The sequence below is a fragment of the Pelodiscus sinensis genome, chromosome 1, assembly GCF_049634645.1.
Source record: "Pelodiscus sinensis isolate JC-2024 chromosome 1, ASM4963464v1, whole genome shotgun sequence".
NCBI lineage: Eukaryota > Metazoa > Chordata > Testudines > Trionychidae > Pelodiscus > Pelodiscus sinensis.
The window spans coordinates 78,057,090-78,201,268 of record NC_134711.1 but is presented as its reverse complement, the minus strand read 5'-3'; positions in this window follow the sequence as shown (position 1 = coordinate 78,201,268).

Sequence of the window (144,179 nt, the reverse complement as noted above, 5' to 3'; positions counted from 1 at the left end):
GGTGCTGGGTCTGACAGAATTCTTGTTATGTTATTTGGAGTAAACTGTGCATTCTTGCTCGAGTCAACAGAGATAAATAGAACATTATTACTGCCATGTTCCCACAATGCCCTCAAACCAGAGCTCAGTAATTCAGCAGGACACTGTTATTGGAAGGAATGTCCTACAAGTTTATTGACAATAGAAAATTAACCAGAGAATGAAACACTGAGCAGGCACATTATATCAACATGTATAATATCTCTCAGTCTAGAAATAAGATCCTATTAAGAATGAAAGGTGTCCGAGCACTGCCAACTGTTGGTAAATTTGCAGAGAATCTGTAAAAATAAGCTAGAATTGGACCTGTCTGTAAAATCTGTAAAAACATTTAGATATCAGTAAAAAACCCACTGAGCTTTGTAGTCCCTCTCCCATGGGCACAAGGCAGTTCCAAGGTGTCTACAATTCCCGGAGGAGGGGCAGAGAGGGGATTCCTTCTGACCTGCTGCTGACTGGCAGGGGTTGCTCTTTTCCTCCTCCAGCTATGAACTCTTCTTTGATGGCACTAGCATCAGCATAGCAGAAATTTTTGGAGGGCATGTGTGCAGCACACACCCCTGCTGGGCTCCCCGCTGCTGGTGGGGGCCTGGAGGAGGTATAGTGAGCCATGCATAGCAACCTCCCACAGGGTGCTTGATGGTAAGTCACAGCAGGGAAGTTACTTACATATAAGAAATAAACTGTCCACTCTGATGCTGGAAGGATTATTAACTTTCAAAAAGTGACCTAAAAAAATTACTAAAGCAATGACTGACTATGTGGCTGCTGCAATGGATGATCACAAACTGAAGAACTTGGAGGATGCTGATGTGGTTAGCAAATAGGTTAAACTCAGCAAAATAGCATTGTTGTTGTAATGTATAAATAAAAACACTGAATATTGTTCACTTTTGTCCCTTTGAGCCATCTTTACATTACATAAGAATGTATCTGTAAAAAGGCTTTGACTGTCCATAATTTTTTTTCTATACTGTTCATAAAATCCATTTTCAGCAGTTGGCAACCCTGCATCAGACACTTAGGCTGTGTCTAGACTACATGGCTCCATCGATGGAGCCATGTAGATTAGGGTTGTAGGCAAAGGCAAATGAAGCCGCGATTTAAATGATCGCAGCTTCATTTAAATTTACATGGCTGCCGCTCTGAGCCGACAAACAGCTGATCAGCTGTTTGTCCGCTCAGCGCACTAGTCTGGACGCTCCCGCGCCGACATCAAAGCCCTTTGTCAGCAGCCCCGTTATTCCTCGTGGGATGAGGTTTACCCGGGCTGCTGACAAAGGGCTTTGATGTCGCCAGGGGAACGTCCAGACTAGCGCGCTGAGCGGACAAACAGCTGATCAGCTGTTTGTGGGCTCAGCACGGCAGCCATGTAAATGTAAATGAAGCCGCGATCATTTAAATTGCGGCTTCATTTGCCTTTGCCAAAAAAACAAATCTACATGGCTCCGTCAATGGAGCCATGTAGTCTAGACATACCCTTACAGACAGATTTGTTAAACTTCCAGAGCTGTGAAGCCCATCTGTTTTTCTGATTTTTTGGGAAGACTGGGCTAAAGAGCTTCAGAGTACATAGAGGAAGCATAATAAGATATGATTTGTTGTGAATACTATGGGTATAAGAGTAAATAATTTGGTGGGAGAGGAATTTATTTCATGTGAGGATGTTAATATTAACACTTGGATTATGTAACATTTTCATGCAAGTTTCTAGTTTTGACATCAGTCTAACCAAATAAATATATAATAAGAGCTGATCTGTCCACAAATGAATAGCCTTTTATGGCTGTAAAGGTACCATGTGGCAAGAATACTTAGCACATTGAATGCAATGTGTAGGATTGCTGGGTGGGATTTGAAAAACAAAAATGAGACCTACCTCCAATTCCTTCTTTGAATCCCATCACTGATTGATTCCTCCTTGCCTTTGGCATCACATTCAAACTTTTCATCACTACCGTTACTATCTACGTTAAACCACATACCTATATCTCATTTATTCTCCCTTTCAGTCCAACTCTTTATCCTCTTCCCAAGACATCACCCTACCTGCTGCTGCTGCTACTATTTATTAAGATAATCAGGCTTATTTTACTATTTTTCTTGCCCTTCTTTCTTCCCTCCCACTTTTTATTTGTTGTATCCACATGTTGTTCTCTTGATATGTATATAAGCACTTGCGAGTAGGGGTTTTTATTGTATAAGTTTACAATGCTTAGATCCCCTTAAGTGCTAAAATAATAATAAAAAATTATTAAGTGATCTTTCTTATCCTCCTAGGCTAATCTTAGAACCTGTGTCCACCCATCTCTTATGCCTGGAACTTCTTCCCTAGCCCTGTGTTCCAAATGTTTATCCTAAAATAGGCTGAACCTCTCTGGTCCAGGACTCTTTGGTCTGGCAACATCCGTGGTCCTGCAGGATCACGGACATTGCTAGACCAGAGAGCCCCTGGACAATAGAGCACCAGAACAGGGCAATGGAGTCCTGGCACCCTGGGGGAGCCTCGGGGCTGCAGAGTACCAGAGGTCCTGGGGCTGGCTGCGGAGCTGCAGCGGCCCCAGAGCAGCAGAACCCCAGTGGCTCCAGGACAGCAGAGCCCCGGCATCCCTGGAGAAGCTGAGCTCCGGCAGTCCCGGGTCTACAGGCTCTGGCAGGCTTGGGGCAGTGGAGTCCCAGCTGCTCCAGAATTGACTGAGGAGCTGGGAGCCCAGTGGCCCTAGGGCAGGGGAGCCTGGCAGAGGGACCAACCTCCCCTGGTATGGCAAACTCCCTCCTTCAGGACCAGTCAGGTTCCCAGGGTGCCGGACCAGGGAGGTGCAACTTGTTCTCTCTTCTCATTGAAATCTTTCCTTACAATATACATTTTCCATGAAGACACAAACTGGTCATCCAACAGAGAAAGTAACTCGCAGCATTATATTAAAAATATTAGCTGTACTTTTTTAACATTATGGTTTTCACCTAGGCTACGTCTACATTGGCATCCCTTTCCGGAAAAGGGATGCTAATGAGACGAGTCGGAATTGCAAATCCGCGGGGGATTTAAATATCCCCCGCGGCATTTGCATTTACATGGTTGCCGCTTTTTTCCGGCTTTCTGGCCAACACCAGGGAAACTCGTCTGCCCCCCTCCCGGTCCCGGACCCCTTAAAGGGGCACGGGCTGGCTACGGTGCCCGTGCCAGGTGCAAGCCTGCCAGCACCCAGCCAGCAGACCCTGCACCTGGCACGGATTGAGCCACACACCCAATGCCCCCCAGCCCTCCTCCTCTTCCCAGGACCAGGCTGGTGGCTCCCGGGAGCTTGCCTGGGACTGCAAGAGGAGGGCACCCACCTGGGCTAGTGCAGACATCGTGGACCTCGTCCACGATCTCCGCACTAGGCACAGGAAAGTGGCCGTCTAGGGCAGGAGAGCTGCCAGCCTGGCCACCCAGGAGCAGGTGTACAAGAGAATCAAGGTGGTCCACTGAGACCCCCGACCCTGAGCCCTGAGCTTACAATGGCCGTCCTGGGTCAGACCAAAGGTCCATCTAGCCCAGTAGCCTGTCTGCCGACAGCGGCCAACACTAGGGACCCTGGAGGGGATGGACCGAAGACAGTGACCAAGCCATTTGTCTCGTGCCATCCCTCTCCAGCCTTCCACAAACCTTGGGCAGGGACACCACTCCTACCCCCTGGCTAATACCACTCCATGGACCCAACCTCCATGACTTGATCTCACATCCCTTTCAACTCTGTTCTAGTTCTAGCCTTCACAGCCTCCTGCAGCAAGGAGTTCCACAAGTTGACTCTTTGCTTTGTGAAGAACAACTTTCTGTTACTACTTTGAAGCCTGCTACCCATTCCTTTCCCTTGGTGTCCTCTAGTCCTTCTTTATGGGAACTAATGAAGAACTTTTCTGTATGCACTGTCTCCACCCAACTCCTGCTTTTAGAGACCTCTATCCTGTTCCCCCTCCGTCTCCTCTTTTCTAAGCTGAAAAGTCCCAGTCTCTTTAGCCTCTCTTCATATGGGACCTGTTCCCAACCCCTGATCATTTTAGTTGCGCTCCCCTCTCCTAGCCTCTCTCTTCCCCTCTCCCACCTCCTTTTCCCAGTCTCCCCCAGTTTTGTTCAATAAAGACAGATTCCATTTTGGAAGACACGTTATATTTATTTTGTACATCAAGAAGAGGGACTAGGGAAGGGTAAGTGGAAGGAGGTGAGGAAGGAATGGGGCACAAGCCCCCGATGGGGAGGACTGGGCTGGCTCTGTGGGCTTCTGGGGGGTGGAAGCTCTCCTGCAGCCCCCCGATTGATCCCTCTCCCCAGATGGCAGCCTGCGGCAAGTGCAGCCGGGCTGATGGCCGAGTGGTGTGATGTGCCCAGTGTGGGTAGTCTGGGCAATCCAAGCCAGGACTGCTTTGCAAGCGGGGCACCCCTGAGAACTCTCTGTCCGGGGTGGGGGTCGGGACCCTTTAAGCACAGCCCTCGGCTAGCCTGAGACAGCATCTCCACGCTCTAAGTCCTCATCTGATGCCCTGCCGGCACTGCTTCCGGCCATCCTTAAGCCCGGTTCAGGGTCCACTTAATGTGGACATGCTAGTTCGAATTAGCAAGACGCTAATTTGAACTAGTTTTTTAGTCTGGATCCGTTAGTTCGAATTAGCTTAGTTCGAATTAACTAATTCGATCTAAGTTAGTTCGAATTAACGTTGTAGTGTAGACATACCCTGACAGAGTTAGTTTCACTTGTCTTTTACATCTCTTAAGCTATGTCTACACTGCTGTTCTTTTTCAGAAAAAGGTACACAATTGCAAACCTCAATTTGCATACCTTTTCCTGATTCTTTTTTTGGAAGAGGCTTTTCTGACGTTTGGCCCGTGTACACGGGGCCAAAAGTGGAAAAAACCTTCTCTTTCAGAGAAGGTTTTCATTAAATGAGGAATACAGGGCTTCTGAAAGAATGCACCCGCTTTTTCAGAAACTGATCCGAAAAAGCAGACGCGTTCCCTGGACAAAGCAGAGTTTTTCCGGGATACCTGTGGTATCCCGGAAAAACTCTGTAGTGTAGACATAGCCTTAGTCCTGATTTTGCTCTGGCCTAGTATTTAATTTGGCTGTCAAACACACGCACTGGCTCAAATACATCTTCCTAGCCTTTCAATTGTTATTGACTGCCAAAAAGTACACCTCAGAAAAGGAAAAAGAGAGAGCCCTGCCATGTTAATGTGTCTTATTCATTAATCATTTGAGGGAAGGTTTCTCTCACTACTTTCTTAAACAGTGTGCAATGACTCACCGACTCATTCTCTGGCCTAAAATAACTGCAATTTCTTTTTTAAAAGGCTGACCTGTGAGCTTCGCGGCATGCTGCTGTACAGAATCTGTACAAGAAGTGGCAGCTCACAAAAGAAACAGAGTGCTAAAATAAAAAAGTAAAAGCTTTTTTGAAGTGATGTACTGGATGGCATATTTAAAAAAAATCCATCAGAGTAAAATCATTATATGGAAAACCAAATACTGTCACTTCACAATACAACATGTAACATGAATACAACATGTGTCCTTCAGTTAGTCTGAGTTCTCTCCTTGCTTGCATGAACCCTCACCAAACCCTTTTTGGAGTGGTCATGTGATTGCAATCCATTGCATTCCCGGAACTAGTGGTTTAAACTAGATTGAAACAGGAGGGAGAGTTCTTCATCCATCAGCCAAGGGAGAAGGGACCTAGCTGTGTTCTGACTTCAGTTTCTTTTCAGAGACTTTGCAGAATTTATCAGATGAAAAATTGCTTGTGTTGAAAAATGGCCTTTTTTGAAATTGAAAAAATGTTAAGAAGAATTTTAATGCTTTTAATTCTCACACTTTAAGTGAAATGCTAATCAAATGTTTATTGAAAATACCCAGCAAGATCATTGGTCCTTTTGCTTTCATTTATTTCTTTACCTCTCCCAATCTAACTTCTGATTTCTCGTTTGTTATTATTTGTTTGTTTGTTTTTTCAGTTTGGCAGGCAAACACACTGACCCCAATACCCCTTCCAAATTACACTGGTTGCTGGACTAGAGTATACTTCAGTAAAGAAAAAAGAAGCAACTTTATGTTAATTCATCTCATTTTTTTAACTCTTTAAGGAAAGTGTTGTCCAAGCCCTCCAACAATGGGAGGTGGGCAATTGAACCAGGGCCCAGTGATTCTATTGCAGTAAGAGTGGCACTTGGAGCCTGAGGTCCTTTAAATCACTTCCAAGTCCTGGGTGGCATGCTCTGGGTGGCTCTAGCGCTTGGGGGAATAGCATCTTGAGATCTGGGCAGTGCCAAGGGCTGGCTACTCCAGCCCTAACCCTTCTGCCTGGTGCCTCATCTCTTCCGGGAGCATGCAGCTGCTCCCCCCACTGCACCACCTTGATCAGGGGACTAGCATGGCTGTTGGCTTCCCTGAACATGACTCATTTGCATGTTCTTTTTTAAAAAACATGATTCCACTTTCAATTCTGAAACAACAGCAACATTTTGGAATTTTTCACATCTTTACAATTTTTTCCTCTGTAGTTGGAATCACAGAAATATAGAACAGGAAGGATCCTTGAGAAGTAATTTTTTCCAGCCCTCTGTGCTACAGCAAGACCTAAAATATGAAGACCATCCCTGGCAGGCATTTTTCCTCAACTGGTTTTCTAAAAACCTCCAATGCTGGGGATTCCAGAACTTGGAAGCCTATTCTGGTACTCACCCATGTAATAGTTAGAAAGTTTCTCAGTATTGAATCTAACTTTCCGTTAGTACAGGAAATCCAGCCAAAACACACCAAGTGTACCTGGGTAGGAGAAGCCACTCCTGAACCCTCCCTGGGTTGCTTCCTCCCAGTTTCACTGAGGTGTCGTCCCATGTAGCGGCTGGGTCTCCCGGTTCCCTGACACTGGCTTCTCCCTGGGGTTCTGCTAGGTCTGTGTAGCGGCATTCTCCAGGAACTTCAGTTCCCACTGTCTGGATCGCTGGCTGTTGCAGCTCCAGAGCTCTGGCTGGAGGCCTTTCCCCTTTGCTGGCCCACCGAGACTGAGCTGCTCTGCTGCCTTTTATACTGCTCCAGGATTTGGAGCATGCCCAGTCTGGGTGAAGGGGGGGGACTTCCTCCACCCACAGGGTCTTATCCCCACTTGCTTCAGTGCGAGGTATGCACACCCCGTCACACACATCTACATTACATTGTTGTCTCATATTTAATTTCTAAGGCACTATGGTCATAGATCTTTTTCAGCAGTACTTCTGCCTAGTCAGTTGTTCCCATTTTTTATTTGTGCATTTGATATTTTCCTTTCTAAGGGTATGTCTACACTACCCCGCTACTTCGAACTAGCGGGGTAATGTAGGCATACCGCACTTGCAAATGAAGCCCGGGATTTGAATTTCCCGGGCTTCATTTGCATAAGCGGGGAGCCGCCATTTTTAAAACCCCGCTGGTTCGAACCCCATGCAGCGCGGCTATACGGGGCTCAAACTAGGTAGTTTGGACTAGGCTTCCTATTCTGAACTACCGGTACACCTCGTTCCACGTTCCACGTTCGAACTAGGAAGGTAGTGTAGACATACCCTAAGTGTTGTACTTTGCACTTGTCTTTCCTGAATTTTATCTTACTTATTTCAGACCAGTTCTCCAATTTATCAAGGTCATTTTGAATTCTAACTATAATAATCCTTTCTATTAATCAAAGTTTCTCTTGAGATCCATCCCACTGAGACAACATTTGCTAGATTTTCCAAAGAACTCAGCATGTTTCGAGCATGCCAGACAGTGATTTTCTCCAGCTACCCAAGATCTAATTCAAGCCATAAGCTTATTGAATGGGAAGATTATATATATATGAGTCCTTCACTAAAAGCAATTTCACATCCCCAGTCTTTCATTTCACTTTGGAAGTCCTTATTTCATAAGGTCTTATTTGCATTTGTCTTTACATTCCAGTCAGTATATATCTCTTCCTTTCTTAATGTTTCTTAATCAACATCTGGGTAGACTTACAAATTCTGCCAGACAGTGCTGAGAAGTTAAACATCAATAATCTTTTTTTGCATAAAAAGAGTGCATAAAATCATTTAGAAAGCAGATTTGTGAGAGAAGCTTTGGTTAAATATAAATCTATAAGATTTATGTCTCTATACAGCTATCTGTCATGGCATGGGTGAAATTCTGGCCACGTGAACTCAAAGGCAAAACTCCCATTGTCTTCTGTGGAGCCACAATTTTATCCTAGATTTCAATCATGCTGCAACACATGGGAAAACAAATGTGCTTGGGGAGAAAAAGGAAGGAGCCAAAAAAAAAAAAAAAAAAAAAAAAAAAAGGAAGAGTTTAGCAGAAGGATAGAAGTCACAGTTTACAAGTTGCCTAACCAACACCAGTAAAACTTAAAAAAACAATCAATAGTCTTGCAGCATCTTAGATGGTTTAAGGTGCTGCAAGACTATTTGTTGTTTTTTAAGTTTTTCCAGTTACAGACTAACATGGCTACCCCTCTGAAACTAAGCAATGCCAGTTAAAGTTAGGAGTTCATCATACACTCTATTCCTCTTCTCTCCCCCTCACCTCTTCTTGTTTACTGTTGGAAAAATTGGGTAAAATGTTGCTAAATGTTTACTTTTGGGGGAGGGGTGACTGAACACACTTCTGCATTCACTCCCCAAATAATCTTTGTATAAGATATACGTTGTGAAGTATCATTAGGAAATTATTAACTCACTAGACAGTAATATGATGGTAAAATATTTATGGCAACATTATATGCAAATTTATGAGCATAAATTGAAATTATGACTGATAAGTGTTTACCAAACAAGTATGGGGAGTGATAAACCTCTTTCTCACAGACAAAGGACAAGATGTTACCTCTAGCCAGGCATCATTGAATTTGATTGGCAATCAATATGGATGGAGGCAGGAACAGATCAATATTCATTTTACCAAACAACAACATGGAACCTCTTTCAACACAAAACTCTATGTCTCCAGCTTCATAACTTGAAGGATTTTTATCTATGGGAAACTCTCCGAAAGATGTATTTGGTAGGTTGACTGGAGAAGTGTTTCTCAACCAGTGGTATGAGTACCCTTAGGAGTACTCAAGAGAAATCTGTGGGATACAGCAACACAACTGAAATTTGGAGAAAACTGAATGTTTGTTTTAAGTTTTACAGCACTTTATTATTTTTGTACTATTTACACCCAAAAATTTTATTGTCCACTCGGCTATGATTAAGTTGTTTAAGCCAATGTGTTGCCATGGTAGAAAAAAATGTGTGTGTCTGAAAACTGTAGGCACTGGGGGGTACTTATATTTTTTAAAGGGGGCTTTATAAAAAAAAGTTTGAGAAACACTGAACTGGACTATAAGGGAGGGGCAAAACCAACTCCGCCTTCCCCCCCACAACCCCTAAGATGAAGAAACCAGCCTTTGGACATTGGGAGGGTTTCTGAGCTGAAAAATTGGCAAGCCCTATCACTGGGAACATGTGGTAAGGGATTTTACCTTGAAGCAACTTTAACTTGTTAAGTTTTAGTTACTTGAGAACATCTTTATTTCTCTTGTAGCCATTTCTGACTTTAATACTTCGTACTTGCTTAAAATCTCTTTGTAGTTAAATAAACCTGATTTATTTTGTATCAAAACTAATCCACCATTGTATTTCAAATGAGTTATTTGGTAACGTCTTTTAAGGTAGAAAATTCTTGGATATTGATCCTTCGAGGGATAACGGATTTTTAATATCTGAACCATTCAGAAAAGGGCTGGATTCACCCTGTGAGTAGTAACCAAGGCTACTGGAAACCTAAGTATGGCTTGTGTGTTGCTGACAAACTTACGCTGTCAGAGTTGCTGGAGCAAGGGTCTAGCGATACATAGATACCTCAGGGTGTGACCTGAATGCCAGTAGGATGTTTATGCACAGTCCAGGTCGGGAGCTACAAAATCAAAGCATTGTGAGGCATCTCACTTTGCAGGACAAGTGGTGACATAATCCCTCACTGCTCTGGATTGCACCCTGAAATGTGAGAGAGGGATTCAAACCTAGTTCCAGATTCTATGGATATGGTCCATCAGTTAATGAAAAAGAGATTTTCAGTCAGAAGTATTCAATTTTAACCAACATTTATTCATAGAAGACATGTCCTATGTTATGCAGGAGGTCAGATTAGATTACCAAAATTTTCCCTTCTGATCTGATAGTCCATGAATATCTTTACACCATAACAGATGTTAAATTTTTATAATACAATCAATAATAATAATAATAATAATAATAATAATAATAATAATAATAATAATAATAATACATCTGTTTCCAAAGTGTTTCAGATGGTTTCATGGTTTCAGTTAACAACATTGGGAAGGTGGTGCATCATGGGAAATTGCTGTGGAGCCCAGCCTACAAAGAAGCATAGGAAAATGAAGAATTCTAACTGCATTTCTGACTTAATATATTTTGGTTTAGGTCAAAATACTTTGCTTTCTGACCAAATCTTTTAAGGTTTTGATGGTTTTGGTTGTTGTTTTTTTAATGGAAAATTGAGATTTTCCATGGAAAGCAAAATAACTCTTTTTAAAATAACTAACTCAGTCAAAAAGCCAATTTTCCATTGAAAAACAGTTTCAATGGAGTATTTTGAGACAGCCATAATGTTTTAACTGTCCCTAATAATAATAAAGAATAGCACTCATTTTGGATCATTATTACACTGTGTATATAAAAAAGAAGGTACAAACTGTGAATAGTTCTTTCTTTTAATTTTTCTGAGGGCTATCAATTTACCCTTCAGATGGGTTTCCAGTCCATCTATATGGAGAAGAGATGAAAAATAAGGCAAATAAGGCAGCAGTTATGTGTACTTTAATTCAGGCCTACCTTCACCCCCCTCCCAAATTGATGCTTTTTATAGAAATTAAGAATACATTTATTTTGGCTTGGACTTGTACCCATCTTGGAAGCTTTAAAAATTAGTCAGAGTCTTTCATTTCATCTATAGTGTTTATGTTATTAATTTGCTTCTGTTTAATTTTAACTCACCTTATGTAAAACAAATACATTTTTTAAACAACTGTAAGAGTTTAAAAACAGCTAAATAGCCATTTCAGTGGAGACTGGGGTTTCTCTTTCATGTTAACAGCCTAGTGGCTGAATGCTGAGACGAATATTTAAACATATGATATTGGTAGGGCACTAATTTGAGGTTGCAAACAACCAGCTCATTCTATTTCAGATAAGGTAGCTATCTCATGTGTATTTTAGCAAAGCATGTGATCAACAGGTATATTGGCTCTTGCCCATCTCCAGTCATAGAGAGCCAGAGAATTAAATGATTACTTTGTCAAACTAATCAGAACAGTACAGGTGGCACATCGCATATAGAGAAGCTATGTTTCTCCTTACAGGCATTATCAAAACATCTTCTGACATTGCTGAGGATCTTGTAGGGAGAATATCGACATTCTGATTGGACAGAATGGCAAATGGGACACAAATTTACTGAACATAAAAGTAATAATCAACATGGGACAATAAATAACTTTTCATGTGGCAAGGGGTGGCCACAACTGATCTCTTGCTCATAGGCTGCTTTTATTTCAAAGGATAATCAGGATGGAAACTCTGCTAGATCCTCTACAACAGCATTGACATGGCTATTTTACCTACCAAAGCCTGGAGACTGGCTCAGATCAGTAAGCCAGCCAAGACTCTATTCAATCTGTAATGAAGCCCCAGTCTCACAATTACCAAATATGAAGACGAAACCACATCCCCTATTTGCTGTTTGCTTTGCAGATTTCTCTGGCAGCTTGTCTTGACACTAAGTGCCACTAAAGGTCAAAGAGGATTCACTTTCCTTGGGAGCAACCCAGAGACACAGTTTGGTGTCCAGAAGGTTGACATACCTCTGGGGGAGGAGGTGGGAGCCAACCAAAACAGGCTTTATGTTGTGCCTTTACTGCTCATCTGAACACACTCAGCTGCATGGTCAAAAGATTAAAGTAAACCCTACAGTATTTGGGTTTGGCATGATTCACCAGATCCCCTTATTGGCTAAATGAGGAAAGGAGCAAAACTCAGCCATGGGTTGTTGGGGGACCACATCCAGTGGAGAAAACTGTTCTCCCGAGATGGGAAGGAATTCTGATAGCTGCGAGATGGCTTCAGCTTTCTTTTTTTTAAAGTTAGGAAGGGCCTTAGGTTATTTTTAATTCATTAAGAAAAGATGGGGCCATTTGCCAAATCTCAAAAAAAAAATTCCAGCTAGAAGAAAGTCCTAGATAATCACAGAGATTTTAAGTCACCATCAATCCATTAGGCCTTGCCCACCTTTTCTTCAGCACTGCTAGATTTTTGTCTTGAAGGAGGGGGCCTTCACTTTGTCTGCTGATTTTCTTCCTGATATCGTGCACCTATCTACTTCAAGAATATAGCATTGTTAAGCATAGTGTAGGCTAGTTCAGGAATGGATTGTGCCTATTAGACACACCCTTGTGTAAGGAGTGGTACAAAATGTATAGTCCAGGGGGAGCTGAGAGAGAGCTTGTGATTCCACAAGGTACAGCTCCTTTCTGAGGTCTCTGATGTACAGGATGCACCTTCTCCTGGAGTGTGAAGCCTGCTGCCTTTGACATGCTTGGGCTACATTGTAAGCCAGTGCCTAGATAAAGCATGAGCTAGGCATGTCCCATCCCCATTGTGACAATACATCAGTCCCTCACATTCCTCTGTGTGCATGGACTGCAATTGTCTTTGGGTATATCTACAAAAATAACCCAAGGGTTTTTTCTCAAAATAACTGCGACTGCATAGCGTGTTTTATCTTGAAATAGGGTATTTCGAAATAGCGCCTGGACGTGATTATGCAAACGAAGTGCGGGAAATTCAAATCCGCGCTTCATTTGCAATTTCACTCAGCTGCATTTGCATTCCTCTCTTGAAAGAGGAATGCAGTGTAGACATACCCTTTGCCTCTTGCAAGGGGCATGCTTGTGGGTAATGCCCATCTCTGTTACCCCAGTGTAACCACCCCCAGGCTGATTGGACCCACCAGCAGTGGGAGCTTAATAGCTCAAGCTGTAGATGCTCCTATATTAACCTCCATAGGTTCCAGGTTCAACTCCACTCTATGGCAGTTACACTAGCACATGCCTATGCTACCCTACAACTAGGAACTGGCCATCTAAATGGTGGCATTATTAACTGCCTCATTGCTGGTTTTTCAACCCCAATAAGTTTAGCAAATGCATCCAGCTGCTTTGAGATTGATTTGGAATAAAATAGCACTGGTTTCTTTTCAGTCTAATCTAACCTACAAGCTAGCAGCACAGTGTTATAATGTGATGTTCACACATACCAGTTTGTGAACAATTTGGGAGAATCTTATAGATATAGGGAGAAAGCAGGGATTAGGTTTGTACCTAGTTTCTAGAATAGCTGAATATATGGCTGTTTGAAGCCAGCCCAAAAAAGCCCATGTCCCATACACTCCTCTGAGTTAACTCAACTTGGGTTTCATTGGGCTGTATTATTTATGAAGTACAAAACTCTGACAGAGGTTTGCTAATTATACTTTGTACTAACACTGAAATGCTATGATGCAGAAGCATTCGATGTTATGAGACATCACTTTCCACAATGGCTCAGATTTCAGTGTAATTGGCTTATCATAAACATCACTGTGATTGGCAGAATCATACCAGGGGGCGTTGGTGGGCAATAAGTTAAACATGGAATCAACTAGCCAAATGATTTAGCCATGTGGAAAAAGGGATTTAGGTTATTTGTATAATGTTCCTTGATAGGCAAAGATGAAGTTATTGTAGGACATGCTTGTATCGGGATATAGAAATAGCAGTGCCAGTTCTAAGCTCCTAAAGCATTCGTATTTGATGAGCTAAGATTTTCTAACCTCATTTTGTCTGTATTTACAGGCAGACATAAGCTACAGTACTGTTGTAATCCACTACACTGATGCACACTCTCTGTCTGAGCAGATTCAAGCAGGCCGTTCTATTCTTCTGCCCTTTGGAGGATGACACGCAGCCCTGGAATGGCTAGCCAGGCAGAGGAGAACTCCACTTTGTGGCCTGAAATGACCAGCTGTTGGGGCTCTGGACATGCAGCTGGGAATAATCCTCTCACGGATACACCTGAGGCATGATTTGGCTTCATGCAAATGTCGATAGCAATGAGATAAGCATCTGCCACGTATAACCAAACAATGGCACTGTGTGAACAGACTGAAGAGGAGGAAGAGTTCAACTGATGTAGAATTGGATGGTGGGCATACAGCAGGGAACATCTGCAAGGGAACAAAACATTTTTAGTAAGAACTAAATGCATTCCTTGCCACTGATCCAAAACAAGAGCTGTCTTAAAATCCAGATGACAGACCATCAATATGAGTGTTAGGTCTCAAGTATGCAGCTGAAAAAAAACCAGTTTGATGACTGTGGAGTGAAAAACAGAACATGAAATATCAGTATTGTCAACACTTCTTTGTGTGTGTGTGTGTGTGTGTGTGGAAATCTTATGATATTAGTAGTTTTCAGAAAGCCACAACTGGAGTCATGTACTTGTATCAGACTCTCGCTCTGTTGGGTTTTTTTTAAATAAAAGCACAGCTCATAGCTCTTATGGCTGCAAAGAAATTCTCAACAATGTGAATTCTACAGGCTTAAAAACTAGAAGAGAAATAAAAAGACCTTTAAATTAATTACTCTTTAAAATCTTACAATTTTTGAAGATAACGTTAACCTGAGTCACATTTTTTTTTGTTTGGGTTGGGTTTTTTGGGTGTTTTTTTGCACACTTGGAATTGATAAACTTCAGTTCTGTCTCACTAGAAAAGACATGGAAGCCCCAGAAATAATGATTTTGTGAGAATATACTTCCCATAATCCCCTTTTCTGGGAAAATATAATTGAAAGAGATTGAAACTAGGTCTGTTTTCCCCCCAAGGTTACATAATTTAAAAAAGAAGTGATAATACCTAGACAAAAATGTGTATTCAGGTTGGGTATGGGCAAGGGGAAAACCTCTTTCCTTTTCCTCTTGCCCAGCGTGGGGAAAGATACATATTATCTCCGTGCCCAGACTAGATTTTATTACAGCCCCTTGGCACAGCACATTATATTTAACAAGGATTATTTGGAGCTTTTGCTGCATTTGACCTTGTTGCGTGTAGCATAGATATCTAGAATGCACCTGTTGTTTATGTCTGTCCCCTTAGTCTCAACTAACTGTTTGGCTGGGACAGGCAGCAGAGCAAACACAGCTAAACAAATGTCATGTACAGTATATTAGGAGGTGTCCTTTTAACAAAAAAGATTATCCCTGTTGCTCAGCGCATCCACTCCATTCTTAGGGTGTGTCTAGACTACATGCCTCCTTCGACGGAGGCATGTAGATTAGCCAGATCGGAAGAGGGAAATGAAGCCGCGATTAAAATAATCGCGGCTTCATTTAAATTTAAATGGCTGCCCCGATCTGCCGATCAGCTGTTTGTCGGCAGATCGGGGGAGTCTGGACGCGATGCCCCGACAAAGAAGCCTTTCTTCATCGACACAGGTAAGCCTCGTGAAACCAGGCTTACCTGTGTCGATGAAGAAAGGCTTCTTTGTCGGGGCATCGCGTCCAGACTCCCCCGATCTGCCGACAAACAGCTGATCGGCAGATCGGGGCAGCCATTTAAATTTAAATGAAGCCGCGATTATTTTAATCGCGGCTTCATTTCCCTCTTCCGATCTGGCTAATCTACATGCCTCCGTCGAAGGAGGCATGTAGTCTAGACACACCCTTAGAGACTATGAACACAGCATGCTAATAGTGACTGACAGCCTTACAATAAACAGAACCCTGAGACAAGTATCAGAGATCCTGGGGGAAAGATGCAGACTTTATCATAACAATTTGTATGTAAGTGTTCCTCCGTAGTCCTGATGGATTGTATTTAAACTACACACAACCTGATATACCGGCATTCCTTGCTTTGAGTTTGTTTAGGGGTATTTTTTTTCCTGTTTTCAAAGCATTCATTATCTGTCCCATTGTCATGATTCAAATGTGGACAGTCTGACCTAATAGTCAGAGCAGAAGCTGGAAATCAGGCCAGCTCAAATACCAAGAGCCCAAGTCAGGTCTGAAGGCAAACCCGAGAGTCAGGTGTCAGGAACAGTCAGGTTACCAGGAGATCAGCAGTAAGAGTAGGCGTGATAAAGGAAGTACTGTAGTCCAAAGCAGGGTGAACCTAGTTGCATGAACAACTTCCTGTGCCTGTGCTTGGTTTAAATAGAAGCTATGGACTCATCAGGACCTACAGCATTCTGTCAATCAGATGCCAGGACTGGAGGCTTCAGAGTTCAGCTTCTATTCTGACAGCTGATAGTAGGTCCGAACATACTCCTCAGATCCCCTGTGTACCTGGGGTCAAGACCTGTGCTCCCTGACACCCATTTTCTTTTTGCCCTGGGGTTGAACACAAAATGAAAAACTTAGAGATCTGGGACCAAATTCTAATCCAGTGTAAATCAGCAAAATCTTGCTGATGTACATGGAATGAAGCCCTGGTACCTGAAGTTTTGTGATGTTAAATACAATGAGGAAACACAAAGAAGGAAATTTCTCATTCGCTTTTTTCATTTTCATTTTTGTATTAATCTCCTATATAACTGAGTAATATTGGGCAAAATAAATGTTTTATCAGAATTCAGTCACCTTATCTTGCACAAAGGAGACAGAATAGAAAGGAAAGATGGACCATGTGTAGAGAGCAAATAGAATATGGAAGAATGTGATTCTGTTTTCAGTTTCACAAACCTAGAGAGGTTTTCAAGAATCTGATTTGTTAACAACTAAATAATCTTAGGTGCCAATTTTACAGCTAACTCTGCTTTGGCATCACCCTATGGCCTGCACAAAGACCCATTTTTGTGGGCACATGGCTCCACCTTTTCATGTAGTGCATTTCAGAAGTAGGGCCTAAATCGGGGGTTCTTGGGTGTTTGTTTTCCAAGTGTAGTCTCATTGATCACTTTTTCTCCCAGTCATGTTCACACTGGTCACTTGCCCTGAAATTTACCATTCCCCATTGCATGGGCCACCTTCCATTCACAATTTTTTTAACATCCAGGTGGCACCCAAAGCTTACATGAAAAAAGTGGTTTTAGGAAAGTATTACATTTATTTGTAGTTTCTTTTGGAGAAATATAGCAGCTGGAACTGAAGTGAGCCAGCACCATGTGCCAAGCCAGGTCATTACAGACCACACTTTGAGAACTTCTGGTTTCAATTTCTACTGTTGTTATTACTTAACTATTTTTCCTAGTCCAACTCCTCAAGTCCTTCTTCTGCCATTATGCAGGCAAAATAATCCCTGAACTCAATTGGAATTTTGCCTAAGGACTGATTAAAAACAAAATTGGGACTTCAGGATCTGTCATGTTGTAACATATTCATTTAGAGAACATCAGTCATAGCAGTATCCAAGTTTCATGGAGTATATTTTTAGTGACTGTCCACACAATGAATAAAAGACAATTGCATGTCTCACCAGAAGAGTACTAATTATCATCAGCTGTAAAGTAGATCCATGGGAAAGTTTGTCTAAGAAATATTTCATTGTGGCTCATGAAAGTCAATTGTTCATAGCAGAACTCTAAGGTCTGTATTTTTGGTATTACATATGAAAAGAGGGTGCAACTTTATGTTGCACTACTATTAAGATGCAAAACACTTAGAAAGCTGAAAGTTTTATTTACCCGTTTGTGTTAGGGATGTTAAATATCGGTTAATTGAATAGTCGAGTAACCTCAAGAATTCTTATTAGTTATTTGACTATTCTATAGTCCCTGGGGGCAGGGCTGGCAGCCAGTGCACTCTGACCTCACTCCCAAGGAGCCCCCTGCCACGCTGTGCTACTGCCTCTATATCAGAGCAGCACAGGGCGCCATGTGGGAGCTGATCTGCAAGGGAAGTCAGTTTAAAAACCAGCTCCTCTTGCAGACTAGCTAACTGTCGCCCTGTGTTGCTGCCTCTGATACAGAGGCAGCAGCATGCGGCAGCAGTAGCTGCTGTATAGGGGAAGTCTGAGCTCTCAGACCCAGCATGAGCCAGCACTGATCCTGGCTGCCTGCCTACCCAGCTCCTAATACACTTTAAATGCAGAGCTGCATCGGGGTAGTCCTGGACCTAGCATGAGCCAGGACTGAGCTAAAAAATTAACTGACAAGTGTAGGGGAGGGAAATGCATGTAGTCTATAGCATTAACCTATAAGCTTTTGCTTACTGGTTAATTGGTTAATCGGCTACATTATTATATCTCCAGTTTGTGTGGGTACATGTATTTCTATAGCAGCTATGTCATTTACAAACATACATAATTCTAAAGGAATTATATTGAACTGATTCCAGATGTCATCTCCATATTGATGCACATAACAAAATTCATTACACACATGCATGGAAAAAATTAGAGGGAATGCTGGCGGTGAAGTGTCAATGTCAGAGGCCCTGAATAGAATGGAAATGATTCACCAGATCTTCAGTGCCTTGTTTAGTGGGTGGGATGCTGTTGTCCTCTGGCATTTGTTGGTGCTCATGAGTCTTTGAGGTCTAATTGGTATCACTGGTTGGTCTTGTTGCCTTGGTGATGGGAGGTCTCTGAGTACTGCCTTAATGAAGTGATGGCTGTGCAGTGTATAGATGTGAGATGTCTGGATTCTAGTTTCTGTTCCCTTGAACAGTCCCTTCTAGTTTGAACAGGAGAGGACAGAGATGACTCCATGGAATGTTCCAAGTGGAGGAGCAGTTGCCGGTTTGCCAGATGCCATCAGAAAGGCAGGTTTGCTGGGTATCTTTGGGACCTATAACCTGGCTGGGTCCTGGGAAGCTGGAGTAGAGTATTTCTGGAGTTGGGGCATGACAACAATAAAAACAGTAGTCAATGACAATAGCAGGTGAGCCTAAACCCAGCAAGAGGAAGTGTCAATAGTATCAGATTTCCATTTCTTTCAAAGAAGGGGCAAGTGTTGTCATGACACCCATGTTGCTCCTAACTACATGAGGAGACAGGACTTACCATCAGTGGTGCAGGAAGAGTTTTAAAAGTGAGGGTGCTGAACCCCGTTACTCCATCCAGCTCTAGACCTGAAGCAAAGCCCCAGCATGGGGAGCCGGCAGCCAGGGCCCTGGGCATGGGACCAGCAGAAGAGACCTCTGCTGTAAAGAGGTCAGATTGGGACTCCAGCACACAGGGCTGGCAACAGAGCCCCTGGTGCATGAGGTGGCAGCTGGGAATCTGATGTGTGGGGCCCCTGGCACATGGGGCCAGCAGCAATGACCCCAAGCACTAGGCCAGGAGCCCAGGTGTGCTGCAGCAACACCCCTCCTCACACACACACACCTTGTCCCTGCACCTATGCTTACCATATAGTCTTCTCTAAATTACAGCTGTAACCTGACCATCAGGCTAGGGTTCAGAGCTCTGCCCTTGTAGAAGAGAAGAGCCTTTTGATAGCTTCATTCCTGGCAGTGGTTCCTATGCTGAGGAAGGGGCTGGAGGGAGGGAGGGGGTGGAAACAGGCACAGCCTCAATTTCATGTTTTAGAAAATGTATTTCAATTTTTGAAAGTGAAAAGTGGTGGGAAGTTTACCTCCCTCTATGACTTCATTGACTGCCGGCTGCCTCTGCTTCTCTGTAATTCTTATGAAATTCCTAAGGCCCAGAGGAGGCAAACTTAACAAAGGTTGCTTCATCTTTTTGGAGAATTTAGAAGGAGATGAAAAATGTATTCAGCTCCTTTCCTGAAAAAGTACATAACGTGCAGTGCCTATTTCCACACCTGCATAAGCATATTTTACATAGAGCCTTCCCTGTAACGTATAAAATATGCTGAACAATTGTATGTAATCATATACAATTGCTATGATCCAAATACAGTTTCTTTCTTCGCTAGGCTTCTACTATGTATGGATTCAGATTGTGTCTTAATGCTCTTAGTTTTTCTTTGGCAGCTGTGCTGCAAACATTTTTGGATGGACGCCTACCACCTGGCAATAATATTGATCTAGAATTTTTAAGTTGATACATACTTTTTCTTTGAAATTATTCTGGTTTAATATATGTGTATGTGTTGTCCAACTCAAGCAACCGCAATTTGCATATCTTTTTCTGCTTCTTTTTTCGAAAGAGGCTTTTCTGACATTTGGCCTGTCTACATTGGGCCAAATGTAGGGGAAAAAAGCTCTTTTTGCAATAATGGTAAGAAAAATATTACGCAGACACAAGCCAGCAGAGTCTGGCAACCCTGCCCATGGACTTTGGTAAACAAACTGTGTTATGTGCCACACATAGAACCCCAATGAGCCACTTGCAGCCCTCAGGCCACAGGATGCCCACCACTGAGTCGGTCGCCCCAGAACCATTAATTCCTATATATCGCTACTGAGACCATGAAGAAAATAACATTAGAATTCTGTGACGGCGTGTCAGGGAGCCCCCTACCCTGCACTCCCATTCACAGCCAGATGTGACTCTCACCCACCCTGTAGAGTAGAAGGTTTTACTGGTTCTCAGGGACACAGTGTAGCATAGGAGCAATGTTAGCACAGGCACTGAGAGCAGACAGCCTTATTCCTCTTGGGGGGAAAGGGCTCACGGGCCCTGAACCCCCCTTTTCCTGCTCTCAGTCTCCTCTCCTCATCCTACCCCACACTCCCAGCAACTGGTCCCAGGCAGCCCCGCCTATATCCCTTTGTCTTTTTCTCTGGAAACAGAGTTGTCATCTTCTCAGGCAGGTCCTTAGGGCTGTGTCTAGACTACACCTCTCTGTCGAATGTCGAAATTGCTAATGAAGCAGGGATTTAAATATCCCGTGCTTCATTAGCATAAACATCGCTGCTGCTTTTTTTCGAAACAGAGCTTTTTTGAAAATAAACGGCAGTCTAGACGCAGATCTGTCGAAAGTAACCCCTTTTTCGACATATCCTGTAAACCTCATTTTTTGAGGAATACAGGATCTGTCAAAAAAGGGTTTATTTTCAACAGATCTGTGTCTAGACTGCCGGGGTTTTTTTTAAAAAAAGCTCCGTTTCAAAAAAAGCAGCGGCCATATTTATCCTAATGAAGCACGGGATATTTAACTCCCTGCTTTATTAGCAATTTTGACATGCCTAATCTACATCTCTCTGTCAACAGAGAGGTGTAGTCTAGACACAGCCTAGGTGTCTACAACCAATACACACTTGGGCTGTGTCTAGACTGTATCCCTTTTCCATAAAAGGGATGCAAATTAGACATAACGCAATTGCAAATGAAGCGGGGATTTAAATCCCTCCCGCTTCATTAGAATAAAAATGTCTGCCACTTTTTTCCGGCTCGGAGCTTTGCCGGAAAAAAGCACCAGTCTAGACGTGGATCTTTAGGAAAATAAAGCCTTTTCCGAAAGATCCCTTATCCCTCTTAAATGATAAGGGGATCTTTCGGAAAAGGCTTTATTTTCCGAAAGATCCACATCTAGACTGGCACTTTTTTCCAGCAAAGCTCCGAGCCAGAAAAAAGCGGCAGCCATTTTTATGCTAATGAAGCAGGGGGGATTTAAATCCCCGCTTCATTTGCAATGTGATATGTCTAATTTGCATCCCTTTTACGGAAAAGAGATGCAGTCTAGACACAGCCTTGGAGTGAAACATTGGGAATCACACATAACACAATGCAGACAGGAAGAACCACAAGGTTACAAAGTAGACAGCACCCCCACTATGTCTCAAATACCAAATATAACAGTTTGTTGAAATGGATATATAGTTAGTAGAAAATGGGCAGAGATCACTGATTAGTAGCCAGGTACATAAACAAATTATGTACCATGTTCTTTGTGTTAATATATCCTTTACACCCCATAGCAGAGGCAGCAATCCTGTGCAGCATGTACCATATCTGAGCAGCAAGTGATTGCAGCTTCAGGATCAATGTGCTGCTGATTAACATAGTGAGAAGTCGATAAAGAAATACCAATAAATTATCTTTATGGAATGTGGGCAATTTACTTACAATGAAGCCCTGTAATCTAGAGACATGTAAACTCAGGGGCTATGTCTACATTGGCACCCCTTTTGGAAAAGGGATGCTAATATAGCACTTTCGAATAGGCAAATCCGTGGGGGATTTAAATATCCCCCGCGGCATTTGCATTAACATGGCTGCCGCTTTTTTCCGGCTTGGGAAAAAGCCGGAGAAAAGCGCCAGTCTAGACGTTATTCTCTGGAAAATAAAGCCTTTTCCGGAGGATTTCTTATTCCGGAGAATAACGTCTAGACTGGCGCTTTTCTCCAGCTTTTCCCCAAGCCGGAAAAAAGCGGCAGCCATGTTAATGCAAATACCGCGGGGGATATTTAAATCCCCTGCAGATTTGCCTATTCCAAAGTGCTACATTAGCATCCCTTTTCCGAAAGGGGTGCCAATGTAGACACAGCCAGGGTGCTGCATTTTAAGAATTCTTTGCTTTTGGTACTTTTAATAGAATGGAAATTGGAAAAATGAATGAGATTTCTGTAGGAGCTTGATTCTGATTGTCTGTAGAGATTTAATTAACAAACCAATAGTGATGAGTAATGAAAATAGCTAAATTGTTTGTCCAAAGCCAGAAAATAGCTAAACTGTATAATAGTTCAAAGCCAGAAAATAACTAAATTGAATAACTGTCCTGTGCAGTAACAGGAGTTTCTTAATTAATAGCAAGATAAAGATGATACACAGTATTACCGGAGACAGAATCTGAAACAGCCCACATTGATTTCCAGGTAACTTACAATTTTTAATATACTGCTAGATTGTACATTACAGCACAGTGGGTGGTGCATAGCTGCAATGCTCTGGGGCGGGGGAGGCCAAGAAAGGAATTGTAAATACCCCTTTCTGATTAGGGAAGGAATCTCCTGCTCTTTACCACTAGCAGATTGCCTCTCCTGCTCCACAATACAGATGCTTAGCTACATAGACTGGCCCTTGAGGAGTGACTACAATGCTCCACTTACATCTCACTAGGGATGTTAAGAACTAGTTGACTAGTCAACTATCAGATAAACAAATGCTTATTGGATAGTCGACAGGAGAGTCGACTAGTCACTCTCTCTCCCTCCCCCCCCCGATAGAGGCAGGAAGGGGGGAGGGAAGAGGGGTACTTCAAAGTGGCAGCTTTGTTTTGAGTCCAGGGTCAGCTGCGCTGCCGCTTTTAATGTTGCAGGGAGCGTGGCGTCGGGATCTTCATGGCATTTCAAAGCGTCAGTGCCACGTGGAGCCTGGGATCAGCTAGAGACTCCCCAGTTGATCCCAGCACGCTACTGCTTTGAAATTCCACCATGACATTTCAAAGGGGCAGCGTCACCTGGAGCCTGGAATCAGCTGGGGACTCCGTGCAGTGCTGCCCACGGGCTCTGTGCAGTGCTGCCACTTTGAAACACCGCAGTGACATTTCAAAGGGACAGCGCCGCCCTGATCAACTAGTCAATGAAAAAAATGCATTGAGTATTTGATTAGTCAATTACACAATACTTAACATTCTTAATCCATAAGGGTATGTCTACACTACCCCGCTAGTTCGAACTAGCGGGGTAATGTATGCATACCGAACTTGCTAATGAAGCCCGGGATTTGAATTTCCCGGGCTTCATTAGCATAAAGCTGGCTCCACCATTTTTAAAAGCCGGCTAGTGCGAACCCCGTGCCGCGTGTAGCCGCGCGGCACGGGGTTCGCACTAGCCGGCTTTTAAAAATGGCGGAGCCGGCTTTATGCTAATGAAGCCCGGGAAATTCAAATCCCGGGCTTCATTAGCAAGTTCGGTATGCATACATTACCCCGCTAGTTCGAACTAGCGGGATAGTGTAGATATACCCTAACAGAGAACCAACATATTGCAAAATAGTCACTTGCTCCTTGAAAAATCAATGTTGTATTACACTGTCACAGCAAAATCACTTCTTACTGATTCAGAGCAGAAGAATGTACATAAAGAGATAGACTCCTCATTTATTCCTATAATGTAATGGCCATTTATTTTAAATGAATACAGTACATTTTCTAAAATAGGATAGTTTATAAAGGGGTTTCCCCAAAATGTTTAAGAAACATGAAAGCCATGACTCTTGTATGTGAGTTTTGCTAGCTTTCTGGCTAAACTTTAGGAACATTTTATGAGTAAACAGTTTAAAACCTGCTTTTGCTAGAATGTGACTGTGAATGCAAATGTGAAGTTAGTGATAGTAGGAAGCAGAAAGACAGTATTTCTGCATGGTGGAGTGTTGCCTAATGATTAATGCAAGGAGAGGGTGTTAGGGCCTAATTTCTAATTAGAACTGTGTAAATGTAGCATAGCTCCATTCACACCCTTCAGATTTTCTCATGAGAGGTTTGCAGCAAACCTACTTCTAATGACTCTTATTTTCTTTTCCTCTCATCATGCCCTGTTTGGGATTATTATTATATGACATGACAGGTGAATCCAAAGATTAATTATATGGTGCAGTTTTTCAAAGGAATAGATGAGAGTTAGGTGCCCAGTTCCCACCATCTTTCTATTGGACTTTGTATCTTTGAAAGTCTCCTGCCTCTGAGTATATATATATTTGCTGCCTTCAGATAACTCTGAAGAAATCAATATCTTAGTCAATCAATGTGATACAATTCTAAAAATAAAAGCATATGAGTGGGCTGCTCCCCATGTTCATTATGCTTGCCAACCCCCTTTCTCTGGCTGCTTTCACTGCCAGAGAGCCTGATGATGTCATTCTGTCATGTGACAGGAAACACTTTTTTACAGAGAGAAAGAGATGATACATAAATAAGAGTAAAAGCAATAGACAAATGACTGCCATCAGGAAGAGAGGTCCTGATTTCTCCTAAAATGGTAGCCATTCCTAAGAGCAATTTAAGGCAAAGTCTGTTGAAATTAAGAAAAAAAATAGCCAAAGAGTTTGTGACTAAAATGGAATCTGACTATTTCCACAGAGCTTAAAGGGAGCACACTAGTTTGCTGATAGATCATACTCTCGATGGCCTGACGAAATTTCAGAATGCCATATTCACTGAGACAGTGGACTCTGTCTCTACCTCAGTTTCATTTTCATGGTCTATCTGGGTTTACCAGTGGATCTGCAAAAGATGAAGTGTTAAGGAAGATAGCAAAAGGACAGAGAGCAGAATTTTCCACTGATATGTTAGTGCTGGCCAGCATCTGACCATTCTGCTGCACAACAAGTTAAAGGTTTTGTGTTTTGTTTTCATTGTGTATTACAATAAAACCAAACTCTTTCTAATGTCTTCATGAAATAGAATTGTGACAATTTGTCCATTTTCTGTTTCAACAGTTCGGATATTTTATTCCAGTCTCTTAAGGGAAATGACTGGAGAGTCCACCTGGGCATCAGTATTTTCCACTGAAAATGTAGTCTGAAGTGATATAACCACATAAATGTTTCAGCTTAAAAACACGGTACAGTTCAACAAAAAAAATGTAGTCAAAAATTGTTCGAACCAGCTCTAGCACACATGATCAGTCTATTAAATCCTATGGAACAGATGTGAAGATATCCCTTGTTTTAAGAGACATCACTTATCTAAGTTTCCTGTATGAATTATTTTTGTGTACTTCATTTTGGGCCCTTTTATACATTGCATCCCACACATGGGCCTTAGTAAGCTGCAAGGTATGCCTCTATCATAGACTTATCTGAGTGGGTAATAGCCTGGTTAGTCAGACTGACCTTGTTTGGTTACAGTAAAAGGCTTCCCCTGCCCTGCCCCCGACTGAGTAATTTTCATTATTCTTCCATTAAAATAGCCCAGTTTATAATTAAATGATCTACAATGGTGGTACTCAGAACAATATTTTGTGGGGACGAGGACAATGTCTTTTCAGCTTGAATTTCAACCCAGGTCACTGACTTCTGAAGATATTGGGTATATGACAGGTGTAGGTCACATGCAATGAACTGGCCCCACATTCATTTTGGCTAATTAAGGTAATCAGAGAGATTGCCACTTCCTTCCTCTGAAAAAACAGCTTGGCTGGTGTAATCATGGGTATCACTACATAGATCCATACTCCAGAAACTGTCACTTGATGCTGTCCAGTCTTCCTATCAACTAATTTCAGATCTCCTGGGTTTTTGAGGAGAGATCATTAGTGAGGCTATACGAAAATGGCTGTCACAGGAGAGCATCTGAAGACCAGTGCCCTGATCAGATCAATTTCAATAATGGTTATAGGAGAGAAAATTAATTAAGTGGCAACTTGGCATTGGCTGAGTATCTCCTACTACCAGTGTGTCCATGATGATATTTTTAGATCTATTAGCTGACACTATTGATGACACTTCTGTGGTCTCTAGCCGGAACACATGGCTTAGCTACTGACTCGAGTTGCTCCTCTCCTTTTTAGGTAGAAGATAGAATTATTTTTTCCATTCCAAACTATTGACAGGCTGGCTGACTGAAGAACGCTGTGTTCAACAATTGAATTTTAATCACACTTCCATCTTCTTCTTCTTTCTTCCATCCTTATTTCTCTTTGGTTCCTCAGCCAATTCTCCCTGACATTTTTGTTTTGTCTTATATTTTCCTGTTTTTCTCTTCACTCGTAAAATGGTGGATTACGTATATTGATCAGTCATGGAGGCCAACATCTTCAGGGCAGGTGCATCCTGGAATGCTTTGTGCTGCTGTGAAATAGCCCGAGAGTTGTGCCTATGTATTCCAGAGCATATTTTTAAACAGGATTTTAATTGGTTGAACAGTGTCTGTCCATTAAACCCAAAATTGTTGATTCAAAAACATTTTGAAAAAAATTGAAAGTTGTCACAAGAGCATTTTTGATACTTGAAAAGAAAAAAAATTGTTTTTCAGTTCTAAACAACTTGTCAGGTGTAAATTATTGTTGATGTATACTTTTTCAAAAAGTTAAAAGATGGACAAATTTTGAAATTGCTGAAACAAAACATTTTGGATTATCAGTTGATGGAAATCTTAGAGATGTCATTGTTTTCATCCCAGATTAAGGTAGGGGATGAATGAAATCTTAAATTCCTGCATGAGGAAACAACCACTTCTCACCCAGCTCTAATGTGCACTGAAACTTCAGAGTTGAGTAACACCTAAAGCTATGTCTAAACTGCACTGCTTTTCTGGAATTCCGGAGATATCCCAGAAAAGCAATGACATGTCCAAGGAATGCATCCACTTCTTTGGAGAAGTTCTTGAAAAAGTGGATGCGCTCTTTCGTCATTCCTGTAAACCTGTGTTTCTTTTTCCAACTTACCATTGCAATGTAGACCTAGCCTAAGTCAATTACATGAAGAAAGAATACTTGTCTACTAACTGGTGAAGAGGATGGGGTGATGGGATTTGAGTTCTAGCTAGAACCGTTCAGACTCAGAAGGATTCATTTCAGTCATGTTCATGAAAAAGACCCTTTAATTTGCTCCACTAAGGGGTAAAAATGTATAACTTCCTTACTCCCTCTCTTTTAACAAAGCATTTCTTGTGCTGGAACAGAGGATCCTACTGCATTTCTTAGTCTCAAGGAAATCCTTTGAAGCATAATCCCCAAAGGTGAAAAGGGTCATTTGAATCTAAGCACGTTTCCACACAATCAACAAAACCATCACAATTATGATGTTTTTTTGCTTATGCTTTTTCTCTTCACCGATGGTTCTCCCTTGTTCACAAGCAGTTCTAGCACAAACATTTATTTCTGCATAATTATGCATTATTAATGCAATGTAAAGGTAGATGTGGTAAAGATAATCAGCCAGTGAGGATGCAACAAACATAACAGATTGAAATACCCTTTGATAATAAGTTCTGTTTTTTAATAGAAAAGCAAAGTACTTTCTATCAATTTATAGACTAAATTCTTAAAATGATTTATAGCAAGAACATTTATTATAATGTTGATCTCTGTGGGAAGCTAATTCAGAATAAAAATTATGAATGATAATTTAATTTGTGGGGAGACAAAAAGATGTATGTTAGGGAGTGAAAGAACTTGATAGCATTTCCATGCTAATATAGTGTCATCCATTTAAAAAATGTGGCAGACCATGGCAATCCTTGCAATCCAGTATCTGCAACGTCTCCTGCTACTGGCTGTCATTTTGGAATCTCTCTTTCCAAAAACAAGGGTCCCCGAGTTATTTTTTTAAGTTTGGTAGGAATAGGAAGTGTGGCTAATATCCATACTCCATGCACAACTATAGCAAACTTAGTAGAAAGTTGATTTGCTGATCATGATCATGCTCACAAAATGTTTGTGGCAACATTGTATGTGAAGTTATAAGATTCCATTGCATGGTGTTCTTAACACCTTCCAAACTACTGCCCTATTCAAGCAGAGATTCACAAACAATCAGTCAGTCAGTCTTAAACAAAGGAATGTGTGCTCTGCTTAATTTGCATGTAAGCAGTAAACAAAGTCATCCAGAAGGATGGGGAGACAAAGGAAGCTGAGACAGGTGAGGAAAAGCAGCAAGGAATGGCCATCTCCAGAGATCTTTTGCCTCATGATGCCCAGCTAGTTATATTTTTCAGAAGGACTGACACTGTAAAAAGGAGGGAGAAACACCCCAAGATGCACATTCTGACTCTCCCTAGCCATTGTTGCCATTGTATTCATGGCATCAGAAGAAACAAAGGAAGCTTTTGTTAGATGGGGAGGAGGCGGAAGCATCCTGACCTAAGAAATTTGGACACTAAGATTGCTGAAAACATGTGCTAAGACAACTTTGTTTTGAAGTTAACTTTGTTTGTTAACTTGGGCACCAGTTGTGTTTATTTCACTGTTTTTCTTCTAACCATGTTGTGACTTTTATGTCTTATTACTTGTACTCACTTAACATCTATCTCTTTGTAGTTACTAAACTTGTTTTATTGTTTTATCTAATCCAATTTGTTTATATTGAAGTGTCTGGGAAACTCCACTGCGTGTGGCAAATTGTGTGCATATTATTCCTATTAAAGAAATAACAAACTTTTATATAAACATGTACTATCCACAAGAGGATTAGGCAGTCATATAATTGTGAGGGAAAAATCTATGACTGGAAGTATGTTGGGATCACACTGCTATATAACCACTGTGTTGTTGGCTGGCTCGCTCTGCACATATAGGGTATGTCTAGACTGCATCCCTCTGTCAGCAGAGGGATGCAGATTAGGAAGGTCAACATTGCAAATGAGGCAGGGATTTAAATATCCTGTACTTAATTTGCATAAAAATGGTCACCGTGTTTTGCCGACTCGGCACTTTGTCGGCAAAAAGCAGCAGTCTAGAGGGGGATCTGTCAAGAAAGAAAGCCTTTTTCGACAGATCCTGAAAACCTCTTTGCAGGAGGCATAAGGGATCTGTCGAAAAAGGCTTTCTTTCTCGACAGATCCCCCTCTAGACTGCTGGTTTTTGCCGACAAAGTGCTGAGTCGCCTCTAGACTACAGAGGCCATTTTTATGCAAATTAGGCATGGGATATTTAAATCCCTTCCTCATTTGCAACGTCAACCTTCCTAATCTGCATCCCTCTGCCAACAGAGGGATGCAGTCTTGACATACCCATACAGACATATTTGAGAGTATCCTGCTTGCTAAAGGCTGTTCGTGAGCACTCAGAGCTGGAGGCTACAGCAGCAAAGCATTATAAATGGACTGCAGGTGAAAGGACAGGGGTAACATAGGTACTCATTCATGTGAATTATACTCTGGCATGTCTCAGGAAGTTAATTTAAAAGAGAGGCTATAATAATCTGCTGTTCAGAAAATGTTATTACAAAATGGTGACAGATTTTACAGCTCCTGTAAGACCTTCTAAGACCCTGTGCTCATTTCTGCAGGTCCATCCACATTATCCTTTTCAAGTGCTATAGTGTTCTGCTATTGAACACATTATGATAATTCTCTTACAGTGATAGTAGCAGAATGAGAGATCAATCAATAGTGAAATAAATATTGTTTAAACTTTCAAAAAGGCCATTGATCAGTGATCTTTCATTCAATCAGTTGAGCATCAGTATGTGTATCACTACTCTTACACATTTTTTAAGTGCAAGAAGTGTGCTCAGCATTGCCCAGAATAAAGAGGAGGCAGAGGCCCTACCATTAAGGAATCTACATGCTAATCCCTAATCACTACTCTGTGACACTTAACACCATTTTGTCCCTTATTATACTAATATAGGCAATAATGATTTACACCTCCCACTTCTGTATTTACAGACCATGAAATTATATAAACAGACATCCCACAGACAATGAAATGATATATACTCATGCTACTTCAGCTGGTAAGAGCTGGGTGACACTTTTATTTTGTGCAAATTTCATGTATGTATTATTTATACCTCTCAATATGGGGGGCTATGTGTGACATAGTCACATCCTTCAAAATGAGCTACATTTGAAAGAGGTGCACCACACAGAACTGGCAACAGCTGATTCTTTGATGCTAATAGTTCACACGACTGAGAAGTGTAACAGTTTTACTATGCGGCTTCCTACAGCTCCCATTGGCTGAGAACAGTAAACCACACCCACTGGGAGATGCAAGTGGTTGTGCCTGCAGATGCTCAGGTAAACAAACCATCTGCTGACCCGTCAGTAGCTAACCCTGATGAACTGTGTCCAACCGGCATGCTAGAGGTTCCCCACTCCTGCTATGTGCCATCAGATATTGGCATGTTAATACATGAATTCAAATGCTGGAGTTTACAGAAGTATTTGGGGAGAAGCAGAAAGTGGCAGGGGCCAGGCCACTGCTTCCAGCAGCTCCCATTGGCTGGGAATAACGAACCATGGCCTCTTGGGGCTGCAGGGCTTTGTGTCTGTGGACACTCAGATAAACAAAACATCTAGCAGCCCACCGGTGGCTAACATTGATGAACTGTGTGTGGCCTGTGGGCCAGAAGTACCCCATCACCCACCCTGGTATACAGGATATTGTTTTACATAGTAAAACTGTTAGGCTATGTCTAGACTACATCCCTCTTTCACAAAAAGGATGTAAATTAGACATTTTGAAATTACAAATGAGGTTTACAGGATCTTTCAAAAAAGGCTTTACTTTTCGAAAGAACCACATCTAGACCATGGTTTCACTTTAGAAAAAGCTTTTTTCGAACACCGGCTTCATTTGCAATTTTGATATGTCTAATTTACATCCCTCTTTTAAAAGAGGGATGTAGTCTAGACATAGCCTTACACTCCATGTTAAAGACAAAAGGAAGAGGAAGAAAATTAGGAAAGGGAGGCAAGTAGAAAAGGGAAAGAGGATTTATATTTGATTAATAATGTTACTTCTAAATAATAGGCAATTAATTATTCAACTTTTTCTGAACTTACAACTGTTCTAGAGTGACAGCAGAGTAAGAACACAGGAAGAGGGAAAGGGAGTGGCAACGATGCTAGAAAAAAAGGCCGACCAAATTACCTACTGATATTTCTACTATAAAAAGATGACACTTGGAGTAATGGGGCACAAGTACTTTGCAACCACTGTTTAATTACATGGTAAATAGGGTTATGTGAAAGGTTCAGCTATAACTGAATCCTTTTGAAATGGAGGTTTTAGTGCTATCCAGTAAAAATAAACACTAGGTCCATAGATATCCTAAGCCCATGAATATCCACCACCGTGGCAGTTCACTCAGAAAAAGCAGCTCTATTACTCTACTCTTCCAAATACACCTGATTAGTTAAATCTGTTTTCCTAGTCTTAGAGCCCTTCCTAACATTATATTCTGTTTTCTAAGAGGCTGGTGGCTTCTCTCCTCTCTTGCTCACTTCTGGGGCCAAGTGGCTTACTTCCTAGAATCTTCAAGTGGAGTCTGATCAACTTGTCCTCATTCTTGCAGTTCGATAGGGTCTGAATGGTGCCCACTGCCCTTAACATTCATGGCCTTCTGGCAATAATTGAAGAAACTTGACTCCACCAAAAGAAAACAGAAGATGGAAAATGCTTTTCTTTCTACAGATGGCTGAGACTCTGAGAGAAACAAGCAGATCCCATTCCATAAATGCTCGGATGAGAGCCAGAGGACCTCTCAGGGTTTTTCTCTGCTCTAGCTGGGATGATCATTACTGCATGATCACATTCCTATGGCAGTTATAGTTAGCCACACCAAAAGCAATTAAGCCCAGAAGTCTCAGGGGGTAGCTGTGTTAGTCTGTAACTTACAAAAAGAAGAAGTGAGTTGTGCCCACAAAAGCTCCTGATACTATATACTTTTTTTTGTTAGTCTCAAAGGTGCTAGAGCACCATTCGTTTTTAAGGTTTTTTTAAGCCTAAAAAGACACAGCTGACTAAACAAAGACAAAAATATTGCCAGTTATTAAAAGTCAGGCATGTATCATCTTCTTAACGAGTGGATAGAACTGTCAGGAAAACACATCCCATTGTTCTTAGTTGGTTCCCTTCCCAGTCATCATAGCCACCTTCTTTGGTATAGAGAACACTTCAATTTCAGTTTTAGATATTTCTCTTTGAATATTTCCTGTGATAATTTCTGGCATTTCTATTCTCTCTTCCAATAAATGCTTCCTCAGCTGATTATTTATGGTTTCAGATTACTACATTTTCTCAGGTTCTCCTAAGAGTGAGAAAGTACAGTAGGCCAAGATGTTCTGATACTTTTTTAAAGAACCAGTATCAAATTCTATTTATTATTTGGAATAAGGAAGAGACAAGAAAGAAAATGAATGTGTTAGTTTGGGTTGGCATAAATTAACTGGAAACTGCCATGTTCAATTGAGTTACAATCAATTTCAGAAGCCTTTATTCACCACATAATTAAGTAATGATTCACTTCAGCCTCATTCTCCATAGTGCATCCCCTGGGAATTCACCTATTGTGATTTACTTTCTTTTGCGTAGGTTAAAGATCTATTCATTATCACTGCCAATGGGCAGGGGCACTATCTAACCCACATCACTAGTGCTATGGTCATTTTAATTATCTTCCTGATTATCTTTCACATCTAGAGGAATGACTGGTTGGAAGAATGACCTCTTTGCTTAGAAAATTAAAGAGTTAGTAAATCCAAGGCTAATCACTGTAAGTATTCCCTGCCATCAGACAAGAGTTATGTAGCGCTCATTATATACTATCCTAATTGTAAGTCAGTGGTTTAAATTAATTATCTCCTGTCAATTCTTGAATAACTTGAGGAAAAGACCTCATGAGCAGACTTTATTTGCATAAACACACCTATTTTGTCATGGTGATCAATTCACTTACTTGCTTTACTTAATGTGATTGATTTTGGCTGATTAGGGATAGAATTCACTAATTCAAAGTCTTGAATGCTAGAGAGGTGAGATGCTTTATCCTTACTATAGGACCAAAAGGCATCAGAACTGCACTTACTATGTGCTAATAAAGATGTTACCCTAGATTAGGGGTGGAGAACATTTTTGGAGGGGGGGGTCATGAGCTGCTGACCCACAGAAAAACCAGTGAGTGGCTGCACACAATTGAGAAGTAAAAAAGCAAAAACAAAACAAAACCTCGCTGACATGGTTTGATGACTGAAAAGGAGAAAGACACTTCCCACATTCCCCTGGCACACCAGACCTAGGGGAGCCCAGGCTACTAGATTTTCTGCAACCCAGCCTTGTGGTGGGACGGTATGGGAGCTAGAGTGTCAGTGTGAGCTCCCCAATGCTGGGGGGAGCCCTAACACTCAGGAGCCAGATCCAGACTGAAGGTTCCCCACCTCTGCCCTAGATGGAATCTTCCTCATTAAGTGTGGATAATGAAGTAACTCTAAGGGTACATCTAGACTACATGCTTCTTTCAAAAAAAGCTTCTTTAGAAAGAGATTGTCTAGCCAGCCACAACTTTTTTTGAAAAAGTGATCTGCTTTTTTGAAAGAGAGCACCCAGGCAATCTGGATGCTCTCTTTCGAAAAAGCCCTGTTTGCATTCAAGAGCACCTTTTTTCAAAAGAGCTCTTTCGAAAAAAGCCATTCTTCCTCATAAAATGAGGTTTACCGCTGTCGAAAATTTAATTTTGAAAGAACGTGGCAGCAGTCTAGATGCAGGTGAAGTTCTTTAAAAAAAAAGGCTACTTTTTTAACAAAAAACCCTGTAGTCTAGACATAACCTAAGTGAAAACCATAGACAGAGGGGATGGAGATAGGCATTTCCACCTGGTGGTGAGGACTCTGTTAAAGGTTCCTAGATATCATTTGGCCCATCCCTTTCAGTGCTTAAAGAATGAGCTGATCAGACTGGACTGGGAGTCCTTGTTTTTACTCTCAGTGATTGCTAGGGCTGCTTCTCTCATGCTGATTGAGAAGGTTGTGTCTTAATCTTAGCCCTGGTATGGAAACAGTTTTCCAGTGAAAGGCAATGTAGAGGTGACAGTAGTTGTGGGGATGCGCACTGCCCAGTGAAATCACAAGCGAATTAGCCAATTGGTGGGACCTTAGAACACAGGTAAAGGCAGAGTGGTGAAAGACTCAGCAATAGTACGAGAAGTACCCCCTGCTCATCATAGTCTCAAGGTCTGAATACCAGTAGCAGGGCTAAAAGGTCCTTGTACTGTGGAGCAAGACTGGACCAGAGACACATCTGAGGTGGTGGCAAGCAGTATTCTAGTCAAGAGTGACAAGCAACTGCAGAAGCAGTGGCAGCAAAGTGGGAGAGGCATCATTCACCCAACCCACTGTCAGTAACTAGCTGTGAACCTACCTGAGAGCACCCTGGAATCTGGGGCTCTATGCACTTTGGACAACAAACCATACGTTGGGTGCAGTGGAGGGAAAGGGGAACTGATGTGTCTTAACTATGTTAGAAATTCTGGAGATAAATGTAAGGAATTCAAATGTGCCTTCCTTGGGTTTGTTAAGGACCTTCCTGCATAGATTACAACAGACGGTTTAATAACTCAAAAAATCCATCAGTTGCTATTCCAAGATCAGTCTTTGAGAAGAGAAATAAAACTAAGGTCTTGACTATTAAGGGTTAATAAATATCACATGGCACTTGCCTATTTATTTAAAATATTGGGATACTATCCTATTATAAAGTAAAACTCCAGTGGTCCAGCATCCAATGGTACGGCACTCCTGATGGTCCAGCACCATCTGGAACCCAGAAGTGCTCTGGACAATTGGAGCTGCTCTGCCCCTGGCTTCCCCGATTCAGCCGTTGCTGAACTGACCAGCAGATGACTGGGGAAGCCAGGAGCAGAGCAGCTGTGGTGCTGCCGGGTTGGTTCTGTAGCGCCGAGGGGCAGCACTAGGGGACCAACTCGGCAGCACCCCAGCTACACTGTCCCAGGCATCCCCGAGTCAACCACTGCTGAAACTGACCAGCGGCTGACTCCGGGAAGCCCGGGGCAGAGCAGCTCCAATTGTCCCGGGAAGCCCGGGGCGGAGTCAGCCGCTGGTCCGTTTCAGCAGTGGCTGACTTGGGGAAGTCTGGGGCAGAGCAGCTGAGGTGCTGCCGGGTTGGTCCCACAGCACCAAGGGGCACATCTCCCCCACTTCACCCCAGACCCTCATAGCCTCCCCTTCTGATGGTCTGGCATATCTGACAATCCGGCACCCCCTGGATCCTAAAGGTGCCAGATTATCGGAAGTTTACTGTAATTTGATTAATAAATCAGTGGAGTTCAATTTCTGGTAGACCCACTAATCATGTTTCTGGTTTTCTTACTTAAACTTACTTGTAGTCTAAATCTGTGATCACACTTATTCACAGCTAGATATGATTTGGAAACAGCATAGGAAAGATTTGATAGATGCTGATATTTGATATATAATATTTAGCAACGGAGTACACTTGAATCAGAAATAATTTTTCTATAAGTGGTTAACTTGGATTTATTTTATTATTTGTCCTAAAGCTTCATAACATTTGGTATGAAAGCCAAGCATTTTGGACTTTCTCTTTTTCCTTTGAGATTCAATTGATGAGAGAACCTGAGGTCATTGTGTAGGAAAATTATTTTCTTTTAAAAGCATGCATTGGTCTAATTCACAAAAGGAAGGCAAAAGATAGCAATATCATGGTGAAACATCTCCTATGAAAACTTATCATTTTAACAGTCACAATGAAATGTAATGTGATACTGATGTGATACAATGAAAAGAAAAAAAATAGCATCCCTTTTTGCAATGAACAAGCTGCTTTTCTGATGCCATAAAAACTTGTGAGTAATATCTGGAAGTCAGATTGTGCGGCCAACACTAATATCAGACTGTTCTATTCACTTCGGGGGAGCACCTCCTAAATGCTAATGTAGCAGGGACCTCTTAAATATTTGTGAATGTATCCTCACAATATCTACCTTGTAGGAGGAATAACAGATAGTTCGATTTAGGGCTTTAATTCGAAATACCAGGTCCCTGCCGCATGTAGATGCACGCAGTTAGTCCGGACTTGTAAATTTCAAAAAATGGCGATCGGCCGGGAAGATGCAAATCAAGTGCGGGATATTTAAATCCTGGGCTTGATTTGCAACTTCGAATGCCTACAGTAGCCTCCCTAGTTCAAACGAGGGGGCTAGTATAGACATACCCATATGCACTAGGGCTTAAGACTCATTGCTCTCAATGGGCTCTCCCATTGCCTACCAAGAGCGCTGGCTTTTCTGCATTGTATAACAAGCCTCGATGCCTACCTTGGACTTTGTGGATTCCCAATGCTGTTCCAGTGATTTTTCCAAGTGCCTAAAGTTAGGCTTTGCAATCAGTTCCTAAGGCACTTGGTAGCACTGCACCTGGATTCTTAAGGAAAGTTTTTTGTCTGCCTCAGGTAAACTTCTAGGCCTCCTACTCACACATGGATTCTTCATTTGTTCCTTTTAGCTCTCCCTTTTAGCTTTATTTCACTAGCTCTTAACTGAGATAGTGACCTTTTTAGTGACAATTTCACTTAGAATGCTGGAGAAATAGAATGCCCTATCTAGCATTCCCTCCTTTTTGGTCATTCATCAGCATGAAGTAGTCTTTTACCCATTCACTTGTTTCCTTCCAAATGTCCTCACCCTGGGGAAGTGGATCAGGCCCATGGGCTGGCATTTATCCACCCCTGAGTTTGAACATATTTTTTATTAGCTTCTTCCCTCAAAGCAGAAAAAAGAGTCTTTGACACTGCATGAAATAACTAAATACAGAAATGCTATGTATAAAAGCCTTTACAGAGCAAACTGTTTGAGTCCCTTTTTATCTTATTTGAAAGCAAAAGAAAGCTTTTTACCAGCCTTCCACATTGTCCTAGTTTGATGGATTAAAGCTCGTATTTCTTTAGCTTATAGAACAGCTGGTTCTCTTTTGCAGTTAAACTCAAGACTCATCCCAAACATGCAAATTCTTGGGCTGAGTAAGGTGAGGCCTCAATGAGATTTCCATAGGACAATCAATCAAGGTAGGTCTACACAACAATTAAATATCTGTGGCTGGCTGGGATCAGCTGAGTTTGTGGTGCTCTGGCAGTAAAATTGTTGAATAGACATTCAGGCTGGAGCCTTAGTTCTTGGACCCCAGAAGGGAGAAGGGTCCTAGAGTTTAGGCTTCATCTGAAGCCTAAACATCTGCATACTAATTTTACAGCCCAAGCTCTGCAGACCCAGGTAAACTGATCCGAGCTGGCCATAGCTGTTTAATTACCAGGGGCGGCCCGTCCATATAGGCGAACTAGGCGGTCACCTAGGGCGCCAAGTTAAATGGAGCACCAAATGGTGGTGCGATATCATTGAGGGGTTTGGACGTGGGGGCATCAATTGCATGGTTTGTCTAGGGCTGCCCCTGTTAATTACATTTGTGTTCTCTTTTCACTTTTCCAAACAATCTGTATCACTATAGTCATTATTTATTATTATATATTACAACAGTGGCCAAAGCAGGGCTGGTGTTAAAAATGGTTTTCCTTTTATCAGAGTTAGAAAACTTGACATTTTGAATATTTTTACAGAGACAGATGGCCAAACAAGTGGGAACATTTTTTAATAATATACCATCAGGTATTTTTCATTTTTGGAATTACCAACTTTGACCATTTCTAGTTCAAAGCTCCAATTAGGACCAGAGCTCAAATTCATGGTCCCTTCCCTATCAACATGTTACAGTCTGATTTAAGATAAGTTGAATCCAGTGAATGTTATAATCAATATAGCTGTGTCTACATTGGCATGATGCTGCCTGTCTACACTGGCGAGGAGTTCTTGCGCAAGAACACTGACGTTCTAATATGTGAAATCAGTGCTTCATGCACAAGAACTATGATGCTCCCGCTCAGGAATAAGCCCTCTTGTGCAACTGTTCTTGCGCAAAAGCACATCTCTTGCGCAAAAGCACATGCCAGTGTAGACGCTCTCTTGCACAAATACTTTAACGCAAAAACTCTTGCGTTAAAAGTATTTGCGCAAAATTTTGCCAATGTAGATGTAGTATGAGAAAATGAAGAAGGAAGATGATTGTGGTAATAAGAACACACAATGAAAAAAATTAAAGTGAATTGTTTCATTGTTTAGTCACAAAAGACAAATAAGAATTAGAAGTGCCCATAATATATTTCAGCAACATGATGCATTTTCTCTGTTACAAGCCACAAGGGGAATTACCATGGCACCATGCTTTTGTATTTTCCATGTACAATCAATGAATTAAGGTATGTGATTTATTAAGCAAATAATTCACACAGGAAGCCACACTGATATATGAAAACTGAAAGTTCTTTCTTGGGAAATGTCATGAGCTTCTCAAAGAGGATTGCTGAAGTGCGTTTAATTAAAGAGCAGGCAATTTTAGCAAGTTGTCTTCCCAAAGGGGGAGCCTCAACAATCTCAGGCCACTAAATATTAGCATTCATTTAGTGTAATCAATATGTCAACAAGAAAGAAGGCTTGTCATGTAACTGAAGAAATGAACAACTGGAGGAGCTGGCAAAGGCCTGTGTGGATTGTAAGAAACAGTGAGATGAGAAACAATTTTTCTGTAAGTATGTATGAAAAAGGACACCAAATCCCTTAGTAATTTCATTTGTGTGATTCCTTATAACAGTTCTTTAGAAAATTTTAACCTTATTTTTAAATTTTGCAGTTTCTCCTTATGTCATATGAATAGATCTTATGTCATTTGCAGTTTTACAGTAATTAACACTGCCAAATCTCATGCTTTTACCACAAGTCTTACTGTACTTGATTTTTTTTTTTTATCGTAAGGTCTCAGCTCTAGGAAACAAGTGATTACATGAGAATTTCAATGTTTACTTAAAAATAAGTTTCTAGCCCTAATGGTTGCAGAGAAAAGTATGAAAGTGGGATCCAAGTGTATCTCAAATGCTTAAAAATAGAAGACAATAAAAAGAACCCCCAACGTTTAAGAAAAAAGCCTCATTATTTTTAAGTAAATCACATAATTTTTGGAAGTTTAATGTTATTTTTGAACTGTCGGGATTGGCAATACTGTATCATTGTTCATTCCTATCAAGGGATGCTCCATTAACTGAAATGTTTATCTTGATAAGTGAGAAGATGTAGAGAATATTTGCATAAACACATCTGAGTCAATTCTGTATCAGTGGAATGTACAACGGAGATCTGGGTGAAAAAAATATCATAGAATCACAGAAGATTAGGGTTGGAAGAGACCTCAAGAGGTCATCTAGGCAATCCATTCTAGTGTTTCACCACCCCTTCTAGGTCTGCCTCTCTGAAATGTGATACCATTGCTCCTTCTGTCATTCACCACCACTGAGAATAGCTGAGCTCCATCCTCTTTGGAACCCCGCTTCAGCTAGATGATGAGTCCTATCACGGCCCCAAACTGGGCACAATACTCCAGATGCAGCCTCACCAGTGCCAAATAAAAAGGAATAATCATTTGCCTCGATCTGCTGGCAGTGCTCCTACTAATACAGTACAATATGCCAATAGCTTTCTAGACAACATCACTGTTAACTCATACTCAGAGTCTCATCTACTATAATCCCAAGGTGCTTTTCTGCAGAACTGCTGCTTAGCCAGTTAGTCACCAGCCTGTAAAAGTGCTTGCGATTCTTCCAGCCTAAGTGCAGAATTCTGCACTTCTCCTTGTTGAGCATCATCAGATTTCTTTTGGCTCAATCCAATTTTTGAAGCTCCGTTTGGACCCTATCCCTATCTTCCAGTGTATCTACCTCTTCCCTCAGTCTAGTGTCAGCCATGAACATGCTGAGGGGTCAATCCATCCCATCATCCAGATCATTAATTAAAATGGATGGGATGAACCCCTGAGTCACTCCACTTGATATTAGCTGCCAGCCAGTCATCGAGCCATTGATCACTACCTGTTGAACCCAACTATCTAGCTAGCTTTCTATCCACCACATAGGCCATTCATCCAAAACATACTTCTTTAACTTGCTGGCAAGAAAACTATGGGAGACTGTAACAAAAGCTTTCCTAAAGTCAAGGTATATCATGTCCACCACTTGCCCTATATCCACAAAGACAGTAATCTCATCAAAGGAGGCAATTAGATTGGTCTGCATGACTTGCCCTCAGTGAATCCATGTTTACAGTTCCTGATCACTTTCCTCTCCTCCAAGTGTTTCAAAATAGATTATTTGAGGACTTGCTCCATGAGTTTTCCAGGGACTGAGGTAAGGCTGATTGGTCTGTAGTTCCCTTCTTCTCCTTCTTGCCTTTTTAAAAGATGGGCACTACATTCGTCTTTTTCTAATCATCCAGGAGCTACTCTGATCACCACAAGTTTTGAAAGGTAATGGCCAATGGCTCTGCAAAAACATCAGCCAACTCCCTCTGCATCCTCAGATGCATTAGATCCAGACTCTTGACTTGTGTTTGTCCAGCCTTTCTAAATAGTCCTTAACTTATTCTTTCATTACTGGGGGCTGTTCATCTCTTTCTGATAGTATGCTGCCCAGTGCAGCAGTCTAGAAGCTGATCTTGTCTGTGAAGACTAAGGCAAAGAAAACTATTCAGTACTTCCTCTTTTTCCTTATAATTTGTCACGAGGTTGCCTTCCCCATTCAATAGGGGTCTTACGCCTTCCCTAACCTTCTTCTTCTTGCTAACAAATGTGTAGAAACCCCTCTTGTTATCCTTCACATCCCTTGCTAGACACAATTCCAGTTGTGATTTGACCTTTCTGATTACACTCCTGCTTGCTAAAGCCGTGTTTTATACTACACCTTAGTCATCTGTCCAAGTTTCCACTTCCTGTAAGCTTCCTTTTTGTGTTTAAACTCACCAAAGATGTCTCTGTTAAGCCAAGCTAGTTGCCTGCCATAGTTGCTATTCCAGGCCTGCACAACATATGGCCCCAGGGCCACATGCGGCCTGCAGGGGCTCACTGTGTGGCCCGTGCCGACTACGGGAGGGGCGGCCCTATCTGACCTGCTGGCTGGGAGGAGGAGCAGAGCGCTGCCAGGAAGGGGGAAGATGCAGCTCCAGCGCGAGGAGGTGGGGCGCAAGCCAGAGAGCAGGACGCCGGCAGACGCCAGAACAAAAAGGCTTCGGCAGCCCTGCAACCTGGAAGGCAGAAGCCAGGTAGGGGAGGGGAAGGGGCTTGTGCTGAGGGAAGGGGGTCAGGAGAAAGGGGAAGGCACCAGGGGGCAGGGGGCAGGAGAGACAAATGCCAGGGGGCCAAGTAGAGACATGCGTGGTTTTTTCTCAACAAAAATTTTCAGCCCACATGTTCGATATTTTTTGGGAGAGCATCCCTACTTGTGGCCCGTAGCTGTTTTCTTTGGAGTAATATGCCCCTCACCACTTTCCGAGTCATGCAGGCCTGTGCTATTCTTTCTGCACATTGGAATGTTTTGGTCTTGCACCCTCAATAAGGCTTTTTTAAAATACAATAAGATCTCCTGGACTCATTTTCCCGTCATATTAGCCTCCCAGGGGATCTTACCCATCAGCTCCCTGAGGAAGTCTGGCTTTCTGAAGTCTAGGGTCCATATTCTGTTGCTCTCCTTTCTTCCTTTTTACAAGATCATGAACTTAATCATCTCATGGTATCTGCTGCACAGGTTGACACCTAATTCTGCTTCCTCTACCAATTCTTCCCTGTTGTTTTGGAACAGCAGATCAAAAGGGGCATGTGACCCCTAGTAGGTTCCTTGTGTCAGGAAGTAGTCTCCAAGGGTACGTCTACACTACAGAGCTAATTCGAACTAAGCTAATTCGAACTAACGCATCTAGAACTAAAAACTAGTTCGAATTAGCGTTTTGCTAATTCGAACTAGCATGTCCACATTAAGTGGACCCTGAACCGGGCTTAAGGATGGCTGGAAGCAGTGCCGGCAGGGCATCAGAGGAGGACTTAGAGCGTGGAGATGCTGTCGCAGACTAGCCAAGGGCTGCGCTTAAAGGGTCCCGACCCCCACCCCGGACAGACAGTTCTCAGGGGTGCCACGCTTGCAAAGCAGTCCTGGCTTGGAGTGCCCGGAGTGCCCACACTGGGCACATCACACCACTCGGCCATCAGCCTGTCTGCACTTGCCGCAGGCTGCCATCTGGGGAGAGGGATCAATCGGGGGGCTGCAGGAGAGCTTCCACACCCAGAAGCCCGCAGAGCTAGCCCAGTCCTCCCCATCGGGGGCTCATACCCCATTCCTTCCTCACCTCCTTCCACTTACCCTTCCCTAGCCCCTTTTCTTGATGTACAAAATAAAGGACAATTGTGTTAAAAAATGGAATCTCTCTTTATTGAACAAAACTGGGGGAGACTGGGAAAAGGAGGTGGGAGAGGGGAAGAGAGAGGCTGGGAGAGGGGAGGGCAACTAAAATGATCAGGGGTTGGGAACAGGTCCCATATGAAGAGAGGCTAAAGAGACTGGGACTTTACAACTTAGAAAAGAGGAGACGGAGGGGGGACAGGATAGAGGTCTCTAAAAGCAGGAGTTGGGTGGAGACGGTGCATACAGAAAAGTTCTTCATTAGTTCCCATAAAGAAGGACTAGAGGACACCAAAGGAAAGGAATGGGTAGCAGGCTTCAAACTAGTAACAGAAAGTTCTTCTTCACAAAGCAAAGAGTCAACCTGTGGAACTCCTTGCTGCAGGAGGCTGTGAAGGCTACAACTAGAACAGAGTTTAAAGGGAAGTGAGATCAAGTCATGGAGGTTGGGTCCATGGAGTGCTATTAGCCAGGGGGTAGGAATGGTGTCCCTGCCCAAGGTTTGTGGAAGGCTGGAGAGGGATGGCACGAGACAAATGGCATGGTCACTGTCTTCGGTCCATCCCCTCCAGGGTCCCTAGGGTTGGCCGCTGTCGGCAGACAGGCTACTGGGCAAGATGGACCTTTGGTCTGACCCAGTATGGCCATTGTAAGCTCAGGGCTCAGGCTCGGGGGTCTCAGTGGACCCCCTTGATTTTCATGCACACCTGCTCCTGGGAGGCCAGGCTGGCAGCTCTCCTGCCCTAAATGGCCACTTTCCTGTGCCTAGTGCCGAGATCGTGGACGAGGTCCACGATGTCCGCATTAGCCTAGGTGGGTGCCCGCCTCTTGCGGTCCCGGGCAAGCTCCCGGGAGCCGCCAGCCTGGTCCCGGGAAGAGGGGGAGGGCTGGGGGGCATCGGTTGGGTGGCTCAATCCGTGCCAGGTGCAGGGTCCGTAGCCAGCCCGTGCCCCTTTAAGGGGTCCGGGGCTGGGAGGGGGACAGATGAGTTTCCCTGGTGTTGCCAGAGTGGCCACCAGGGAAACCTGGGGAGGGCTAGCCTCCCACTAGTTCGAATTAAGGGTCTACACAGCCCTTAATTCGAGCTAGTAAATTCGAACTAGGCTTAATCCTCGTGGAATGAGGATTACCTAGTTCGAACTAAGCGCTCCGTTAGTTCAAATTAAGTTTGAACTAACGGAGCGCTAGTGTAGCGCCTATGAAAGTTAGTTCGAACTAACGTCCATTAGTTCGAACTAACTTTGTAGTGTAGACATACCCCAACACTTTCCAAAACTTCCTGGATTGTCTGTGTACTGCTGTATTACTCTTCCAACGGATATCAGGATGATTGAAATCCCCCATGAGAACAAGAGCCTGTGATCTTGGAACTTCTATTAGTGAGCCAAAGAAATCCTCCTCTGCCTTATCTTCCTGATCTGATCATCAATAGCAGATGCCCACCACGTCATCACTCTTGCTGGTATCGCCTCTAATCTTAACCCAACAACGCTCAACACACTTTTCTCCAGTTTCATATTGGAGATCTGAGCAACCATATGGCTCTCTTATGTAAAGTGCAAATCCTCTACCTATTCTTTCCAGCCTGTCCTTTCTGAACAGTTTATATCCTTCCATGACAGTGCTGTAGTGATTATGCTTATGACTAACAACTGTCTCTTACTATGTGTTTGTATGGCATCTAGCACCTGATCTCTGTTGTGCTTTCATGCAAAGTATTCTTAATAAGAGGTGGAGGAAGAGGAAATTAACATTTGTAGCATTCACCATCATATCCCACTAGAAATTTGTAATACTTTTGCAGGTGCCAAAAATGTCATCTGTTAGGGTCAACAGTTCAAAGAATGGTGGAACAAAACAGAATGAGTATTTTGGGGATAGCAACACATACCTAATAAATTATTAATAATCACCCACTGGCCTTGCATCTCCTTCTTATGGTGTGATAAAAAGGTAATATTTAAGCTGGTGAGCTAACAAGCTCTATTTCTGTGTTTTCTGGGCCTTTCAGAATCCAGTTATTCCAGGCAGGCAATTAAACAGCTGTTAAAATAAAGCTGCCTGTGGTCATATATCTGTGACTTTACATAGGCCATTGGAGTCCTCCACTGTGCTTGCTCTATTCATTTATACTATAAACCTTTGGGATGAGGATTTGCAATAACAGCATGTTGTCCCTGAACCTCAATTATAAAGCAACATAATTTCCTTCCTAAAGATAGTGAAACCCAGAGGGGAGGGCATTAGTATGACCTTGAATGTAAAGCTCACATTTGGCTCATGGATCAGTGCCCATCAGTTAATACAGTGCTATGGGTATGATCTAGACCTCATTGACATAACCAGGCATTCGTATAAAAGCCAGGGCAGATAAACTCATGCAATTAAAGGCAACAGAAAGAAGGGAAATGATGAAGAACGAAAAATTAAAAGGATTTGAGTAAAGATTGTTACCAGAGGGACATAATGGCCCTATCTGGGAATAAATAGCCTTTTTCTTTTTTCTCTCAAGAGTTTGGAATTTGTTCCTATGCATAAGGGTAAGTCAAGGACAGTGTATCATATTTTTTTAGCATTTGATTTTTAAAGCTGACTTCCTTTTTTGTTTTTGAATAATGTATTTCACAAAGAACACTTCCTTCTACTGTAGATGGAATCATTCTATTGTCACTTTGCCAGCTGGTGTCAAGGCATTTCCAGCAAGTGCTCAGATTAAAAACAGGAGAGGAGCAGCTTGGGAGCAGGTAATGCAAGTGCCAAGTAAAGAAACAAAGGAGGAGAGGAACTCTAAAAACCCTCCTCCAAAATACAAGTGACCTAAAATATGCATAAAATTACCTGGCACTCAGCCACCTTAATCCACTTGCTGCATAGGAAAACTATACTTTAAATACTGAAAGGAAACACAGTGATCAAGTTTTCTTATGATAGGGAAAGCAGGGGATCAATCACTTTGTGAACTCTATCACAGTGAACTCTATCACTCCATTACAAAGAAACTGGATGCTGACTCTGTTTTGGGGCCCTCAGAACATGCTATAAAACTCCATATGCCTTCAGGGCCACAACAACTGGTTTTCCGCTTAACAAAATTAAAAGCCAGGGCTGGCATTAGCAAGAAAGGCAATTGCCCAGGGCCTCATGCCATAGGAGCCCCCACCAAGTTTAGTTGATTGGGCTTCAATTTCAGCCCCAGGAGGCTAGGGCTCAGGTTTCAGCTCTCTACCCTGGGCTCCAGTGAGGTGAACACTGGTTCATTTGGGCAGACCCTCTGAAACCTGTTGTGGGCCCCAAGGAAGCAAGCCCCAGACCTTTGGCTGAGAACTGCTGTTTTAGAACATTCAAGGAAAATGTAGTTCTCAGAAAGGCTGAAAGGTCCAGAACATTCTAGGAGGTTGGTGGAAATGAATTCTCATAGAGAACACTTTACTTCAAATTATTTTGTTGCTAACAACAAAAAACGGCAACCAATGCTCGGCGCCCCCCAAACCCAGTATCCCAGAAGGCACCTATAGACGGCCTCCCAATGATATATGCTATCATGTGCCAGCAATGCCCCTCTGCCATGTATATTAGTCAAACTAGACAGTCTCTGCACCAAAGGATAAATGAACAAAAATCAGATATCAGAAAAGGCAACATTCATAAACCATAGGACAACGCTTTAACCTCTCTGGACACTCCATAACAGATTTTAAAATAGCCATTATTTTACCAAAAACCTTTCAAAACCAGACTACAAAGAGAAGCAGCAGAGCTGAAATTCATTTGCAAATTTAACACAATTAAGTTAGGACTGAATTAGGACTTAGAATAGTTATCTCACTACAGAGGCAATTTTGTCTCTCTTAGTATTCACACTTCTACATTAATTGCTGGGAGTGAGCCACATCCACCCTGACTGAATTGGCCTCGTTAACACTGATCCTACACTCAAGAAACAACTCCCTTCTTTTGATATGCTGGTATGTACATGTATATACCATGAATATGATGAGATGATTTTTATGCACAAAAGCTGATTCCCAAATAATTTTGTTAGTCCTTAGATTGCCACAGGACTCCTCATTGTTTTATCTCTAGAGTTAGCTGCAATGAAGTACAAATTTGGAAGTACAGAAACAAAGTACACAAACATCATGACTGGGTCTGTGCCTTGCCATTTAAAAAGTATTTAAGTTTTGAGGGGAAATCGAATAGATGACTGGGAGCCTTCATTTCTGTAGAATTAAGTCTTCTATGTATGTGGTTCAAATGGCTTTTAGCAAAGAAATATACAAAAGATAACTGGCCATTAGCACTCATGCCATTCCAACTTATGTATACAGTATATGAGGGAAATTGAGAGACCAGAAATGGCTCTCTGACATATTCCAGCTTACGCTTGACCACATGTTCCTGCTAATTTAACTGTTTCTATAATGTTAGCTGAACAAAATTGCAAAATCAATAGAGTATGACCAGATAATCTTAACTGTAAAGCAACAAACACACAGCAATAAATGTAATTGATGAGACCATTGCTGAAGCCGGGTAACCCTCAGCCTGAGCAAGGCTGGCAAAATCAAACCCTAGATGAATAATAAGTAAATGACCAGTAGTCAGTCTTTCCTGGGGAAAATGAACAATTTAATCCAATTTTAGTTAACAGCTCTACCTGAAGATTCAAACTCAGACAATGTGACTATTAAGGTAGAGATTCAGCTTTCTTTGTGTCTACAAAGAGAAAGTATTTTCATATTATATACAAATAAAAGAATCCCCTGATTAAAGAAAAGACTCCAGAATCTTTTGGAAAGCATAACTGCATGAGTCAAATGGAAAGAATGTACTGGTAGTCAGCTTTTATCTTTATATAGAAAGATATTACCCAATATTCACAGGTGAGAATGTGAAGACTTTCTTTGAATAGATTATACTTTGGAATGTTCTTTGCACTGACACATGTTAAGTACATTGTGCCACAATGAATGATATGCTGTAGTATGATTGGGAAAAAAAAGACCTATAACTGTTTTTCCATTAGAAATTTAAAGAAAACCGCAATTTATCTATTTTTTCCCCAGAGACAAGTGCAAACCAGCATGTTACATAAGAACATAAGAACGGCCATACAGGGTCAGACCAAGGGTCCATCCAGCCCAGTATCCTCTCTGCCAACAGTGGCCAATACCAGATGCCACAGAGGGAGGGAAAACAACAGGTAATCCTCATGTGATCCCTCCATTGTCACCCACCTCCAGAGAAACAGAGGCTAGGGACACCATTCCTACTCAAACTGGCTAATAGCAATTGATAGGCCTAATTTGCATAAATCTATATAGCTCTTTTTTGCAGCCTATTAAAGTCCTAGCCTTCACCATATCCTCTGGCAAGGAATTCCAGAGGTTAACTGTGCGCTGAACTGTGCGCTGAGTGAAGAAAAACTTCCTTTTGTTTGTTTTAAACCTGCTGTCTATTAATTTCATTTGGCGACCCCTAGGATACATCTACATTGCCTTTGTTTGCAGAGACAATGCAAATGAAGCGCTCATTAGCATTTCTCAAGCTCTCATTTGCATAATCTCTTTTATTCCTACTCTTTGTTTCCTGTCTTTTAACCAGTTATCCACCCATAAAAGGACCTTCCCTCTTATCCCATGACAACTTTTTACTTAAAAGCATTTAGTGAGGGACCTTCTCAAAGGCTTTCTGGAAATCTAAGTATACTATATCCACTGGATCCCCCTGGTCCACATATTTGATGACCCTCTCAAAGAACTCTAGCAGATTAGTAAGGCATGATTTGCCTTTACAGAAACGATGTTGACTTTCCCCCAGCAAAGTATGTTCATCTATGTGTCTGACAATTTTATTCTTTACTATAATTTCAACTAATTTACCCGGTCTGTAATTGTCAGGATCACCTCTTGAGCCCTTTTTAAATATTGGTGTGACGTGAGCTATCTTCCAGTCATTAAGTATGGAAGCTGATTTAAAAAATAGGCTACAAGCCACTGTTAATAGGTTCCATGATTTCACATTTGAGTTCTTTCAGAACTCTTTGGTGAATGCCATCTGGTCCCTGTGACTTGTTACTGTTAAATTTTTCAGTTTGTTCCAAAACCTCCCCTAATAACACCTCTATCTGGGACAATTCCTCAGATTTGTCACCTAAAAAGAATAGCTCAGGTTTGGGAATCTCTCCAATATCCTCAGCAGTGAAGACTAAAGCGAAGAATTCATTTCGCTTCTCTGCAATGATTTTACCATCTCTGAGTGCTCCTTCAGCATCTCAATTGTCCAAGGGACCCACTGGTTGTTTAGCCGGCTTCCTGCTTCTGATGTACTTAAATGTTCACATTTATGTTCACATAAAAATCTTATTACAATACCATCCTGTTCAGGTTTCCTTCTCTCCTCATGAGGAGCTGTGACTGCAGACTGTCCCTTTTGGAAGATTCCAAGAGGAATCCTGGGGGAGTTGGTCAGAATTCCTCCTACATTATTCCACTGGACTATGGTCCCTTTATATTCCCACCCGTGTAAGGGGTGGCTTTTAACCACATTTTAATCCAAATTGTAGATTAGAAGACGGTCTGATTTTTCAATTAGAAAAAATTCCCTTCATTTTGCAAAACTAATATAAATGTCCTGCAATATTTTGCCATTTCCAAGCTGTATCTTGGGGATGAGACGGTAAAGTATGCAACATTCATGTTGGTGGCATAAAAATTAAATACTATTGCTTTCCCCTTGATTATTTCATCCATTCATCATTTCTTGAACATATCGTGTGATTTAAAATAAAAATAATTAATTGATTATTAACAGAAAGATGCCAGGCAACACACTGAAGACTCAGCTAGTGATGGTAAAGGAAACCTGGAGTGGTGATATCTATGATTAAGGCCTAGAAGGACTTTTAGGGAACTCATGATGCCATCCACATGTTTTGTTATTCTTTAAGGTGCTGCTAGACTAGTTGTTTTGGGTTTTTTTTTAAAGTTTTTCCAGTTACAGACTAACTCGGCTACCCCTCTGAAGATCTTGTGACAGTTCCCCATGTAGGTACTAATAGACTGTGTTCAAATCACCCCTAAATCCTCTCTTTGCTAAGCTAATTAGATTGAGTCTATCACTATAAGACATGGGGTTTTTAAATCCTTTTTTGTGGTTATTCTCTGAACCTTTTCCAATTTACCAACATCCTGCTTGAATTATGGACACGAAGAATGGATACAGTATTCCAGCAGTGGTCGCACCTGTGCCAAATACAGAGTTAAGGTAATCTCTTTAGTACTACTTCTGATTCCCTTTCTTGTGCATTCCAGTGTTGCATTTGCTCTTTTGATCAAAGTGTCACTCCAGAGCTGTCTCTACATTGGCACCCTTTTCCAGAAAAGGGATGCTAATGAGACACTTCGGAATTGCAAATGCCGCGGGGGATTTAAATATCCCCCACGGCATTTGCATGAACATGGCTGCCGCTTTTTTCCGGCTCGGGATTTTGCTGGAGAAAAGTGCCAGTCTAGACGGGGATCTTGCGGAAAATAAAGCCTTTTCCGGAAGATCCCTTATTCCTACTTTCAAGGCTTTATTTTCCTACAGGATCCCGTCTAGACTGGCGCTTTTCTCCGGCAAAATCCCGAGCCGGAAAAAAGCAGCAGCCATGTTCATGCAAATGCCGTGGGGGATATTTAAATCAGGAGTCCGAAGTAGCGGACATTTAAAAATGGCGGCGCCCGGCAATATGCAAATGAAGCCCGGGAAATTCAAATCCCGGGCTTCATTTGCAACTCCGGTTGCCTACATTAACCACCCTAGTTCGAACTAGGGTGGTAGTGTAGACATACCCACAGGGAGAAAGTAGTCACATCATAAGTTGTGCAAAGTGGCTTGAAATGTGGCCACATTCGTGGCTTCTCCCCTAGCCCTGGTCTACACTAGGGAGTTATTTCAAAGAAAGGGATTGGTTATTTCGAAATAATAACTCCCACTTTCCATGAGGAATAACACATTTCAAAATAGAGGTAGTGCAGTCACTCCACTGCTACTATTTCGAAATAACTACTCCCCAGAGTCATTCAAAGTAATTACTCTCCAGTTCTTCTGGGGGCTCTTAGTCAAGGTAGCACTTCCACATTAAGGAAACTTTCCTCAGACTAATTTTGAGGCTTCCCTCTAGTATGGAAATGCTATTTTGAAATAATTATTTTGGGAGTAGTTATTCAAAATAAGTTATTTCAAAATAATTTCCAAGTATAGACATGGCCTAGTGTACAGTGACTGGGTAAGACAATAAAGGAAATACACATTCCACCTGTTAATATACAGTCTTGGAAATCACCTTTGAATGTGGAGGGAGGGAGGGAAATGAGATATACTATGTGGAGGGGGAGCCCCAAGAATTTCCTAGCAGAATGTAAGAAAATTATATTTTACAGGGCTAGAAATCAGAAACTGACTGTTGCACTCAAGAGTTCAGGAAACCAAACTTTCCTGAAATTACTGCTTCCTGAAATAAAGCAAGACTCCATTAGCCTTTCACTTTTATAAAAATCTGAATTCAAATCTTGTCTTAGGTACCAGCCACTAATGAGTTTGGTGATTTCATCTGATTCCCTCAGGGGACCAGACATCACATTAGAATGCATTACACTTGGTTCATTCTAGTGAGGAAAAGTATCATCTCTCTCTGAGTAATACATTCATTCTAAAAATTTAACCACTGTCTTAGGCAAAGAAAAGCAGAGGAAACAGAAGAAGCGTAGGCTACATTATGACCTATGATGATTAGTTAACTTTTATTGGGAACATCATAAGTGTGTCTGCCTCTGCAGAGAGAGATGAAAGGTTTGATTCCTTCCTGCCCTAAGGCCCTGATATTTCAATGTGTTGCATATGGATATGGTTATACTGATCCATCTGCATGGAGCCCCGCTGATCTCTGTGGGGCTGTGTGGGTGCAACAGTCCTTTCAATTGCATCAAATTTCAGGACCAATGACAATCATCACTAGTAAAAAAAAATTTTCTAAGCTTAAGACATGTTGAAAAGGAATGAACATCTGATATTTCTTGCCTCACTTAAAGCCCATCATAGCTCCATTTTAGCCTAGAAGAGAGAGCAATGGAATAAATAGTAATGGGTAGCATATGCTCATGTCCTGTTAAATAACTGTTATAATAGCGTTCTTCTAATCTAATGAAAGGAGAATACTTACTGGGCATCATATCTTTGTCTATGAAATTATACAATAGGCCATGCCATTATTAATAAAGAAGAATATTACAAGGCCCAAATATCAATTAACTAAGTTCTGGTAAAATAATCACACTTTTAGCAGAAGAAAACGATGCTATTAGGATTTTCCACAGAATAAAGGCGTCATTTTACAAGCTTCTTAAAACATGCTGCTGTGATCTGAACAGATGTGCAATTTGGCTCTGTTTCCTTGACCTTTTCTGAAGTTCACATACTCCAGGCAGATAATTAACTAGTGTTAAAATAAATCTGCCCTTGAATGAACCGAATGGGTGAACAGGTTCTTCAAGAGGGCAAGGACTCTGATTCAGATCTGAACATCACAGGCTAGGTCAAGGATTATAGCCTCAGCAGTGCACGACATACTACAACCATCCCCTGATGATGCCGACGGGCCAGGGCTAATGTCTTTCTTTTCAGAGAAGATGAAATCCACAGGGCTTTTGGTTACTGGATCAGTGCCCAATACCACACCATTCCACTGTGCAGCAAACACAAGTACAAATAACACATTATTCTGAATGAGCTACAGAAAACACACACAGCAAGAGGTAACCCAGGCCTCTCGCTTTCTAGATAAAGTGTCTGGTATTGAGCTTAAAAAGCAGCTGTTACCTCAGGTTACCTTTTAGTAACAGTCATTATCTATCCCGTTACAAGCCCCAGGAAAACCTTGGATTATTAGGCTCCGTGATGCCTGAGATACAATAATCCCACTTTCACATGGAAACATAAAAATTAGAAATGGAATCGATTTAAGCTCTCTCCTCCACCTCTTCTAATCAAAATTCTTTGCTGCCCCTACCTATTTGTGTTCGGATATTCAGCAAATAGTTATTCAGAACATGGATTTTAATGTTGACTCCCAAGTCTCCTATTTCCTCATTTTTTCTTTTCTCCGTTCTCTTACTTCATCTGGATAGAGGATTTTGAGCCCTCCTTGCTTTTTTATATACTCCTTCAAGCACACACTATAGGGTTTGCTCTTCCATTCTCTTATATATGTGTTTTTCTATTTTTATATACATATAGTTATCTCATCTCTTATCTATTATGTCTAACCCTGAGTTATTTCTTTTTGTTCCACGTTACAAAAGCTCCACCTTTGATGCACGAGCTTTAAAAAATGGCAACATATCCATGCTTTTCACAGGTGAACCTCAACAGATAGTCACACTCTAAATCTATATACATCAAACATCCAATGATTATTTGAGAACACAAAGCTCTTCTGATTTCAACCTTCCAGGGAAAGCCTTTGTATCTGTAGCGAGGTATTACTCAGAGTGAAAACTGGTGAACATTTATTGAATGTCAATTTAAAAAGAAATTGGGCATTTCTGAGAGACTTCTTTGAAAATTTCCCCCCCCCCCCCCCCCTCATTTTTCAACCAGTTATAGAGTTGATGAGATACCTGAAAATTTTGAAATGTGAACAAAAATGAATTTTAGAAAAAAAAGGGGGGGGGGGAGATTTCAAAGTTTAAAAATATATTTTTTCTTTTCTTTTCCTTTTGAGCGCTTCTCAAAACAGCACACTCAAGACAGATCATATAGTTAGAAAAGAAGGAAACAAATCATTAAATGTATTTATACTTCTCACCTTAATCAAAGGTTTTAAAATAATATCCAGATTCATCCAAAATAATATTTAGCCCTTTTTATCTGGAGATCACAAAACACATTTTTTTCAAATAGCAGTTAAGTGCTGGCAGACTTTTGAAAATTCCAGAAGGTATCGCTCTATTTTTAGGTATATAAATACCTTTAAAAATCTGGGCCTTAGAGTCTAAATGCACAAGATAGACAAATGTTAAGGGAAACTGCATACTATTTCCCCATCTGTGAAATGGGGACACTGAAGCATAGAGGAACTTAAGCTCAGATTCACAAAAGTATTTAGAATCCTAACTTGATTTCAATGGATGTGAGGAACCTAAATTCCTTTTTCAAATCTGGGTCTGTGAATCTGTGCTCAGGGACATATAGGAAGTTTTTGTCCGTGCCTAGAACTCAGGTCATATCCCCTGAGTTCCAGTCCAGCATCTTAACCCCTTTTCCCCAATTTTTCAGAAACTCCCAAAATTAAGGCATAGTAAATTATTAGTCACTTTTGAAAATATTGGCCTGAGGTCAATAGGGGTGTGTCTACACTGCACCCTTACCTTGAAATAAGCTTTTTTCAAGATAATTTTGAAACACCTTATTTATAAATTTGGCGCTGTCTACACAGTGCCAAATTTCAAAATAAAGTGCTATTCTGACAAGTCCCTTAACCCTCATGGAACAAGGGTGACAGGGATGCTAGCATAGCATGCCCGTTATCTCAGAATATGTTTAGAAATAATGGGTGCATTTAAAGACATGCAATAGCACCGCTATCTAGACATAGCCTAGATCAGCTAGAAATTAATAGTTAGGATCTGCTTGGTTTGCATTCAGGGATAAGAAAACAAACTAGTATGTATAGATTAAGCCCCAATAAAGACAAAAATATTAAGAAAAAGACTTTAGTCCATGTTTAGAACTGAACTTTAAATGAACCTGGTATTATGAATTATTTTAGTAAGTACTTGACACTTCTGGTTTCTGCTGGGGATTGGAGCTGGAAGTGACTTTTCCTGTGGTACTTCCAGCTTAGATGCCACATGGAAGTGCTGAAATCTGATAAGAAAACTTCTCCTCGGGAATGGTTATCCAAGCTAAACCTGAATTGTAAGTGTGAGGAGGTTTGGTCATCCTTACAATCCAGTTTTCCAATCGTAGCACAATCAACATTACTTGTTTAAGTATACAAGTGCAAACTGCAGCTATCCCATAAAAGTTCTCCCTTTTCAGGGAAGCAACTGGATATAATGGGCAGGCTAACAGACTCAACCAGTAAAGCAGATTGGGACAGCACAGAGAGAGGATATCAGCTTGACGTGTGCTAAAAATTGCAGCATCATACCTGATGAGTTTCTTATAAAAATAAATAAGCAACAAGATTTGTATGTATACACTACCTTCCTAACGTCCTTACCTGACTCTTCCCTTCTCAAATCACAGTGGTCATATTTTATATTGAGGGCCTCATCCAAATCCTACTGAAATCCATGAGAGTCTTGAGATCAGGATCAGACACGGGCTTATATTCTGAGCAACTGTAGTAAACTATTAATAATATGTGTCTTAATAAGAAATTGTTAAATAAATAAGTAAAAACGGGTGTTTTAGTGGCAGTACATTGCCTGTTTAGATACTTATTTGTCCCCCATAGTATCTAAGCACCTATTTGTTTTGTGTAACCTACCGGAACTGATATTATAAGCTTTGTTACACATCCTCTGAATGCATTACCAACACATTTAATATAGCTATGTGCTTAGTTCCGGAAAACAAATACAGAGACTATAATGTACCCATAGCAATGTAACCAAAGAGGGGAGCACTATCTGAACTGCTAAAGCAGCTGTGTGTCACTGCTTGACAATACAAGGACTGAACCCAATAAATTATTGCCACTGAGTGCTTGTATTTTGCGTCAACTGGAGAAACAGCTCCTCCAATGAGGAAGGAAGTAATATTATCTCCCCTAATAGCATAGCTAATTAAAGTGAGACCTACAGATGGCCACATCTGAGAAAATGATATCATATCTTGCTTTTTTCCACCAGCTACTGTTAGGTAATCCTCATGGACTTTTTTAGTATACTTTTTATACACCACTTATTCTATTTATTTATTCTTCCAATTTATCTAACGTATCTGTAAGCACGATCTGAAGGAATGCATCCCTTATAACTAGCTGGAAACGGGAAGAAAGACCCTGGGTTGTCTATGTAAATACAGTATGCTCCTGCTTTGCTTAGATGTGTTGGATGTTCAGCCGATGGAGTGGTATTTTGCTCATTGTAATCAAATTCGTTTGTGATCCAACACCATGTTTTTTAAATGCAGGGATAGCTAAAATATGGTTGCCTGTGTTTGTTTAAATGAAGGGATAGCTAAAATATGGTTACCAATGTTTGTAATTTTGTGGGAATACAGAAAAGTAAGACTGTACTAAAGTATTTCAAATGAAAAAATCTTGCTAAGCAGGGGCTCAACTTTGGGGTCTGATTCTTTTCTCACTTATGTGGCTTTTACAGTGGTGAGATGCCAGTAAGTACAATTAAGTTATTTTTGTCTCATGCCATTCTTTATGTGAAGGACCACCTTTGGTATGCCCTTGGACCTGAGGGAAAAAAAGACTTCACCTAAGTATAAACAGTACAATGTTTATTGAACACTTGGGAACTGATCAAAATAAATCCCTTTCATACTCCAAATTACTGAGTTTGAATTATAAACATCCCCAAATTTAAGGACCTTGGATCCAGAGTGCATTTCTATTAATAAAATGAAATATGAAACAGACTGATCTCCCTCATAATACTATATGAATACAATGGATGGTAGGATCCCTTAAAGCCTTGACTGTTTTAGGCTGTTTTAGGCAGGGTTACCTCAGTAATGTGCCACATCCTTTTCTACTTTGAAGACTCCAAACACTGAGCAGACCCAGCTGCAATTATTTACTACTCTAAGGCAATTGTCAGGTTTTCAATTGCCACCAATTCATTATGCATTATTATTTAAAATTTATTTATTTTAAATAAATCAAAGGGTTTGAGCCTGCACTAAACAGATGTAAAAAATAAAACTCATGAGCAGGACAGAGCACAGGGACTGCCAGCCAGCAGCATCAAGAAGTACATAGCTACTCAACATAATTCCTGTATTTTTCACCCACATGACACCTTTTTCACATTGCACTCTTGAAAGAAAGGAAGCAGACATGAAAGGCCCTGGAATTCACTTCCTCAAAAAACAAGGAACTTCATTTAGGGTCTGAAGCCTTGCTTTGTCTTCAATAGACACTTAATGCCTATTGCTTAGCCTTCCTTGGACCTTGTGATATATTTAACTCACACAGGTAATGAGAGAGTTAACTGGAGACAGAAGGCAGAGGGTGGGTGAAGCCCAACTGAAGATGAATCCTGGGGGGAGTTGCTGAGTGATGAGCATCTTGGAGAAAGCAGGGAGCAAGGAGAAGAATGTGAAGCCCTTCTCTGGTTGTTACCAGAAGATACAGAGGTACAGTAAAGCCTACAGGGACTGGATGTGGGACAGGGTCTGAGGGAAGCCCTAGGGATGCAGTGAACAGTCTGAGGCTACGTCTAGACTCCAGGCTTCTTTCAGAAGAAGCTTTTCCACAAGAGATCTTCCCAAAAAAAGTCTTCCAAAAGAGAGCATCCACACTGCCAAAGTGCATCGAAAAAGCAATCTGTTTTTTCAACAGATAGCGTCCACACTGAATGGATACTATCTCGCATTTCAGCTCTGACTACTATGGGCGGATGGCCACCAGGGTACCTGTGCTTTTTTCCTCTTTCCTCTTCTTTCGAAAGAACTTCCTCTTCTCCATCCATCTCATAGAAAGAGGTTTACCAATGTCAGAAAAACCCCTCTGTTCTTCTGAATTTTTTTCTCGAAAGAATGTGATTGCAGTGTGGACATAAGTGAAGTTTTTTCAGAAAAAAACTCTGTAGTGTAGACCTAGCTGGAGGGAGCAGACATTAGCAGTACACCTTAGGGTTTCTGGAATAGAACCCAGGAGAAAGGGGTGGGTGAGGCCCTGAGTTTCCCTAATGGTTTTTGCATTAGCAAAACATAATGCAGAAACACTCTGATGCAATGGGAAAAAGGATGGTTGAATTTGGGCCTCCACAGAGAAAACTTGGCAAGGTATTTCTCTGCATATGAGCAGGACTGAGTGAAGACCCTGCAGAGGAATAAGCACAGGAAGAACAACGAGCTATTTATTTGAATTCAGTTTATTGGACCTTCTCCCCAGGCTGGAGGGGAAGGGACTAAATATGGCTTGGGTAGAGGGCCAAGTCACAAGCCAAAGCTGACTGTTGCCCAGCTGGAACAGCTGTCAGTGAGATGCCATATGAAGAGAGCAAGCTTGCCTGGCTGGGGAGCCTTGCTTTTCTACAGCCCTGTGTGGAGCTTCCTCTTACACTTGTTCTGAAGCACAGACAGACCAGTTACTCCTTTAATAAGTCCTTGTAGGATCAACACCAAAATATCACTCTACATTCATTGTGGACAAGCAATTATAGTGGCATATGAAAATTACAATCCATGTAACCCTTATTTCAACAGGATTGCAAAAGCCCTAAATCAGCCATATTTAGAAAAGCTAAACGTACACAGATCCATGGGTCCAGACTTAATGCACCTGAGGATACTGAGGGAGTTGGCAAATGTCATTGAGGACCCTTTGCCCATTATCTTTGAAAAGTCATGGAGATCGGAAGAAATCCCAGATGATTGGAAAAAGGCAAATGTAGTGCCCATCTTCAAAAAAGGGAAGAAGGACAATCCAGGGAACTATAGGTCAGTCAATCTTACCTCGGTTCCTGGAAAAATTATGGAAGGGATCCTTAAGGAATCCATTTTGAGGCACTTGGATGAGAGGAAAGTGATTAGGAATAGTCAGCATGGATTCACAAAGGGCAAGTCGTGCCTGACCAATCTGATTAGCTTCTATGATGAGGTAACTGGCTCGGTGGACATGGGGAAGTCAGTGGATGTGATATACCTTGACTTTAGCAAGGCTTTTGATACGGTCTCCCACAATATTCTTGCCAGCAAGTTAAGGGAATGTGGATTGGATAAATGGATGGTAAGATGGATATAAAGATGGCTAGAAGGCCGGGCCCAGCGAGGAGTGATCAACGGTTCGATGTCAGGATGACGGTCGGTTTCTAGCGGAGTGCCCTAAGGTTCGGTTCTAGGGCCGGTTTTGTTCGATATCTTTATTAATTACCTGGATGAAGGAATGGATTGCACCCTCAGTAAGTTTGCGGATGACACTAAGCTGGGGGGAGACGTAGCTACACTTAAGGGCAGAGATAGGGTCCAGAGTGACTTAGACAAATTTGAGGATTGGGCCACTAGAAATCTGATGAGGTTCAACAAGGACAAATGTAGAGTCCTGCACTTGGGACGGAAGAATCCCAAGCATAATTACAAGCTGGGGACCAATCAGTTAAGTAGTAGTTGTGCAGAAAAGGACCTGGGGGTTACATTGGATGAGAAGCTGGATATGAGTCAACAGTGTGCCCTTGTAGCCAAGAAGGCTAATGGCATATTAGGTTGCATTAAGAGGAGCATTGCCAGCAGATCCAGAGATGTCATTATTCCCCTTTATTCGGCTTTGGTGAGGCCACATCTGGAGTATTGTGTCCAGTTCTGGGCCCCCCACTACAAAAAGGATGTGGACGCAGCGGAGGGCAACCAAAATGATTAGGGGGCTGGAACATATGACTTATAAGGAGAGGCTGAGGGACTTGGGTCTGTTTAGTCTGCAGAAGCGAAGAGTGAGGGGGGATTTGATAGCAGCCTTCAACTTCCTGAAGGGAGGTTCGAAAGAGGATGGAGAGAGGCTGTTCTCAATAGTGACAGATGGCAGAACAAGGAGCAATGGTCTCAAGTTGTGGTGGGAGAGGTCCAGGTTGGATATTAGGAAAAACTATTTCACTAGGAGAGTGGTGAAGCACTGGAATGGGTTACCTAGGGAAGTAGTGGAGTCTCTATCCCTAGAGGTGTTTATGTCTCGGCTTGACAAAGCCCTGGCCGGGTTGATTTAGTTGGAATTGGTCCTGCCTAGAGCAGGGGGCTGGACTTGATGACCTTCTGAGGTCTCTTCCAGTTCTATGATTCTATGATTCTAAAGCTATATGTGCTCTCACTCCCTCAGCCCAAATGCAGAGAATTGACAGTCCAAGTAGTAATGTGTTGGTCAGAAGCAGGAGTTTTGCTGTCTGTTAGCAGAAGCACCCTGTACATAACCTCTTCTGTTTTGGCCTTCACTAAAACATGAGTTCACAATTAGGTTTATAGGGGAGGAGTCAATTTAATAGGCAATTTACAGTGGGATCCTCTCACAAGCCAGTGGAGTTTATGAGCCAAAGTGATACCAACATCCCTGACTCTCTCATGGAACTATACAACAGCAGATGGGGTCTAGAAACCATGCATACTTTTTAGACACTCGTAAGGGAGTACTTTGTTCCAAATGGACACAATGGGGTTATACACATCTGTTACTAGAGGCTATGATCTGTGCATAAGATGAATAACATCACCAGTTATACAAAGAAGCCTCAAAAACATATACAAGCACCTGCAGAATCACATATATATTGAACAAAAAATAAAAGGCTATATTTTGAGCTGATATAATTTGGTGTAATTCCATTGGCTTATAGACTCATAGACTTTAAGGTCAGAAGGGACCATTATGATCATCTAGTCTGACCCCCTGCACAATGCAGGCCACAGAATCTCACCCACCCCCCCCTCCTAGAATAATCCTCTCACCTATATCTCAGATATTGAAGCCTTTAAATACTTTGAAGACCCCAAGATGCAGAGAATCCTCCAGCTGTGATCCGTACCCCATGCCACAGAGGAAGGCGAAAAACCTCCAGGGCCTCTGCCAATCTACCCTGGAGGAAAATTCCTTCCCGATCCCAAATATGGCGATCAACTAAACCCTGAGCTTGTGGGCAAGACTCACCAGCCAGACACCCAGAAAGTTCTCTATAGTAACTCCTATCATCCCTCTATTGACCTATTTACCACTGATAATGAATGGTCAATTAGTTACCAAGATCATGTTATCTCATCAAACCATCCCCTTCATAAACCCATTGGCTACGTCTACACTGGCCCCTTTTTCAGAAGGGGCATGCTAATTTTGAAAGTGGGAATAGGGAAATCCGCGGGGGATTTAAATATCCCCCGCGGATTTAAATAAACATGTCCGCCGCTTTTTTTCCCGCTTGGATAAGTAGGAATAAAAGATCTTCCAGAATAGGGCTTTATTCCGGAGGATCGGGCCAGTCTAGATGCTTTTTTTCCGGCTTTTTCCCAAGCCGGAAAAAAAGCAGCGGACATGTTTATTTAAATCTGCGGGGGATATTTAAATCCCCCGCAGATTTCCCTATTCCCACTTTCAAAATTAGCATGCCCCTTCCAAAAAAGGGGCCAGTGTAGACGTAGCCATCTAGTTTAATCTTGAAGCCAGATAGTGATCCAGGCTGATGCTAGGCTGATTTTTATCAGCTGAGGTTCTGGCCCCAAATATCACACACTGATTATATGCTAGAAATGTATCCTTTCAATTAATTCACTGGGGTACATCTACACAGCAGTGTTATTTAGGAATAATTGACGTTATTCTGAAATAACATATTCCAGTCCACATCTACAATACAAGCAGTTAATTTGACATAATGTAAAAATAATGTTGAGCTGGAGGACTTCTTACTCCGACTCCTGTAACTCTCATTTTATGGGTAAGGGAAGTCAGAGAAAGAGTGCTGTTCCTTGGACTTCCTGCTGTGTAGACAATAAGCTATTTTGAAATAAGCTATTTTGACTGAAGTTCCGCAGTTGACCAAGCTCAAGTTGCGTAGCCAAAGAAAGCAATAACATTGTCTTATTAATATTCTTCCCTGGCAGACCCCACTGCATTCCTACAAGGACAAACTAAAAGGAATTAGGAAGCTATAGAAAATGTAAACTGGTTTTCACCGCCAGGAGAAAATTCATGCTAAGCCAAAAGAGTCTGGGGAATACACCTGAAGGGCATTTTAAACTGCATCCAGCTACAAATTAAGTCAATCTGGCAGGAAAAAAATAATTATAGGTGTTATGCTGACTCACTATTTATCTAAATCAAATCCTAATATACCTTGTTCCTGACAATGCTTTCTTTCTTGAGTAGTCTCCTATCTGTCAAGGTACCTATTTACTTTTGCATGATGGGCCATGGGCTATTTCTCCTATTCTATTCTCTCTTACTTAAGATTTCTTGCATGCAAATGGGATTTCTAAGAGTTCATCAATTTCAGCTGCTCATTTTCCACTTGACGTCAATAATACTTTATTCGTGTCATTTATTATAGTTCTTGTCACAGCAGCCAATGGTGATGTCACCAAAAGAGGGTTATAATTGCAGGTGATAAATAAATGAGAGATCAAAAATATTTTCAGTTTACAAAAATCCTTTATTTAGGCAACTGTCCTAAATAAAAGAGAATTCAGTAAAAAACATAGCAACAAGAGAGTAAGATTCAAATTAAACAAAATTATTTCTAAATTTACTAATCTTCAAAGTTTTCCACAAGTCATCAACAGTTCTTTCAGCAAATTGTCCTCAACAAATCTCAACTACATGACCATTACTCAATCATATATGAATTATTTTTGTCCTTAATTAAATAAGATTTACTGAATATTTTGCCCGGTTTAGATTATAATATATTTGCATGTAACAGATGCCAATTTAGAATGTTTCAGTTATAAATAGAAAGGAAATGTGGCATAGATTAGCACTAGTATGAAAGTCTAATATGCTTTCTTTCTGAGCAATATGCATTTTTCCCATCAAAGCAAAATTAAATTGCACTGCATCAAGCAGGACCATGAAGGCTTTCCCAGGTAAGAATGTGTTTATGGAATAGGGTTAGTTTCCTGTGTTGTAAAGCAGGCTTTTTCTGTCCATGGCCTTCACGTATAGCCCATCCTGCCACACAAGGCCCCTCACACAAAACCCAGATACTCAGAGGAGCATGAGCAGCACAATGCAGTTTTGTGAATGGAATTTGATCTTATAGGCATTCTGGGACTCACAGGCGCCAAAAAAAAACAGGGAGGTGAGCATGACTAGATAGTGCTTACAGATAAGCCTCATTTGACCGTAGCTTGACCAGTCTTAGGGGCAAGGGAAAAAGTAAACATAGGGTAATAAAACACAGTTGTCTTACACTAACTATGCCCCATCTGGTCCTGTCCACGAGGGGATCACGCATACATCACGAAAATTCCAATAGGGCAGTATTGTCATACTACCTCATTACTAGCCTATCAGGTCCTGCCAAATGCAGACCCTAGCATGGCACAGACACCGAATTTTTGTATAAAAGACCCTCAATCCCTTTGTTCGATGGAGGTTCCGTGTATTGAGGGCACGTGTCTTTTTTTTGCCCAGCTAAAGGATTGATCACCCTGAGGCTGCCTCCCCACCCTTCGAGTCAAATATAGGGGTGCACGAGTCCTGAGCATGCTCCGAGTTCTAGTGTGTCTTTATGTTGTTATCGTTGCAGGATTTGTAAGTATTGCTTAAATTTATTAATTGGTGGTTTAGTTAATAGTTAAGCTGTATTAATTATATCCTATAATCCTGTGAAGTATAAGTAAGTCATATTAATTGTATTGTATAGATAGTGTGATTTTGTGCTATGTGAAATGGTTAAGCTTTAGCCCAGGTATTAGTGTTAGAAGAAAAACCTTTGAGTTGTCAACTTGTAACAGTAAAAAATCAATGACTAACTCCACCAGCTGTCCTAAAGTGACATTGGAGGGATTGGCTGTGGGTGGTTCTTTTATTATTATTATTTTGGCTTTTTTTTTGTATTTTTCATTTGTATGCTACATTGCCTTAGGCAAATTAGGGATAGTGATTTGATATAAGTGAATTGTAATCAAAGAATTGTAATCGGTTGGGTATAATTGTGCCCAAGCTTTTCTATGCTGTAAAAGTACTGAGCAATTGCTAGTTTAAACACCTACTTGTTAATTGCTGGTTTTGACCACTTAATAAAAATCATTTGTTTCACCATCATCCAGTAGTTTTCACTGGGTAGTCGGCTTTAACCCTTGAGGCTCCCATCACATCACTGAACCAAGGTGTAACATCCTGGTGTTCATTAACTGTGAGATGTGTTATCCAAATGCATTCCCATGTTAACTTTTAATTTAGCTACCTCAACAAAAAACAGAAGTGAAGACACAGTGGTACAGACCCAGTGGCACAGACTAGCTGCATGAATATAAACCCATGGTGATGGGCAGGTTTGTACAGCACACTTTGACACTGCATCTTCATTGCTATATTTAGCCACACTAGCAAGATTAAAGCTGGGATGGATATGCCTACCTGAGCTGTAATCATGCTTCTGATTCCAGGGTAGACATACCCTTAGGCTGTGTCTAGACTGGCAAGTTTTTCCGGAAAATCATCTGCTTTTCCGGAAAAACTTGCCAGCTGTCTACACTGGCCACTTGAATTTCCGGAAAAGCACTGATGATCTCATGTAAAATCATCAGTGCTTTTCCAGAAAAACTATGCTGCTCCCATTTGGGCAAAAGTCTTTTGCCCAAAAGGGCCAGTGTAGACAGCATAGTACAGTTTTCTGCAAAAAAGCCCCAATCGCGAAAATGGCGATCAGGGATTTTTTGCGGAAAACCGCGTCTAGATTGGCCACGGACGCTTTTCCACAAAAAGTGCTTTTGTGGAAAAGCATCCTGCCAATCTAGACGCACTTTTCCGAAAATGCTTTTAACAGAAAACTTTTCCATTAAAAGCATTTTCGGAAATTCATGCCAGTGTAGACGTAGCCCTAGTGACCTGCAGTCAACAAAGGTAGTATGAAGGGTGACTTAATGCAGCATCTGTTCTGGGGATTTCTGTGGAACTAGAGCCCAAAGCAACCCATATTTAGGTGACAAGGCCTGTATTCAACATATACTGTATTTTGAGGGGTCTTCCTAGGTAGACTGTAGGGACAAAGGTACATTAAATTCCCAAGTGTTGCCTTTCACCTTTTCAAATAAGCTGCTATCATCTGATCCTTTCTCTCTACTAAAGCACACTTCCATGAGTGAGCTGCTTCCAAATAAGTAGTTCTGACATGTTCCCTGAGAGGTATGCTTGGGAACACAGGTCACTCAGGAGTTGGAAACTAAAAGAAACCATTAATTAATTACACTAAAGTGCTAGTTTAATTCTGACAGTACTGGATATTCATGTTTTGTTCACTTTTCTCTCAATTTGTAGCACTATAATCAGAGGGAAAGCATGTGGGAAGGGAAACATTGGATCCCTTATGAGAAAAGACATCTGTCTGTCCACTAAAAAAAAGCAAATAATGGAAAAACAACATTCAGCCCCACATACCTAGATTCATGGAACAAAAGAAAAACTGGACTGGATTCTGCTTTCAATTCCACTGAAGTAAATTTGAAATAATTGCACTGACTTCTAGACACTTCTAATAGACAATCTAGTGTGTCTTTTCCAGTGCTGGCTTCTCTGTTCTTAAACTCTGTACACTCTGTGTTGTTTGGTAACATCTTCTGGAAAATCCTTGGCATCCATCCTCATTAATGCATGTTGCTCTCCTACAAAGCAAAACCCTGGGCCAGATTCCAATGTTTGGTGTAACTGAGATCAGGCTCCATCCCAAAGTTTGAGAAACTATTATTTGCTGTTCTGATTTTCATCTTCAAGCATCACAGAGCAATATGGTACAACATATAACTTCATACAGAAAATAATAGATGGTTTATCTATTACATCACTAATCACTGAAGTCAGTGCAATTATTTCAAATATACTTTAGTGTAATTGACCTTTCAGAGCTAAATATATCAGACTGTCATGAGCATGGGCCCGGTGGCAGACAAACTTAAGAGGCATGAAAGAGCACTGTTTGGAGGCTTATTTCCCACTCCTGTCTATTTAGAAGGGGAACACACTTTACTTAGTTGCGTTTCTCACATTGGCTGTTTGTTGGCTATTCCAGTGAATTCATTGTAACTCATTGGTCCATACATGGTCTCAGTTGTCTGTTGTGCTGATCATGAGGTAGATGCAGCTATGAAGAGTTGGAAGCAAAATTCTTAAACTATCTTCAGATCTCCCCTGATCCTATGGAAGCTGTGAGTGTAATCAGCCCTCAGTACAAGTTAACAAGTAGGCATAAGGCCATGTTATTTTATACCCTCTAGAATAGTTCCCTAGGGATTGCACTCATAGGTGATGGTTTGCCTTCTCCTGCAGCCTTCCCCAAAAAACTTGGGCCATGGGGTTCTGGAATAGGAAAGGGGTGAGGTAAAATAAGCTCTTCTGGCTTTAAGCCAGACGAGGACTGCTCTACAGGAAGGAAATCCTCAACTGAAACTCAAGGGGTGATTTAAGGTCATTTTGTGTTACTCCAACAGCACAAAGAGAGCTTTTTTTGGCTCAGGATCTGGACCCATCTGTGTTGTGTCTGAGGGAAATCCAGCTCTTATGTCATTGGAACCAGTAATACGTCTGGAGATAAATTAACAAAGAAGAGAAATCCTGGTGTGAATAGATTTTTGTCCATGTGCTGCAGAAGAACAAGCTGGATTTTTAGACCGTGTATTAGTTTAGTAATGGGTGAGACTAAGTGGCCATCTTGTTCTCACTAGCAAGTGGGCAGCATACGCCAGCCTCAGGGCTTCTTGCCTGCAATAATGAATAATAAATAAAGATGAGCTCCATAGAGTTCAAAAGCTTTACCTTCCACTGATAGATATTGGTCCAATAATGATACTGAGTCACCTACCTTGTGTACTCCCTTCATATCCAGGGACCAGCACGGATACAACAACACTGTGTACAATAAACGTGTTTACGTAGTTCCCTGAAAGCACGATACCACCACATGATAGTTATTTCTCAGTGGCTAATTGAGAATCTTGGCCCTGTCCACACACAAACAACTCTCTCCCCCACTTGATAAAAGCTACAAAGAAAAAAAAATAAGTCAACCTCACTTCATGCTGCTATCTAAGGAAGGGGAAAAAGCAGATGAAATCTTTGCAAAGACTCCCTGCTGGCACAACACATTCTGAGACATATTTGACAGTTGCAAAACCCCCATCCATTAGATTTAAAAAAAAAATCCAATTCAGTCTTTTTTTTTTTTTTTTTTTTTTTTGCTTTTATTAACAACCCAGTTCCTCATCAACTCCAGCACCCAGCAGCTGATCACTGTTGCCTTGACTAGGGGCATGTGATAGTTTTGCTGAATAGCTGCAAACATGTTCTCTGCTGGGTACTAATAGCTGGCACATTAGGTTGCTTGGTGAATTGTGGCAGGCAAACAGAAATGTTTGCAACAGACTCTGATTTCAGTAAAGATGTGGATTTTTTTCCCTCCCCCTTCTGCTTAGTGCCAAAGTTCTTAAAATAGAGTTTTCAGAGTTTTCTCCATTACCCATTTTGAAGCCCAGATGTCGGAAGTAAGCCAGTGCAGCTGGTAGAGATAGTTTTGTGGTTAAACAGCTTCCCTATTATTATTTTGGAAATTTTTGCAGTGAATGCTTATGATTCTGAAGGTTGAAGGACTGACACCAGTGCAAACTAATGACTCCCACACACATTCTCTCATTTGCATCACCAGACCAAGCAATATATAGGTAGCTGTGGAGTCTCCTCTACAGTCTTTCCCCAGACTTGCCCTTCCTTAGAGTCATGGTTTTAAATACCTGTTCAGTTCTGGAAAACACAGTGGTACTTGTGTCAAATGATGTCTAGTGTTGCTGTGACGTAGGCTTCTTTTTGCTTGAGGCTGGATCTGAAAACATCGATCTCCTACTCAGCACTATTCACTGGGTTTAAAGCCTGCGGATGAAAGAGTCTGGGGAATAGCTTGCTTTCGACTGCCACTGGGCTAGATCATGCACTGTGAGGTGAAAAGATACACTTGTGATGTCTCCTTGGCTGTCACCCCTTGGAGAGGCAGTGCATTTGCCACCCTAAATTGAGCTATCTTGAGATTTGTGGAAGTCCACACCCTCTAAGCCACCACTCAATTACAAGATTTGCTGTCTTCTGATCACCCTTGTGATAAAGGGCCTCCAGCACGCTATAATTCCACCTTTCAAATCTTTAGCTCTAACTGCAGTCTTCACAAGGATTATAGTGGATGACATGGTGAAGAGAAGCTAGACCAGGTCCACCCTTACTTGACACACAGAACTGTAACCTCCCAGTCCATCTGTGAAATGGTCTCAATGGGATGAAAGTAAAATTAAGGCAGTACTCTCATATTTACTTTCTGTACCAGTGGGAATGGAGGGACAATGAGGCCCTCAGAACTGGAAAGATGGAGGTGGAGAAAGATGCAGATGGTAACACAGAAGTGGAATATAAAGATGTCTGAGTAAAAGAAAAATGTATTTTAAGGGGCAAGAGGGAGATTGTCAAAGGTACAAAGTCCAGGTAGGCATAGAACATCCAGGCTATGTCTACACTGCAAAGTTTTTGCACAAAAACCCATGGAGAGTCCACACTTCAAATGTGCTTTTGCGCAAGGAAATCAAGAGTAACACAGCAGAACAGAGGGATTTTTCTGCCATAGGTAAACCTCCTTTTACGAGGCATAACTCCCTTTTGCGCAAGAGTTTTTGTGCAAAAAGGCAAGTGTGGATGTTCCGGAGGGGTTTCTTGCACAAGAAACCCCTATGGGAAAAAGCACAGGTGCTCTGATGGCCATTCTATGAATGGTCATCAGAGCTTTCTTGCACAAGCACATCCATGCAGTATGAACACTCTCTTGTGCAAAAGCACATCGTTTTTGCGATGTGCTTCAAGGTATAGACATGCTCTTGCGCAAGGAGTTTTTGCGCAAAAAGCCTTGTGCAAAAGGCTTGTTGCATAAGAAGCATGTAATATAAACGTAGCCCCATTGTTAATAAGAGCTAGGCACCTGCCTCCCCTTTATGCCATTGAAAATATGTCTCCAAATTCTCCACAGGTGGTGGAGCTCCACTGATCATGGCAGAGCTCTGCCAACTTACACCAGAAAAGAATTTGGCTCTAAGAATGCAGTTGGCCTGCCTCTGGTATGGTTTTTGTAGTTGTGAGTTGCAAAGGCTTTTTAAGGGATACTGGCAAATTCTGCACTGATTTATACATCGTGCCTCACTTCTTCCTGTCTCCAATTCTCACCAGTGCCCTGCCTGGGTGAATGCTGATGTTAACACTCATCACATATAATCAACAGACAAGCACCAAATCCTTAGTCAGCTGCAAACTTCATGCTAGTTTCCTTTGCTAAATAGGCCATTCTGAGGAAGATAGAGATGCTAACATTCAAGGATGGCATTTTAAAAGGGACAGTAGAGTGCCACTTGCCATTAATTTTAAGAGCGGGGCACCTAACTGCTTTAGATCCCTTTGAAAATCCCACCATAAAGAGATGAGGAGCCTTTCGTGGTATACCTCCTGCAGCATTCATGCCAGGGGCTTATCTGTACTGAGTCTACTTCATCGTCACCACCTCACCAGTATAAAGGGGCTATATTCCCATTACAATTTTTTTATTTAAAGTTGCTCATTACTACAACCACCTTTAAATCCCCAAGTAAGAAAAACAGACCTCAAATATATAACAGATGCACTTTAGAGCTACACCTTTTGATAAATGAATAGGACTCTTCTGATTTTTATCATTAGCCCAGACCATCACTTTTTCTGTTGCTCATGGATAGTGATAAGCAAACCATTCTGGAAAAAGAAATTCTGGCCAGAACGTCAACCTCCTACTCCAAATACATTCAAACTATTTAAAATGTTTGGAGCAATTTGGATCCTCCCCTGACCTCGATTATCTCCCAATCTCTCAGTCTGCTGCTCATAACCATTCCTCTGGCACTAAGGTCTCCCAACCCAGTTACTCATCTTCACCAAATATAATCCTTAACAGTTTTATTCCTTTCATGCTATCCCTGACTAGAAATGGTTAAAGTATTTTCTGTAAATAATTTCTGACAAATTAGCTCTTTTTTTCATTCAAAAATTATCCACAAATGATTTTTATTAATTTCTTTATAATTCATTATTGTCTGAAGAATAGGTTTTGTTTATAGCCAGTTTGCTCTGTCTGTGATTTATTATGCGTACTATATTTGGTCAGATTATATTGTTTTTGTTCTGTCCTCTGGAGAAGTTAACTACCTTAGCAAGGAATTCTTGCTGTTTGCAAGTTCTGTTAATGATCATAATTGTCTGATTAATCCTTTGTGTGAATTTAATAACATTTCCTTTACAAATACTTGTATGTATTTATCCAGAACTTGGAATGTTTTTGTTGTCTGCAGATAGTCTTGCAATTAAATCTAACTAGCTCAGGTATTTGCAAATAAAGAAATTAAAGAGGTTGCAAAAAACAAAAGTTAATTGCACTTTTTGCAAAAGTCCTTTTAAATATTTGTATGCTGTATTTGTCTATTTGTCATCCAAATACAATATTACAGAAGGTTTAGAGGCATTATTCTGGACCCATTATTCTATTCCCTTCTTGCATACTCTGGGCATCACTGTAATCAGACATGCAATGAATTCTTAGATTATGAGGATAACCCAACATTTGTGGCATTTTAATACAGCACTATGCCAGTCTGACTGCAACTTTTGGGCACAATATATTGTTTTGTTTGCTTACAAAAAATAACCAGAAAGCAACAGGTAGTGTTACAAATGACTCTTAATCAGAGAGATATAGATGAGAACAGACTCCTAAAAGATTCAGCTCCTAAAAGAACTTCACCACAGCAAACAATAAGCATGTCTTTCTAAAGCTAATTGCTTATATGGTAAGATAATGAGAATTAGCAACATCCACAGTGTCATTATCTAATCACTCCTAGTAATGCTATAAAAATGAATTATCTGAAAATAAAACTAGCCTGATACAGCTTCTGTCTCTTTTCCTCTTTTCCTCTGGTTTACTTAAACTGTTGGGGGGGTTTTCAACTATGATATCTTGGTATTAAACTGGAGCTGGAATAGTAGTCAAGTCAAGGTACCTACCTATCAATTGTAGGGGATTCAGATATTTTGGTCTTGGTCCATCACAGAGGTGGTTGTGCAAAAGAAGAGAGGCAGCCTTTTAGTTAACCAGGTAACAAAGGCCTATGACAGCTTTATAAGTTAAAACCAACCCTGAAATGACACATGAAAATTAACAGTGTGCCAATCCCAAAGAATCAATGCAATGTACTAATTGTGTGACGCACCCCTTAATATGAGGGTCATTACATTCTACACTAGCTCAGTTTTCAGAGAGTCTCAGGATATATTCCCCACATAGAGGACATTATATTAGTGTAATCTCAGCATCACAAAGGTATGGATAACCACAGCAAGGTCTGCATCCAAGAAAGTAATGAAAAGTATCGTGTTAGCAAAAGAGATAAACAGTCAAAAGAAAAGGCTCCTGGCCACAATTGCTACTTAATCAGCAAGCAGTAGCCCTTGATCCAAGATGAATCTAAGATCACCAAGATGTGAATCTGCCTTTGTAATAATTGGCGGACATAATCACTCAACAGAAGTTTTGCCACCTCTTCTGATTGCTTTCCTCATTGTACTAATGCTATTGCAATTGTCTGCAGGCAGCAAGTCCCCACTCAACCCCCTGCCTCATATAAAATACTAGAACTGGAAGGGATCTCGAGAGATCATCAAGTCCAGTACCCTGCCCTCCCGGCAGGACCCAGTACCATCTAGACCATCCCTGATAGATGTCTGTCTAACTTGCTCTTAAATATCTCCAAAAGACCGCGCGGTTGCCATTATGCAAATGAAGTGCGGGAAATTCAAATCCTGGCTTCATTTGCAATTTCAATCTGTCTAATTTACATCCTTCTTTCAAAAGAGGGATGTAGTTTAGACATAGCCTAGAAACGGAATGCTCCTTCCTAAGAGGAGTACTTTGCATTTGTCCTTATTAAACTTCATTTTATTTGCCTCAGATGATTTCTCCAGTTTGTCCAGATCATTTTGAATTATGACTCTATCATTCAAAGCAGGTGTAACCACTCACATCTTGGTATCATCTGCAAACTTAATAAGCATACTCTGTATGCCAATATCTAAACAGTTGATGAAGATATTGAACAGAACCAGTCCCAAAACAGACCCCTAAGGAACCCCACTTGTTATGCCCTTCCAGCAGGATTGTGAACCATTAATAACTACTCTTTGAGAACACTTATCCAGCCAATTATGCACCCACCTTATAGTAGCCCGATCTATGTTGTATTTGCCTATTTTATTGATAAGAAGATCTGAATTAAATATATGAAGATATTGTTAAAATGAAGGATCTTCCTGCCTCCACGTCACTTAGTTTTCAACTAGTATAAAATGTCAGGGGAATAATTCATCAGTGTTCACAACAAGCAAATAACTTGAAGCACTTTAGGAAGTGCATTAGTGCTGGCATGTTTCAAAAATAACTGCTGAACCCAAACCATTGCTGAGAGGACTGCGGAGCTATATAATTATTTATGACAGGTTTTACATTTTCTTTCTCCTGAATTATCAGTGCTAGATGAAGGCCAGAGGGATATAATGAAAATGAAAGAAAGAAAATACAGGAATGATTCTTCGGAGATTTCTCGGCTTCGTGCGTCATAATCCTAGGTCCATAACAATGTTTAAGTAAGACTTTTGGCATCAGTAGAAAGAATGCTGAGAGGGTCATGACTCCAGTTGGTACAATTTGGCTCTTCAATCCACTTTCTTTTGTGATTGCAGGAGCTGAAGGAAGCTCACGAGACATTTGAGATTCACAGCTACTTCATGGTATCATTGATAACACATACAGCCAATAGAGAAATGACAGAATGAAAACTGAAGTGAGAGTGTGGGGGAGGGAGAAGACTAATGCATGACATAAACATATATTTCAGCTCATTCATGGGAATGTTCCTGAAAACTAAATGCAAGAGATGGTCATGCCTTTGAGCGATACTGCATGGAAGACCATCATTCTGAATGCATTTGTAGGAAATGTCTTTTAAACTTGATGGTATAATCTTGTAAGCCAAGTCTGTCATACATAACTTGGAAAAGAATGAGTTTACCCTGAAGTCTCCCTTCTGCTTGCATAGGCACACATTATGGAAACACTTGAACACATGCTTCACTTTAAGCACTTACAAAGTCCTGCTGACTTCAGTAGGACTATTTGTGCTCACAGTTCAGCATAAGTTCAAATGTTTGCAGGTTCAAGGCCAAAACATTGTTTTAAACATAACTGTTCATGCTAGAATTTGGTAAGTAAAATGTGTGGAAACTACAGCTCCTGGTTAATTCATTAGTGTTGAAATCTGAATGTGTATCTGTCTCTTAATTAATGTAAATGGGCCTCATCTCTACGGGGCTCAACTAGAATACACCAAGGGAGCACCAGTCAAATCAACCTCACATTAACATACCCGGATATTACTATGGAAGGTTAAACTCTTTGAACAATCCATATAATAAGCTATGAGCACAATGATTTAACAACTATTCCCTCCCCCTGCAGCCACCCACACTCAAACACACCATACTTCAAGGAGGATTTTTTAATATTCTAGTGCAGATGGGTGAGATAGCTGTGAGCATGTTTTTCTACTTGTATAAATAATGTATTACTAGGGGGGCCAACAGCTTCTGCAGACCCCTGGGCAAGGTGGGGAGGGATGACTCTGCATCCCCTGAAGGGGTGGGACCTCAGGTGGAAGGGGCGGGGCAGAGGCAGTCACCCCTCAGCCATGCCTAGACTGTGGTGCTAGTCTCCATTCTCTGCTCTCAGAGCCACGTGGCGTGGCACTCCAGTGCACTGGCATCAATTTAGAAATAGCAGCAGCAGTGGCTGGGAGCTCTGGTCCACTTTGAATCGCCGGGCCTCAGGGCAACTACCCCGCCCCTCTGGTGGCAGGTCCGTGTATTATATTCATTTATAAATTGCTCCTCAATTTATCAGGCTGCAGATCTGGGAACCCTTTACCAGGAATAAACTAGATGTTTTACAGTTCCCAATAAAAGGAACCAAAACACCGTGCTCCACTGTATTCCACATTTTAAGAGAGAAAAGGTAGATCTAGCCATTTGACTCGGGGACAGATATTTTAAGGCTTGTAGGTACCTAAGGATGCAGAAAGGTGCCTACGGAGATTTTCAAATGTACCTAGGTATCTAATGCCCATTGATTTCTGCATCCTTAGAACCTTTAAAAATAGGTCCCTAAAAGCCCAGGGTTTCATGGTTCATGACTGGAAAGGCCTTCTCAAAGAGATGCATTTTATAGCTCTTTCTGGGTATGTCTACACTACAAAGTTAGTTCGAACTAACTTAGTTCGAATTAGTTAATTCGAACTAAGCTAGTTCGAACTAACGCATCTAGAACTAAAAACTAGTTCGAACTAGCGTTTTGCTAGTTCGAACTAGTAAGTCCACATTGAGTGGACTCTGAACAGGGCTTAAGGATGGCCGGAAGCAGTGCTGGCAGGGCATAAAAGGAGGACTTAGAGCATGGAGATGCTGTCTCAGGCTAGCCGAGGGCTGCGCTTAAAGGGTCCCGACCCCCACCCCGGACACACAGTTCTCAGGGGTGCCCCGCTTGCAAAGAAGTTCTGGCTTGGAGTGCCCTGAGTGCCCACACTGGGCACATCACACCACTCGGCCATCAGCCCGGCTGCACTTGCCGCAGGCTGCCATCTGGGGAGAGGGAGTAATTGGGGGGCTGCAGGAGAGCTTCCACCCTCAGAAGCCCACAGAGCCAGCCCAGTCCTCCCCATTGGGGGCTCGTACCCCATTCCTCCCTCACCTCCTTCCACTTACCCTTCCCTAGCCCCCCTTCTTATTGATGTACAAAATAAAGATAACGTTTCTTCCAACATTGACTCTGTCTTTATTGAAAAAAACTGGGGGAGACTGGGAAAAGGAGGTGGGAGAGGGGAAGAGAAAGGCTGGGAGAGGGGAGGGCAACTAACATGATCAGGGGTTGGGAACAGGTCCCAGATGAAGAAAGGCTACAGAGACTGGGACTGTTCAGCTTAGAAAAGAGGAGACGGAGGGGGGACAGGATAGAGGTCTCTAAAATCAGGGGTTGGGTGGAGAGGGTGCATTCAGAAAAGTTCTTCCTGAGTTCCCATAAAGAAGGACTAGAGGACACCAAAGGAAAGGAATGGGTAGCAGGCTTGAAACTAGTAAGAGAAAGTTGTTGTTCTTGACAAAGCAAATAGTTAACCTGTGGAACTCCTTGCTGCAGGAGGCTGTGAAGGCTACAACTAGAACAGAGTTTAAAGGGAAGGGAGATAAAGTGATGGAGGTTGGGTCAATGGAGTCCTATTAGCCAGAGGGTAGGAGTGGTGTCCCTGCCCAAAGTTTGTGGAAGGCTGGAGAGGGATGGCACGAGACAAATGGCTTGGTCACTGTCTTCGGTCCATCCCCTCCAGGGTCCCTAGGGTTGGCCGCTGTCGGCAGACAGGCTACTGGGCTAGATGGACCTTTGGTCTGACCCAGTACGGCCATTGTAAGCTCAGGGCTCAGTGTCGGGGGTCTCAGTGGACCCCCTTGATTTTCATGCACACCTGGTCCTGGGTGGCCAGGCTGGCAGCTCTCCTGCCCTAGACGGCCACTTTCCTGTGCCTAGTGCGGAGATCGTGGACGAGGTCCACGATGTCCGCACTAGCCCAGGAAGGTGCCCGCCTCTTGCGGTCCAGGGCAAGCTCCCGGGAGCCGCCAGCCTGGTCCCGGCAAGAGGGGGTGGGCTGGGGGGCATCGGGTGGGTGGCTCTGTGCCGTGCCAGGTGCAGGGTCTGCTAGCTGGGTGCTGGCAGGCTTGCACCTGGCACGGGCACCGTAGCCAGCCCGTGCCCCTTTAAGGGGTCCGGGGCTGGGAGGGGGGCATAGAGTTTCCCTGGTGTTGGCCAGAGTGGCCACCAGGGAAACCTGGGGAGGGCTAGCCTCCCACTAGTTCGAACTAAAGGGCTACACAGCCCTTAGTTCGAACTAGCTAGTTCGAACTAGGCGTTAGTCCTCGTAAAATGAGGTTTACCTAGTTCGAACTAAGCGCTCCGCTAGTTCGATTCAAATTCGAACTAGCGGAGCGCTAGTGTAGCACCTATTAAAGTTAGTTCGAACTAACGTCCGTTAGTTCGAACTAACTTTGTAGTGTAGACATACCCTCTGAGAGACCACGTTTGCTTTTAGGCTTGTTTCTAGTGGGAGTGTGTTCCAGAGGTGAAGGTCCTGCTGTCAGATCCTGTGAGTTTTGCCATGGGGATAGTAAGAGAGAGGTCAGAAATGAAGATGGCCATTTAGCATGTTGTCAATAAATAGCACTTCGCATTTCACTCTGGAGTCTCCAGGCAGCCACTCAGAGAGCAGGGTATAAATACACCATGCTTTCACTGGCCCACGTCACTCGGAAGGCAAGAACCCTTTTAGTATTACCCTCCCACACTGTTCATCAGGCAATGAGTAAGGACCTAGCCACATTGCTAGGTCTCACAGTCAAGTTAAGAACTTCTCATATAATGCTCCTTTTCTGGGGAGTGACTATTCCAAAGAAAGCCATATCAATGTAATAAAAGAACATGCTATGGCTGCTATATTTCCATTGCCTTCTTCAATTCGTTTACATATTGACCTACAGGCACCTCTTAATGATACTTTAACTGAGCCACGTTGTCTTTGGCTACTCTGCAGCAGAAGATGCAAGCAGCTTTCTACTTCTGTCTGTTGTGCCCTTGGCCAGTAGATGACCACAGTAGTAGCACTCCTGCCCCCTAGAGGTAAGTGACTTTACATCTGTGTATTCCTGGCCATGAAGACACCGAAAGGGCAGGATAGGAAGTGAGGCCATGGCAAAGCTGACTGGCTGTGCAAATGTAGATAGATTGTTGCACTTCCTAAAAGGAGTTCTGCCCAGTACCCTCTGCCTGTCTTCTAAGACTCCAGTCCATCGGGGCTCTCCTGGGATGGGAAGGCTCCATACTGTCTGCAAACAGAGACTGTGCCTAACTTGTACATTAGCCCAATCTGATTAATCTGCACTGTCCTGCAGCCAAAGCAAATGATTTCATTTGTGTAATGAATATCTCAGTTCAATGTTTCAAAATGGTGCCACATATTGCAATGGGTGCTAAAGTCTGTCGTTTATACTGCTGTTTTTCAAAGACGAGGTTTTTCTAAACCCAGCTCAATTCAAATGGGATCTGCAGTTTGTTTGTTTGTTCTCAGAGGTACAGCAGCTGCATAAGAGAACATTTCACCATAAAGAACATGCTGATTCACTGCATTTCTCTTGGGTACAGATTGTTGTCTCCCCTATACAACCTTCATAAATTAAGAAAGAAATCTGAAAAGAAAAGCAACACAATACATGTTGACTGCTCCTGATTTTCAGCAGACACGTTGGTCCTGTGGGTTCTAGTCTGCATCTCAATGTTGACAATAAGCAGGCGAAAGCGATGCACTGCACCCTTTCACGTGTATCAATGTAAATCCCGAGTAATGCCATTGATTGCAACAGAGCAATTCTCTGTTCACTACTGGACAATCACATCCCCTGTTTTGGGCATGAAGTTGCTAAGCACCTTCAATTCCCATGCTGCTCCCATTTTCTCAGTTATTAGAAAAAGCTAGAGTACAGTAGCCTTGGGTTAAAGATTGCTGCTGAAACAGCCTAAACTGTGACTTAGTTTAACCTACTACAGAAACTTTATCTCAAACAAGACTAAAATTGGAGAGTTCCATAGTGATGATATCCACAAAGCCATCCAGCCTCATTTAATCAATCACCAGCATTTGAACTTTTTTTTTTTAAAAAAAAGCATGAAACCAAGCATTCATTTTAGCAATGGATTTTCTTCTTTCCTTTAATCTCTTGCTTTCCTATATTTTGCCTGTTCAGTAAATGAAACCAGCAAGCACAGGTTGCCTGAAACCAGATTTGGCTGCATGCTTCAAATTCTGAGTGAAATGTCACAAGAAATTCATTCAATAGGTGGCATGATTGCTGTGGGGAAGTGCAGCCTTCAGTAGTCATAATAAAAAAAAAATCCCAGGGTATTTTTTGAATACAAGCAACATGAAAAGGTTATGAGAAAGATGTGTTTGTGGACAGAAAGTAACCGCTTATCTTATTTTTATAACAATATGTGATGGATAACGTGGTAATTATGGGTGTGTCTAGACTACATGCCTCCGTCGACGGAGGCACGTAGATTAGCCAGATCGGCAGAGGGAAATGAAGCCGCGATTAAAATAATCGCGGCTTCATTTAAATTTAAATGGCTGCCCCGCTCTGCCGATCAGCTGTTTGTCGGCAGATCGGGGCAGTCTGGACGCGACGCGCCGACAAAGAAGCCTTTCTTGATCGGCACAGGTATGCCTCGTGAAACCAGGTTTACCTGTGCCGATCAAGAAAGGCTTCTTTGTCGGCGCGTCGCGTCCAGACTGCCCCGATCTGCCGACAAACAGCTGATCGGCAGAGCGGGGCAGCCATTTAAATTTAAATGAAGCCGCGATTATTTTAATCGCGGCTTCATTTCCCTCTGCCGATCTGGCTAATCTACATGCCTCCGTCGACGGAGCCATGTAGTTTAGACGTACCCTATGTGTCTAGACTCACCTGCTTTTGAACTGCCCAAGGAGATTCTTCAACATTCAAGACTTTTTGTTATTTTTCCCCCTTCCCCAGAAAAAAAATCCAGCTGAAGAAAAGTATAAGCCTTTAAGTACAACTGACTCCAATGGACATTCAGTGAAGGTGAAGGTAGAGTCTTTTGGAGTAGGCCTATCAAAGCCTACAGCAATGGAGGAATTTAAAATGATTTTTCTGCACAAACATGGAGACTACTTCCACATTTACAGAAAGTGTAAAGTACATATTACAAGTATGGAGTTGTGCTAATATTGCTTTATACATTCCTTGTATTATAGCTGAGATCTACGGCTTTGGCCATCCTTTTCTGATACAACACAATCTCGTAAGAATGTAATTCCAGGACATGTAGATCTATTTCTCACATTTGTTAACCGCATGTGTGTTATTTATTCTATATCTTTACAAAATAATCTTCTTGTCTTGCAAGATTTTAAATGGCTCAGTTTAAAGCTGGAAAACACCTGAATGCACTGGATTTTATTCTAGATCTATTTTTAAAAATAGGCTAATATTCTGAATTACGTTTAGAAGCGACATAAAGCGTATTAAGAGTTTAAGATAAACTTGAGTGTCATATACTATTATATTAATAATCTAAGTATGTGGGAGTATGAAAAGCCATTTTTGATTATTTAATTAATTTTGTTTGTTTGTTACACTTTGCTTTGGGACTCATCAATATGGTATCTGGGCATCACTCTAAAATTAATTAATTTATCCCCAAATGATTACATGTTTAAGCATTTTGATAGTGTTTTGGATCTAAGTGTAAGATCTGGCTGTTTCTCTCTGACATGGGACATAACACCAAATACATAAGTATAACTCTTTATCTTTATTTTGTCTTAATTTTATATTCAAACATAACTGATTTTAACACAGGATGTAAAGGTCAAGAGTTTAAATAATATCTGTTATATAATTCATTTGAAAAATGGCTGCTGAAAATGAAAAGATTATTTAACATAAACAATTAATCAAAACATCTTAAACTAGGTTAAACAGGTTTAATGGTTATATTGATATTTTACAGGATTTCTTATGTTTTTCAAAGCTCTTCCTATAAATCTTACATAATCTTACATAATATGACAATGTGATATAATAATCTTCTTACTCAAGGTCAACTGTTTAAACAGTCCTGCCTAACAGTAAAAAAAAATGAATATTTACAGTCTATGTTATTTAAACCCTTTTAAACCAGTAGTGACTGTACCTTGCAATTCTCTCTTGCAATGTAGCTCTCTCTAATTTTAACTGCACAGCATTCAAGTGAAGCTTCAAAGCCCTTTTTACAACACACAGTCTACTGCCAAAAGACTGTCCTGTTCAAAATGTTCATACTACTTTTTCTTTGCTATTTGGAAAATTCACATTTATGAGGTTTTGTTCACTCAAATGTTTGGGGAATGTGGCTTTTTTCCCAGAAACTAGTATAGGCATAAAACAAGAGTATTTATAAGTGAATCAAATAATAACATTCATTATTTTCTGTTGTAATTTTCCTGTATAAAGCATTTCAGTCACCTAGGCCCTGATTAAGAAAGGCATTTAAGTATGTGTCTAACTTGAAGCATGTGAGTAGCCCCCAAGAAGCAAATCAAATTGTTGCTCCTGTTTGACCCAAGCAGCTCAGCAAAGTTCAGGCCCCTGGGGATGTTCCAGATGCAAGTAGGAATTGTTGGAGTCTGGTATTTTCTTTGATGCAGTTTTGTTTATTTGCATGGGCTGTACTGAGGGCTGCTTCTCCAAATGGAGGAGAAACGAAGAACAAAACAAAACAAATTCCCACATCTCTCTGTTCTTCCTGTTCTAAGTTTTTGTTTGTTCTGCCTTCCCCTGCTCGCCACTCTGCATACACCTGGTTACCATATCCAGTTGAACCCTCTGTCCAAGTGGTGCTAAATTCTGAGTAGATTATACTAGGCCTTATTATTATGTGGTCCCATAAGTGGTTTTTACAACTCTTTTAAGAGATAATTGTGCTCACCTATATGTTTGAATAAGGTTTGAAATCAATTTATTGCAAGGTTGCATCCAATTCATAAAGCCACTCATGCTTAAAGTTCAGCACATGCTTAAGAAACTTCCTGATCTGAGACTCTAAACAACAAAGCTAAGACAATAGCGCATGACTTAGAAGTACAGACACCACAAATAGGAAACAGTCATACAATTTTGCAAACCACCCGGAGGCTGAAATTTATTAGCATGAAATGTTCACTGAACAATGAAGAACAATCAAAGGCTGCTCATAAACAGGAAAAAGGGACTGAATTCATTAAATAATTTGAAATTAACAATTACAACAATTCATCTGTAAACAAAACAATTTCTATTTATAAAAACGTGTTGGAAACACTATTGTAAAAAATTAGGTATTTAAAGACAGGATGTGATAGAAAAGGATGAACTCAGCAAAGTTTAATGTCTAAACAATAAAAACTGTTTATAAACAAGTAGATAAGAACTGCCGCTGACCTGACCTAAAGGAAACTGCAGGTTCATTGTGGGAAGTTTCAAATAAAAATCTCTGTCTGGGATAAATATTTACAGTTAAGAATAAAGGGCCAATTTGTCCCAGAGCAGATTTAATCTTCATAGTCCAAGTTTATACAATAGCATGGTCAGCAACTTTTCTATCTAGGGCTCCTAACATTAACAGTGGAATTAAACAGTAGGAAATTTCCTATTGAGGAAAATGGTTTATTACCACACCCATATATAGGGTAGGAATGGCTAGGAATGGCTTCCTAGAGAGAGAGGATCTAGAGTGTGGGCTGAGCCATCCTGAAGTTGGGAATGTTGTAGCCAGACAGTACCCCCCACCCCCAGATATCCTTGGGAGAGGGAATCCTTGAGAACGAAACACTGTCTTCAAAGGCTCCAGGGCCTCCAGAGGTGCTGGAATAACAATGGCCCTGGATGCTAGATAGGAACCAGAAAACAGCAGCAATTGGGCCAGCAGGCGGTCGGGGACCTTGGGCTACCTTTGGCCGGTACCAGTATTGCTACATCTACACACACCGTACCAGAAGAAGAATCTGCCGCCCCATCAGAAAAAGGATGTCTGGCCCTAATGATTTAGTTACCTCCACCTCACAGGTGCGAATTAAGCTTTGGACCCCCTGTGGGAATGGGCGTCACAAAGATGTTCCAACTTAATTGCCATTTTAATGACAAGAGAAGTGTCTACGTGACCACAGGGGTATAAAGTGGGGCCCTGTGCCCCACTCTAATTGGAGATCCACCCATATACCTGCTGCTCAGGCGGTCTTGGACCCCTGAGACTTTAGGAACGCCTTCGTCTCCTATCGACTGCTTCCCATCGGGATTGAGAGAAACGCTGGCTTCGCCAGAGTAAGGATCGCAAGGATGAGAATATACCTGCTAGGTATCTATTTTTGCACGCATTCAATAAGAGCTCAGAGAACCAAGAGGTTTTCATGGTACCTTTAAGTGACTTTTCATTGTATTTTCTGTCTTGACTTTTGTAGTGGCTGTGTTATCTGTAACACAGCAGTAACATTTAACAGCTAAGCTTGCCTTGTAACAATAAAATAGTAACTGTTTAAGCTTTAACCTGACTCCTCCTGTTGCTGTAACAGATCCAAACACAATCAAAAGAACTATAGCTGGTCAGGGGTAAACACAGTAAGAGCTGAGCACTGAGTCATGCTACTTCCACGGGGAAGACTCTTTGGGGCACCTGTCACCCTCCTTGGCTGCCCGCTGCGATGGGACTTTTGTGCTATCAGTCGAAGTCTTGGGTGTAACGAGCGCTCTCTGCACCACCTTAGAGCACTCGTCAGCCTCCCTGGCTGCCTGCTGCGAAGGGACTTTGTCCTAGCAGCTAAAGACTCGGGTGTATCTTTGGGGTGCCTGTCAGCCTCCCTGGCTGCCCACTGCGAAGGGACTCTGTCCTAGCAGCTAAAGACTCGGGTATGATAGGGCTCACAGACCACTCACTACCCCAGCCACCAGCTAACAAACGTATGAGAAGATAAGTGTGGGATGAAGGTTTGACTTTAATTTTAAGTTATATTATTTATGTTAATAAAACAAAAGCCCAGGAAGGGATCAAGTTGGGATTCTACACAGTGTGTGGACTGTGTTCAAGAGCAGGCTGGGAATTTCATATGCTCACATGTGTTTGTCTCCTTGTACAGGTGGTGAGGACCATTAACACCATCCTTCTGTGCCGGCTCATCCTCCTGGATGATGTGGACCTCATAGTTGCTGGCTTTGCCACTGTGGGCTTCCCCAACTGCAGGAGGGCCATTGATGGCACCCACATCCTCATCCGGGCCCCAGATCAGCAGGCATCGGACTACATTAACCACAAGGTGTACTTTTCTATAGTCCTGCAGGCTCTCGTGGACCACCAAGGCAGTTTCACAAACAGCAACTTTAGGTGGTTGGGGAAGGTGCATGAAGCCCGCATCTTCCACAACTCCAGCCTCTATGACAAGCTGCACAGTGGCACTTTTTTCCCCAAATCACAACATCAGGGTTGGGGACGTGGACGTGCCCATATGCATAGCGGGGGATTCAGCCTACCCTTTTCTCCCCTGGTTGATGAAGCCCTACACAGGACACCTGGACCAAAGCAAAGAACATTTCAATGAAAGGCTCAGCAGGGTCCACATTGCACCTTTGAGCCTTTGAAAGAGAGGTTCCACTGCCTCCTCACCTACCTTGACTTCAGTAAGCGGAATGTCCCTCAAGTGGTTGCAGCCTGTTGTGTTCTGCATAATATATGCAAGAACAAGAGGGAGATGTTCCTGCTAGGGTGGGAGGCAGAGGTCGAGCAGCCTGGCAGAGCCTTTGAACAGCCATATATGGTTGCCATCTGGCAGGCCTATCAAAGGGCTTTGCACATCCAACAGGCCCTGAGGGAGAGTTTCACACAAGGAGCCCAAAGACGCTCTCCCCTGGGCCTCCCTACAAGGGTCCTGTGAATTGCCCTTTTCTTTTTTCCCCCCTCCCTCCCGCCCCGTTGATACAATAAAGCATACCTTTTGTTTTTGAAACAAGAAACTGTATTTTTTGATTAATTGGGGTAAATGCAACTGGGGAAAGAACCTGAGGAGGAGAGGGGGAAGCAAAGTGGAGGAAGAGGAGGAGAGACTCAAGGATCAGGCTCGGAGTGTTGCCTACCTCAGGTGGTACCACTACCATGTGTGCAGGACCCTCGGTGGCCACAATAGGGGATTAAGGGGAGAAGCCGGAGGGGCAAGAGCTGGGGCAGGAGCTGGGGCAAGAACAGCCAGCAGGTGACTGACAGTTGTGGTGTAAGCTGCGCCCATGATCCGGGCCTACTGCAAGAGCTCCAGCCAGGTGGTGTGGTGCAGCTCCATGGGTTCAGGAGGCTGGCACAGGAGTTTTTCTAGGTGCCTTACTCACAGATGGTCCAGCTTTGAAGAACAAAGAGAAGGGCAGTCAACCCAAGAGACAGGGTGCCTGAAGCCTAGCCCTCATCTCTGAGCTGACACCACAAGTTCTTGGGTCCCATAAAGGTAATGTGCCTGGAGCAAGGCCAACAGTGGCCTAGACAGCAGGTCACTTCCTGCAGGGGCACAGATGTCCCTGTGAGTAGCCTCACTACCCCTACATCATGGGGACAAGCAAGAATGGGAAGGAGCCAGCCAGGCTGGGAGTCTGTGTATGGGAGGTGGGCAATGGGATGGCTCAGCCTCTGTGCCATATACATGTCAGGACTGGCAGTGACGGTGTTCCACAGGGAGAGGACTTGTATCCCTGGCCACAGGAGGAGGTGGGGGAGGATGTTGCAGAAGGTATGTGTGAGTGGAAGATGCCACTTGCTGGGGAGGGTGTTGCTAGTGTCCCATCCACTTCCTCCCCTACCCAGCAGGCTCCCCTACCAGGGGCTTCATGTCCTCTGCCTCACTGTGCTTGACTGGGAGTGAATGTTGCGCTGAGAGTGCAGGCCTGACCATATGCCATGTGCAGCATTTCTGTGTGTATGTGTGTATCCAGGACCCCAGCCTCCTTAGTGGTGGCTTTAGGTGGGAGGGTGTCCCACCACAGGTTCAGGACTAACACAGGCCTGTGCAGGAATCCTGTGAGCAGGAGCACAACGGTCCTCGTGGGCTGAGTGCTCCACGTGCACCCATGTGCTCAGGCTGATGCAGGGGAAGGAGAAGGGACTGACCCCTCTCCCAGAATGTAATGGAGCTGGTCATAGTCCTGGCAGCTCTGGAATGCCATCCCTGAGTGGGAGCTACATTCCCTGGCCTTGGTATAGGCCTGCCTGATCTCCTTCACTTTCATCCACACCTGCTCCTGGGTGCGGCTATGTCCCCTCTGCACCAGGCTGTCGGCCATCCAGCCATAAATGTCTGCATTCCTGTGTCTGGTGCGGAGATCCTGGAGGTTCGCCTCCTCACTCCAGATCTCAATGAGATCCAGGATATCCTCACCAGATGCAGGTCTGCCATAGCATCAGGGAAAGAAGGGATGGCTGCTGTTCTGTGGCACAGTGCAAGCAGGGCCTGCGTCGTGCCACACGCTGTTTCCCCTGAAGCTGCACCTTTAACGGCTGCAGGGTAAGGCGAACTTTAGAGTTCTAATGAGTATGGACAGAGTGTCCAGCAGGGATGCTGTGGGAAGCCTCGGAGGCCCTTTATGTCAATTGTGTTGTCTACACGCGCTCTATTCCGAAATAACTATTTCGAAATAGGCATTATTTTTCGTAAAATGAGGGTTACAGATTTCGGAATAAGATGCCTGTTATTTCAAAATTATTTTGAAATAACAGGCTTGCTGTGTAGACGCTCACTTTGTTATTTTGAAATAATGCTGCTGTGTAAACATGCCCTTTGAATGTACCTGTGTTAAATCTCTGAGAAGCTTCTGCTGGCATTAACATTTGTCTGCTTCTGCAAAAGAGTTGCACCCAATCCTTTCTTCAGTGCCTCCCATTGGAGTGCCTATGAGGATACAGGGGCATCTGTGATCACTTGTTTCAGCATATCAGCTCTTTGCTGTTGGGGTCCTGTCCAGTCTCACTCAACATTCTGCATTGTGAGCAGACTTATGGTTTCTGTTGCAACAGCCAGGTGTGGACAGAACATGGAGGTAAAAAAATATCATTCCTATGAAGTATCATTCCTGTCTTGATCATCTGGAGACCTGCTTTCAGTTCCTCTTCTGTGAGTAGATGTCTAATGTATGTCCCCTTCTACTCTATGGCTTTGTCTACACTACATCCCTCTTTTGAAAGAGGGATGTAAATTAGGCAGATCGAAAATGCAAATGAAGTGGGGATTTAAACATCCTCAAAAAATGAGGAGTAAAGGATCTTTCAAAAAGAGGGGGTTTTTTTAAAGAACCGCGTCTAGATGGTGGTTTCACTTTCGAAATACCCTTTTTCAAAAGAATGCTGTGATATGATTATGCAAATGAAGCGCAGGATATTTAAATCCTCGCTGCATTTGCACTTTCCATCTGCCTAATTTATATCCCTTTTTCTAAAAAGGGATGTAGTTTAGACATGCCCTAAGAGCTGTATATTTTTTGAGTTCCGTTTCATGTTCTTGTCCTTTGCATTGATGTAGAAAAACTTGTAGTTCTCTATCATGATCTTGTTCAAATTTCTGTGTCGTGGTTCTCTTCTCCTACAGTGAAAATATAATCAGTAATTATTTTCACTGCAGGCAGCTCTTCTATTGCTTGGGTGAATCTTCCATGAAATACCCCTGCTGCTGGACTTATGCCTATGGCTTGTATAGACATCTGTAGAGACCAAATGGAGTTACAAAGACTGTCAGCATTTCTCTAGGCTTCTGAGCCAAATCCTATCTCTCAGATTATAAAAATCTGATTTTGGAAGGTTTTTGTAATAGGTCATCAGATGTGGGCAGTGGAGAGTGGCACCTTTCCAATGTCCATTTCAATGGCTTTGGGTCTAGGCAAATGTGTAATTTTCATGATGGTTTCTTTACCACCTACACTATGCTGCTTGCCCAGGCTGTACTAGTCTCTACCGCTGTGTCTAGACTACACCTCTCTGTCGACAAAGAGATGTAGATAAGGCACGTCAAAATTGCTAATGAAGCAGGGATTTAAATATCCTACACTTCATTAGCATAAACATGGCCACTGCTTTTTTTGAAACAGCTTTTTCAAAAAAAAAACCCAGCAGTCTAGATGGGGATCTGTCGAAAAATAAACCCTTTTTCGAAAGATCCTGTATTCCCCAAAAACTGAGGTTTACAGGATCTTTAAATAAAGGGGGGGGGGGGGGGGGTTCAACAGCTCTCTGTCTAGACTGCCAGGTTTTTTTTCAAAAAAGCTCCATTTAAAAAAAAAAGCGGCAGCCATGTTAATGCTAATGAAGCACGGGATATTTAAATTCCTGCTTCATTAGTAATTTCAATGTGCCTAATCTACATCTCTCAGTCGACAGAGAGGTGTAGTCCACACGTACCCTACAGGTGCTACAGTACCCCTGCATTGCAGACTTGTGACTCCTTGGGTATTGGAATACATAATGCTACTGGACTTTCCCTTCATGGTAAGCACATATAGTTCATTGTATGGTCCACTTCCACCAGTTACAGCTTTCCTTTGAGGCATTTGTCACCTTTCCAAAAATCTCATACACTTCCAAAATTGTCTTCATTGTCCATGAGACTCTCTCCCTTTTGCTTCTTGAACTACAGCTGTCAAATTTAGATGCTGCACCCGGAGCAGATCCATGGCTTTTTATATTCCTGAATTCCCCAAAGGGGCCTACCATCCACCACCGCAAACTTTAATTACTTTCTGCTATTTTCCAAATTAGTTGCAATAAGATCACATTTTCCTACAGCCTGTATTATGGTCTCATTATGCGTTATTAGAGTAGGCCTATTGTTTCTAATGGGTATGCTCCTATCCAATTCACCCACACAAGGAATCACATTTCAGGAGGCCCTGCTATCCAGCTAAAATCACACAATGTATTTCCCTATTCTCACTATTGGTGCCTAGAGATTGATATTGTCCATTGTGGCTTTCCTGTCTGACCACCTGAATTTGATATGCTCTCAAATCAAGGAAAGAATCGCTCACTTGTACAAGTCTGATGGAATCTTTCTGGGACCTTCCTCTCCCCTTGTGAACACTGTTCACGTGGTTCAACATGCCACATTCCTTGTAATGCTGTCCTAGTGTGAGGCACGTCTCCTTTACCTGCTTATTCTGTGTCCCACAGTAAATGCGTTTCACGAAAGGTGTGGAACCCTGACTGGTGTGGAATGACGTTTACAGGGACACTTGAATAGTGAGCCCATTATATTTTGAAATAATGGATACATGTGGTATCCCAAAATAGTGTTGCAATGTAGACGTAACCTATCACTCCATTATTTCATTCAATAATATTCCATAATTCCTAGGACTCCTGTGAGCTTCACAGTCGTGATCTTTCTACCTTTAAGTTAAAAGAGTAGTTTAACTTTCTTGCTGTTGTCATCCTCCTAAGCAGCCAGGTCTGTGTTCAGCTCAAATACCTCCTTTCGCTGGGTTCTAACTCAACAGGTTTGTGCCTGCAAAATCCAGGTCACTGAAGGGCTTTAGACTGAGTTCCATGGCTCACATGGCCAGATACAGCACTTCAGAGGATTCACAACTCCTACACTGCCACCATATTTCTTAGCAATGAATTAAACTGAATGTAAATTGAACCAATGGAATTCCATTAAACCCAGATCACTCGCTGTCCACATGTGGCTGAGATGGTTCCAGGCTAATTCCACCCATTTACTCTTCCCTGGATAAACTGTCACTAATAAGCTCCTAGGAAACATGGGTCATCTGACTCCAGTTCCACTGATCATGATGCAAGGATGGTTTGTTTATTCTCAGGTCATGTGTTCTCAAAAATGCCTACAGAAACATATTGCTTCATCTATATGAAAAGCTGAATTTCTGTACAGGTTTGTCCTCCAAGTATATTAAGATGTCTTCCATGCAAGACTTTGTTTTTACTTCTTCATTCTTCCCCACATACCGCCTCCCCCCCCCAAAAAAAAGAGTGGACGTAATTAAATATGCTTGGTGAAAGTGAATTGTTGCTTGCTCCCAGAGAATTCTGTTCATTTCTAAAATTGTGAACATTATCTAGGTAATCTTGATTAACAGTTAGTTTTTGACTAATAATATATGTTTCAAATTTGACAATATAAAAGTACAGGTGATGTGAACTTTTCATTTCTCATTTCAGATTAAAGCAAAGAAAGAGCAGAAAGAAAGGGTAATTCCTGTTATTAAATGTTTGTAGTACCATTTGAGTTCTGCTTATGCCCTGTTAGATAAGAATGGTCATACTGGGTCAGACCAAAGGCTCATCTGTCTGCTGACATTGGCCAATGCCAGGTGTCCTCAAGGGAATGAACAGAACAGGTACATTGTGATCCATCCCCTGTCACCCATTCCCAGCTTCTGACTAACAGAGGCTAGGGACACCATCCCTTCCCCTCCTGGCTAAAAGCCATTAATGGACCTATCCTCCATGAATTTATCTAGGTGTTTTTTTAAATCTTGCTATCATATTAGCCTTCACAACATCTTCTGGCAAAGAGTTCCACAGATCAACTATGTGTTGTGTGAAGAAATACTTCCTTTTTTAAAAAAACCCTCTGCCATTTTGTGTCCCTAGTTTTTGTGCTAAAAGAAGGAGAAAATAACACTTCCTTATTTACTTTCTCCACACCAGTTGTGATTTTATAGACCTGTATCATTTCCCCCTTAGTCATCTCTTTTCAAAGCTGTAAAATCCTGATGTTATTAAACTCTCCTCATATGGCAGCTGTTCCATACTCCTAATAATTTTATTGCCCTTTTCTGAATCTCTTCCAATTCCAATATATCTTTTTTCCAATATATCTGTACACAGTACTCAAGATGTGAGCATACCTTGCATTTCTGTAGAGGCAATATGATATTTTCTGTTGTATTATCTATCTCTTTCTTAATGATTCTATGTGTAAATGTTCCATTTTATTGAAACAGTAATACAGTTCTCCATTGATTTAATTCTTTGTGTTTTTCACTCATGATGCACAGGAGCTGCTGGATATGACATAGGATGCTATCATCACCAAAGTTCATTTTGGCCCATAAGCAAATTATTTCAAAGCAACTTATTTCAATATAATAACTCCCAAAATAATTATTTAAAAATAGCATGTCCACACTACAGGGAAGCCTCGAAATTAGTCCGAGGCAGGCTCCCTTAATGTGAATGTACTATCTCAATTTAGAGCCCCAGGAAACACTAGGGAATAATTTCTTTGAATGAACCTAGGGAGTACTAATCCTATAGGGTATGTCTACACTACCCCCCTAGTTCGAACTAGGGGGGTAATGTATGCATACCGAACTTGCTAATGAAGCCCGGGATTTGAATTTCCCGGGCTTCATTAGCATAAAGCCGGCGCCGCCATTTTTAAAAGCCGGCTAGTGCGAACCCCGTGCCGCGCGGCTACACGCGGCACGGACTAGATAGTTCTGATTAGGCTTCCTAATCCGAACTATCTGTACACCTCGTTCCTCATGGAACGAGGTGTACAGATAGTTCGGATTAGGAAGCCTAATCAGAACTATCTAGTCCGTGCCGCGTGTAGCCGCGCGGCACGGGGTTCGCACTAGCCGGCTTTTAAAAATGGCGGCGCCGGCTTTATGCTAATGAAGCCCGGGAAATTCAAATCCCGGGCTTCATTAGCAAGTTCGGTATGCATACATTACCCCCCTAGTTCGAACTAGGGGGTAGTGTAGACATACCCATATATAGTAGCCCAGTATCTGAGAGTCTGTAACGCCAAAATGCTGGCTGTTCCCTCTGGGTGGCCCATGCTGCCTGGGGAGTGCGGGGTCCAAATAGCTGCTTGCACCACTTGCTCCCCCACAGTGGCCCAGCTGAGTGGCGCAGAAGTCTGCTGAGTGCCATGGCGGAAGGGGAAAGGGGGCGGGGCGGTGATGTACATGCCCAGAGGGTGGAGCCTGGCCATGTACGTCACCGCCTCGGACCCCTTCACCTCCTGCCATGGCGCTCGGCTGGCTTCTGCTCCGCTCAGCCGGGCCGCCACGGGGAAGCCCAAACGGCTGCTTGCTGCCCCGCGGCAGCCCAGCTGAGTGGTACAGAACTCAGCCGAGCACCATGGCGGGAGGCGAAGGGGGGTGGGGAGGTGACGTGCGGTGTGACAGTGGCTCCAGCCCCGCCCCCTGGCCATGAACGTCATTGCCTCCCTTCACCTCCCGCCATGGTGCTCAGCTGACTTCTGCATTGCTCAGCCAGATCGCCGCATGGGAGAAAGGGGTGCAAGTGACCGTTTGTACTCTGCAGTCCCCCTAGTGAGAGGCAGGAGGTGCAGGTGAAGGGAAAGAGAGAGACGGAGAGAGAAGCAGGAGGCAGGAGGCAGGAGGCGGAGGAGAGCTGAGGGCGGGGGAGGTAGTAGGAGTAGAGAGAGATGGAGAGAGACGGAGCGAGAGACCGGAAGCTCAGGAGAGAAAACCAATGTGGAGGAGAGACCTGAAAATCCCATCTTATGATGGGCTAATTGGCTAGTTTTAAAATAGCAGCAGTGCAATCTCCACAGTACCACTATTTCAAAATAACTATTTCAAAATAAGCATTATTCCTCGTGGAAAGCAGGAGTAATTATTTTGAAATAACCGCCCCTTATTTCGAAATAACAGGCTTGGTAGAGTGGACGCTCTACTTGTTATTTTAAAATAAGGGGAGCTATTTCAAAATAAGTGTAGACCAGGGCTATGAGGGTACATCTACACTGCGGCGCTATTTCGGAATACTTCCGGTATCCCAAAATAGCTATTCTGCATCTTTTAAACAAGCCTGTTATTTCAAAATAGCTTTTGAAAAAACAGGCTCACTATTCCAACATCCCTGTAAACCTCATTCCATGAGGATTAAAGGACATTTCAGAATAGCCCAAAATACACTTGAAATAAGCTATGCAATTTGCGTAGCTCAAATTGCGTAACTTATTTTGAGCTACGGGTACAGTGTAGACGCACCCTAAATCCAATCCAAATCCCATCAAAGTCAATTGAAAGATTTTTGTTCACTTTAGTGCCCATGGATCGGGTCCAAATATCACATAACCCCATGTTCCAGTCCTTTAAAGCTTTTTTTTAAGGATCCCGTATCAGATTTGTAAAGGGGTATTTAGGTGGCTGTAAACCTTTTAAAATTCTTTCTGTGTGTTTTCTAGTGCTGCCTGATGCATAATTAGGTAGATTCCTATTATATCTTTACAAAATGTTGATTTCATAACACAATATGTGAAATGAATTGATACTATGAAGTTGAGTAAATTAATAGTTAGGGAAAGCATTTTAAATTTCTTTCATTATAGGGGAAATAGATTCTTGATTTCATTAACTCCAGCTTATCCTATGCCAAGGAAGAATATAAATTATTTGAACAGGAAAGTTATAAATATTACTCATATGTCCAGAGTGAATACAAAGGAAACTACTATGTTGATGTAATCCACTGTAAAACAGAGGATGAGGAGCCCTACTGGACTTTTATTTAGTATTGACTTTATAACTCATCATATACATTATGTGATACATCATGCACTAGGCATTGCACCTGACATCATTTAACTCCGTTTACCACAGCACAGCTGATTGAACACAGAATTTGCATTTATTAATAACAACAAATGAGGTTTAAGACAGATCAAGCACTCTCATGATTTACTCCTTTGTGCAGGTTTCAAGTATCTCTCCTCTTTCAATGGTTCCTTATGTACCGAGAAAAAAAATCTACTTAGTTTGCTCTATAAAACGACATAAGGCCTTGACATTTTGTTATATTTTCAGGCATTCATATAACTACATAATTAGGATTCTGATGAAGTCTGCACATAAAGCAAGATTAAAAAATATTTTTCACACTTTAATAACCAAATTTGGTCTCCAAGTTTGCAATTGTTATAAAGACTGGGGGCCAACTGAATCACAATTAGTTTTTTGGCTTGGAGGGGAGGTCAGATATTATTAACTTTGTCTAACTCATTTAAAAATACTTCTTTTTGAAATTTCCGGTGAGATTAACTCTGCTTCCCCTGACATAAAATTGCCATTGACTTGAATGATAGCAGAATTCAGCCAACACTGAATAATTTTGAAAATCCCACTCATCAATTTTTTCAGGGTCCTCTAGCTTAATAATTACAGTCACTGCAAACTTGCCGCACACATTTGTTCCAATAAAATCTCAGACACACACCACTAGTCAAAGTTGACGTTAGAACACAAAAATTAATTATTACTCTCATTGATCATAAGTTAGTTTACTCCTTCAGGGAAAAGACAATGAAAATATTTTGTCATGAACAGTTAGTAAGTGATGCATAATACTTAACTATTAGGTTACAAAGTTAGATAGAAAGATACTAACTCTTTATACTGTTATCTGATAATTATTATTATGCACTGAACACATTTTTTGGCATCGGACATCAATTTCAAATAGATAACATGAAAACACTTTGAAACGACGATTATCTTAGCAAATTATCCTGTTGGAGGTGAATTGTACTGAATTGAAAATAATCGTAGGCTACATATATTGAGAGAGAGGACATTTTGTACACATTAACACCAACCTTTAACATTTTTCCTTAAACACCCCAACATTTATTATATGTCATTTTCTAAGCACATTGGAAATGCAAATTGTGTTGCATCATGGATTTCAAGATGGATAAAACAGAAGCCATTTGGAACATCTATAAGGCTTTTGCCTCTGAAAGATTATTTTGGATTACCATTCACTGGTCACAACACTAGGGCATAAAGCGCTGGAAAAAAGCTCCAAATCAAACAGATGACTGCATTCATGTGCATCAGGCATACTTCTTCCTATGGCTTAATAAACCTTACTAGACAACAAATTAAAAAACAAAGGATATTATATGGACTGGTGAGGACATATGATACCAGATGCTAGTGTTTCTTTCTTTTCTTGTCATGCATAAATAACTTTATGAATTTGGAGTTTGAGAAGCACAATTTATCTAACAAAAGTTCAGTTACTCATGAATAATTTGCCTTTCAGCGTGTATGTGAAGAAAACATCTCAACACAAGGCTTTTGTATTAAAACCATCTGTGACTCACAGTATCACCATGCATCTTATGGGTCATTGTGTGAGAGCAGTAGTGCATGAAGGTGCATGAAAATGGCATATGAAAAGCCACCTTCATGATACTGTGGCCAGTTCCTTATAATGATTTTATATAGATGTGCAGGAATTGTGATATGCTGAGATTAGCTGTCTTTTCTACACATATACCTATAGCTGGTGGATTGGTTGTATGATAAATTAGAAATATGTACAGTTTTTTAATTCTGTGTGAAATTATGAACCCTATGTGTCTGGCTGAAAACTGTTTTAAACTTGCAGCCTTTTGCCTTCACCATGGTCTGTTTGCCTCTATTTGGAATTGAAATTCCAAAGGCTGATGGCAAAAGAATAACAACAGATGATAGTTAACTTTTAAGAACCCAAAGCAATGGAAATCTATTCATTTTAGAGGAAGGGCTGGTCCTTGCCTAGAAGAAATGGTTTAGCAGCCAGGAGGTCTTCTTGCAACATAGTTATTGGATAATATTCTGGGCTCATGTGGGGAAGCTGGCAAGGATGTCACCTGATAATAGGGTTTAAGTTTTAAAAGGCAGAAGCTGGTCTTTTTGGGACCCATCTTTATCCGGTCCAGGAAGAGAGAGGTCATCCAGCATGTGTCCAGCTCCCGTGGCAGGACCCTGCCTGCTTTCCTGAGGCCAGGTGGCCCCAAGGACTCTGGACAACCCAAGAGATTTGGACCCCAGCCCAAAGAATGTCCTAGAGTGATGATGAAGCTGAGGCAAGGAAATGTGTGTAGGATTTATTGAGCTGTATGCTCCTCTACATCCCATGATTAAGTATAAAACAGTATGGAAGTGTAATACTGTGCACAATGTGGGTGCCCTGACTACTTTACATCTACGGGATGCCTCTGAGGAAGTTAAATGGTAAACCAGAAGATTCACACCTTTGAGATGGAGATCTAGGAAAGGGGTGTGTTTAAGTAACTGGGATATCTTGAAGTGAGGTCAACACTCATCCTGCAGGCCTAGGGTGAGGGAATTAAGGGGATTCATTTCTCTGAGACAGTGCCCAGAACATATACCACAGGGGTCAAAGGAAAAAACAGCATTGCAAGTTGCTGAAGTTCTAGACCCTCATAACAGCTCCAGTGGGTGGTTAGAAGAAGCCACCAGATCACCTACTCTGACTCAGGTCTGCCGATAGGAATGGAGGAGGCACAAAGGCATCAATTGCCCTATGACCTGGCAATTTAAAAGGGGCTGAGCAGATGGAATAGATTTTTTTTTTAAATTCAGATGAAAAAAATAAGAACTCCCATTTCTTCCAGCTGCTCTGTACAGAGTGCCATCCCTCACTGTGACAGATCAATCTGCCAGAGCGCTGCTGCTCTCTGCTGGCTTGGCAGTCTGGCAGAGCATCAGCAGCTAGGAACTGTGCTGTCCCTCCAGCTGTGGGACTGGGGACAGGGAGACTTTAAAAATACTTTTAGGGGCTGCAGCTCATCACCAAACACAGGCCATCAAGTAAAGCCACCAAAACAAGGTGCACTAAATTTCTTGAAAGGTTCTGGAGCCGCTAGACCGTCCTTCACCGCTACTAACATTAGCTGATGAGCCGCTATCCTGACTGCAGGAGTAGGGACCATCTCCACCACTCAGCCAGAGAATACGGTACAGGTTTTCTATCTGCCTTCACTCTGGCTGCCTCCCCAAAGATCTTTTGATAGATGTGATGTACCAGGCCTGTTGTCTCCTCATTTCTCTGGGTGTTGATGTCTCCCAGAAACACCAGTATAGTATAGTATAGTATAGTATAGTATAGTATAGTATAGTATAGTATAGTATAGTATAGTATAGTATGTGTGTGTGTGCGCGCGCGTGTGTGCATGTCTATTCTTCATGGATACAAAATTTGCATAAGCATTTGCAAAAATGAGCCACGGATACCCACATCCACATCCACAAATGTGGATACCCACAGATATTTGTGGATTTTCAGGGGTCTATATATTTTAAGTTTGTTAGTTAAATTCAGTTACATCTTGTAAATCTGTTTTCTCCTTCTCTCCGAGGGGTAGCCATGTTAGTCTGTATCTACCAACTAGAAGTCCTGTGGCACCTTAAATACCACTTCATGCAGCTGACAAAGTGGTTTTTACCCTTGAAAACTTATGTCCCAATAAGCTATTAGTCTTTAAGTTACTATAGGACTCCTGCGTTTCATTAGCCTATTTGTTACGTTAGGTGTTTTCTTGCTTTATGCTTCTTTAAGTGTTTAATATATTAATTCATGGCATTCTATAATGTATTAGTTAATTTAAATAAATAATCCAAAGTAACAAATTCTACATCTCATATTTAGGCTCACAATTTATTTAATTAGTGTTGAAAGCCTCAGCCATCTCTTTCTAGAGGGGCCATTGACTGTTCTCCTCTGGGACCCAGAATTGTAGTTGGTCTGACTTCCCATATATCGCAGGACATCGACACCTACCACCTGCACACTAAATCCAATATCCAAAATTAAACTTAAGTATTAGAGTGCTTAGAGACAAAACTAATATGTGTGACAGGTGGAGAATAGGAGGGTCTAAAGTTGAGATCCCTGCCATGGCAGTGTGTTATATAAGTAGGATATACTCAGTTAATCCTGGTAACAGACACTCACTCTGTAGACGAAGGCAACCCTCTCCCTTGTAGTCACTGCCAAAATGACAAAAAAGTAAATTCCTTTCTGACCCCACATATTGAGATCAGTTAGACCAGGGGTGGGCAATAATTTTTGGTGGCAGAGCAACTCCAAGATTTTGGAAACTAGTCAAGGGCCGCACTTTTCTGTGAAGGTGATGTTGGGTCTAGGATGGAGGTTGGGAGCAGAAGGGCATACAGGATAAGGAACTGGGGTGCAGGAGACAGTGTGAGGTCTGAGAGGGAGTTTGAGTGAAAGAGGGGGCTGTGGCCTGGGTCAGGGAATTGGGGTTCAGTGTCTGGGAGGGGTTTTGGGTGCAGGAGAGGATTCTGGCCTGGAGACAGGTATAGGGGGGTACAGGGCCAGGGAGGAAATTGTGACCTGGGGCAGGGGAGTGCAGAGGGTTTGGATGATGACCTGAGGGAGGGAGTTGGGGTGTAGGAGGGGCAGGGGTGACAGAGGCAGGCTCTTGCTGGGAGGTGCCAGAAGCACTGCAGCACCCCCAAAGTAGGCTGAGATCCCTGCCGGCTGCAGCCCCAGATCACTTAGAGCTGCAGGCTTTTCCTTCCACATGGCTCTCAGCTCTGGGAGGGGGAAGAGGCTTGCACTGCTCCCATCTGCCAGGCAAATCTCTCAGCTCCTATTGATTAGCTGTTTCCAGCCAATAGGAGATGAGAGATTGGCTGAGGTCAATTCCTATTGGCCGGTTGTTTCTGGCTAATAGAAGCTGAGGATTGGGCTGGGGGTGGGGAGATCGGATGAATCCTTCCCCCTCCCTCCAAAGCTGAGAGCCGCCAGACTGTGCTTTAAACCCATGGTAGCTGTGTGATGAGGGTCCTGGCAGGGTGGTCTGTGGGCCAGATCTGGTGGCTTCGCGGGCTGTATTTTGCACAGTCCTGAGTTAGACCCTGAGCATGTGAGCAAGAACCAGACAGCCAAGGACCTGAAAGAAAGACAGTTTTGGTGCCACCTCAGAGCTTTGGCCCAGCTGCACAATGTCCCATTTCCAGCCGTGGCAATACCAGAGTTTTCAGAGGAAAGCTATTGAAAAAAGGCTCCTTCAAAACAATGGGTATAGGGGGAGGGAACTCCTTCTCAATCCTTGCCAGTGACTGGCTGAAATCTTGAAGCATGAGATTTAGGAACATAAGCAGTCTTAACCCTCCCCATCACAAGCAATCCTATCACAGAATGACACTCACAAATTTGTTTACCTTATTACTTTAGTCCATCCTGTGCTTTTCAGCCCATTGGACTACCCACATTCTCCATGCTTGTTTATCAGCTGCCATGTGATGTAAGTCCTCCCATTTCAAATTACATTTTTCTATGTTGTTGATAAATGTACACTTCCACGTCATCCCAAGCCTACCCTTCTTTCTTGTTGGATTTTATGGCTTCCAACTGAGACCCATAATTGGCAGTAAGTTATGATCCATTTCTAACACATGCCCTTAGCTGTCTCTTAAAAGTAATTAAGTTGTTTGCCCCAACAAATCCAGTTGGAAAGCTGTTCCAGAACTTTGCCACTCTGAGGGTTAGAACCCTTCCAATTTCTATCCCAAATTTGTTCATTGCCAGTTTATACCTGTTTGTTCCTGTGCCAACATTGTCCTTTAGCTCAAATAGCTCTTCATCCTCCCTTGTATTTACTTTCCCTAATGTATTCATAAAGTACAGTCATACTCCTTGGCTCTGTCTAGACTGACAAGTTTTTCCGCAAAATCATCTGCTTTTGCGGAAAAACTTGCCAGCTGTCTACACTGGCCGCTTGAATTTCTGCAAAAGCACTGACGATCTCATGTAAGATTGTTAGTGCTTTTGTGGAAATACTATGCTGCTCTCGTTCGGGCAAAAGTCTTTTTCCGAAAAACTTTTGCGCAAAAGGGCCAGTGTAGACAGCAGAGATTTGCTTTCCACAAAAAAGCTCCAATCGCGAAAATGGCGATCGGGGCTTTTTTGCGGAAAGGCGCGTCTAGACTGGCCACAGACGCTTTTCCGCAAAAAGTGCTTTTGCAGAAAAGCGTCCTGCCAATCTAGATGCGATTTTCCGAAAATGCTTTTAACGGAAAACTTTTCCGTTAAAAGCATTTCCGGAAAATCATGCCAGTGTAGACGTAGTCCTTCAGTCTTCCTTTTGTTAGATTAAACAAGGCACACTCTTTCAATCTCTTCTTATGGCTCTCCTCTGTACCTGTTCCATTTTAAATTCATCTGTCTTGAATAAGGGTAACCAGAACAGTACACGGTATTCCAAGTGAGGTCTTACCAGTGCCTTGTGCAATGCCATTAATACTTCTCTATCTCTATTGGAAATGTCTCAGCTATACATCCTGGCTGTGTCTACACTGGGCCACTTATTCCGGAAAATCAGCCGCTTTTCTGGAATAAGCTGCGAGCTGTCTACACTGGCCCTTGAATTTCCGGAAAAGCAATGACGCTCTACTGTACAAAATCAGCCGCTATTCCGGAAAAACTATTCTGTTCCCGCTCGGGCATAAGTCCTTATTCCGGAACACTGTTCCGGAAAAGGGCCAGTGTAGACAGCCCAGTAGTCTTTTCCGGAAAAAAGCCCCGATCGCGAAATGGCGATCGGGGCTCTTTTCCGGAAAAGCGCATCTACATTGGCCACAGACGCTTTTCCGGAAAAAGGGCTTTTCCAGAAAAGCAGCCTGCCAATGTAGACGCTCCTTTTCTGGAAAAACTGAAAACGGAATAGTATTCCATTTTAGCAGTTCCGGAAATTCATGCCAGTGTAGAGACAGCCCCTAGGATTGCATTTTAGCCCATAGCACTGATCCATCAACCATATGTTGATCTTCATTCCCTTGTCATGCCATCGCCTTCCTTCTCTAGCAACCAGAAGTATTCCACTGAAAATCACCTGAACTTCCATTTCTTTAAATATCTTATCCAGAGGACCATAATCATCCTGCAAATAATTTGCCCCTTCACCCTGTGTTTTTATTTGTACCCCGTGCTCTTACTTTTACAGTTTGACAGTCTTTGTGCTGTCTTGCTTAACAGATCAGAATGTCCCTCCACTAGGATCTGATTGACACAGACTTATATGGCGCTGAGGAGAGAGGGGTCCGGGCCTGCCCTCACTCATGGACCCTAGCCCTGGGCCCTAAGGATGCAGACCTGTCTAGGTCTCATCTGGCTGTTGGGGCTTCCTGCCGAAACACACCAGCCAGCGGGCTATAATGCCCTGCCCTGCCCTGGGCTGCTTCCTCTCCCCTTACCTGGTCCACCGACCAGTCAATCCCGGGACATCCACCTATCCCCTGACCTTTCTGGGACTCTCACATGGTATCTCTGGGACTCCCCTGGGATTGTGATGCGGCAGTGCTCACACCCCTCCGCCAGTCAACCCTCCGCCCCTTGACTTGAGCACCGGCCCCCTTTTTGAATCATGACGCCCTAGTATTACATCACACCAGGGCATACACACACCCCCAGCTGTCTCGCGGCACGAGAGTATGCCGCGCATTCTCCGTCCATGTGCTGCCATCTTCAGCACCAATGGCTCCCTTCAGCTCCCTCCTTCCCTCCTGTTTTGTGGCACCTGAACACGCTGAGCATGCGTGCGCCTCTGCCCGTCTCCCTCCATATCGGGCAGGAAGAGTGTGGAGCCGTGGCACCCCGTCACACATCCTCAATCCATCTCAACAGGAATCTAGCAATATTCTTCATCCTGACATGCAGCACAATCAATCCACTTTTTCTTTGCTGCCATCAGGATTCTGTTCAACCTTCTGTCCCCTCTCATAGCCTTCAATATGACAGACAGAACACTCTTCTATTCTTGGAGCTGGTCTGGGGAAAGACTTGTCAATTCTTCTGAAAAGGGATATCCTATCATATAGACCTGGCTCTTCCTAAATCTGTTTGTGTTCTTTCTCATAGTGCCCTGTACATCGTCCTGTTTTTTCCTTTGGCTGTAGTCCAGGGGTTTCAAACTCTCAACCCATGGGCCATCCCAGGCTGGAGCAATTGCGCAATTCATTAAGGGAATTCCAGCAGGCTAGGGCTGTGTGGAGCCCTGCCTGTTCCCATTCCCTAAGCCCTGCCTCTTTCCACTACTGTATCGGCCACCCCTGTCCCCCTCATGGCATCCCATCCTCCAAAGACATGGCTTTGGGGATCACTGGAAGAGGCCTGGTGCAGCACAGCAGCAACAGTTGTGACCCCACACTTCCTTGTTGTCACGGGGCCGGAGTGCCACATGGTGGGTGGATGTGGGCCAGGCGTTTGAGACTGTAAAGAGTCCCACGTCAGTGGGTGGGGCACCACTGACTCCCTAGAGTGCCCCAAATCCATGGGGCACGCCTTGGCTGAGTGACAGTCTATGAGGTCCAGCCCAAGGTCAGGGCAGGTGGAAGGACAAAGGGTTAACACAAAGAAATAATTCACAATTTAAGGCACAGCCCTGAGTCAGGGTGGCAGGTGTTTACCACCAGTTTTCAGTGATTCAAGCTCTGGCTGGGGCCCAGCCAGGCAGGGGGTCAGGTCTCTTTACTCTGGGAGAACCGATAAGTGTAAGGGGGAACCTGCCACCCAGGGGAAGAGGTGGCGGGGGAGGGGAGATGCGGGCCCTCCCTACTATACCACGTCCCAGCCCAGGACCCTAACAGTGACAAGGTGGCAGCCACTGGACCGGCGGTGCTTCAGGCCGTAATGCACCAGCTGGGTCGATGGGTCAGTGGGTGTCCAAGCTGCAGCACACTTCCCACCCGACCTCCATTTCTTCAGCTGTACCTGGGCCACTTTCTAACCCTCCCTGTGGGCCTACACAATTCTGGTGATTGTCTGGTGGATCCTCAGGCAACAGTGGGGCTGGCAGGGTGTCCATGGACTCCGGTTCATGCAGGTCTCCATGTGGGCCAGCCCAGTTGTTGGTGCCCAGCAAGGGTTCCGGCAGGGTCAGCACAGGTTTGGGCGGTGGCCAGTGTCTCTGCAGTCCAGGCCAGGGCTCTGGGGTTGGCAGGGTCCAGGTGGCCCAACCCAGTCCTTGGGCCGGGAGCAGCGTGGCCTAGGTCTACGTTGTGGGAGTCGTGGCCAGGTGTCGGCTCAGCTGTTTGGCTCTGACTGAGGACATGTCTCTTATAGCCCCAGACCTCCCTCTGACTTCCTGTGGGCAGGGCTAGGTGTAGCTGAACCTGCCCACCAAGGTGTCATAGAGGGCTCTTTCTCTTCCGGGGCAGCGGGCGGCCATGTTGCTGTCCCAGGCTCATTACAGAGATCCTTGCTGTAATCCCTTTTTCTGTATGTATGACATGTGTGCTAAAGAAAAGTTATTTCTAACAATATTTAGAGAATCTGAAAAATGTTAGAACTATTTTTGTATTTCTCTTCTGAAAAACCAGGTGCATAATTATCATGGACAAGATTCTGACCCCACTGAGCCAGTGGCAAAACTCCATTGATCTCAATAGGGCCAGGATTTTACCACGTATGTCCAATCATACAGCACAGAAAGTGGAAATCCTTTAGTCTGGACCTGAATTTATCTTTAGAAACTGTATCTTCCCGATTCAAGGAAGATTAGTGAATGCTCATTTTTAAAGACAAGGAAAAAGACATGCATTATTTAGTGAGAATGTTTAAGAGAAAAATCCTTCTTTAAAGATGGAGAGAAATCATTTTTCTCATTAATAATGGAATTCAAAACCGCTATCATTTGGTGGATGGAAAATTTAGCAATTTTCCATTAATGAAAAGTGCATTACAGTCTCGTGGCTGGTTGATTTGAAAGTTAAACAAATTGCTGTTTAAATTCACTGTTATAACATTTGTATAAAAATGCAGAACAGGTAAGCAGAAGCCAGGAACATATGTTGTATTCTAAAAGAAAGGGAGTGCAGGCACAGAGATGCTGTCTTGAGAAGCTGAACTAAAACTGAAAAAGTCCTGTACAGTATTGCTATTATTTATTTGTATGGCAGTAGCATGTAAGAACCCTCTTCCTGGATCAAGACCCCATTGTGTTAAATACTGTACAAACACGAGACAAAAAGACAATTCCTGTCCTGAATAATTTGTAATCTGTGTATGATAAGAGACAATGGATAGATACAGACAGCCAGGGGATGTAGCAGGAATGTAGCTGAGAAGCAGGGACAGGAGTGGTGGATAATAATTTCTCCTGCTCTTCCTTAGATACCAGAAAGAAGACTCTGCTTTTTTGTACTAACTTTTTTGCATCTTCTGTAATAACGGGTCCAAATCCCCCTCAGTCACATTGAAGGACCAACCCCTCTCCTAATTACTGCATGCATGCCACTACCTATTTTTTAATTGTCAGGTCAGCTTTCCTGCCTTTACCCGTACTCCTACTTCCCAGAAAGATGATGCTTGCCTGTCAGAAGGAGCAATAATGAACAGCTCTGCTCCACAGTCTGATTTGTAATTCTGCTCCTATTTTAGATTTCCTTTGAACCAAAAGATTCAACATGATATTGCTTCTAAATGTGCTTCTAGGATAGAAAAATTACTATACTCTATAGAAACAAAATACTGTACACAGACGTTGTCTTGTTCTCTGAGAGCCCCCATATATGCATTTGAAGATCTGTGCAAGTTTTCACAAATATATTTGTCAAAGTTTGGCTGCAGATTATATAACATTTCTTCCAGTTTGACATACATCAAATTAATCTTCTTTGATTCTTCATCAAAACTATGGTATTAGGCTGTATGAATCCCTCTTCAATTCTTATTAAATGCTAACGTGACGGTGTGTAGAGTAGAAGGTTTATTGGTTCACAGAGACGCAGCGTAGCGTAGGATCGATGTTAACACAGGGGCCAGGGCAGGCAGCATTATTCCTCTCAGGGGGAAGGGGCTCCCAGGCCCCTCACCCCTTTTCCTGCTCTCAGCCTCCTCACTCTTCCTAACCCAGCAGAGATTACCCCTACTCCGAGGCCCAGTTCCCCGCCTGGTGACAGTCCCCACCTATATCCTTTGTCCCTCTCTCTGGGAACAGAGTCCTTGTTTTCTCAGTCTGGCTGTCCGGATGTCTAGGCCTCGTATGCATCTGGTGTGAGTCATCAGGACTCACACAGAACACTATACAGCCAGGGATAAAGAAAGGGTTACAAGAGTAGGCAGCACCCCCACTACATCACAGCTAGTACAGCTGATTCTTGGATTTACTCATTAGCATAGTTAGTGGCACATACTCAAAAATGGCCCTACAATTTAATGCAAAATAGTACAAAACTGTAGATTTCAACTTTTGTCTGGTACATACTGTAAGGTACAGTGAGCAATGAACTAACTTTTAAAATGTGAACAAGGTTGTTTTAAATTGCCACTAAAATAATATTTCCCATCTTCATGAAATTATAATTGAGTCATACAGATTTTCTATTTGTGACAAATTTAATTTAAAATGTGAAAAGAACAGCATTTTAAAAAATACAAATTGTAAAATATTTGCAAACACAGAACTTAATTTGTACACAATGTGCAACTACATTTGCAGTATCATCATTATATAATATGCAGTATTCTAATTGTTAATGAAGATTTGCATAGTACATCAGAAGAAATATTAAAGAACATTTCTTACACCAGATCTATATTTGTCCTATGAACTTTCAAGTGGAAGGTCAATTTTGCATAGTGAGAAATTATGGCTCAATTTCTTTTAAACATGATGATTGGCTTACTATGCTGGTATGTCTGAACAACTAAATACTGAAAGCAAAATATGTGGCTGAAACTGCTAATAAGTTTCAATAGAAGTACATTCAGGGTTTGTCTACATAGCAAAGCTAATTCAAAATACCAGAGGTATCCTGAAAAAGCTACCCTGCATCTTCATAAGCCACCTGCTATTTCGAAACATTCCACGAGGGTTATGGGATGTCTCGAAATAGCACTTTATATCAAAATAAACTCGAAATAAGTATGCCATTTGCATAGAGCAAATTGTGTATCTTGTTTTGAGTTTAGAGTGCAGTGTAGCCTCAGATACGGTTTTAAATAAAATGGAACAATAAAGAGCTGTTAAATTGCCAATTAGTCTTGTGTGTGAAAATGGTATAGAGTTATTGAATCTGTCATTGTACATATACCAGGTTAAATATAATGCATGCTTTCTTATTTTCTGACATTCATAAACTTATCACATATCAGACTCCCATTAGATAATAGCACTTGTGGTACAATTTTTAAAGTTATGTCAGGGCTTAATTTGTAAACCCCTAATTTTTCTCTACATAACATCTTAAAAGAGCCTTTTGTAGATACCACTAGAGATGATAGATATTATGGATTTGTACATTAGTAATTTACTAATCAAAATAGAGGGAAATTTCCCTTATTGTGACTTGATATATTTTTTCTCTGAATTAATCAACTCATGAGCGGCAACTCTTGTGTGGGAATTGAACCCATCTTCCTCATGGTAGTACTCCTGCAACAAAGTGCTGGTGTAAAATATTCCTCTTCTTGTTGTGACACAGATTAACCAAGAGAACTTCCTGTTGTCCTTCCCCACACAATGCTGTCCTAACATGTAGCATTAGAAAGAGATTGTGCTCAGATCTTCCTCCTTCTCTGGACACTATCTCATTTGTATCTTTTCTCCATTATCTCTGTCCACTCAGAACAATGTTTGTTCTTCAGAAATGTTTTGTATTGAAAATGTTCCATGAAATGCCCTATAATTACTTGGTAAAAGGTTTAGAATAAAAGTAGAGTACTCCATGTCCTGTTGATTTTGAAAGTTGCCATTAGAGGCAACTTTTTTTGTCTCTCTCACTTAGGGAAAGCTGAAATATAGCAGCAACACCCGAGGGAAGCCAAAGCAAAGTATTAAACCCTGTGTGAACACAAAAGGATCAATAGACCATTTGAGACAGAGCAGTATGTCCTAAAATCATTCCTTAACACCACCCCCGCTATCCCTGCCACCCCATCTACCCCACACATCAAAAAGCAGATGGTAAATATTCTTCGTCAGCCACTGAAATACAGCCTTAGAAAGTTATTCTATTAGGCTAGAGGAAGTGACAGAGATCTGTGTCAGGAGAGAGAGATTATTCATAGCCTGTGGCATTTTCTGGAAAAAATAGGGAAGGAAATAGGGAACTGGAAGAAGTGGTAGAGATGCTAGAACAATCTGGCCCACTTGAGACTGTAACCCTTCTCAGTGGCTGATGATGTGTTTAGGAGTTGTTGCCAGCCGTCTTCCCACATTGCTGTCATACAGCCATGACATTATGGTTATGGCACAAAGCAATCTGGTGAACTAAATATATTTTATTCTATCTAATGGTGGTCTAGCTTATATAGATGCGTACACAGCTCCCATCAGTGTAGTAATTGCATGGCTGCTAAATATGGGGACACAGAGTCTAAGCTCACTATCATTCATTTTTCTACTGTGTGCTTTTATATGTGCACAATAATCTCATTTGGCTTCAAAAGTAATGGGCTGTGTCTAGACTGGCCAGTTTTTCCGGAAAATCAGCCGCTTTTCCGGAAAAACTTGACAGCTGTCTACAATGGCCGCTTGAATTGCCGCAAAAGCACTGACATCCTACTGTAAGAAATCAGTGCTTCTTGCGGAAATACTATTCTGCTCCCGTTCAGGCAAAAGTCCCTTTTGAGCAAAGCTTTTGTGCAAAAGGGACAGTGTAGACAGTTCACATTTGTTTTTCGCAAAAAAGCCCTGATCGCGAAAATGGCGATCGGGGCTTTTTTGCGGAAAAGCGTATCTAGATTGGCACTGACGCTTTTCCGCAAAAAGTGCTTTTAACGGAAAACTTTCCCATTAAAAACATTTTCAGAAAATCATGCCAATCTAAATGCAGCCATGGTGTGCAGGGTAGAAACCTCTCCATATTTCTATTCATCTTCCAGTTGTAAGGCTCATTCTCACAAAGCCCATCTTTGCAAGATTCAAATTATCCTGGGATGTAAATCAAAAACTGTGGGATGATCTAAGAATCCTCGCTAGGCACTATCCAGTCCAAATGTAAGATAATGTTCTTTGATGTTGCCACCAGTAATAAAAACATCACACAACAATAACAATTTAAAAAATAAATACCCACAATAGCTGACTTGGGAAGAGGCAGGGAGATAGAAGTATAAAAAAAAACCATGGTTGATGGATGTCAGTTATCACTGAATCACCTAATGACAGAAATGCAGAGCTCAAAGGGACCTCTAGAGATCATCAAGACCACTGAAGCAGGACCAAGTAAACTAAGGCCAGCCCTGATGAGTTTTTGTTAAGCCAGTTCTAAAAAAATCTCCCATGGTGGCAATTCTGCAATATCCCTTTTAGTAAAAAAAAAAGTTTTTTCTAATATCTAAACTGAATCTCCATTGCTACAAATGAAGTGCCATTACTTCTTGCCCTACCTTCAGTGGACCTGGAGAACAACTGACCCCCTCTTTTTTATAACAACCCTTAACATAGTTGAAGACAATTAGGTCTCCCTCAGCCTTCTTTTCTCAACATTCAACATGCCCAGTGTTTGTTTGTTTTTAATCAGGTCAGAATTTCTAAACACTTGATCATTTTTGTTGCTGTGCTCTGGACTCTTTCCAGAATAATCACATCTTTCCTAAAAAATGGTACCCAGAGTTGGACACAATATTCTAGCTGAGGTATCACCAGTGCTGAGAACAGCAGGAAAATTACCTCCAATGTCTTGCATATTACATTCCTTTTAATGATATTAGCCTTTTTTTCTCAACTGGCTCACATTTTTTGACTCATATCCAATTTCTGATACACTTTAACCCCATATATTTTTCAGCAGTTATTTCCCATCTGGTAATTGTGCATCTGATTTTTTCCTTGCTAAGTGGAGTACTTAGAATCACAGACTCATAGAGCTGTAAGGAGTCTTGAGAGGTCACCAAGGCCAGTCCCCTGCACTCATGGCAGAACCAAGAACCGTCTTCTAAATCATTCATGACAGGTATTTGTCTAACCTGCTCCTTTCATGGAACGAGGTGTACCGGTAGTTCAGAATAGGAAGCCTAGTCCGAACTACCTAGTTCGAGCCCCGTGTAGCCGTGCTACACGGGGTTCGAACCAGCGGGGTTTTAAAAATGGCGGCTCTCCGCTTATGCAAATGAAGCCCGGGAAATTCAAATCCCGGGCTTCATTTGCAAGTGCGGTATGCCTACATTACCCTCCTAGTTCGAACTAGGAGGGTAGTGTAGACATACCCTCAGAATGGTTATCAAACCAGTTCTGTGTCCTAGCAGTTCGGAACCACTAACTCCCAGGCTACAGCAGCTGCTGGAGCTGAAGCCGGCTGTTCACGGTGTCTCTGTGGGCCAGGGATGGGGTACACCGTGGCCCCCTGAGCCATTGCACCACAGCTAGCTTCAGCTCCGGCAGCTGCCATCTGGTGGGTGGCTGCCGGAGCAGTGCCAGATCTTTGCAGTGCCTCTGGGGGCAAGGGCTTCTGGCGGTCCGGTAATATTCCATTTTCATATTCATTATTTTCATAACGAATATTCAAATATGTAAATAAAATTCTAGTGGTCTGCCAAAAGTTTGTGAATGGGTTCGCCAGACTGTGGTATAAAAAAGGTTGGGAACCATTGATGCACCCACCCAATAGTAGCTCCATCTAGGTTGCATTTCCCTAGTTTGTTAATGAGAAGGTCATGTGAGACTGTATCAAAAGTTTTACTAAAATCTAGATATACCACATCCACAGCTTCTCCCATTATCCAGAAGGCATGTTACTCTGTCAAAAAAAGCTATCAGATTGGTTTGACATTATTTGTTCTTGACAAATCCATGCTGACAATTACTTAGCACTTTATTTTCTTCCAGACTTTTGAAAATTGGTTCCTTAATTATTTGCTCCATTTTCTTTCTGGGTGCAGAAGTTAAGCTTACTGGTCGGTAGTTTCCTGGGTTGTCCTTATTTCCCTTTTTCATACATGGGCCCTATATTTGCCCTTTTTCAGATTTCTGAAATCGCCCATCTTCCATGACTTAAAGATAATTGGTAATGGCTCAGATAGCTCTTTAGTCAGCTCTTTGAGTATTCTAGGATGCATTGCATTGGCACTAGTGACTTGAAGATGTGACTAAATAGTCTTTAACTTGTTCTGTTTCTATTTTAACCTCCAAACCTATCCCATTTTCACTTTCATTCACTACGTTAGGCGTGCAGTCACCACCAACCTCCTTGGAGAAAACCAAAACAAAGAAGTCATTAAGCACTTTTGCCATTTCCAAATTTTCTATTATTGTTTTTCCCTCTTCTGTAAATAATGGTCCAACCCTGTCCTTGGTCTTCCTCTTGCTTCTAATATACGTGTAGAATGTTTTCTTGTTACCTTTTATGTCTAGTTTGATCTTTTTTTCTGCCTTGGCCTCTCTAATTTAGCCCATACATATTTTTTTTTATTTATCCTTTGTAACATGACCTAGTTTCTACTTTTTTCAGGACTTCTTTAAAGTTATGTGTGTTGAATTTCATCTTGTTGATATCAAACCAATTCTTCAGTTTTTGACTCTCAATTTGCATTCTAATTCTGTCCTCCAAAGTGCTTGCGGTCCCTCCCAAATTGGTGTCGTGTGCAAATTGTATATGCATATCCTCCCTATTATCTAAGTCATTGATTCAATATTGAATAGCACCAAACTCATGACTGATCTCTTTGAAACACTATTTGATGCAACTTCTCAGATGTTCAGTGAACCACTGATAACTTACTCTTTAAGTAGTCTTTTGATTTATTGTACATCCACTTTACAGTAATTTTATCTAGACCAAAAACCATTTTGCTGCCTTCCTAAATTGTGTCAGGGAGATCTCATTGGACCAATTGGCATTTTATTTTAGTCAAAGGTGGAATATGTCAGTTTTCAGAAGTGTAATAATACTAACTTGTTTCAGTCTGTAAGCTCTTTGGGTCAGTCATCATGTATTTTTGATTGTTCAATACTTAACAATTTGGGATAAAAATGGAAAAATAAAATAAAATAATTATAGTTGCTCTTGTTAACCAATTCAGGTGACAAAGCAGTGAACCCATAGGCAATGAACACCAATAAGAATTATATGTATATGGAGAAAAGCACTGAAGAAATTGGTAATTTAAACTTTTTAGTTTTTGCCAAAGGCTTACTGAATTTTTTACAAGACTGATCATAATGCATGTATTTGGCATAAATGTGGATGTAACAGAGGATAATGTTTCCATAGGAATGCCATTCAATTATCATCCAAAATAACACTGCTCTACAGCCAAAATGCTTCTGAAATAAATGTAGTCAAACTTTACTAATTCTGGGTCACTGAGAACGAAAATTATGCTTAAAATTGTTGATTGGCTCTAGTTTTCAAGATATGCTATTGGGTCAGTATATATGACCCATGACTTGCGAATGGCAGAGGATAAGAGAGTTATAAAGGGAAGGGATCTCAATTTAAACCAGAAATGACTAAAATACATCTTTGACTGGATCTATGAATAAATCTATGACTGGGTTTGGACAGCACTTGCTTTTTAGGCAAAACAATGAATGATGCAATCTGAAGCTGGTATTGCATCATACATGATATGAATTGCATCATGTTATTCCTAGAAGTCATGGATGATGCAATCATAACGAAGCTTACATCACTCTGCTGAACAAATTGCCCTATATCAGCTATAGAAATCATACAGTGTCATGCTCTCTTATTTGTCAGTGTTTGATTTTGCAAAGGGACACATTTCTGTTTAACCAAAGTGAGCAGAGATGCCTCGTACTTGTGTGAACAGTGCAGATAACTTCTGCTATGTTTGTGGTGAAGTGACTTTTGCATCACAAAAGCGCAGTATAACCACTATGGTTAAGAAAGTCTATCACCTTTATTTTGGCTGCAAAATTGGAGATCAGGACAAGGAATCAAGGAAGATTTTGTTACCACCCTTACACTTCAAGCTGGGTCTGATGAAAAACTTTGTCAAGGCCATGGACAAAACACAAGCAGCTTTCAAGTACCTCCATGGAAAATTTCCAAGGTTAAGTGAAGCTAAGATAAAGGAAGGTGTCTTTGTTGGTCCTCAGATTCGTGAACTTCTTCGAGATGATGCATTTGACCATGCACTGTGTGGCAAGGAAAAGACGGCATGGAAAGCCTTCCAGTTAGTGGCAATAAATTTTCTCGGAAACAACAAGGCAGACAACTACAGGTTATTGGTGGAAAACCTCCTCAAGGCATACAAAAGCCTTGGTTGCAACATGTCACTAAAGACACATTTTTTGCACTCTCATCTAGATTTTTTTCCAATGAACTGCGGAGCAGTGAGAGACAAGCACGATGAGCGATTTCACCAGGACATTGCAACAATGGAGAAACACTATCAGGGTAAATGGAGCCCATCAATGCTTTCAGACTATTGTTGGACAGTGACAAGAGAAGCTCCATTTAAAGAATACAGGAGACAAGTCAAGAAGCGCCAAGTAGACACTGAATAGGACTAAACTATGTACATAATAGTTTTTTGCCTTTTGTTTCATAATAAATTTTATTTATATAACCCTTTTGCTGATTTTTAAAGTGTTATATAAACAGGACAGGTGAAATATTATCATGTAAAGCAACCATAAACACATGAAAAGACCTAGGTTTACGATTTATGATTAAAACTCTACTATCTACACAATATACATAGACGTAAAATGTAAAAACTTAAATATCTTGGAAACGGTAGCCAATCAGTTGTTTTAATTGTCATATTTAAATTCAGCACATCAAAATACATAATAAATAGCACATTTTATCTCTGAAGCAGATGACTTCTAAAAAATTGTAGACCAGTGTAATATGTCATAAAAATAAATATTGAATAAGATTATGCTTGCCTACATTAGTTTGTGCAAGTATTTGCAAAAGGAATTATAACAGAACTCTTTCAAATGAAATCTTAGTTGGAGTTTAAGAGTGCACTTTTTAAAAAATATCCTAAAATAGTTGTAAATTCTTATAAAAGATCAATTTTGAAAAAATTGCATGTTTGGCATTCCAAAATCTCTGGATGGTGTAAGTAGCATAAATAAGAACAACTTACTGTATGAATGTACCTAGAAAGAAATATGAATGCAAGCTTTTCACAGCCCCTTAGGGATGACTGCTAAGGAAATCAAAATTGGATTATTTTTAATTTATTACCAATAGGTCACTGCCTGCTTGTGAAATATATTAAAATATTCTTATACTTGTACGTGTAAACAAAAATATATGTGGATGACAAGTTATATTTGCTGCTTTACATAATGTTAATGTCATTTGACTGGAAAAAAATATTTATAAACTCTAAAATCTCTTAGAAAACATGTGAATCTAATATAATGTTTGTCAAACTCTTTCATACCAAGAATTGTCTTGGGATGCATCTACACAGCACCCTAAACTTGAAATAAGATACACAATTTGCGCTATGCAAATTGTTTATCTTATTTTGATTGTATTTCAAAATAGCTTATTCTGAAATTTGGCACGTCAACACAGTGCTAAATTTTCAAATAACGCACTATTTCAAGATATCCCTTAACCCTCGTGGAACGAGGATTAAAGGGATGCTGAAATAGCACACCTCTGGTATCCCAAAATAGCCCCGCTACCTAGATGTACCCTTGCTGCCTTCCTAAACAATGTCAGGGAGATCTCAGGGACCGGTATTTGTCCACAGACAGATTGTTGAGAAACACTGGTCTAATGTGTGATGTATTTGGTCATAGAGATCTGCTTGAAATTGTCACCTGATGGACTGATCATACCACTGGTCCTGCTTACCTGCCCTCTGGGGTGCCCAACTAACCTGTCCTGCTGAGCCAGAAGCTCTGGTCTCCCCTCAACAAAGACACAGAGTTAGAGTTACAGCCCACAGCAGAGCAACACAGACACTGAGAGCAGCTCAGTTCTGGGAAGGTTCAGTCAAGGGGACTTAATACAGCACTCATGTGCACAGCCTCAATGGAAGCAAAACCCCAGATAAATCTGTCTTACTCTGGATAAAATTTTTATCGAGAGCAAGATCATAAGTTTGCCCCTTTATCAATGAAAGGGAGATATGCACAGCTGTCCCACGCCCAGTAACAATTATTGATACAAAAATTAATATAATAAATTCAAAAAGTAGGATTTAAGTAGTTGCAAGTGATACCAGACAGATCAAAGTAAGTTATTAAGACAAACAAAATGAAACATGCCAGCTAAGCTTAATATGCTAAGCACATAAGAACGACCATACTGAGTCAGACCAAAGATACATCTAGCCCAGTATCCTGTCTTCCAACCGTGGCCAATGCCAGATGCCCCAGAGGGAGTGAACAGAACAGGTAATCCTCACATCATCCCTCCCCTGTCACCTATTTCCAGCCTCTGACAAAGAGAAGCTACAAGCACCATTCCTACCCATCCTGGCTAATAGCCATCGATGACCTAACCTCCATGAATTTATCTAGTTCTTTTTTGAACCCTCTTAAAGTTCTGGTCTTCACGACATTCTCTGTCAAGGAGTTTCACTGGCTGACTGTGAGTTGCATGAAGAAAAACTTCCTTTTGTTTTAAACTTGCTGCCTATTACTGTAATTTCATTTGGTGATGCCTAGTTCTTATGTTATGGGAACAAGTAAATAACTTTTCCTTATTCACTTTTTCCACATCTGTCATGATTTTATAGACCTCTATCATGTCCCTCCTTAGTCTCCTCTTTTCTAAGCTGAAAAGTCCCAGTCTCTTTAATCTCTCCTCTTATGAGACCCGTTCCAAAACTCTTATTTTTGTTGCCCATGTAACTTGTAACATGCAATTTCTTAGCCTGGCAGTAGTTTCAATCATCTTTCTCACAAGGTAGACATCCTAATTTGGGAATGAAAAAGACAGTTTTGACATACTTAATGTCACAGCCCCACAAATGCTGAACGAGTAACAAGTAACTCCTAGATGGATTGTCTAGCAGTCTTTTTCTTCAAGCTACAAATGTTACTGAGAAGGAGCTTCTCACATGGTGCTTGCCCTTTAAGGGGGCTAGAACTCAACTCCACCTGTGCAGAGTTAGCTCATCTCCCCACATGAGTGACAAAGGGACAAGTGACTAAAACCAGGCCTGTTGGGTACAAGACAGAGAAAGACTCCGGGAAGTTGATGCTCTATAGGAAGAACAGAAATGAGAGGGGGAGTATAGTAAGAAGCCTTGGGAAGAAGACAGGGAAGTTTGGGATAGCTCAATTCTTCAGGTTACTAGGTCTCGGGACTCATAGTGAAGGGTGGGAATGGGTTTTACCTTTGCTACAACCCTGTGAGGAAGTACAGCAACGTCTTGCTATTAAGGAAATATTGATATTATCACCTGAAAAGGGGGGAGTGTAAAGTAACCCCAGCTAACAAGGGAAAAACAAAGGGCCTGAGTAGAGCTCAGTAGCATATAGCAGGGCCCAGGAGAAATGCAGAAGAGAGCATTGGTGAGCAGGTCAGATCTTTGGGAGGAATGTGCTGGACTCTTAGGCTGTGTCTAGACTACATGCCTCTGTCGTCAGAGGCATGTAGATTAGACACATAGGCAAAGGCAAATGAAGCCGCGATTTAAATGATAGCGGTTTCATTTAAATTTATATGGCTGCCGCGCTGAGCGGACAAACAGCTGATCAGCTGTTTGTCCGCTCAGCGCGCTAGTCTGGACGCTCCCCTGCCGACATCAAAGCCCTTTGTCGGCAGCCCCATTATTCCTCGTGGGATGAGGTTTACCGGGGCTGCCGACAAAGGGCTTTGATGTCGGCAGGGGAGCGTCCAGACTAGCGCGCTGAGCCGACAAACAGCTGATCAGCTGTTTGTCGGCTCAGATCAGCTGTTTGTCGGCTCAGCGCGGCAGCCATGTAAATTTAAATGAAGCCGCGGTCATTTAAATCGCAGCTTCATTTGCCTTTGCCAGAGCAACAAATCTACATGGCTACGTCGACAGAGCCATGTAGTTTAGACATACTCTTAGTTGTGCTCAGAAAGGGTAAGGGCTTTTATGTGAGGTGAACAGAGTCACCTCAGCATTCAAAGTAAGGATGTTGAATAGTTGAGTAACCTAATAAATTTTTGTCGGTTACTCAACTATTCTATAGCCTCCAGGGGCAGGGCCAGCAGCCAGTGTGCTCCGGCCTCACTCCCAAGGATCCCCCTACTGCTCCACACTGTTGCCTCCACCACACAGGGTGTCTGGCGGGAGCTGGGTTGCAAAGGGAGCCAGTTTAAAAAACAGCTCCCCTCATGAACCAGCTGCCTGTCGCCCTGTGCTGCTTCTTCTGATAAAGAGGCAGTGGCACGCGGTGGCAGCAGCCCCTGTCTCGGGAGACTCCCGGACCTGGTGCAAGCTATAACTGAGCTGGGCTGCCTGCCTGCCTGCCTGCCTGTCTCCTAATACACTTTAAATGCAGAGCCACAGCAGGGGTAAGTCCCAGATCCAGCGTGAGCCAGGACTGAGCGGGGCTTCTGGCCAGCCTGTTAAAAAAATTACTGGCGGGGGGAAGAGGGGTAATGTGTGTAGTCTATAGCATTAACCTATAAGCTTTTGCTTATCGGTTAATCAGTTAATTGACTATACTATTACATCCTTAATTCAAACTACACTGAACAATGAGATAAAGGAAATTGAAGCGGGGGGGGGGGGGGGTGATGCTAGGTGAGGGTGTGCATTGCTACAATTCTCATTCATGAGGATCTAGTGAAATCTAGTTGTTGACACTCTATTTTTATGATTATTACAGTAGCATCTAGACATTCCAACTGTGATCAGGGGCATACTGTGCTAGACACTATGAATACATAGGGTAAAATTCTGGCCTCACTGAAATGAATGGATATCTTAAAATCAGTGGCACCAAGATTTCATCCATTCTTAGACACTATTAACTGCAGGGGTAGGAACTCTCTACTACAGGGCAGACAAAAGATGGGAGTGGAAACATAGATGAAGTTATTTGCCCAGAATAACAATAGAGCAAAGAATAGAACCACAGTTTCCTGAGTCCCATGCCAATATCTTTAAAGTGCACCACACTACCTCTCTAATTTGTAGCTTTCAGATTCCAGAAATAAGCATGTATAAAACACAAGAATGTGATCTTTCCCCTTCTCCCAGCATATACATATATCTTAGGTAGCTAGTTAATTTTCAAACCTTTGCAAGAACATTGGGCAAATTAAACCAATCCTGTCACAGTGTAAGGAGGTGAATTGTAGAACCCACTACAGTTGGTGTGATCCCTATGGAGTGGCAACAGGAATTTATAGGCATGACCTCTTGGTCTTTCTCATACTGGTAAATAAAAGGGAGAACCTGGCTAGATCCCAGTTGGAGGGGAGAAACATTCCAAAATGGGAACGGATGAGAACCATCCACTATGAATTTGTACAAATTCTACAGTTCAGTTTAGGGCTGGCTTTGTGATAAGATGATCGCTATTTGCAGGCCATTTGTTGATGTTCCCATTTATATTGCTCACAGTATTTTGTTGGGAATATGGGCCTTACGATAAGAAAAAGAGACTTTCTATGAATAACGTTATAAAATCCATTCAAAATAACTGCATCAGAACTGGCTCACTGACATATACACATTCCATATCTCTGATTACTGTGTGTGCAGTCCAGAAACTGGGAGAGAAAAAAAGCTAACAAAATGTCACATCAAAACGCACCTGTTTCAATGGCGCTTTTCTTACAGCAGTCATTCTGACAAAAGGAAGCTAAATGGGGTCAGCCTGCCCACCTACCCAGCACCCACCGGCCTCAACATTTCCCATCCGCCCACGGGAGTGAACTCAGTACAGCAGAGGGGTAAGAGTCTGCCATGTCCGCAATAGGAGGCTCGGCTTTGTACAATTTTTTTTTCCTTTTTACACTATTGGCTTGTGAATGAGAGATGGAGTCTGAGGTGGCCCTGTCTCTAACGCTTTTGAAGGGATGGATTGTTGACAGGAGAAATTGTAGATGACTTTTATGTAATGCATATGATTCCTCCCTAGGGAAGCTGCAGAGGGGAAAAGGTGCCATTTTGAGAGAGGAAAGGGGAGATGCCAAAAGCTGGAAATCCAGACCTAATATATAATAAATGAGGCACCTCCACAAACCAAGTGAAACAATTTCCAGGTATCAGTACCAAGTACTGCCTGGCTCCTTGTCAGAAATATTTTCTCTTATCACTATGCTGCTGCTTCACATACTAGCTCTGTTTCATCTAACTGACAGCCCAGGCGAGGCAACCTGGCGTCAAATAGAAAATAAATGGAGATGCAGCAGCCACGGCAGCAGGGCTTTAATCAATGTCAGTGTGCAAACTATGCTTTAATGAGCTCAGACATGCCTTGGCTTTGCTACAGCTATATTGACTGAACTGCTCTTTTAATTAAGAAAATACAATAGACAGAATTACTTTCACGTAATCCACAAAACAAAACAAAAAAAACACCACTCAATTCCATAATCACACCGATAAGCACTCTGCTCTTTCCCTAATAAAATAAACTGAATGTTCTTGCATGTGACAAATGATTGGCTTTCATTCTATATTTGGTAGTGGGAGATGCCATTCTGGCTCACCACGCTAATGCTGATAATACAAGGGATCTTATTCATGGCTTTGATAATTAGCAGCACAAATTTCCTGTAATGGTACTTTGAAGACCCAAACCTTTATGTCTCTCAGTGGGTAGCAGGAAGCAGAGGGAAAGTGTTAGCCCAACATTTTACTATTTGTTATATCTAGAAAACAATACTTGCCACAGCATGCATATATACAAACACATATGCATCACACACATACGCTCAAAATCTGAACAGACCACAGTAACATTTATTCAAACCCCATTCCATAATTCAATAGCTTTCTTTCAGATGAGTAGCTTAATATTGCTTCTATCCCCTAAAAATTCTTGTGAAATGTGCTTGCTTTCCTATCAGCTGCAGCTTCCGGCACATTCGAATGTGTGTATAGTAATATCAGTGTAGGGTCCATCAGCTGAATCAGTCAATACCCTTGGAATTCTGTGCTGGTTCACTCACACACAGCTCTTCCTGAGTTGTTTAGTTCTGTGACGTCAATTCCCTGGAGGCTAACAATGTCATTCTCATTACCAGACAAAGACGGTTAGGTAATTCTGTCCTATGGGAGTGCAGATATTGACCTAAACTAATGTATTCTTACTCCCTGGAAAAATGTTGATTGAAGCTGTCACACACACTAGGGTTTGCTCATATTAATCAAAAGACCGTGTTGTTTTTTAAGCAGAGAAAAGCATTTGCACTCACGTTGCATTTAACCACTTGACTCTAGTCTTTTCTTTGTTAATTATTTGGCTACTTCTGCATTTCAAAGACAAACTCCTACACTGTGTATACCCATAAAGTTATCCTTTGGTGCATGCTGCCTTTTTCCCAACTGCAGACCTTCCATTTGTGTACCTGCCATCATTCCAGAGGAACTTGACTGGAGAATGTAAAAAAAAAAAACTCTTCAAAGAACCAGCAATGAGGCTTCTCTGGAGAACAGAGCATGTAGTTGAGATCACATTTGATATCACAAGCTATATATATTTTTATATATAGGGCTGACATTACACTAGGGCTACGTCTACACTGGCACCCTTTTCTGGAAATGCTTAAAACGGAACAGTTTTCCGTTATAAGTATTTCCGGAAAAAGCGTGTCTACATTGGCAGGATGCTTTTCCGGAAAAGCACTTTTTCCGGAAAAGCGTCCGTGGCCAATGTAGACGCGCTTTTCCAGAAAAAAAGCCTTGATTGTCATTTTCGCGAGCGGGGCTTTTTTGCGGAAAAGACTATGTGCTGTCTACACTGGCCCTTTTCCGGAATAGTTTTTCCGGAAAAGGACTTTTGCCCAAACGGGAGCAGCATAGTTTTTCCAGAAAAGCACTGACAATTTTACAGTAGATCGTCATTGCTTTTCCGGAAAAGCAAGCGGCCAGTGTAGACAGCTTTCAAGTTATTCCAGAAAAGCGGCTGCTTTTCCAGAATAAGTGGCCCAGTGTAGACACAGCTCAGGTGTTGAAAAGCCCTAAAGAGTGTACAACGTAGTTGCAATTTGCTTTAAAGGCAGGTATACCTTGTAAGTACAATGAGCACTACACAAGGTTACTATAGTAAGATGTAGGGGGTAATAGTCCTGCTGGAACTTCTATGATGCTTAAAAATAATTCATAAGGGGAGAAATACTGTAAACATGAGTATCTGATTGCCACAAACAGACTAAGTTTCCCTTTGGGGACTAATACATTATAAATGGGGTTGGTTGAATCACCTACTATTAAGATTGCCTAACACGTCCCATGATAAAACCCTGTAATGTATTAGTGGGGACCCCTCTGCTTCTGGGTCAGTGGGAGGCCATTGTGCCTCACTACGACTGTGAGGCATCGCTCGCGGTTAGGGGAAATCGGTGAGCGATAGGCAGAGCTGTCAGGATCACTAGACTACAGTTGGGCAGAGGAGCAAACAGCTCTAGCCCCTGCCCGCAGTCCAGGCGGGGCAAGGAGCCCAAGTTTTAGGCCTGTATTCAGGGAAAAAAGGCAAACTAAGAATCAGTAGCCCCAGCTCTTAATCAGGCTGGGGTAGCAAAGGGTCAGTGGCTTGGGTCTGCATGCAGGGCCAACTGACATGGAGGTTGGGCATGCTAGCTTCAGTGGATTGGCAACAAATGCCCGGCGTGGGGGAGGGGAGGGAACTGCCAACTCCAGCATTTAGGGTGGCATGGAGGATGGAGACCCATATGCTCCACTGTGTCCTGGCTCAGGGCCCTGCCAGTGACAGAGTGGTCTCCCCCCTGCATCAGCAGAATCTGGACCAGAACACGCTGACTGGACCTCTGACAACAACACAGCCAGACTAGGATCGCACATCCCTGCACCACTTCTGAGCACCCACTCTGGTGGTACTTGGATCTATAGTGGGTCCTCTGAGTCCATAGAGTAAAAGGCCTGTGGCAGTTCTGGCACCATTTCTGTGCCTTGGTTAGCAGGGGATTTCAGCAGCTTGGGCCAGTCATCAGCTCCAGAGGGGCCTGCAACAATCTCCCAGTTTGGGAACAGTCATGGGGAATCTGGCTCCTTTGGCAACTACTCTCCAAGGGTACATCTACACAGCAAAGATATTTAGGAATAACGGCCGTTATTCCGAAATAATTATGCAAGTGTCTTCACAGCAATTCCATTATTTCAACGTAATTTTAAAATAACGGATGGCTTATTCCAACTTCTGCAAACCTCATTCTACCAATATAATAATAATAATAATAATAATAATAATAATAATAATAATAATAATAATAATAATAATAATAATATAAATAGAGATGGGGCCCCTTAGTTTAGATGTGTTGAAATCCAGTTCCAAGTTTGATGATTCAAGCCTCCCTCAGTAATGGACAGAGTGCCACATCCAGATCAACTTGTACTATGGGAAGGTGTGGATTTTTACCCAACTCTAGATCCATACTTCATCATTTGGGCTCATTGTTATGTAGTATTTCTACAGTTTAACAAAACTATCTGCTGCCTATATATATGCCTTGCTATGTGAACTAATGAATAAGTCCACAATCTAGGCATTGAGAAAAATCCTAAGCAATCTAAATAATGGCATGTGTATACACACGAATCATAAGTACACATGGAAATAAATTTGAATTTCATTGAAGTAGTGTAACCCACACACCTAGTGTGGTGCACAGTCCCATGCAATGGCACCTAGACCACAGCAACAGATAAGAACAAGAGACCTCTACAGCATGGACTGAGAGCCAGTTAGCTATTAGCTCAAAGGGTAGAGGCTCCTATACTAAGTTTCAGAGGTCCGAGGTGAAAATCCACTCAGTGGTGATTACAGTAGCAATTATATCTATCCATCCAGCCTTTAGACTTGCAAGACTAGCCAGCCTTAAAAAAGGCAGAGTAGCTTCACTGACTACACTAGCGCTTGCGCTGGAATAACCTTTGTCACTCGGGAGCGTGAAAAAATACACTTCTGAGCAACAGAAGTTACACAGACAAACAGCCAGTGTGGACAGTGCTATGTCAGTTCAAACTGCTTCCCTTCTCTGTGAATCTATTGACTGAGCACCATGGCAACATTTTTCATTCAGATCCTCAATCTCTTCATCTGACAGACTGGGTTGTCAGTACTAACATTGAACCATCCTGTCCTGCAGAGGTTCAAAAAGGTTTGGCTTTTTTAAATTCTAGAACAAATCACCAAGGTAATGTTACTTTTAAAGGGACATGTTGTGACTCTTGGATCCAGAACAAGTCAGAACAGTGAGTCACTGCACTGAACTTCTAATGCTTGTGTTTTGGAATATTTGATATATTTACTGTTATAGAGGTTAAGCATTTATTTGGTAGCTTTATCTGCTTTATCTTTATCATGTTTTGATGGATAGTAATTACTTTTGTGTGGGTAAGAACTTTAAAAGGGTTATTTGATGTGTGTCCTCATCTATGAAATCCTGTTGCAGCATGCAATCTAATTTTGTTTTAGTATCAATTTATGAAATCTCCTTTCTTGCCATTGGTGGAAAGATCTTTGTTGTATATGTCTGTTAAGACTACATTAATTATTGCTATCATGTCAATTATGGTTTTTATGGGTGAGTAAACTACATGCATTGATGGCAGCACTGCTTCTTACTATTTTTCATAAAGATTAAGTAGTCTTTCTACCTGATCCCAGATTGTTGCCAGAAATAATGTCTGGGTTTTTATCAATCAGACCATAAATTTACCAATGTTCTTACCTAGGGCATATGCAAATACAAGGGAATCTACTCCATATAATTAATTAGAGCTGCTGTGAGGATTCTAGCATATTATCGAAATAAAATTCAGGATTTTGGCAAGTTCATCATTGTTTGTTTCCTATGTTAAGAGCCACAAGTCACTATGTATCCTCTCAAATTATTTCTAGTTGGATGAAATAGCGTATCCTTGAGTGTTTCAAATTAGCTGCAATTTCTGTAGCTAAGGGAATAAAATCACAATTGATTAGAGCATTGCTCCTAAAACTGTGGTGTGCATTGTCAGCAGGCCCAGGCCCTATCCTAAGGTCCACTGATAACAAAGGGACTGGTTGCCCTTTGTTCTGGGGCCCTGGGATTCAAGAGGCCAAGGCTCCCAGCTGCTGCTGTTGCTACCCCATGAGCAGCAGTGATTAGAGCACTAGTCCCTTTTATATCTCCACTGGAGCACCATGTGGCTTCCTCCAGGCAGCTGTTGAGGGTGAAGGGACCAATGCAGCATGTTTCAGAATGCACTGAAGGCTGGCTTCCCCAAGGCCCCGGCCCTACTGAGAATATGGAGGCACCCCCTCCCCACATTGTCCAGGAGCCCAGCAAGTATGTTAGCCCCCCGTGTCAGCCTCTCTTTGCCCCCAGACCAGCTCCGATCCCAGCCACAATTGTGCTCCACCCCAATCTTGTTCTGGCCCCAGTCACAGCTCCATTGCACTTCCTGCACCACCCCCAGCCCAGCTCTGCCTTCATTCCCTCTCGGCCCCAGAGTAAGCTCTGCCTCTAGCCCTAGCTCCTCCCCCTCCCTCAGTTCAGCCCCCGACCTCCGCTTTCAGCACAACTTCCTCTGCTAAGCCAACTGTTTAATAATGGAGGGGTGCATGGAGAGAGTCTATTACTGGTAAGGAGGGACCTGAGAGGAGAAGTTTGGACATCATTGTATTAGATCAAAAGCAACAGCCTTTGCTTAACTTAGCATTTTTCCACTTTGGGAATGCTGTAAAGCTGCTATATGGAAGTCACTGCATACATTTGTTAAGCATTATGTATTAGATTTGACATCTAGCCTGGATGCAGCATTCAACAGAGCTGTGCTTCACTCCTCATTTAATTGGGACTCTTTTTCTCAACTCCTGCCTATTGGGGACTGTTTATCAAACTATATAGGCAGAGCTACTTGCAGAAGGAATGACAAGCTACTTACTTGCAGCCAGAGTTCTTTAAGTTGACTCTGCATAGTCACATTCCTGGCCCAAGTTCCCCTCTTCCTCAGAGTCCTATAGCAGTTTGTGTGGGACAGTGGTGGAAGGGACAGAGGTGGTAGAGGGCACCACATTCTTTTTTATAGCTATTCTCCACAAGACATTTAGGAACACTAATGCTATGCCTACACTACAGGGTGTTTGCACAAAACCAGCCATTTTTGCACAAAAACCTGCAGAGCGTCCACACCTCAAGTGTATTTTTGCACAAGAAAATCTACAGTCAATTGACAGAACCGAGGGCTTTTTGCAGTGTAGGTATACCTCCTTCTATGAGGCATAGAGTTCTTGTGCAAAAAGGTGTGTGTGGACACTCAACAGGATATTCTTGTGCAAAAAGAGCCTATCACAAAAAGCACAGGTGCTCTGATGGCCATTGTGTGAATGGCAATCAGAACATTCTTGCGCAAGAGGGTCCATGCAGTGTGGATGCTCTCTTATGCAAGGGCACATTACTTTTGCAACGCGCTTTGAAGTGTGGACGCACTTTTGCGCAAGAAGTTTTTGCAGAAGAGATCTTCCTAGAGACATTCCTTGGAGACATTCTACCATTAGGCTGCACTCAATACAATCCAAGGAATGTGATTACGCAGGACCACTCAAAAAAATAAGTAACCATCGCTTTCCTAAATATCTGAGTCACTGTACATTGGTCTAAAATTTTACTCAGCAAATGTCATGCAATAATATTCTAATTTCCAGTTGTACATTTTCTATGTAGCAGCAATGCTGTTCTTATTGCAGCCAGTAATGATAGTGATAGTCATGCCAAAAATAATGAATCTTCAGCCTCATTTGTAGGCAGCATGTAGGCTTAGCTTGGCATTTGAAACTAGGTAGTTTCAGACCATTATGTTTTCTTTGCTGTTAATGCAGTTAATGATTATGGAACTGAGCCTATGTAAAATTTTACAACTGATCCTCTATTATACTGGCAAAACACCAGGATAATGTGACCAGAACTCACAAATTTGGCAGTAAAATGTTTGGCATTTCCTCCCACTAACGTTCCATCTGAAAGAACTGTCAGTGTTGCACAGTATTATTCTTTACAAAGGTCTTGCTTAGAACATAAGCTTGTGAAGTAGCTTGACTATTCAAATGAGTTTATAATTGTTGGGTAAGTGTTCTATTCCAGTGACTTGTAGGACAAATTAGTCACTGAGGAAAAGGAAAGTTCATTATTTGGCATGAAATTAGCAGAGTATTGTGGCTTTCTACAATTTCTGATGGGGGTAAGAAAAGAGGAGGGCAGGAGATCATCATTTCTTTTATATGGGTCCATTAATAATTTTCAGTCTGAAATTTACACACATACAAATAAATATAATATTATTACATAATAGAAATATATTTACATATATACAAATATGATTATATGCCCAAAACTTTGTTAATGGAGAGCAAAGCTGTGGCACTTCATGCTTTTCTAGACTGTGGAGACTGATTACAATTGCACTTCTGAAAACCAGGAAATAAAGAGTTAATATATAAATGTAATTTTAACTGCTCCCCTCTAGAGTCAGCAATAACCACTGGGAATTATGCATATGAACACTTGAAAAGTCATCCTTTGAATGGAAAGCACTGTTGAACTATAACTATAGTGGAACTAACGTTTCCCCCATAATGCAATTAAAATAAAGAGATTAACTTTATTTCTCAATTCCATATCTGATTATTTTATTCCTTCACCCATCTTTGTCCTTCTATCCTATTTTCCCTACAAGCTTTTTTTTTTTCTACAGCTATAACTCTTCTGTAACTTTTAAGGCAAGGAAATGGGACTGCTGGTTGAAAAATGTAAAACAATTTTCCTTTCCCAATAAATTATTTTTTTAACTATTTCCCCGTATTGTCTCCCATTTTGTCACTGAAATAGAAATTTAGGGAGATGAAAAAGAAGTGAAATGAGGGGAATGGAAAGATGATCAACCAAAGAACTGAAAAGTAAAAATCCAAATGCTCAAAGAAAACTAATTATTTCCTCTTTCTGTTTTGTCATGAAAACAAAAAATTTCCTGAAATCTCTGAATTGGTGGGAAGGGCGGAAAGGTCATTCTTCAACCAAAACAGTTTTCAAAAACTCTGGCCAGCCAAAGGACACGTCTACACAGCAACATTATTTTGAAATAACTAGTGTTATTTAAAAATAACTTAGTCCGTGTCTACACAGCAGGCAGTTATTTCAAAATAATATTGAAATACTGTCAAGCTGAAGGACTTCTTACTCCAACTCCTGTAAGCCTCATTACATGAGCGCTGCATCTAGACTGGCAAGTCTACTCTAGCCGCTTGATTTTGTGGAAAAGCACAGACGTTCTACTGTCCGAAATCAGTGGACAAACTAGAGAAATGGTCTGAAGTAAATAGGATGAAATTTAATAAAGACAAATGCAAAGTACTCCACTTAGGCAGGAACAATCAGTCTCACACTTACAGAATGGGAAATGACTGTCTAGGAAAGAGTACTGCAGAAAGGAATCTAGGTCTCAGAGTGGACCACAAGCTAAATATGGGTATGTCTACACTACAGCACTAATTCGAACTAACTTAATTCGAATTAGTTAATTCAAACTAAGCTAATTTGAAAAAATGCATCTAGAACTAAAAACTTGTTCGAATTAGTATTTTGCTAATTCGAACTAGCATGTCCACATTGAGTGGACCCTGAACTGAGGTTAAGGCTGGCCGGAAGCAGTGCCGGCAGGGCATCAGATTAGGAATTAGAGCGTGGAGCTGCTGTCTCAGGCTAGCCGACGGCTGTGCTTAAAGGGACCCGACCCCCACCCCGGACAGAGAGTTCTCAGAGGTTCCCCGCTTGCAAAGCAGTCCTGGCTTGGAGTGCACTAGTGCCCACACTTGGCACATCACAGCACTCGGCCATCATACCGGCTGCACTTGCCGCAGGCTGCCATTTGGGAGGGGGGTCAATCGGGGGGCTGCAGGAGAGCTTCCACCCCGAGGAGCCCACAGAGCAACCACAGTCCTCCCCATCGGAGGCTCGTACCCCATTCCTCCCTCACCTCCTTCCACTTACCCCTCCCTAAGCCCCCCTTCCTGATGTACAAAATAAAGGACACGTGTGTTCAAAATAGAAACTCTCTTTATTGAACAAAACTCAGGGAGACTGGAAAAAGGAGGTGGGAGAGGGGAAGAGAGAGGCTGGGAGAGGGGAGGGCAACTAAAATGATCAGGGGTTTGGAACAGGTCCCATATGATGAGAGGCTAAAGAGACTGGGACTTTTCAGCTTGGAAAAGAGGAGACTGAGCGGGGATATGATAGAGGTCTATAAAAGCACGAGTGGTGTGGAGAGGGTGCATAAAAAAAGTTCTTCATTAGTTCCCATAATAGAAGGACTAGAGGACACCAAATGAAATGAATGGGTAGCAGGCTTCAAACTAATAACAGAAAGTTCTTCTTCACAAAGCAAATAGTCAACCTGTGGAACTCCTTGCTGCAGGAGGCTGTGAAGGCTAGAACTAGAACAGAGTTTAAAGAAAAGTTAAATCAATTCATGGAGGTTGGGTCCATGGAGTGGTATTAGCCAGGGGGTAGAAATGGTGTCCCTGGCCTCTGTTTGTGGAAGGCTGGAGATGGATGGCACGAGACAAATGGCTTGGTCATTGTCTTCGGTCCATCTCCTCCAGGGTCCCTAGTGTTGGCCGCTGTCGGCAGACAGGCTACTGGGCTAGATGGACCTTTGGTCTGACCCATTATGACTGTTCTTATGTTCTAAGCTCAGGGCTCAGGGTCGGGGGTCTCACTGGACCACCCTGATTTTCATGCAAACCTGCTCCTGGGTGGCCACTTTCTTGTGCCTAGTGCGGAGGTCGTGGATGAGGTCCACGATCTCCGCACTAGACCAGGTGGGCGCCTGCCTCTTGCGGACCTGGGCAGGCTCCCGGGAGCCACCAGCCTGGTCCCGGGAAGAGGCGGAGGGCTCGGTGGCAGCGGGTGGCTGGTTTGTGCCGTGCCAGGTGCAGGGTCTGCTGGCTGGGTGCTGGCAGGCTTGCACCTGGCACAGGCACCGTAACCATACCGTGCCCCTTTAAGGGCTCCGGGGCCGGGAGGGGGGCAGACGAGTTTCCCTGGTGGTGCCCAGAGTGGCCACCAGGGAAAGCTGGGGAGGGCTAGCCTACCACTAGTTCGAATTAAGTGGCTACACAGCCCTTAATTCGAACTACTTAATTTGAACTAGGCGTTAGTCCTTGTAGAATGAGGTTTACCTAGTTCGAATTCAGTGCTCCGCTAGTTCGAATTAAGTTCAAACTAGTGGTTTGCCTGTGTAGTGCCTATCAAAGTTAATTCGAACTAACATCTGTTAGTTCGAATTAACTTTGTAGTGTGGACATACCCTATGAGTCAACAGTGTGACACTGTTCCAAAAAAACCAAACATGATTCTAGGATGCATTTACAGGTGTGTTGTAAGCAAGATACAATGGCTACGTCTACACTGGCCCCTTCTTTGGAAGGGGCATGCTAATTTTGAAAGTGGGAATAGGGAAATCCGCGGGGGATTTAAATATCCCCCGCGGGATTTAAATAAACATGGCCGCCACTTTTTTTCCGGCTTTGCGAAAAGCCGGAAAAAAGCGTCTAGACTGGCCCGGTCCTCCAGAATAAAGCCCTATTCCGGAGGATCTCTTATTCCTACTTCAAAGGAGTAAGAGATCCTCTGGAATAGGGCTTTATTCCGGAGGATCGGACCAGTCTAGACGCTTTTTTCCGGCTTGTCCCAAAGTGCGGTCCATCTTAATGAACCACTTTATTTCAATATTGATACATTCCCATGGGAAGCTTCAGATTTGATTAAATGGAATTTTCTAATGGAGAAATATTCTGTTGGAAAATTTGTGATAATCTCTACTATTGTCTTTATTGGAGTTATTCCAAGTTTACTCCAATACAAATTGGAGGAGTCCCAGGGCCATTGTCTCTTCTTAGAGTTCATGTATTAACATTCTTTGAGAGCATTATTCTTTTGGCTTTGTCTTTCACTATTCCATTTAGCAGTTGTCTCCACTCTCAGCACAACCTCTACCAGCACTCATTTGAGTACTAATTTGAGGCCTGATCCTGCTCGCACTGACTTTACTGGGAGCAGAATCAGTGACCTTTATGTAAATTATTTAAGAAATGTGGACTGCATATAATTTTCATGTAACTTCACTTAAAAGCAGACTCCACTTGACATACGTCAGTTAGGCTGTGAATGAGGGGAAAAAGGCAGGTTCTCACATTCCACAAATAATTACATAGTCACATCATAGTAAAATTTTCAGAAACTCATGTTTAAGAACACAAAGTCCATTACTCATATAACTAGTGATAAGAAAACTTAAAAAAAGCCCAGAATCCAACTCTGTCTCCATGTGCATCTGAACATATCATAAGCTTCTGAACTCCCCTGGTTGTGAGATTTTTCCTTGTGAGATTTTTTTGTCTTTCTACAATTCAGAAGCACAAGATTTTTGTCTTTTTAAAGATTTTGTAAAGCATTGACACTAATTTGGTTCCAGTCCTGGCCTGAAGGTCAGCTCAGTTTTTACTTCATACAAACTGGCTCACTCATTCCACCTGAAAACCAATTAAAATCATTGGCCATAAAACAAACCTCCTCTAATAGAAAATGACATAAAAACAAGAAATGCTTCTCAATGGTTTTAGAGTCTGTAAGCACACAACTAAATAGTGTGACATGGAGAATGATCTGAAGATTAGTTTCTTCTTGACAGATTTAAAAGAAAGATAAATGTATTTTTGAGGGCAGCCGATGTATATATTGCAGGTGAACAGACCTGAAGTCATAAGGATTAACAATGGGCACTTGCTCCATTGATAAATCTAAGTGGAATCCAAAAAATAAATTATATTATCTTGGAAAAGATTAAATTGAAGCATCCTGTGAATAAAAAAAAAACCTAATATAGAAGATTATGTGGTAAATCTAGATTGCCTTTCAATTTCTAATGCATATGATCATAGGCATTGGTTAATGGAAAAACTGCTGCCATGTTCTGGTGGAAGGCAAAGAATTACACCAGAAATATGGTCTGTGACAATGATGTGACTCTTCCAGGCAACTTTTTATGTAGTTGTAGTGGTATAAGAACTAAACACACTGAAATTATTGTGGACCTGACACAGGTGTAACACTGGAGGAATGCAGCTGTGAATCAAAAGTCCCATCATCAGTGTATGCAATTAGCTGCAGTTGTTCTAAGGAAAAGGACAAATTCATACTAACATGATTTGATAACAGTTTCTCAAGATAAAAAAGATTTTTAATGGTGCATTTATGGCCTAGTGGAGGTATGCATTAGGAGCCAGCTTTTCAAAAGGTATATACGGTGGCTACAGATGCAGATGGACACTTATGGGGATTTTCATAGCCACCAAAGTAGGTAGGTACCTAATATAAATTGATTTCAACAGGAGTTAGGCACTAATCCACTTAACTGATTTTGTAAATATTACTAGGTACCGCTCTATATCTTCAGTCACCAAAATATCTTTGTAAATCAGCATGAGTTCTACCTAGGCATACCTACCAAACGATGTAAATTTTTTTAATCAGAAGACCCATTCAGGAAGCTTATGATTGAGAGAGCACCAATCAACATTACTCAGATTCTCCCATGTTTGGGCCACTTTGCACCAAACTGCAGGTACAATGTAGTCCTTAAGCAAGCAAAACTATAGAAAGATCGCCCTAGTGTAGGAATAGTGAGGGTGGCAGAAAGTTAGTGAACTGGCTTTTATGAAATCTGCTGCTCCCTGTGGCTAGCTTAGGAACATAGCTGAGAAAAGAAAACCTGTCTAGGACTTTTTCTGCCGTAACTCCTGGCTGCTGTATTGGTCCATTGGGGCCCCTGGAAGCTAGCATTATTTAGAGCAGCCTCAAGATATCTAACATCACCCCCTAAGAATTCTCTGTAAGATGAGAAGAACCAGGATACAGCAGGGGACAACTCAAGTACTCCAGCTCTACTCTAATTGGGGTATTTCCATGTGGGCTGTTGTGTCTGCCTCTCTGTGCCATAGAATATCATATAGGGAAACAGAGAGTTGGCCCCAATTTCTCTGAACACTTAAGCATTTGACATTGAAATTCACTACCTGTGAATCTTTGTGCCAGTGAAACTAGATCACTGAAACATCTGCAGGAAGTGAACACAAAAGGGGGTGAGAGCAGGGCCAAGTAGAAATCTGAATGACTGTCCATTGATACTTTTTTGCATTATACTCTCAAGTCTGTATTGTGATCTCAAAACTGTTTTTAATGGAATGAAGATGTTTATCTAGAATCAATTTAATGACTGAGCCATCTACATGTGAGTGTTCTCTCAATGACAATAACTATATTCTTACCTCTCACTTTCACTGATCATAGAATCATAGAACTGGAAGAGACCTCAGAATGTCATCAAGTCCAGCCCCCTGCTCTAGGCAGGACCAATCCCAACTAAATCAACCTGGCCAGGGCTTTGTCAAGCCAAGACTTAAACACCTCTATGGACAGAGGCTCCACTACTTCCCTAGGTAACCCATTCCAGTGCTTAACCACCCTCCTAGTGAAATAGTTTTTCCTAATATCCAACCTGGACCTCTCTCACCACAACTTGAGACCATTGCTCCTTGTTCTACCATCTGTCACTACTGAGAACAGCCTCTCTCCATCCTCTTGGGAAGCTCCCTTCAGGAAGTTAAAGGCTGCTATCAAATCCCCCCTCCCTGATATCTCCCATGGCCTCACCATTTCTATAGACTCTGTTCTATGTCTGGCTACAATTTCCTCAATGCAGTTTTGATGTAATAAAATGTAAGGGCACTAGTTCCCTTGTGCAGTCAGGTTAGGTATTTAAGAGGAAGCGTATAACAGTCGAATAATCAAAAGTTATGCAATTTGCTGCATGTGTCCTGACCGTAAAGATCAATATCCAGGAAAAGAGGAGATTTTCGGTCTCAGCAGGTTAACTCCATACCAGAGGATGAGCCTGAACCCAAGCTGACATGCTTAGCAGTCTCATTTCCATGACAGTGGTGACATGCCAATGCTTTTCATCTACATTTTGCAGTGGTTGGAGGGGTGCAAGCTCTGCATTCATTCAGAAAGGAGTCATTTGGATAGTCTTTGCTGAGCTTAAAAAAAAGCTTATCTGAAGATGTAATAAATTATACATTTCTTCCTCCCTCTGTGCGATCAGTGCTGAGTACATTGCTTTGTCATACAACTGCCTCGGAGGCTAATCCTCCACACTTGCAAAATCTTCTTATTCTAACTGCCAAAGCACAGCTGAAGCCGGGGTTTAAGGCCCTAAAAATAGGAGCAGGATTATTCAGGCTGCAGAATGCTGGAGTAGTTTTAAGGTTTTCTGAGGGAAAAGTTGCCATTTTAAAAACAGATTTTTTTTACTCAAGAAATGAGTATTAAGTAGTATCTTAAATAATCAGTTCATAGACTATTTGATTCTATTACAAAAATAGAAGACTCATGCTAGATTAATGTGTACTCCCCAGGAAATATCCCATAAACTATTTAAACTCCTTTCTTCATATATTAAAAACACCCCTCAAAACATGGTAGCCTTACACCATTGATTTCAGCCTTTCCTTGCTGTCAAATTTATCTAGCCTAAGAGAAATGGAATCTGCAAGGACCCCATCACTTAGACTTTGCTTTGACTTTTTATTGTCTTTTGAAGTGCGATTGAGAGTACAGGTGCCCTCTGTAGGAACCCCAGAACCACTTTAGTTGTGGCCCTAGTAGAAAGCCCTGCCGACCAAACAGTGGTGTGAGGATTTTTAAGATTGATCTAACAAGGGTTTTTGGAATCAGTTCATGAAGGCACTCCCAGAGGAGAGGTAACTAGACACAGCCAAGGCTACTTACTCTCCAAATCTTAAACAGAGGCTGGGATAGCTGCAGGGGAGACAATAATTTTGCTGGTTGGAAGCCTGGATTGGAGGTTTCCTTGGTAAGCAAAAAGTTACTGTTTGTTCTATTGATTTGTGTTCACAAGGTGGTTTTGTTTCAGGGTGTTAAAGAACCATGAAGTATTTGTGGACAAAGACTGTGATGGAGGCATTGTTGTACTTTGTGTTTTTAAAATAAGTCTGAAAGAGAGGTCAAATTTTTTTCAACTGAATAGAGTCTAGCCCTAACACATTCAGACTTTGTTCACTCCTCTACTTTCTTCCCCACATTTGTATGCTGAGTCCTTACACTGTGTTCATGCAATATAATCAATACCACAATCGAGAGAGCAATTGGGGACTTGTCAACTATTCTGCAAAATATCTGAAAATATAAGTATGCTATTGGCGGACTTGATGAATTCATGGCTAGGAGTCTAATAGACAGGGAGACAAAAATAGTCCCACACTCTGAAGGTGGCCAATCCATATCAGGATTGTTATTAGGAATCATATGTATCTGGAGGACAGACATATACAGGTTTTTATAAAAATGTTAGTTGCATGAAAATTGCTCTAAAAACCTAAGAGAAATAGGTGGGACCAACTTGGTTATCAAAAATCCATTTATAATAATGAGGCTTTCTAGATTCTTTTTTTAAACCTATTCAACAGCAGGGATATAATTCTCAAGTTTTAAAGGGAGTTTTTTTAGAAAAAATACTTTATTCATTTCTTTAGCTTTAAACAGAAAATAAAAAAGCTTTTATATTAAGCTCTCCCAGAAGGCATTTCCAGGGGAGAGGTAATTAGGCACAGCCAAGCATTACAACACCATTATGACCTGACCACCATATTATGAAAATAGATCATACTGGCTACACTCAACCAGTAACATTAAAAAAATTATAAACGGGAATGTATCATCTAAGCCAATATATGCAAGCATCTTTCCTCCATCTGTGAGGCTACGTCTACATTGGCGTCATCTTGTGCAAAAACTCTTTAGCACAAGAGTTCTTGCGTTAAAGTACTAGCGCAAGAGAGCGTCTATATTGGCCGGGACTCATCATCAGAGCGATGCGTTTTTGCGCAAGAGAGCGTCTACATTGGCAGGACGCTGTTGCGCAAAAGCAAGAGCCCGGAACCACTTTGGAGAGGGCAAAAGGGCACCAGCCCTTTTCGGGGGCGGGGGCTGGAGCTCCTTTGAGACACATGTTTAAAGGGATCTCCCTGGACAGCCGTTTTTCTCCTGCTGCTTGCTTTAGTACCTCTTGCAGGGACTGACAGCCGTAGCAGTTCTAGTTGTGGTTGCCCTTTGCCTTCTTGGACACCACTGCTTGTGCCTTAGTGCCATTTGCTGATTTTTTTGATGTCAGCTCTTTTGTTGTGCCATGGAGTCAGCAGTGGCCTTGTGCCTGCTCTGGCCCCTTCCGGCCATTTTGGAGTGCCTGCAGCTGCTGCTCCATGCTGCTGCACTCATCGTCCAGGACCCCGAGGTGCGGGTCACTCTGGACTCCCCTACCATGGAAGTGGTGGTGTCCCTGTGGCATCCACACCCCACCGTGGAGAGGCCCTTGTGGAGACTGGACACCAGTACCGACTGGTGGGACCTGGCTGGTCCTGGGGCAATGGGACGACCAGCAATGGCTCTGGAACTTTCGGATGCGAAATCAGATGTTCCTGGAGCTGGGTGCCTGGCTTGCCCCTGCGTTCCAGAGAGGGGGCCCATGGTGTGAGGGGGCCCTGGTGTGTGTGAGGACAGAGGGCATCACAGGGGGACACCCCCCCAAGGGAGCACGCACTCACCCTGCCTTAGGTGACGTGTTCCCCTGTGTTTCTGTGCACCCTTCTGCAGGTCGTCCATGCCATCAACGATGTCCTGTTCCAGCGAGTCATCTGCCTGCAAGATGTGGAGGCTACAGTGACCAGCTTCACTGTCCTGGGGTTCCCCAACTGCAGGGGAGCCCTGGATGCAACCCACATCCCCGTCCGTGCCCCGGAGCATCGAGCAGCCTATTTCATAACCCGCAAGGGGTACTTCTCCATCGTGCTCCAGGCCCTCATGGACCACCGTGGCTGCTTCATGGATATTTATGCGGGCTGGTCCGACAGGGCACACGACGCCCGCATTCTCCAACACTCCAGCCTCTTTGGCAGGCTAGAGGCGAGCACTTTCTTCCCCCAGCAGGAATTTACTGTTGGGGACGTGCCCTTGCCCACATGTATTGTGGGGGATGCAGCCTACCCCCTGTTGCTCTGTTTGATGCGTCCCTACACAGGGCGGACAGACCACGACCGGGCATGGTTCAACAACCGCCTCAACCAGGCCCGCAACCAGGTGGAGCGTGCCTTCGGCCGTCTGAAAGCCCAGTTTCGCTGTTTCCTCATCCATCTTGAGATGGGTGAGCGGAACATCCCTGAGGTGTTGTGTTAACCTGTGGAACTCACTGCCAGGGGAGGCTGTGAGGGTTGGGCTAATCAATGGTGTTTAACAGGGAGCAAGATGAATCCCCACACAGTTCCTGGGGGCCCATATGGCAGACGTGGTCTGGGCTCTCAGATCCCCATCACGTGGATGTCTCCTGGACAGAACCAGAGGTGACTGGGGAGTGTACCATCCTTGCAGCGAAACTCAGGTGGCCCTAGGGCTGGCCCGAGCGCTTCTCCCCTTCCCCTCCCACTAGCCCTCACACACGTAGCCCAGAGATATGTGTGGCCACAAAAGGGACTTCCCTTGGGGGGCCAGCCAGGGCACCGGGAGCAGGCGAGGGGCTCAGTGGGGGCCACACTTACAGGGCTGTGTTGCTGCAGTTTTCCCAGGAGCAGCTGGCTGTGTCGCACAGCCAGGCATGAACAGTGTACCGTCTGTGTGCTGCACCCTTTGGGAGGTGTGGGCTCTGGCCTGAGCCCCTGGGGCCCTCGCTGGTTCCAGCCGGCATCCACCCTTCCCCTCTGGTCCGGATGTGTGTGAGTTGCATGGTCCCAGGCGTACCCTGGAGCACGTACTGCATACTAATATGGTACACAGCGTGCAGCTCACACTGCCTGAGTGACGCTCCCTCCCTCTTCCCCCTGGGCACCTGGCTCCCCCCCGCCCTTCTGAGTACAAAGTGCAACACTCACCAGTGGATCCTTCCCCGGCTTCCGACGATGCACGGGAGACGTCCGGGCTGCCTGACAGGACTTCAAGCTGCAGGGTCACAGTGCTGCCTTGGTCCTCTTCATCGTCCGCCGACCCAGTGGGCAGCTCTGCATCATCCTCCGCCTCGCTGGGCCTGGTGTCAACTGGCACTGAAGGTCCCTGGGGTGCCACCTCGCCCAGGATGCCATGGAGCCACTGGTAATGGGGGTAGCTGTCGGCTCCTGCCCTCTGGCCCTCGCTGGCCTGGACATAGCCCAGGCACAGCTCCTTCACTTTAGAACGGACCTGTTCGAGAGTCCGGGCTGGATGGCCATGGTCAGAGAGTGCCTGGGCCATGCGTCGGAAAATGTCCGCATTCCTGCGATGGGCACGGATGTTGTAGAGGGATGTTGCACAAGAGGGCTTATCCCTGAGCGGGAGCATCAAAGTATTTGCGCAAGAAGCACTGAATTCTTACATTAGAATGTCAGTGCTCTTGCGCAAATTCAAGTGGCCAGTGTAGACAGCTGACAAGTTTTTGCACAAAAGCAGTTGCTTTTGCGCAAAATCTTGCCAGTTTATATGCACCCTAGGGGTATGTCTAGACTACAGGATTTTTTCGAAAAAAATGGCCTTTTTTTTCGAAAAATCTTCCCCTGCATCTAGACTGCTGCCACGTTCTCCAACACTAAATCGAAAGAACGCGGCAGTTTTTTCGACCATGGAAAACCTCATTTTACAAGGAAGAATGCCTGTTTTCAAAAGTGCTCTTTCGAAAAAAGGCGCTATGTAATGCAAACTGTGCTTTTTCGAAAGAGAGCATACAGACTGCCTGGGTGCTCTCTTTTGAAAAAGCGGCTTGTTTTTTCGAAAGTACTGGTTGTAGTCTAGATGCTCTTTTTCAAAAGAGGCTTGCAGTCTAGACATAGCCTAGATGTTTTCCATCTGTCTACAGCAGTTTCTTAGTTAGACAGTCAATTTCCTTCTTGTAGTTTGATTCACCACCAGTTTTTCTTTGTCACAGGTGCAGAATGCAGTTTTTTAAAACCCTGGTAGCTGATCTTCAATCTGATAAATATACCAAATATGTCAACTCAGTAAATATTACCTTCTAAAAAGCATTATGCAGCAGGCTCTGAAAAATATATTCTCGCCAATGAGTCTTAAATGCTCCTTCAAACTATGGACCTCATCCTGCCGTTGAATTCATATAAATGGCTTCTTACAGCTGTGTAGATCTGATTGCTGACTCATAGCCTCTAACTAGGTAACTGTCACAAGGGGGGAGGCAGTAGCAACCTCTTTTTCTTGTAGCCCATTGGTTAGGGAATTCAAATTCCCCCCTGTGACGAGGAGAAGGGCTAAGGAAAGGGGATGCCCATTTCCTAGGTGAATGCGCTGGATACTGAATTGCAATATATTTTGAGGTGGTCTTTCTCAAATTCTCCCGCTGTAGCCATTCCACTTTGTACAAATAATTAAATTTTCATTGAGCCAAAGAGCATAAGGATCATTCTACAGTCCAGTGGTTATGGTCATCTCCTGAGATGTGAAGGACCCCCCTTTTCAAATTCCTTCCCCTCTTCAGGCGCAGAATAGAACTGAACCAGGCTGTCCCACACTCTCGGTAAGTGCCCATATCACTGAGTGAAAGGTAATAGGAAAGGCTTCCTTTTCCTTCTACCTGGCCAGTGTGTGCTAAGTTTAGTGTGTGCCACTGTTCTGACCAGAAATGGCTTAGGCGCCTGACTCCAGGAGTTGGGTTGGCTTGTGGATCCCAGACAGAAACAGATTTGAAAGGCTAAGATAGAAGGCAGCCGTTCCCTGGGAAAGCTAGGACTTAAGATATACCCATATCCTTGGTATCTGCCATTGGCTCCCTCCCTAGCATGCTGGGTTTTGTGAATCCCATTCTCTGCCATCTTTCCCTATGCATTGTAGACGGAGCCCATGTGCCTAACTCTCAGGGGGTATGTCTACACTACCACCCTAGTTCGAACTAGGGTGGTAATGTAGGCAACCGGAGTTGCAAATGAAGCCCGGGATTTGAATCGTGAAACGAGGAGTAACAGTAGTTCGGAATAGGAAGCCTAGTCCGAACTACTTAGTCCGTGCTGCATGTAGCCGCGCGGCACGGAGTCCGCACTAGCGGACATTTAAAAATGGCGGCGCCCAGCTTTATGCAAATGAAGCCCGGGAAATTCAAATCCCGGGCTTCATTTGCAACTCTGGTTGCCTACATTACCACCCTAGTTCGAACTAGGGTGATAGTGTAGACATACCCAGGGTCTGTGGAGACCACTGGATGGCAAGGGGCTTAAATTATTGCAATGTTTAAATCTCTTTATGGATTGGTCCTACTTGCTATTGTAGTCACAGTAGCTGTTACCTGTATTTTAAAGCCGTGAAGATGAAAAGCAGTATGGAAGTGCTAAATGTCAGGAAGATGAGGAGGAAAGAGAAAAAAATGGAGACATATTTTCTAGACATATAATTTATTTTTATTGTTCTCTTACAGCAGCATAGAACAGGTGTGAAATGTGTAACTACTTCCAGCTTGGCATTGGTTTAGCAACCCCGTATCATATCTCAAATGTAGCTACCATTAAAATCCTCCTTTTGGCCATACTTAAGCTTAGCTGTGCCAATTCAAACAGACTACAAAACTCGTGTATAGTGGGCTCCTGGACTGGAGATAAAGATTCTCCCCCAAGCTGACAAACAATTATATATGTTCTCCTTACATGGCTTCTGTTTCTGAGTTGGAATGAAGTCTGTCCTATGTCTGCCTCACCCCAGATGCCAATGAAGCCTTGAATTGAGACAGACATGTTTCTGCTGCCCACCCTTAAACTCATGGACTTTATTTGAATCCCCCCCTCCTCCCCACACACACACACACAAATCCCAAATGGACTTGAGAGCCTTCCTGCTCTGGTGGGAAGAGACACGGGCCCTGGAATGGTGTCCCAGTATCTCATCAGAGTCATATTCCAAGAGGTATATGACTGCTGCCAAACTGACCTGCCAATCCTGCTGGCTATGACCTGCCAGGAAATGGAGAAGTCTTGGCTCAGAAGGACGGAGTTACTCCTCATAACCTCAGTGTCAGGCTATTGATCTGGAGAGAGGCATTGAACTCATGGAGGATAGGTCCATCAATGGCTATTAGCCAAGATGAGTAGGAATGGTGTTCCTAGCCTCTGTTTGTCAGAAGCTGGGAGTGGGGGACAAGGGAGGGATCACTTGGTGATTACCTGTTCTGTTCACTCCCTCTGGGGCATCTGACATTGGCCACTGTCAGCAGACAGGATACTGGTCCAGATGGACCTTTGGAGTGACCCAATAAGGCCGTTCTCATGTTCTTATAAACTTGTCCCCTTCAGGATAATGATACTGTTTCATTTGCTGTGTTTGGGAGCAGAGTGTCTTTCACCATTCATAAATGTGATACCAAGGAACTGATCCTACAAGTGGCTGAACCTCTGTTCCCAATCCAGCAGAGCATGTACACACATTCTTAACTTTAAGCATGTAAGCAGTGCCATTAGCTCCAATGAACCCCATACTGAGCCCCAGGTGAAGAAACTAGTGGACTCCTGATCAGGTGACCTATAGAAGTGATCTCCTTAACCTTCTGTGTCAATGGTCAAATGTCAAAGTCAACCTTACCATTTTAGTCAATTAGTAGAAAGTTCTTAATTATAATTGGGCAATAGCACATTTGTTCATAATAGAATGTAATGAAGGGTGAGTGCCATGACTCACTTCAGTATCTCATCTACTGACATCATGTGTAAAAAAAGGATAAATCTGATCAAGGCCGGTCCTAACCAATTGGCAGCCCCTCCCGGCTAGCCCGTAGGGTTGCCAGATGGTTTAAAAAGATTTGTCAAGCAAAAATTTGTCAAGCAAGAAAAAAAAACCTCTGTCGGAGGACCCTTAAAAATGACAGCCCTGAGTGACCACCCAGCTCACCCGCCCCTAATACCGACTCTGAGTCTGATACCTCAGGAATAGAAATCAAATTGTATGGCTGCTGTCAGGAAACCTCACTTGACACTCCAATCAAAAATGCAAACCAAAGGCTGGTTCTGGAGTGAGACCATCAGGAGATTTTTTTTAAGGGTGATGGCTTCTTGTAAAATCTATCTTGTAGGCATGGGCATACATGAGTGTCTAATTACAGACCTGATGATTGTCTATACTGATTAAAGTAGGAATGCTTGGGGAATCTGAGGGAGGGATGTGAAATATTCCCAACAAATACAAAATCACATCAATCGTGGCTTCTTTTTACCACTAATTAGACAATGAACCCATTTCAGAGACGCTTGGCTCAGACAGAAGAATTTTTGGAGCAAACCAAACCTGGTTTTGAGTAATGATGACTTTTCCATGAAAATAGAAACATTCCATTTTCCCCTAGTTTTCAATCTAAACATAGCAATGTAATCAAAATGTCACGAAACAGCAACATTGTCATGTGAAGTTCATGAACTATACATGGCGACTAATGCTGATATCTGTTCATTTAAAATCAGAATTTAGTCTTGTAAAGTAACAGTATCAGCTTTCACAGTACATGCATAGAGAGCCCCAACTGCTGAACTTTGCCACTTCACCAGTCATTCCCTTTCCCAGATCTTTTAATGTGTGTGGTGAACAGCACAAGTCCCAATACGTAGTCTTATGGGAAGTTCAGTGTTTGTCCCCACAGTGTGCCTCTCTCTTCTGAAAATTAACCACAGATTCTTACCCTTGTTACTAGTTAAAAAAATAAGGAAACATACGAGGACCTTCCCTGTTATCCTATTACTGCTCCAGATTTGGTGAGGAACACTGTCAAAGGCTTGATGAAAATTCAAGTACATTACATAGACTGGATCACCCTTGTCCATGTGTATTCCACCTCTGTGGCCTACACTGCTATTCCTATATATTGTATACCCTGCATTTGGATGACCATGGCCCATTGATTATCCTAACTCTACCAAGCTTCCATTATGCCTATTATAACTTCAGTGGCAGGTACTCTGCTTCACCTTCCTTAGTATTTAGACTAATAGCATTTATATATAAGCCCCTGAACATTATGTCAATATTCAATTGCTTGCCCCTGTGGTATATTTAAAGCTCCTACCTGTATCTGACTATGTTCTCTCCTCTTCTCTCATCTAGGACATGGTGTTCCTTCTTTATTAAAGTCATCCTTAGAGATGTCTTCTTCTGAAACGTGATCTTCAGCACCTGTCAGCTTTTATTTAAAAAATAAGCCCTTATTTAAAAAAAAACCCTACAACTCTTTTTTTTAATTAATCCAGCAGTCAGGTTCCAGTTTGGTTTAGGTGGATCCCATCTCCCCTGTAGAAGCCATTCTGCATTCAAAAGCTTCCCTGGTTCCTAATAAACATAAACCTCTCATCCCTACAACATTTCATCCACACATTAAAAACTTGCTGTTCTCCCTGCCTTTCTCATTCCATGTGTTGAACAGGAAGCATTTCAGAAAGTGCTACCAGGAAGGTATTGCGATTATTCCCCTTTATTCGGTTCTAGTGAGGCCACATCTGGAATATTGCATCCAGTTCTGGGGCCCCCACTACAGAAAGGACGTGGATGCATTGGAGAGGGTCCAGTGGAGGGCAACCAAAATGATTAGGGGGCTAGAGCACTTGACCAACAAGGAGAGCTGGAGGGATTTGGGCTTATTTAGTCTGCAGAAGAGAAGAGTGAGGGGGGTTTGATAGCAGCCTTCAACTTCCTGAAGGGAAGTTCCAAAGAGAATGGAGAGAGGCTGTTTCAGTGGTGGCAGAGGGCAGAACAAGGAGCAGTGGTCTCAAGTTACAGTGGGGGATGTCTAGGTTGGATATTAGGAAAAACTATTTCACTAGGAGGACGGTGAAGCACTGGAATGGGTTACCTAGGGAGGTGGTGGAATCTCCATCCCTAGAGGTTTTTAAGTCTCAGCTTGACAAAGTCCTGACTGGGATGATTTAGTTGGCATTGGTCCTGCTTTGGGCAGGGGGCTGGACTCAGTGTCCTTCTGAGGTCTCTTCCAGCCCCAGGATTCTATGATAAGGTCCCAGATTCTAATCTCTTACCTGGCAGCCTACATTTGCCATTTCCCTCTGTCTTTGATACCTACATGTACTGTGACCAATGGCTCCTCCCTTGCACTGGCTTTAAATATCTCATGAGATCCCTTACCTTTGCATACTGCAAGCAATTCCCATGGTCATTGCAAACCCAACTATCTATATTTCTAATAACTGAATCTCCTGCTACTATTGACTGTTTCTTAACACATGGAGGTACAGTATTAGTGTCAGAGGATATTAGGTATCATATAGGGGTGTGTCCCAACTATGGGATCATTTCCACTGCTGTTGCTTGATGCCTTCCTGCTCTGAGACTTTCTTCCTCCTTAACAGCACAGGTGCTATCGGACAGGAGGTGGCACTGCTCTATAATGTCTCTAAAAGTCTCACTCTAGCTCTTCCAATTCAGCTACTGTACCTCAAGAGCCCATACTCTGTTTCTGAGCCCTGTGAGTTGATTGCACTGCATGCACATCTATGCTACCTGCCCATAACTAAGGTTATCCTACATATTGCACTCAGTGCAATAAACTTGGTAGCCCTAGCCCTGCTGCTCGTTTTCTGCTTGCACTTTCATTCGGACGGAGGGAAGACTGTGTGGCATAAAATAAAGAATTATATTCAAAACTTGTCAGGTAATTAGCAAGGTTTCAAATCCTCATAAAAAGTGTTATAATCCCTTGGATTCTTCCCACTGCTACCAAATTCTCTTTACCTTGGCAATTCACTCAGTTGCTGTGTTTTTGCATTCTCTCAGGGACTTTTTCTGCTCAAAGTTGCTATTGCAGGAGATTTCTATGACTCTGCCTTAGCCACACACCTCTCCACCTCTCCACTTGATTGCTAGAGTCCTGGCCTCAATCACACAGCTTCATAATTTCAACAGTCAGTCATGGGTGTCCAGTATAATAGGCAGGGGAAGACACTGCCTACCCTAACCGCGAGCCTGACCCCTCTGTCCTAGTGCTCCTGGCTGGGGAGGCTGGGGTTATGTGTCACCTACCCTCCCTGTGCTCTGGGGCCAGGGAGGCTGGAGCCTTCTACCCTCCTACCTCTCCATGCTCTGGGTCTGGGAAGGCTGGGGCCGCCCACCACTCTCACTTCTTGTACTTTGGGGCCAAGGAGTCTTGAGCCATTCACCACCTGCCCTTCCCATACTTTGGGTCCATGAGCCCCCATGCTCTCCTCCCAATGGTGGAGGGGGCAGGGAAGAGGCATGGCTTCAATTGGGGAGTAGGGCCTCAGCCAAAGGGGTAGGGATGGGGAGGGGGCTTGCCTCCCCCAGCCCTACCTTCACCAACTGACCATGCAGTTAGTCCTAGAGTTTAAGGCCATCAGACCATCTAGTCTGACCTCTATATCACCGGCCACCAACACCACCCAGCACCTGCTTACTAAACCTAGTCTCTTAAGACTGTGGCTAACCATTCATGACCTTCTAAATTCTGTGCTTGACAAACTCCTCTGAAGCCTAGCAGGCATGTATGGCTAAGTTAGCAAGCTAAAGCTTAGCAGCATAGAGAGGTGGTTCATCAAAGTTCAAATCTCAGTCAGAGTTTATTGCAGCCTTCTTACTGACTCGGGAACATTTTGTTGATGGCTGCAAATGAAACCACCAAAATTCTCATTCAATTTAGGAATAAAAACAAAACATTTGGACACAAACTTTTTCAAAAGAAGTTTAAAAGTACCTGAGGGCTTTTCTCTTATTTCCATAATGGTGAACAATTTTTCATAAGTGCGGGGATTGATTTCCCTAGGGGTTTTTTTTACTTCCTTTTGAAAAATAAATGTCTTTCAATCTAAAGCAGTACATAAAAAATATATGGGATTTTTTTGCCTAAACACTACAAGTATTATAATAATAGAAATCTACCTTCTTTCCCCTGTAAGACATGAAGCCTACGTCTACGCTGGCACCCTTTTCCGGAAATGCTTAAAATGGAACAGTTTTCTGTTATAAGTATTTCCGGAAAAAGCGCGTCTACATTGGCAGGATGATTTTCCGGAAAAGCACTTTTTCCGGAAAAGCGTGCGTGCCAATGTAGACGGGTTTTTCCGCAAAAAAGCCCCGATTGTCATTTTTGCGATCGGGGCTTTTTTGCGGAAAAGAAATCTGTGCTGTCTACACTGGCCCTTTTCTGGAACACTTTTCCAGAAAAGGACTTTTGCCCAAACAGGAGCAGCATAGTTTTTCTGGAAAAGCACTGATGATTTTACAGTAGATCGTCAGTGCTTCTCCGGAAATTCAAGGGGCCAGTGTAGACAGCTGGCAAGTTATTCCGGAAAAGCGGCTGATTTTCCAGAATAAGTGGCCAGTGTAGACACAGCCGAACTGTAGACAATCCTTCTGAAGATGTTACAAGTCCTCTACACAGAAGTACCACTAAGAAGGAAGTGGGAATCACCATAGTGAAATGAACAAGTTATCATTGTGAAGTGGGGTTTTTAAAGACTAAATACTACATAGGATTGTATTAACAGGAGTAGCATGTAAAATCAGCAGGATAATCCAGTTACAAATGGAAGACTAGTGACATGTCAAGACTACAAATGGACGACTAGTTACTGCCAAGAATCAACATGATACCTGCCATTCAATCATACTTAAATGACAAGCCCGGCAACACTCTAGGGCCCAGCAATTCAAAGGGGTCAGGAGCTTCTGGCTTTTTCCATGGAGCTCGTGGGGCAGGCCACTTACATAGCTGCAGGAGCACTGGTGCTATGCACTCCATACAGCTCTGAGGGCTGGGGGACTAGCGTGACACATTCTGGGCTGTGCAGAGAGCTGGCTCCCCCAGTCCCACCTCTTCCTCCCAAGGCTCCATCCCTTCTGGGAGCATGGAGCCAGGCCCCCTCCCCCATCTTGCCCAGGGGCTTGTGGAGGCTGTTGGCTCCTTATTAAATATTATTATTCCTAGGGTCATCAAGTGCAGGCTCCTTTGACCATGTACAGTAAATAAGCATAGTGATGAATATAGTATCCATTTATGACCCATGTTTCATGGGTTCCAGAAAGTTGCCACGGTCTAGTTCATAAAATTATGGTGCAGTGGCAGCCTTAGGATTCAAATTAACAGATTTTTTAACCTTTATTGTACAAAAAAAACCCGGTATTTGACCTCACGCCAATGACAATACCAACACTGAGCACTGTTTGAATTTTCCATGGTAAATTGATGAAAAATGGATTGATACAGATAGTTAATCATCCCATTAGGTAACTTTTTTTTAACTGGATTGTCTTTTTTCTTTATACTACTTTTGCAAGAAATCATAAATACTGTGGGATCTGTTGTTGGCTATTCACTGGCTGATTCATAGCATATCAGTTCTGTATTTTATAACTTTAGCTACAATGGGAAAAAGTTTACCAAGCCAAACCCAGTGACTTCAAAATAGGCCTGTCAATTAATCACAGTTAATTTATGCAGTTAACTCAAAAAATTAATTGCAGTATTAATAACACTGTTGAATAGAATATCAACTGGAACTTATTAAGTATTTCTGGATTTTTTTTCTACACTTCCAAATCTTTTGTGTTGCAACTGAAATCAGTAACAAGCGTATAATGCTCCCTTTATATTTTTGATTGCAAACATTTGCCCCACCTTCTTCTCTAGCTATTCCTCCAAGACCTACTCCTGTTGCTCACTCACCTCCTCCCCACCCCCTTGCTAACTGGATTATTTCCACTTTCGTCCATCTCCACTGCACTCCCTTTTCTCTGTGGCAGGATTGGGAGCTGCTGCAGCCTGATAAGGGGCCTGCCTTCAGGTAGAAGGCAGCCCCAGTGGAGCAGGGACTGGCACGGGTTAATAACCTGGCACTTCCCCATGCC